Source organism: Hemicordylus capensis, chromosome 1 (genome assembly GCF_027244095.1).
Source record: "Hemicordylus capensis ecotype Gifberg chromosome 1, rHemCap1.1.pri, whole genome shotgun sequence".
NCBI classification, from domain to species: Eukaryota; Metazoa; Chordata; class Lepidosauria; order Squamata; family Cordylidae; genus Hemicordylus; species Hemicordylus capensis.
The window spans coordinates 200022566-200166744 of record NC_069657.1 but is presented as its reverse complement, the minus strand read 5'-3'; the positions used below and the strand labels follow the sequence as shown (position 1 = coordinate 200166744).

The window sequence follows — 144179 nt, the reverse complement described above, 5'->3', positions numbered from 1 at the left end:
TTTCAGAACCTCAGAAAGGTGCAGACATTTTGCAATGCACACATTTATTGAACATCTATTATTTAATGAGTTGGCTGAACACTAGTCAAATCAAATACAATAAATATTAAAGAAGTTAACAGTTAATTTTAGCAATAGAAGCTGCAATAAATTTGATAGTCTTCAAGATGTCATAAGACTCTTTGCTGTTTTTGCAACAATTGAAGTTCGATCATAAACAGGGGGAATTTCACAAACCACTTTTAAAGTCCAACTGGCACTCACCATGAATGGCCAAAAGACAATTAACAGCTTGATTTCTTTCCTCAGCTGTCTTTCCCTCTTCCCAGATGACTTTTTAACACTCTATTATCTTTGCCTATTCCTATTAGATTCTGCCCATTTAACATGAAGAGTGTAGGCTGGATGTTTGGGTTTTGTTTTGCTGTGGAGTCCCATCTGTGTATCACTAAGAATTAATTCATGAATGTTACATCATCAGCTCGATCCAAGTCACTTCTCTTTTTAAAATTAGGCTGTCCACATTTTCATTTATCTGCAATTCCAAAGAAATCAAAAATCAATAATTACAAATGTAGATAATATAATTAAGCAGAAAAACACGCACTTTTGTTCAAAAGCTGGCTAAATCAAAGTATTTGCATTTCAGCCAGTTTATCCCCATTAGTTTCAATAGGACTTGAAGCTCGAGCCTAAACAGATTTACTTGGAAACAAGCCTCACTAATTTATTCTCCTAAATCAATAAGTTTAGGATGATGGCCTAATTTAGTTTTCAATTCATGCACAAATCACACTCATTAAAGACAATATTATTGCTAGGTCTAGACTAGGGGTTCCCAACCTTGAGTCCTCAGATGTTAATAGACTACAGTTCCTATCATTCACAGCCACAATAGCCTTTGTGTGACCTTAGGGATATATTTTTGGGGAGGCATGGTAGGCTTCAGAGGGAAGGACTGATCACTGAAAATAATATCTTCCTTCTCCCACAATGACACAGTCTGGATGTTAGCCACTGTTCCACCCACACAGTGCTAGTCTCAATGTCAGCCAATGAACTTTAGTTGAAAGCAATTATTTAGGAGCTAAGCAGTTTTAGGATTTCATAAAAGTGATGCATTGAAGATCTTATTGGTATTTACTTGCAGGTGAAACTCCTTTTACTTCCAGGCAAAACCAGTCTCTTTCCCCCTCCAATGAGACTTATTTCCATGCATGTTTAGAATTACAGTCCAATACCCAGAAGCAACTTTCATCCAGCTTGTATTGCTATGCTGATATTCTGAGGTAAATGCTGCAAGTCCACCCTGCTTGTCAATCACAATCCCCTCATATCAGGCATATATTTCAGGGAGCTTGTGTGGTATAATGGCTAGAGCGCTGGCAAACCTAGATTCAAATCTGTGTATAGGGGATCTGATTCAACTAAATGTGTGGGGCAACCATGCATATGTTATGCATGTGTTTGTCCTGTTCACATATAAAGTCCACAGGGGGAGCCTACTCTACACAAAATGGAGCATGTGAGAGAAGGGGTGTGAAAACAGATCCTGCTCCTGCCTGACCTCACTGTGCTACATTGCTTCAAGCAGTTTTACAGCACCACGGCTCTAACTCCAGTGTCTACCTTTGGTAACTTAAGAAGCTCATAGAGGGGTCTTGCGCAATAGTATTTTTCACCCTAAACTACCTCACAGGATTTCTGTGAGACCAAAAGGCTTCTCTGAACTCCTTTGGAGGAAAGGCGTAATGCCACAAATGTAACACCTAAAATGTAGTAGGCCCATAGCCAGAAATTTTATGGTGAGAGAGAGCCCAAGGAGGAGAGAAATATTTGACGAACAGCCAGAAAATTCTCTCTCTCTAGTGTACGTAATGCAAGTTACAATTAAAACACTTTCATAGAATAAAAACAATTAAAATCCATTCACAGAGTAAAACAATCCAAACAATTTCAGAGAGTAAAACAATTAAACAGTTTAAAATTACTTTTAATTAAAAGCCTGAGAAAACGGGTGTGTCTTAAGGGTCTTTTAAAAAGCAATCAGAGATGGAGAAGCTACTATTCTGACAGGAAGTGCATTCCAAAGCCCTGGAGCAGCCACAGAGTAGTCCCAGCCCCAAGTTGCCACCAGAGGAGCTAGCGGCCGCCGGCAACCATTACCAGACCTCTCCAGCTGATCTTAATAGGTGGCAGGGTTCATGACAACGAAGGCAGGCCACTGTGGTGGGCCATTGTGTGAAAGAGGATACTGGACTAGATGGGCCTTGGGCCTGATCCAAAAGGGCTGTTCTTATGTTCCTGTGTAAGGTACTCTCTTAAGTATGCTGGACCTAAGCTGTTAAGGGCTTTATAGGTAATGGCCAGCACTTTGTATTTCACTAGGAAACATATTGGCAGCCGGTGCAATTCTTTCAGAATGGGTGTTATATATGGTCCCTTCCAGTTGTCCCAGAGACCAACCTGGCTGTCACATTATGTACCAGTTGTAGTTTCTGAACTATGTACAAAGGCAGCCCCACATAGAGTGCATTACAGTAGTCAAGCCTGGAGGTTACCAGCATATGTACTATTGCTTTAAGGTCATTTACCTCCAGAAATGGGCATGGCTGCCATATTAGTCAAAGTTGATAAAAAGTGCTCTGGCCACTGCCTCAACCTGAGATCAGAGAGAGTTTTGGATCTAGGAGCACTCCCAAGCTATGTACCTGATCTTTCAGGGGGAGTGTAACCCCTTCCGGGTAGATCTAAACCATTTCTTGGTTCTTGATACCCACAATCAGTACCTCCATCTTATTTGGATTCAACTTCAGTTTGTTATGCCTCATGCAGCCCATTACTTCCTCCAGGCAGACATTTAGGGAGGTTATGCCATTTCCTGATAAAGCTGATAGGGAGAAATAGATTTGGGTGTCATCAGCATATTGATAACACCCTGCACCAAATCTCCTGATGATCTCTCCATGCGGTTTCATGTAGATGATAAAGACAGTATGGAGCTTTGTGGAACTCTCTACAGTAGCTCTTGCTTTGCAGACCAGCAGTCTTTGAGCGACACCATCTAGAATCTGCCAGAGAGGTAGGAACGGAACCACTGTAGAACAGTGACTAGAACAGTGGATAGTCAACTATGTTTAAAGTCACTTAATTGCATTACATATTGATAAAATAACAGTTACATTTGTAAAAACAAGGCCCCAGTGTCTGGCAGTTATCCTAGTGCTTTTGCACTCATTGTCCCAGTGGGAGGACGATGGGAACAACTTTACTTCTTATACTGAGTCAGTGGATAGAATTCTACCTACGACATACTTACCTCCACAAGTAAAAGGGCTAAGGACTTACCTTGTTGAATGAAAGCTGAAGATTCACTGAGGGACCTGGAATGTCCCTGTGGTTACAAATTTGTGGTTACAACCCCTGCTAACTTGGCAAAGAGGCACCTTTTAACATGATGACTCTCTTTATTTAGCAGGGGGAGAGTAACTGGCCCTATCCACTGCCAGCAAAGTACCTCCAGTGACTGTTGCTGGTGTCTATCTTATATTTCTTTTAAGATTGTGAGCCCTTTGGGGCCAGGGTTCCATCTTATTTATTTATCATTTCTCTGTGTAAACCGCCCTGAGCCATTTTTGGAAGGGTGGTATAGAAATCAAACAAACAAATAAATATGATGTTTGTTGAGCCTGAACAAACTATGACCCACTGAGTCAAATGTAGCTCATTGGCCATGTATTCTGGTGGCTGACTTATGCTTGATGTCCCCATTTTTTGTAGTCTCCACTAACACAGTAGGTGTATCAAGTGCCTGGTGGCCCATCATGCTATGCTATGTTTTGGATCTGCTGGCCTGGGGTTTTATAGGATCAGACCTTTATTAAGCCACAGGGTTGTATTAAGGCTTCAGAGAAAATGATGCTCTGTCCTTTCCCCCCAATACTTTGCACTTCTAAATCATTTCTTACAGCAAATTATTGAAGGTAAGTAGAAGAAACATTGGCTAGGATGACAATAGTTATGATCATACCACATGATGGCTCTATCATACCTCTGAAAAAGCTATGTCATTAAATGATAGAGCATAATCTGCATACTCATTTCCCTAGGGTGAGTTCACATGACACAATAAAAGCCAAAACTGGTCCAACTTCTGGTGGTGGTAAGGAGCCCACATAGGCTATGTCATCCAGATCCATCAATGTCAGCTTCATCGGGCCTACTTATGGTTCCAGAACCAACATCTGTAACCAAGAATTGAAGTAGATTACAGATGTTGGTCCAGAACCATAAGCAGACCGAGCCAACACTGGTAGCTTCACATGACAAAGCCAATGTTTGTTTTCTACTCCTCTCTGCCCTGGAAACTGAGCTCACTGCCGACTTTGGGAACAGGCTTTTATCATGCTATGTGAACCGAGCCCTAATATCTTTGCTCACAGCTTTTACAGGGCTCTATTGTGCTTGAGAAACCTCCCAAATTGTTTGAACAGAAGCAACAGTGGCCTGGAAGAAATGATTGGGCACCATGCTATATTTCCCCTCTGTTTGCTATTACAAATATTTTTGATCTGCTAAGAACAAAAGGTAATCGATGGCCTTTGGGTATTACTAGATTCAATATCACTAATTCAGGAGAAGGGCTAAAGGGATTTTATCCAAGCAATTTAGAACTCAGCACTGTAAACGACTTCCACTTTATTGAGAAAATGCCTCTTAATGATACATATTATTTTAACATGCACATTTGCTTTTGATTAACTATAACACTTTCTTGCACCCTTGTAGAGCTGACATTTGACTAGGAATTGCAAGTAAAATGACACTGTGAGTCATGCACAAAGAATTTACAAGAAAGACCATGACAAAACAACGTCCTTTTTGTGAACAGGGTAAGTATTGTAGGTTTTTATTGCTTTACCAGAAATACATAATTAAATATATCTATAAAACCTGGCTTTGATCCTGCTGTTCTCTTCCCTCGTCTAAAGTCAGAAATCCTGTACCTGTATCCTAGGTATGGGAGTCTTTAATCGGTATGTTTGGCTATTGTTTAAGTCATATATTTCCCAGTTGTAATTCAACAGTTGTGCCAGCATTAGCCATTTCTTTTTCATGCAGTCTGGACTGTATCTTGTGAAGTTGTCAATTCCTGGTTTCCTCATGGCTAATCATATACCTCATCAAAGAGGTACTGTATTGTAAGTGTGATTGGCCTCTTTCTGGCCACTGTCCTGACTCTGCCTTTTAAGTGTGGGAAATCCCTTTTTAAAAAACCCAATACATTTGCATAATGGCTTGTGCCTGCAGAAACATAATTATTGTATTTGCTAACAAAAGCTAAAAACATGGATGCCTAAACCCAGTCACTCCACTATCCTGAACATCAACTACTTTATGATCCTTCTCAAGCTCTCACTTCATTCCTCCATAACTGTATGTAGCTGTGAGGGTGCAAATTCAGCATCTATTAATTTAAAATAAACACAAAAAGCATACAATTCCAGCAGCGGGAAAACATGTTTATGCAGAAAATACTCAAATATTACTTGGGGGACACCAATGAGCTAAATAAAATAAAATAAAATAAAATGTTGATCTGGATACAGTTTAGACCTGTCTTATGCAATCATGGATGCCTTCTATGATGTCATTAGTTGAATATTTAGTACCTTTTGAGACTGTTTGGGACAGTGAATATCTTTAAAAAAAAATTCTTAGGAACAAAGCCAAAGTCTCTTAAAAAAAACTTTTCTGAATTAGGGATAATTTCTACTATATTAAAATTATTTATACATGAGACTGTTACGTCTCATGTATAAATAAATAAATGTATAAATTATGTAGATCACCTGAAACAAAGTATATAGCATCCTTGAATAATTAAAAGGAAAATCCGTATTGTATTTTGATTAAGACTGCCAACTGTAATCAGTTTAATGAGCAGATTAATCAACTATAGCTTTAATTAATTACTAATTGGGGAAAATCTGAATCAGTAAGGACAAACTTGCATTGTTGGAGTGAAGAATTAGGACATAGTGGTTTTTTAGGCTATTTTGATTTTGTTATGGAATTATAATTGGAAATGAAAACAAAATTTTAGAAATGTTGTTTTCTTCAAACAATGTCAAATAACTTTATCAGTTATTTAATACTTCAGCATCTTTAAACATCCTATATTGAGATTTGGGTAGCATGCAAATGTATTTACATCCCATCAGTTAATTGATCAATCATTTAAATGGCAGGTGATGAATCAACTTTTTTGTATACTCACATGAGAACTGCAAATCTGATACATATCTTGTTGTTTGTCCATGTGAAAAACTGATATGGCCATTCGTGATAGGAAGAATTAGAAGCTGACTTTCTAAGCACATAATCTGATGCCATAATCCAAATCTGGAGAATTCTAGTTTTAATATTAAAAAGCACATTCCTAGCTCTCTTGGTTGAAAGCAAAAGCTTGAAAATGTTAACATATATTACATATGTGTATATATGGAAAGGCCAGAGTTAGCAGTCCGATTATCTGCAACCTGCACATCTTTGGATGTGACCAAAGAATGCACAAGCAGAATTGTCCTCATTACTGCACTGAATATAAGAATATAAGAACAGCCCTGCTGGACCAGGCCCATCTAATCCAGCATCCAGTTCAGGGGTGAAGCTAGGAAAAAGGGTGCCCGTGTTTGCCCCTCTCCCCAGAGGGTGTTTGGAGTGAGGGAAATAAGGAAGAAAATAGGGAGGGGCGGATCTGGAGTGCCCCTCAGGAGCTGGAGACCTGGGTTCTTTGAACTAGGCTTGAGCCCGAAACATTTCAGAGACCATTATAGAGGCCTCCGAAACATTTTGGTCACCGGGGCCGTTTCGGCTTTCTGAGGCGGTGGGGGTGTTCCCTTAAGGGTGGGGCAGGGTGCTCTTACCCCTCCCGCCACATTTCCCCTGCCGGCTTTCCGTCATGTCAAAGTCCCTCAGGGCAGTAGCGTACCTCCCTGCTGCCCTGTTGCCCTTATTGGCCGGAAGTACCAGGCGCCTGTTGAGAAGCCAACAGGTGGGGGTGAGGACTTGCCCTCTCTCAAGCTGTTGCTTGAACCTGGTATTTAGTGAAACTGAAACTGGTATTTAGTGGCATCTAGCCTCTGAAGCTGGAGGTGGAAGCTGGTCAAGCACGAGCCCTGGGCAGCATAGGTTGCACACAAAAGGGGCTATGCTGGAATCAGGGATGCCCCCAACTTCTGAGGTGAGGTGTGTGGCTACCAAGGACAGGACCTTCTCTTGGTGGAACTATCTCTTCTTATCAGTTCACCTGGTGCCAGATTTGATGGCTGGTATCCTGACAAAATTACTTGACAGAGGTCCTATTGAAATTAAATAGTTCTTGAGAGTAACTCCTGAATAGTACTGTTAACTTAGTCTGGATGTCAGCCAATACCTTTAGGCACCTATTTCCTCAGGTGTTTGTTGTTTTAAAGTGACCTTTAAATTGGCTTTTAGTGGCATCATTGATCTGATCTGCTGATACTGAAAAATGAGATTGTTCCATGTGTTTAATGGTTTTAATTGTTGTTGTATCTTTAAAATATATGTTGCGAGCCACCTTGAAAATATTTTAACAGGCAAAGTAAAAGGATGTGAACTCATAAAAAGGAAAACAAAAGAAAAGAGTCAGAATCCTAATATAACATTTCGGAGCACACGGCTGCTTTTAATTTGTTTTTCAGCAACTTAAAAAACAACAGAACATGGAAAGACAAAGAGGAAAGCAGCCCTTTAGAGGATAATGCTGGAATACTGTCCTGCTGAGAATATAGAAAGACTTTGCTGTACTGGCAGAGCCAATAATGGCAGGAGGTGCTGATCTTGCTGAAGCCCTGACACCAGTTAAGCTGATAACATTGAAAGTGATTAATGAATGATTGAAAATTCAATCACTGCAGCTCCAGGAAGAATCTCTTATTTAGAGGCTATTGCAGAAAACTAGGCAGCTTGTAAATGAGCCTCTGATCATTGTATTGATATGTGCACCACTGTTTTAAACGGCTAGACAGGAGAGGAAAAAGGTGCAGGCCAAGCATCGGTAGGTATCAAGCCACGTAAGAAATATCTTTCTTACTATGTACAAAATGTCTGTCACTTCCTCTCCACCCCGTTGTTTTTGTGTGTGTCAGTATTTTGCCTAAGAACGTTTGTCGAACACAGACATTTTTCTCCAGTCTTAAATCTCTATAGAGAGTCCTTCAAGACTTGTCGTGGAAAGGTAAAAAGGAGAGGTGAAGCTGTGATGCTTCAGGACTTCAAATGAGAAGGGTGGAAGGGTTGCCGCTTCAGGGAGAGCCTTCCAAGCAGATGGAGCTGAACATCCGTTCACTCTTTTAGTAACCTGAATGTGATTAATTTTCAGATGCATGATTCATTTTCACAACCGTCTCCTGTATTTAAATGCAAGTCCTATCATCCTTCTTGAAGAAATGTGCTGTAAGGTTTAGGGGTGTGCAAGTCACCGCCCCCCCCACCCTCAGTTCAGTATGTCATTTGTTTTTACCCCCATTCATTTTGTCATTTATTTGGAAAAATCACATTTGTTTTACCATGAATTATCCCTTTTTAATTCCCCTATTCATTTCCATGATGAAGGGAGGGATGCGAGGATACTTTGTAGTAGGACAGAGTGGTAAATCTGTTCTTAAAACTGCTTTCAAAATGTAAAAAGGTCATGAGAGCTCCTCCCATTGGCCACATCTTGGAGGTCACCATATTTTCCTAAAATGCTCTGGATGTTGCAGCACTCCAGGGCAATTGCATGTGTGTGGAGGGGGCAGGGCTGTCCAGGATGAACTCTGGTGCTTTATTTACATTTTAAAATGGACCATATGACATTTGGGTACATATGCATACATTTCATGAGAAATTAAAATTGAACCAAATGGACCTAATCTGGTTCTATTTTCCATTCATCATGAAATGAATGCATATCTTTAATAATAGTAAGAAGTTCACGTAAGCACTTGATTTCATTTGTAATCACAGTTATTTAGCCCCATCCAGTTTATCTCCCCACATTTATAATTCTAAACACATTTTACTTGAAATAAGTTTTAATAGGTTTAAACATGAAAAGAAAGTGCACTTAGTTGGCTGCAATCCTAACATCCTAATTCTAATTCTTAAAATAGTTACTTGGAAGTAAATCAACTTGATTTTAATTCAACATATCTAACAGCCTAATCCTATCCATTCTTACCAGAAGTGAGTCCCATGGCTTTCAATACCTTCAATATACTTTCTGGGTAAGTATATTTAGTATTTTTGCCCAAGTGTTACAGCATATGATCCTGTTCAAGTGTACATGTCCTTGTATGATATGGTTCTCTTATGTAAATGATCATTGAATGACCAGCTCTACACATTACTTAGAAGGACGAGGTGGTAGAATTCTGGACTGTACTACTTGAAAATGCAGGTAGAGGAAGGGTACATTCGAATGCCTCCCCATATTAAAAACAAACAAACATCACTGAATATAGTAAAACAGCACATCAGGAAGATGTTTACACTAAAACTGATGTGCTACTTAAAAACATCAAGGGAGTTGTTTATGCAGGGGAATATTTTAACATTTTCTCTTCAACTTGCAGTTGGAAGTGGTATAATCCAGGGTTTGTTCCACTTCAGTGTAGCGGCTTATTCTGAATGCTGTGTAAATCAGTTCAATGCTCATTTGTTTGATAGCATCTTTTGGCAAAATTTCATATCTATATCTATATCTATATCTATATCTATATCTATATCTATACACACACACACACACACACACACACACACCCCTTTCCTTGCGGCTCTTTAGATGTGTGTGTGGGTGCTCCAAACCAGTGTATATCTGTCTTTATGATAGCAAGGTTGCATAAGAAGATGATAATGTATGACTGCCCTGCATGTTTGAATCAGCTCTATGTCAGCTTATGTGGAAATACATTTGACTACGTTCAATGGGCTTGCTACAACATGGTACTCCTGCATGAAGGGATTTCCAGAACAATAAAAGAACTCTGTTTTCTCCCCTTGCAGTGCATGTGCACAGATACTTAGTGCACAAAGCCATGATTGATGAGGAATGGGAAGTCTGTGCATGCCTCCCATACCTTTATCCTTGACTGGAGGGGGCACTCAGTGCAGATATGGGAGGTATGCACAGGCGTCCCATTGGCCCATATCAGCCAGGTATGGTGTGCAGCTTGTGTGTGCACATCATTGGTGGGGGAAACAGAGTGCTGTGTAGGCATCCCTTCACACATGAGTGCTGTGCCTATGGGGGATTGGATTAAGCCATATGTGGTTAGGGTTGCACTGTAAGTCCATTACAGTTACCAACACATACAACACGAAGAAGAAGAAGAAGAAGAAGAAGAAGAAGAAGAAGAAGAAGAAGAAGAAGAAGAAGAAGAAGAAGAAGAAGAAGAAGAAGAAGAACTGGCTAAAGGAAGTATTGGTAGGGCACAATATTGGTAGGAAATATTGTCTCTATATGTGGAAGGCACATGTGGAGGGTATTCACATGATGCAAGCTGCCTGGCTTACCCCAGGAAGCTCATGTCGTCCGGTGCACTGGGAGCCATCTGCTGCCGGCTGCTCCAGATCTGTGGAGCCCCCCTTTTGTACCTGGCATTTTACTGAAGTAGAATGAACCATGGGTTCGTTCTATCTCCACAGGCAATTATCTGGGCAATCATCATTGGGTAGCTGGGCTTCTCCCTGGCCTGCCGCCATTTTGGGCAGCACGCCAGGGGGAAGGAGTGACCACGCCGAGTGGCGCAGCCACTAAGAGCAGTCACTCCAATGCTGGGAGGTGGGAAGATCTCAGTTCGGGGCTCTGGCACAGTCTTGCTCATGCAGGCACATGGGGCAAAGGAGCCCAAGATGGCTGCCACATCTGTGGGGGCAGGCAGGAGAGCTTTTGCCTTCCCCCCAGCCCTCCTGAGGGTGCAGCTGTATGACCTCATGTGGCAACAAACAAACAAACAAACAAACAAACAAACAAACAAACAAACAAACAAACCATCCCACAGTTTAATGCCCACAGGATTTTTTAAAATCCCCAAACATAACGTTATCTCAATTCTTTAAGGAATATGAGAAAGCAAGTAAACTATGTTACTTATATCTAAACATTAGCTAATAAAAATTGTATGTAATGCATGTAAGGTGTATATTTATATTTCTAGCAGGGTCATACTTTTCTTATCCCATACTGTGGAACTCCCTCCCCCCATTATTCATAACAATTTGCCCATATGACTTATTTTTCCTGGATAGCTTATGCAGGAAATCACAGTTATGCTGTTTATTAGCCCCCCACCAAAGAAAATCCTTGAGAAGGAAAACAAATCCTTCAGCTTAATTTGAGTTTAGCTATTTCAAAGGAGGCATTTGCACACTATGAGGAAAAAAAGACCTTTTCATTAATACATGAATTTGGAAACTGTTACACTGACCCACAACCATATTCAAATCCAAACTCCTAATGGGACTATTTTCTTGCTAAGCTTGTAACAGTTTATATTCACCTAATGGCCTGGGGTTATGAGCAAACTACTCAATTAGGGAATTTAGGCTGGTTGCCCACATATTTGAGAGCAAATTATCCCTCACAAATGCAGAACCTCCTATATAAAAGGCCTGAGCAGTATTTCCTGTTGGTTTTTTTTTTAAAGCAAAAATACGATTCCCTGAATTCCCACCTTAAGCCTTCTAAGCATTTCACTTTATGCTAATATAGCAGTTTTGTGGGGGAAAATATTTGGTTTTAACTCATGCACCTCTCTGTTGACCCTTTGCTGGCACACACAAATATAATGATATCAAATTGTTTTAAATGCGTTTTTAATAAAAGCAGTTCCCCTCCCCTTGCCTCAAAGTGCTCAGACAGTGTGGTATCCTGTGTTATCCTGATAACAGATATTCTGCGTGTGAGGCCTCTCTCTGAGTCCGGTGCTGTCTTTTATCATGCACTTTTTCCTTCTGCTACTTCTTTCCTTTAAAGGGGGAACTGATTCTCCCAAGCCATAAACACCCATTAAATGTTCCCCACCCTTTCATACTAAGGCCCAGGGTCTTAACGGCCTGCAGCTGGGTGGATCATTTTATCTTTATTTCAAAGGTACAGCTCTCCAACATGTAAGCCAGCTCATTACCAACTCCCCTTAATGGACATTATCTTCAATAAAAGAAGCATGTGATTATGTCTGTGAAGAGAGAACGAGTTCCTGTCCTGTAATCTATATCCACAAATGGGAAAATCAAGTCCCAGGACTCTGTGGTTCAGAAGAGCCTGTGTGTGCAATCAAAGTGGTCTAGCTGGGTAATAGAAGCTGCGTTCTGCTGAGCATACCTCTTGGGTGGCAGGATTTCATGCTGAGTTGGGGGAGAGGGGAGGGGCTGGGCATGGGTGGTGGTCATGTCACATCTGATGAGGGCCTTAGTAGTGTTGAGTCATGGCTGCTACTTCATCCTCTGGAACCTGATTGTCATATATCAGACTTCTACAGAGGCTGTTTTTATGCCTGTGAAGTGTATTACAGCCTGCCTTTTAACATGTGTGAAATAATGCTTGCTCCTTCTTTATGAATCGTCCAAGCTCAACATAATACACTCTATCTATCTATCTATCTATCTATCTATCTATCTATCTATTTCCATGTATACCCCACCTTTTCTCCTACCCCCACCAGAGACTCCTAGCAGTGAATATCATCAGATGACAGTAAAACCCATCGTAAAAGCAACATCAGAACAAAGCTGCTCAAATGAATTCAGATCAAATAAAATAAAATGCCTGTTTGTACAGAAAGGCAATGAGGCTGTTCTCACGCGCAGGCAAAACTGGGCTAACAAAGCCAAGCCCAGCCTTGCCTGCGCATGAGAACCCCTGGGATCATGCCCAATCCCAGCGGTGCCTCAGTGGCAAACCCGCCAAGCCAGCCACCCTCTTAAACAGGGTAGCGCTCCCTCAGCCCCATTTTTAAAGCTATCTGCCAGCCCTGGCTGCTTGCAGCTGGAGCTGGCAGACTGTGGGGCTCCAGGCCAGCATAGGGGGAATCCCCATAATGCACCACACACTCATGCAGTGCATTATGGGGGTTCCAGGGGCTGGGGCAATGTGTCCTGGCCCACAACCCTCCGCCCTGCCCAAGGAGGCAGCTGCACGTCTGGGCGCACGATCTCTGTGCCAAGACCAACAGTGAGGATCGTCTGGGGGCGGGGGAGGTCAGCATTTTGAGGCTCCTCCCCTGCCCCTTCAAGCCCTTTCTCACAGATTGTGAGAAAGGGCTCTTTGTGTTTCTGAGCAAGTACAGAATTGGGCTCTGGTGGGCCTCCCTTGGAAATGAATCTAACAACTGCGAAGGTCCGACTCCAGTCTCTGATTGATTGTATATATCACAGATATGGTGCTCAAAGCAAAGCATTCTGAGTCAGGAGTAAGGTTCCTGAATTAGCTTGTGCCTTGGCACCTCTCATTCAACAGTGAGTGGAAGGAGAGTGTGGATCTATATACTGATCCACAAGATAGTGTTTGGATGTGAAAATCTGTGCTCTTTGTCTGTTGGAACTCCCTCTGAAACTGGCCTGCCTTACAAGGGTATTTGTTGTATCACAGTGTAGTAAAAACAATTCCTGCACTGCTGTTGTGGAGGGCTGAATGAGAAAAGCTGCTTCCCATGGAGCAGAGTGATTACAACCATGTTAACCAAAGAGGGATGACTCATGATCTTCAGGTGTCTGAAGGGAGGTGCCAAATGTCACTGCTGCTTCATTAATCAGCATTATATAGTGACAATCTGATGTGCTTAGACAACAGTTGCAGAGAAACAATCCTCCTCCTTCTCCTGAACTGGATTTGAAAAGAAGAGGTGGTGGTGGAGTAGAAGGGGGAGGAGAGGAGAGAAGAGTGATGGCTAGAGTGTCTTCTCACCATTTCCCTCCACTTCCTTCAGCTCCACCCCCCTTCTCCTTTTCAAATTCAGCATTGAAGGAGGACGAGTAGGAGTGGCTCTTGGTGGCTACTATCTGAGTTCATTAGATTGCCATCATATACTGCCAGGTAAAGGAACAGCTGTTAGACGCTCTAGTCTACCATAGGCAGCTGCTGTAGGCAGTGGTGGGGCAGGTGGCAAGGCCGTGAGAAGCATCGTCCTCCCTGCACCCCCTGATAATCTGTCACTTGAGGAGACAGCTCGGTTCACCTCATAATGAGGCTAGCCCTGCAACTAAACTACTTTGTGGTGGTTGCAGGGGCATAGATAGGGGAAAGAGGGCCCATGTTCACCCCGCTCTCCAGCGGCCCCTCGGAGTGCAGGAGATAATGAAGAAAATAGGGAGGGGTGGTCCTGGTGGGCCCTCAGGAGCTGATGGGCCTGGGTTCTTGTAACCCATCCATTCAATCATAGCTACACCCCTGGGTGGTTGCACTGATATGATTAAGATCATGGGAGCCCACTTCGGAGCTGCTGTATGCGTATGCAGCTTGAAGCCCACATAATTTGACATCTCTGTATTTAACAGGCGGCAAAGATCATATGAAGATCATATGTGAGGCAATGTATGTGAAGTGTTTCAAGCATTTAGGAAAATAAAAGAAAGATAAATACTAAGTATTAGTACTAGTAAATCTTAATTGCACATTGGATTTAGCTGATTAAGTAGATTTACCTATCATGTACATAAAATAGTTTTTTTTACATGTTTTTGTCAGAATAATTAAAAAAAATCATAGAAAGTTAGAATTGGAAAGGCTCTTAGAGGGTCTTCAGCCCAATCCCCTGCTCAGTGCAGGAACCTTCTACAGTGTCCATGACAGACGGATGTCCAGCTTCTGTTTGAAAACCTTTAGAGAAGGCAGATCCACCATTGCACCACACAGAGCATTCTGCTCTTGAACAACTCTTACAACTAGGAAATTCCACACAAGTTCTAGCTTGAATTGGCCTGAAGTCTCTGTAATTTCAACCCATTGGTTCCAGTGTTGCCCGCAGGAGCAACAAATCCGCTACTTCTTCATCCATCTGAAGATGGCCATCATATCTCCTCTTCATTTTCCTTTCTCCCCGCTAAATGCACTGAGCGCCTTCAACCATTTCTCATATAACTTGGTTTTCAGGGCCCCTCACTAACTTTCATGCCCTCCTCTGAACCATTTCCATTTCATCAATGTCCTCTTAAAATGTTCTGCTCAGATTTTAACACAATGGCTGACGTCTTGACTAAATTCCTCAGTAGTACTACTCAGGAAGCAGCCTGCAGGGTTATTATATTTCAGTAGGACTTCCTCTAGTAAATTTAGTCAGGATGTCCATTAGTAGTCCAAGGGAGGTCTGACCAATGCAGAACAGAGTGGAACAATTACTTCTTGGGACCTGGACACAAATGCAGCCAAAGACTGTATTAGCTTTTTTAGAAGCTGCATCACACTGCTAGCAATAATGTAACACAGTGTACTAGCTAATTGTTGCACAACACATTGTACAACCACTCAGGGGAGGCTGGGGAGGGCAGGGTTGGGGGGGGCAGTTCTCAACCTGGGGCTCACAATCCCCAACCTGGAGAAATCCAGCTTGTGCACCTTGGGTTCACACACTATGATGGCAAGCCAGGAGACAGTGAGATAGCTGGGGGCGGGGTGAGTTGAGTAAGAATGAGCTGCAAATGGGGTGGAAATGTGGCTCATTTTCCACCCCACCTGTACCAGCTGCCCCTGCTACCACTTGTACAAGCTTGCATGAGAAGCTTGTACCCCCCCCCCGAAGGTTTCTCTTCCACTATCATGGCAACTGCAAGATGCTGTGTAGCACTTGGATGCTACACAGTATTAACAGAAGTATTGTGATGGTATCCAGCTAAGATCCCTCACTGTAAACATACATTACCAGAGTTTTCTGCCCAAAGAGCCACTAGATTAGAGCAACCATGGGAAAGTAAATACCGTTGAAATCAACTATGCTTACTTAATGGTTGGGATCTAAAGAGCTACTTTTAAAAGTCCAAAGATTAGGCATGCCCAATGGAATTTTTGAATAGCTGACTGCCATGCCACATTACAAACAGAAGAGCCCAGGAGGATCAGACAATGGATTCATCTAGTTTTGCATCCTGTTTCTAACCAAATGCCTCCAGGAAGCCCACAAGGAGACTTGAAGGCCAGCCCTCTCCTGCTGTTGCTCCTCAATAACAGACATTTAGAGGCATTTTGCTCCTGGTTCTGGAGGTTCCATACAGGCATAACGGCTAAAACTGATAGAGCCATTCCCCATGACTTTGTCTAATCCCCTGTTAAAGCCCTCTAAGTTAGTGGCTATCACCACATCCTGTGCCAACAAATCCCACACATTAGTGATGTAATGTAGGAAGGGGTCCTTTCTTCAGTCTGAGGTTTTTTGAAAGATTCCTCAACTTCCCAAGTGGCTTTTTCCTTGGCATGGCGGGGCAGCTATTTGAGAAGTCCAAGGTCCCACTTTAGTTCACAGAACTAGTTGTGCTGGCTTTTTGAATGGCTTTTTGTGCTGGGGTGTGAGAAAATAAAAGAGCATGCTTATTTTCTCACAGAAAGCCATGGTGATGCACTCACTGCCACAAGAGAAGGATTTGATCCAAAGTGATTGTTGCTATTATGGGAGATGTGGAGAGGCAGTTTTTATTTCTCTTAAATGTTTTGTGTCAGCTACACAATGAGGCACCTTCTCAGTTAATACAGCCCTTTTCTAATAAAGGCAAAGTGATGGTATATATCAAGCATTCTGTAAAACAGCATAAAACACCAGCAGAAAATGTATCTGTTTTAGGACTTGAGACATACTATGAAGCATTTGGACAAAATGCACAAAATCAAAATGCCCGGCTCTCCCCATGCAATAAAATTTGATTAAAGGTTATTGGCCTTATAGTACAGCTTTCAATTTTATTGGCCCTACTAAAGCTAAAATTGAATTTCATATGCAAAGCGTATACAGTTATGTTTGGTATTAGCATTGTCCTCCCCAGAGACATTTGAATTTTGTTTAACTGAAAGATGAACCGAGTTAAATGCCAATCTGCCTACCTAAAGCAGTTATACGATGCATTTTTTCGCTCTTACATTACAAATATGTTGAACTGAGGAATATTTGTTTAGTAGTTTGCTAGGGGTAACGTTAAATGCCATTTGTACTCTGGGGGATATGTTCTGCTGTTTTCATATGAGGTTTTGTGTTTCTGAACAATCTGTGGCCAGTTCAGTCCAATAAACAAGTTAGGAGGGATGCCATCATGGATTGTTATGGGTCCATGCAGTGCCTGTGTTGTTGTTTAGTGATTGTAGAGGGCTTGATTTTTTAAAACGGCTATCTCCATATTTATAAAATGATACTCATAATTGGGGGTGGGGGAAGGCAATGCATAAAAATTTTGAGACAGCAGAACCTTGTTAACTTGCTATATATTGAGAGATGAGGTCAGCACCTTGGTCCTTTGAACATTTTCTTGGATTAATTTCCGTGAGATTTAACTTCTAAATAAATGCATTTAGGAGGAGGATGTAGCAGTTGCAAGAGTGAAGGGATTACTGTTACGGCTCTTTTCTTACCAAATGATGAAACTGAGGGGCCGTTCAGACATAGCATGAAACCTCAATCAGACAAACCTGTGGTTAATCCATGAATGAAGCTGGGAATCATTCTACATACGATCATTCAACGGTGGTTTTGCAACCCCTGGCTTCTGGGCAGAGGGACCTCTCTATTTTCTTTGTTCACCAAGCTGCATCCCAGCAAGCTCTGTACCACGCACATCACCAGACTGCGGACGAGGTGTCAAAATGTCAGTAAAGTGGCAGCCATTGGTCATGATCTTTGATGGGGCATGCAAGGGGCAGAACTGCAGCCACACAGTTTTGCACATGCACAATTACAGGTACCAGGGATGGAGAGGGGCACTAGTTTTCTGTTATTCCTGGAAGGGATCATGATGTCTTCCTCAGAGGGAATATGTATATGAGGGCAGGCAAAGGATCCTGGAGTTTGGTCCACTGTGACAAAGGATGCTCTTGGACTCGCAAACCCAGGCCAAGCAGTCCAGGAAGCCCCAACACACTCTATGCCTCTATGTCGGCTTCTTGGCCAGGAATTAGCCCTCTCATGAGAGAGCCCGTGCATCGGAGGAAACAGAGGCACCATGTGCTTCAGCTCTCCATTGGACTGCACACTCATGAGGTAGGCCTTCGTCTGAGCGGTTTCGGGTGGGCAATTAGGAAAGACTGGGGATGGGTCCTACCTCCACAGAAAAGAGGCTAGGCTGGGACTGGCATTGTGGCCTATGTAAATCGGCCACTGTGGAGTATCCCAGGGCAGGGCACCTGCAGATTAGAGCGATCTCTGGCAAGCCAGGTGACTGTGCGGTGCAGAGAGAGGGAGAGGGAGAGAGAGAGAGAGAGAGAGAGAGAGAGAGAGAGAGAGAGAGAGAGAGAGATGGACGGACATGTGTTGCAGGGAGATCAGACTGTCCGAGGGAGTACTTGGTTCATGGCAGTGACTGGGACAGGTGTTGCTGGGGTACCCTTCCCTGGCACTTGCAGGGAACAAATAACTGGGATGGGTGCAGGCGCGGGGCATGAACATGCCTCCGGGGTGGCAGCGGGCGGCTTCTTTAAGTATAAATGGAGCCAGTGCTCCGTGCCACCCAGCAGCCCCAGCGGTGGGGAATCGCCTCTGCCACTTACCTGGCTGCTGGTGGGGGCTCGCCTCCGTGGGAGCCAGGTGAGTGGTGGAGGCAATTCCCCGCCGCGGGGGCTGCTGGGCGGCACGGAGTACCGGCTCAGTTTACACTTAAAGAAGCCGCCCCCCCCACCCCCGGAGGTGCATTCACAGCCCACGCCTGGCTGGGTGGAACAGCTCTCAAGCCTGCAAGCGCGTCTCCATGGCCAGGCACTCTCATGAGCGAGTGGTCCTTGGGAGAAGAGCATAAGCATCTGTTGCACATTCTATCGCCACTCAAAGCTTTTGAGCCCGATCCCTTTGTCCTGTTGGGTGGCTCTGCTTGTGAGGTATGGCCAAGACTGCATGTTTGCACCCCAGAGGAAGGGGCTGGGAACCCCTTCCTCTACAAACTAGTACAAAACTGGACCACTGAAAAAACCAAAGGCTTTCTTTTAATTCAAACTTAGGGTTTTCCCATTCATAATAGATTTTCCTTTACCGTTACACATAATACCACACTAGTCTGGGTACCTCCAAGTCAGGGGGCTAAGCCTGAACATGTAGATACGTTATATATACCTCTCTCCCTCTCCCTCTCTCCCTCTCTCTCTCTCCACCCACCCACCCCCAAACACACACATACACAGTTGAAGGCACCCCTCTATACAGCCGGAGGGAGCAGTACTGTCCACAGGAACCTTAAAAATATGGATACTGTTCAGGCATGCAGGGCAATCAATGCCCTGCTGTCCAACCAGATGGCACACACAACACCTTTGAAAGGATGCATTGCTGAGCAGCTGCACTAGATCAGGTGTGTTGTTAATGGAAGGCTTCCTTGGACATGTGCCCCTTTCCCTTTCCTGGATGGAAGCTGAAAGAGGTTTTTTATGGTAATTCTAAGTAAAGGTCCTGCATGCCAGGCAACACACGAAGGTATGCGTTGCAGGTTGCTCAAGGACAACCTGAGAACCTAGAAACCCATCCAATCCAAAGGACAGACAGATTTGTGGGGCTACATGTTGCCTCTTTAATTGACTGGACCACAGGAAGGTTGCAGCAGCCAGGGTTTCCGCAGGTTTATTCCAGATGTAGCATTGATGGGAACGAAGCTGTGCATGGGGTCGGCACTGGTATTTCTGATAAGCGCTGTGGTGTCACTCCCCCAATGGCCTGGCATGTATGCCCTTTGTGGGGAAACCTAGTTGCTGAATTTCTAGAATTAGCATGTTCTTTATGTACATATCTCTGCAGTCCTGAATTGCTGGAGACCTTTCTTGTTGTCCCCTTCTTGTCATCCCATCCTTTTTGTGTGGCTGGACAAGGGGGCCCCATAAGATGCAGGAGAAAGCCGACATTCTCCAATGTGGTTCTTTCCCTTTAAATGAATGAACCCTAGGCAGGGGTGCACCTAGGCGATTTTGGGGTCTGGACTTAAAGGCCTTTGGAGACCCTGCTGCCACGAAGCCCTCCCAAGTTAAGCATAATCACCTAAAGGCCTCTGGAACCCCCACCGCCCTCACTACAAGTTAAGCATAATCATCCCATACATGCCTACCTTACAGGGTTGTTGTGAGGTTAAAAATAACCATGTATTCTGGGCTTTCCAAAAGAAAAGCAAAATATAAATTAAAAAAATAAAATAAAAACAATTATGGAGAAATCATATTGGAAGATAATCATGCTGAAGAAATGTGGAGGAAAGGTGGACCAAGGGGGGAAATGGATCACATTCAACTTGCTTTCCCTCCTGCCCAACCAGCCTTCCCCCCACCTCCAAGATAAGACCCCAACCCACAGGCAACCACAGCGTAATAGAAAGGAAAGGAGTAACTAATAATAGTAATAATAGATTCTCGTTTTACCAGTTCACTGAGTCGCTGGTTGTTGGCTGTTGTTCGCTCTCACCGGCTGCTGCCGCCCAGTGCCTGGCCACTGCTGCTGTGGTCTGGACTGAGCGGAGCGTGCTGGTGCTGCCTGACTGAGCCCCTCCTTGCTTACACATTGCATGAATTACAACAAGGGGGCTTTACTACTGTTTTTAGGAGGCTAGGGTGAGTAAAACTGAAGGGCAAAGTTTGGAGGTGGGCAGTGTTCCCTCTAAGGCGTGCACATGTGTGTGCTCTCACACATTTTTTGATGTCTGCTCAGTCAATTTTAGATCCCCACTCACATTGAATCAGCACTTAGAGAGGCCCCCCTGCACACTAGGGTAGACATTTTGAGGCCCCCCTGCTGGACAGGCCAGGCTAGGCCAACAGAGGCAAATGGTGGCTGGCCCACCACCATTTCAGGTGCGAGGGCGGGTGGGTGGCAGTGGAGGCCCCTGGGGGAATGTTTGGAGGCCACTCGCGGCAGAGGACTGGACCTGAGCCCCAAGGTCCAGTCCTAAGTGCACCCCGACTCTAGGGATACAGCATCTCTGATGCCAAGCACAGGTAGGAGGAGTGTGGAAACGGCGGAGGGCAGGGCACCAGCTCTGAGAGGTGGCCAGCGAGAAACACAACCAAAATAGAGCTTACTAATTTCTGGGCTGCTCTGAGCAGCCCTCTCTATGGTTTTGGGAGGAGCTACAGTACAAAACCCAGGTTAAGGTGGCAGCAGAATTCTGGCGAAACAATGGCCCTTTAGAGCTCGAGGTTTCGACAGCAAAACTCACTACAAACCAAGGGTTCAAATTCAGGTTTGGAGGCAAAAATGGAGCCGCAGTTGGTTGATTAAACCATGGCTTCACACATTTGGACAAGCACAAACTCAAGCCTCTGCCACGTTTACCACTGGTCTCACAATATATCCGAATGTGGCCTGAATGTCATTCTTTGCCTGAACTCTCATAAAGTTATACTGTCCGAAGCTTAGTGATGAATAGGGATGAAAACGTTTCTGTGACATTCACAGTATTTTGCTGCTACTCGATATTGCTGTTCTTATTCACTTTCATCTTTGCTTGCATCCATGTGGCACACATGAAAACCATGCTACAGAGTTGGTAGGCCAGCAGACAGTGTATTCCCTTAAAACACCATAGACAAAGTCTTCAGGCACTTGCAGAAGGTGAAGAGGAAAGAACATGGATGGATATCTGGAGATAAGCCCTTCCAAGAGGGTCTTCCAAAGCAAAGCTCAGTCAAACAAAAGTGTGTACTTGTGAGCCATCAAGTGAATCAGGACCTATGAATCATGCATGATGGCCGGTCAAGTGCTCGGCCCCACTCGCTTTGGGAATTTGTAGTCTTGGTCAGGCCAAAAACAGAAACAAAAAAAAATAAACAGATCAAAGTTTGTTGAGCCCCTGCTGCACATGATTGATGGCCTGTGTTTGGCTTGGTGGGTTGTAGGTGGTTATGCAGGGTTGCAAATGAAAAGACAAAAGAACATTTGCTGTTATCTTACTAATGTGAGCTAAGATAGCTAATGTGATGTAAGATAGCATCAAATGTGCTCCATCAGCTTTGGTAGTCCAAGATATTGTTTCCTGTTTTTGAAGAAAGGTTTTTTTAACAGGATTATATTGGATAAGATTTTGCCCCCGAAGAAGGCTTCGTCCGAAACACGCTGGGCAAAAATAAACAAATTTACAGCACCGTGGGACTTTTGTCTTTTCATTTGCAACTGTATTTGTTGATTTTTGTTTTTCTTCATCTATGGTTGTGCAGGGTTGGCCTACTAATTAAAGATACAACAAACCCCTTGTTGGACCTTTGCCCCAAGCAGCAGTTGCTTTCTGGGCAGTACTCAAGATTACTCTGCTTCCTGTAATTGACAAATTCAATTAATTGACACCCATCCCATTATTACACACACAGCTCTGTTTTGCTAGATTATTTATTTATTTATTTGATGTATATACTGCCCTTCCAAAAATGGCTCAGGGCGGTTTTTGACACGGTTTTTGACAGATCATTGACTCTGAGCAGAAGTAAGTTTCATCAAAACCAGTCAGGCCCATATATTTCCATATCATGGTCCCAATGCAGGCATGTGCACAACAGAATCCATGCACCCAGTGGGAATATTATTTCCTTAATCTTGCGGTCCATTGAAGGCAACTTCGGAGATGCTACAAATCCCTTGCTGAGTTTCATAAGCTGTTTTCAATTTTACGAGGAAGAGCTGCTGTTAAGAAAAGACTGTGGCAAGTCTTGCTATACACATGAAAGGCTATACAGATAAAGCAGTGCTAAAAACTGGAACCATGTTTTGGTGACCTGAGAAGAATCTCCCATTTCATGACTGTTTTCTCTCAAGATGTCTTCCACCTTCACATCCTCCACTGGAACTTTGGCCTCAGCCCAGCCTTCAAAAACTATATATAGACATTTGACCAGGGTTCCAATTATAAATATGTTTACAAAGGGAATGCCTCACCCTGCCTACTGTTTTTACCAGAGTTCTATCTATCTATCTATCTATCTATCTATCTATCTATCTATCTATCTATCTATCTATCTATCTGCCTTGGGCAAACAGTAGGTGTTCACAAGGTATGAGCTCAAGCATGATAATATCCCTCATTGCAGAAATATTGCATTAAAAAAAAACATGACAGAGGTTACCTTAAACTTTATTAAGAGCAATTATAGTGTAGAACAGTTGAATTGTCTATGATATTTTAGTCCTTAAAACTGATTTTGATTGTGAGTGCATAGGAAAAGATTATTTGAATAGACTGGAATTCTAAATCTAAACACAAAACAACTGTTGTTACAGTTTGATCGCCATGATAAGAAAAAAATATGCATTTTAGAGGCATTCTAGTATTTTTTGAAAAACTGAAGCATGGTGATATGTTACATGTGGCTCTTGTTACAGGAATCATTTTATAAGCCTCCTATTTAACGTGATAGTATGAATTACGAACTGTGATTTTATGTAATTTATAATCTTTGTAGTTTTTGCCATTACTTTTACATGTCTATGTCTGGCCTTGGGAAGCTTTGAAACAGGGCCAAAAATGTTTATTGTTTTATTTCTGCATTTTGGTGCTAACCTGGTTCATTGTCTTGGTTGGGAGCCACAATCTTATTAGCAGAACTAAATTCACATTCTTTTACTGAAAACAATTACCACTTTGAAAGCTAGCATGAAGTTCTGTATGAAACAGGATGAAAGACACAGAAAGGTACTAGACCTCCCTGTTTATAAAAGCTTTAAAAAAGAATAAGAAAAATGTAGGTCATAATATAAGGCTGCAGTTCTATGCATACTTACTTAGAAGTAAGCCCTGTTGAATTGAATAGGACCGACTTCCAAGCAAATGTGCATAGGATGAATCTGAATGTGTGATACTCAGTCTGTACATATGTGTTTATTATTTATGTACACATATATTTGTTCTGATGCTTCTGTCAGGTTTTAATGATTTGGGGTCAAGTTCTGTGTTCATTCGCTGAACAAATGTCTGCTAGCTAAAATAAGTTTGGATTAATTATGAACTTTTAGGGTATGTTTTGTTTACACAGGGATCATAACTGTATTTCTGTGGGTGGGGAGAAATGAGCTTTACCAGAGAATTCTCAGCACTCTCTATGACTTTCAGGATTATTTGAGGAAGGAATGATAGCTCAACTGGTAAAAAATTAAAATGTTTGCAGTGTGAATATATCTTTCTAGTCTTTCCAGGCATCATGCCTTGGCTAAAAACTGGAGCAGGCTGCAGTGGGATGGTCCAGTTCAGGCATGGGAAGGAGAGAAATGGTCAAGGAAGGGCTGGGCGTAAGTACCGGGAGAGACAGTCAAGCAGAGGCAGCAGAGGCAGAAGGTGGAGTGAGCAGTAAGTCAAACCGTGACAAATCTGGATTCAGTTCTTGCTATGATCTAGCTTTCACTTGCATATTCCTAGCTGGATTGAGGACAAATACGAGGTTCTCCTTCCTGATGCAGCTATTGGGAATACATATGAGGAATCCCGTTTAAAAAGTAGTAACTCTGCTGACCAGCTCTTTCCTCTTTGAGAACAGGATTGATGGAGGTGGTTTCATTTTCCCCTCCCCATTAATCTTTTAACTGAAGCTATTAATGTGTGCACTCAGTTGGATTAGAGCTGCTTTGTCTAAGATTGCCCCTCCACTCAAATCCTGAAGATATGTATTACATACAGTGATAGCACACACAATGATGCACAACTTTGTTAACCAAGATGACAATATATCACGGATCAAATGTGCATCCTTGTGCAGAATTCCACAATGGTCCTGGATACTATTTCAAAGGTATCCTGAGACATTTGTCTCCAGATGTCCCATCAGCTCCATTCCATGTTCATTCCCATTTGAGGATACAAATTCAGTGACTCATCTGGCATTGCTGACCTACTGTTCTTTGCTGCGTGCATGCAACACCATGCTTGTTGTGTTTCCTCAACCCAGCTAGAGATATGCATTTGGAAGCCTGCCAAGTGAGTCATAGCAAACAACTTCAGTGGGTTACTATGTTAGACTAAAGAACAAATATAATATGGAGAGAACTCCATATTATGATTTTTTTTAATACTTAGGTTATGGTCCCTGACCTAAAGAAATCAGTGGGTGGCTTCACACATAACATGGCAACTGAGATTGCTGTGAGCCTCCAGAGGCCCAGGAACATGCATGCATCTGACGTTTGGTGTTGGGAAACATATGCCAGCATTGGATGTGTTTCCGAAACCCACCAGTTTTGACTTATTCTACCCTACTTGGGGTTCTGAACCTGTCATCTGTAACCTACTTCAAATCTAGGTTACAGATGTTGGCTTTGGAACCAAAGGTAGGGTGAAATGTGCCAATACTGACATGCCCAATGTCGGCAGCATAATCTTTCCTGATACTGGAAGTTGGGCATGCATGCATTTCCAGGGTGGCAACCTTACTTGCTGTTTTACATGTGAAGTCACACAATGCAAAAGCAAAGTGTTTTATCTGAATGGACCAGTACTGTACCCTGAGTCAAGGAACAGGGTTGACAGAAATAGAAATAAAGCTTGATTTTAAAACATGCAGACTTTATTTTCAACTCAACAACAGATATAATTTATCATTAGTTCTGTATCTATAATTTAAACCTACTTGTGATATCATAACCAAAACCTAATTTAGATAGTTATAATAAATGAAACAGTATGGAATGCAGTGGATATTAACCATGCCTAATTAGCCACTGTTTCTAATGTCACAGACATGAGCAAAGTATAAATATGATAAGAACATTATGACTGCAAGCCTAAGCACATTACTGGAGAGTACATCCTCCTGCATTTAATGGAAATGACTCCACACAATGTTGATATTGTTGGAAGCCTAAACAAGCAAATCCACATATACGTGGCAATCTGTGTATGCACACATCTATGTAAATTAAATTAAATGTAAATATATTATAACATACAGACGTAGTACATTTAAACTATAGTTGTGTTCATGTAAATATCATACAGCCCACAATAATAAAAGCAATTGATCTGATTTCTGGGAGAGCTTGCTTAAGATTTTGTTGCTATTGTTGTTGCTAAAGGTGCATTTTTGTTTTAATAGTTTGCTCTTTAGGCCTACAATCTGCAGTAACATCCCTAAAATAATGTTGAACCTATTACATTTTTTCAAAATATAATAAATAGATAAAATCTCTCGGATTCGGGCTGACTTAGATGGAGACTCCACAATTAATTTGATTTCTGATCTGGAGGTGCCCGACAACTCCGCTTATGTGATTCGACTGGATCAGTTCCAGTCTGTGACTCCTGAGGATGTGGACAAGCTGCTTGGAGTAGTGAGGCCTACCACTTGTTCTCTTGACCCTTGTCCAACATGGCTTGTTCGATCTAGTAGGGAGGTGGTTGTAGACAGCCTGGTGGAAATAATAAATGCTTTTCTGAGCGGGGCAGGATGCCTCCTTGTCTTAAGGAGACAATCATTAGACCTCTTCTAAAGAAGCCTGCATTAGATCCCTCGGAGTTGAGCAATTATAGGCCTGTTTCCAACCTCCCATGGCTGGGCAAGGTAATTGAGAGGGTGGTGGCCTCTCAGCTCCAGGCGGTCTTGGAGGAAACTGATTATCTAGACCCATTTCAAACTGGTTTTCGGGCGGGCTATGGGGTGGAGACTGCCTTGGTCGGCCTGATGAATGATCTCCAATTGGCAATTGACAGAGGAAGTGTGACTCTGTTGGTCCTTTTGGATCTCTTGGCAGCTTTCGATACTATCGACCATAGTATCCTTTGGGAATGTCTGAGGGTGTTGGGGGTGGGAGGCACTGTTTTACAGTGGTTCCGCTCCTACCTCTCGGATAGATTCCAGATGGTGTCTATTGGAGATAGTTGCTCTTCAAAATCTGAGCTTAAGCATGGTGTCCCTCAAGGCTCCATACTTTTTCCAATGCTTTTTAACATCTACATGAAACCGCTGGGAGAGATAATCAGGGGATTTAGATCTGGGTGTTACCAGTATGCTGATGTCACCCAGATCTACTTCTCCATGTCAACTTCTTCAGGAGCTGGCATATCCTCCCTAATTGCCTGCCTGGAAGCAGTAATGGGCTGGATGACGGAGAATAAACTGAAGCTGAATCCAGATAAGACGGAGGTACTTATTGTGCGGGGTCAGAACTCTAGAGACGATTTTGATCTACATGTTCTAGATGGGGTCACACTTCCCCAAAAGGAACAGGTCCACAGTCTGGGAGTACTTCTGGATTTACACCTCTCCCTGGTTTCTCAGGTTGAGGTGGTGGCCAGGGGTGCTTTCTATCAGCTCCGGCTGATATGCCAGCTGTGCCCGTTTCTCGAGATCAACAACCTCAAAACAGTGGTACATCTGTTGGTAACCTCCAGACTTGACTTCTGTAATGCGCTCTATGTGGGGCTTTGTACATAGTCTGGAAACTTCCGTTGGTTCAGAACGCGGCAGCCAGGTTGGTCTCTGGGTCATCTCGGAGAGACCATGTTACTCCTTTACTGATGGAGTTACACTGGCTGCCAATAGGTTTCCAGACAAAATACAAAGTGCTAGTTATAACTTTAAAAGCCCTAAACAGTTTAGGCCCTTGGTATTTAAGAGAGCGTCTTCTTCATTACAAGCCCCACCACCCATTGAGGTCATCTGAGGAGGCCCGTCTCCAGTTACCGCCAACTCGTTTGGTGGCTACACAGAGACGGGCCTTCTCGGTCGCTGCCCCAAGATTGTGGAATGCGCTCCCTGCTGAGATACAATCCTCCCCATCTCTGGCAATTTTTAAAAAACATCTGAAAACCCATGTTTTCGCCCAAGCTTTCTCAGCTTCCTAATATTTTTGGGTTTTAATTTGTTTTTTTTTTAAATTGTTAAAGTTTTTTTTAAGGTTTTGTATATTTTTTAACTGGTTTTATGTTATTGTAAACCACCCAGAGACGAAAGTTTGGGGCGGTATACAAATTTTATAAAACAAAACAAAACAAAACAAAACATGCAGCTTAAATCAGAACAAATATTTCTTCAAAACAGATGGGACTTATGCTGAAATGTCCATCCTGTATAAACAATTTAATTTTCAATGTTACCAGGGGTCATTGTGACTGAACTTCTTGAATATGTGTTTTAGACATGGGTTAACACCTCAAATTAAAGAGGAGAAAAGTGGATGATAAATGCTAGACTCTTGAGTTGGAAAACTCCTTTGATCTCTGTTGTCTAATCATTGCACAGCACATGGCAAGAGAGGCAGCAAGTGAACTTATTTTTTTAAAAAATAATTTTATTACTTTTATTGTATCTGTGTCTATCTTATTGTTGTGAGCCGCCCAGAGCAGTAGTGCACTGGAGGGGTGGGGTATAAATATTCTAAATAACAACAAAAACAACAACAACAACTCCACCAGCCAGCCTTACGTACTATTATCTCTCTATGGATCTACTCAGCTGTAGTGACTATTGTATCATGACCTCCTCTATTCTCTCATGTTTATTAAACTGTGCCTTGTACTGATCGATTAGGTAGAAATTAATCAGGTGCATCACTAGCAAGGGACTGGGGAATCTGTACCTGTTGAATGTTTGCCTGGACACATCCCTCTCCAGCCCAATATTGAGCTGAAAGTCCAAAGTAAATTGTGGGTGATAGAACCTTATTTGTAAAGCTAGCACAATATATGAGACTGTACAGTCTTTCCTGCTTACATGACACAGGACAATAATCTTAACTTGTAATTTCCATGTATTTTACAGCATGAACAAAAATAAGCACCTTTACTCTAATCTTAAACTGAATATTTTTAAAAGGTTTTAATTAATTTATGTACAGTGCAAGAGGCCAAAAGGTTATTTATAATGCACATGGAGAAAAATGGGAAGATGTAACATTAAATTAGAGAGCACGATCCAGCCAAAACTAACCATTTTTAACTCCCACAGACTATAATGTGGAATTTATGTGCTTATTATTTTACATATTTTTAGTCCATCTTTCCATCCTGCCATTGGGAGGCTCAAGCATATGCTTTAATATGCCTGCTAACTGGACAAGAAGCCCTTCTTTAAAAGTGTGGCTCTTTTATATTGAGCAGTGTTCTGGCCCAGGCCACTCATATTGGACCAGAACCTGTAGCCCAGTGGGCCAGGCCTTTGCCAGCAATTCCATTGAAAGTTTCCTGTTGCAAGGCCTCACTCAACTCTGAATTAAATGATTAACTCCTAGGAGACAAACTGGAAACCAATCCCTTACTTCCACTGACAGAATGCTTACCATGTTGATGTCACCTGTATTGTTTTGCCTTAGTCAAATGCATTGATTAACTAGGTGGATGTACACAAGAAGTAATTTAATTGCTGTCTCACACATATAGCTTAGCCTCTTCCTTTTGACTTTTTAACACTCTTTGGAGCAAGAGGCGCCAGGAGCCTGCCTCTTAGGCAAAGACAGACCAACAACTTAAGAAATGCAGATGTTTGGAGAACAAACAGAGGAACAAATTGCCTCCTGCAAACAGAGGAACAAAAAGACAGTATGGAGAGGATGCTGCTCTAAAGTCTAACAAAGAAACAATTTTGTCATGAGAGGGAAGTTTTATGATAAGAGTGACTGACACTTTGGAGATCCAGGTCTGAGACTGCTATCTTGAAAGAACTCCTAGTGCAGGTCTATGGGAGCCAGCTGCTATAAAAAGAGCTCTCTGGACATGGCAAATAAACAAGCTTTGCCTAACCAGCAGATCTTTGCTCAAGAGCAATCCCAGAGTTCGCTGTTCAAGCTGCGGGGCTAAAGCAGGAATCCTTTCCATGGACAGGGACTGTCTGTGACCTCTGCTGCACAGTGAGAAGTCAAGACTACTCAGCCATGCTCTCTCTCTCTGCCTTGCTCTGAGCATCTACCACCAGCCTGCTTGACTGCTTGAAGCCTGCATCGCTCGCATGCCCCAGCAACGAACAAGTCCTTTGAAGCCTTCTTCATGAACCTAGTGAGATGCCTATTCAAGGAACAACTCAGCCTGCTCCCCTTCCCTGCTCCCTACAAATCACTGCCATCCCTTTCCTAAGCCCTCCCTTCTTTTTTCTCTCAGTTTCTCTCTAAATGTTTTATTAGGATTTGTTAGATAGCTGTAATTATTGATTGCTCACACAATGTGACAGCCACGCACATTGCACTACACCTTGAATTGGAAACGTGTTTAATTTGCATGACCTGTTTGAATTTTATCCTGATGAGCAACTTTCTATAATAAAGCTGACTGAACTTTCTGAGTGTGTCTTCCTCTATCTCTGTTTGCGTGCCCAGATCCTACATGGTCGTCATCTCCAAGAACCAATTTAGTTTATGCATGATGTGACTTTGCCTCTCTCTGAGCACATACAGAGTGCAAAACCAGGTGTAGCTCACAACAGCAGGGGAAGAGCAACTGTCTCAGTTCAGTTCAGCCCAGCATAGCAGGTCTTTCAGTGGCTATTGCTAGTATTGACTTTATGGTGTTTTTTTTAAAAAAAGATATTAGTCTCCTAACCAAATACAGATTAGTTAATGCAATAATATTTCCAATAGCCACATATGGCTGCGAAACTTGGACTTTGAAGAAGGCAGATAGGAGAAGGATGGAGGCTTTCGAGATGTGGTGTTGGAAGCGACTGTTGCATATTCCATGGACAGCGAGAATTATGAATAAGGAAGTTTTAGATCAAGTTAAACCAATAATATTGCTAGAAGCTAAGATTACTAAGCAAAGACTGACATATTTTGGTCGTGTCATGCAAGCTGATTCACTCGAAAAGACAATTATGCTGGGAATGATCAGTGGGAGAAGGAGACAGGGATGGCCTTGTACTTGGTGGCTGGATATTATAAAAAAATGACACTGGAATGACCATGGCGGAATTAAAGGAAGCTGTACGAGATAGGACGGCATGGAATGCATTGATCCACAGAGCGACTGAAAGTCGGACATGACTGAACGAATAGAGAGAGAGAACCTTTGGGGGACAGGGAACCATTTCCTCAAAGTTCTTGCCATGGAAGCCACTTTGAGAACTTTGTTGTTGCTACTGTTATTGTAAAGCAGGTGATGATGATGATGATGATGATGATGATGATGATGATGATAAATTTTATACAGCCACCCCATACCAAATTGATCTCTGGGTAGTTCACAAAGTAAACAAACTAAAACCAAAGAAAACATACAACTAAAAATACATTATAGAAAACAAAAACAAAACTACCATAGAATACAACTCAAAACCAAACCAAAACATACAAATATTATTGTATTTTAAAAATAATATCTTTCCTTGAGATCAGGTGGATTAAATATATTTAATTTTAATTGAATAATACTTAGAGTAATTACCTAGGAAGAGATAAGAAGAGATGCAAGTAGCCCTCTACATTTTTTTAAAATGAGCTTTTGGTGGGAATTCAACAACACATTTAATATCTCATATAGTTTGACTCCTCTGGCAAATGGACTACTGAAGTAGATAGCTCACTCTCAGAAAGTAATGTAAAGACTGACCATATCATAGACTCAAGTAAAGAATCAACATAATTGCTATCAGTTTGGAGATGTATATTTCAAACAATTAGATAATTCTGCTTTAATCAGACTCATCAGCATGAAAAATGGAGCAACGTAGTAGCTGATCAACAGATTTTTAATTACTACTTAACTTATATATAACCTTTTATTGTGATAGCTAGAGTTTCAGTAAGGAGATCTACTGAAAAAATGATGCCACAACATGGATTTAGGGAACAAAATAAAAATGCATAAACCAGCTAATCAGCATTCTGATACAATCCTGTCTCAAACTCTTTGTAATGGCTGATTGTTTTGTGACGGTTTTGCCACAAACCAATACTGGCAATATCATTCCCCCAAGCATGCTGACTTTTGTATGTAATAACATAGATGAGGTAGTGTGGGAATTGAGGTCAGTCTTAAGATGCTGGTGGAGAATAAATATTATGATATGTGCATTTTATATGTGTCTCTTAGCAAAAGTCAATATCTTGGTGACAGAAAAATATCCACACTTATTTGGCCATTCCATATGGCCTCATTGTGTAGCAGATATTAGAAGTAGCAGGTTGTTGGGGCTTAATTTCAGGTTAGCAGCTAGCTTGAAACCTGATTTTTTTTAGAATATTTAATAAAGTGATTAATAACAGAACAGAAAGGAACTTGTGAATACCGTGATTAAAAAGCTATATGAATGGCAAACAAAAGAATGTGATGAGATTAAAGATTTCTCATTATTGCATCCTCCTCATTTCTGACTGAGACAGTTTTTATCATAATATCTGTAAGGAAATTACTCAACTTGAAGAATACTCCAAGGCAGCTGCCATCCCTTCTCTTTGTGAGGGGGAAAGGTGTATAAAACTATTTTGTTTTCTCACCAGCCATTTCAGTTTTGTGTTTCTGAGAGGGAGAGTGTTGAAAAGGAGCTGGGGATGAGCACCCCATGCCCCTTCCTTGTCAAAAAGGCTTGGATCGGTTGTCGTGCACACGGGACAGGGCCTTCTCTGTTGCTGCCCCCAGACTCTGGAATGCTCTCCTATTCGCTCCTCGGTCTCCATCACAGCTTTTAGAAAGAGTGTAAAATCTTGGCTTTTTGCCCAGGCATTTATTTGATTATCTGCTGCTGCTCTTTGTACTCTTTATTGCTTTTATGCTTTTGTTTTAAATTTTTAATCAGATTTGTTTAATATTTTTCACTTAATATTTTAATTGTGTCTTTTTTACCATCTTGTTTTTAAATTTTTCTGTAAACCGCCTTGGGGTTGTTTTAATGAAAGGTGGTATATAAATTTAACAATCAATCAATCAATCAATCAATCAAACGTGTGTGTGTGTGTGTGTGTGTGTTTGTGTGTGTGTGTTTGTGTGAATTTGCCTATGAAGTAAGGCCCAAGATACAACAGGGACTCCTGTCTGTTGCTAACTTTTTTTCACCATGGCTCACCCGGCTCAGATAACACATGCACAGAAGGGGTATACTGCAACATTTTGTTGCGAGTCCATTCTTGTCCTCCATATTAGCTATATTTGGATATCTATTACAGGACAATATCTTATTCATATAGCTATATCATTTCTGGCCTGTTCCCATGATATCGAGTTGCTTGCCTTTAAAACAGTTTACTGTTTGGGTTTTTTGTGTGCAGTTGTTTCCACAATAGAATTTGACTCTCCTCTGTGAATTACAGAGTGCAGGCATTAGTGATGTATTTTTCTTCACTGCTGTTTTGATAGGTCAGTGTTCCCCAAACTGTCATAGTAATCTTGGCTCTCATCCAAAGCTCTTTTGGGGATACACACAAACACACCCTCCAAAAAACTGGCATAGGGTGGGGAAGTCTGTTTTGCAACAGAAGTATACACAAAGCTATATCTGACACTGAAGTGAGTGGCGAAGCCCTTACATTGTGAATCCCATATGCAAGGAACATCTGAACCTGAGTCATTGTTTTAGTACTTTCAGAACTGATGCCATTTCCATTTCCATTTTATCTATCTATCTATCTATCTATCTATCTATCTATCTAATTTATACCCCGCCCGAACTTACATCTCTGGGCGGCCAGAAACTGAAAATGACATTTTCAGTCATTTCCCCATCACAATCAACTCCCCTTTTCTTTTAATCTGTATATAAGGTCCCTGCCAATGGAGTAGCAAGTACTGGAGTAGCAAGTAATTAAGAAGTACAAAGTAAAAATAATGTTTCCTTTTCCCCTTGAGATCCCCACACCACCACTATTTTCAGTCCAAAGTCAGCTAATTGACAGAAGTCCTATAGTAGTTTTGCAGAATTCCAGTATGGACCATTTTCAACTGCTGCTGGATTCCAAGAAGGACAAATACGAATTTGATGCATTTGATAATCATTGCTGCTGTTATATCTTCGTGTGTCTACCTTTGGGAAATTAGCGAAGCAATCTATTATGAGCAAATGATTGTGTCCTGCCAGGCTAACCTGTCAATTCCAACTTTGTCCCAAAGGACTACAAGTTGTATGTGGTCTTATTTCCCCTCTTTCTTGTATTCTTGCATATTCCTGGCTCACTGAAGCTGGAGACAGAATTGAAAGTGAATTGAGAGAATCCTCCCTTCCCATGATATACACAAACATTTCTTTTGTTCCAGTGTCACTTCTCGTCAAGCACATTTTGCAGGTTTTTAAAACAATACAAAAGTCCTGTCAAATTTGTTTATCAGAAACAAAAAGTAGAATGAATATCAAATACAAGAGTGGTTGTTTCAAAACACATGCTATATGTTGGATTACATAAGGTATTTTATTTGAGGATTTAGACTCTATTTGGGGTTCTTTACATATCATTGGAACCCTAATAAGATTTTGGTGAGCATATACCTATTAATTCATCCTGGAGAGAATCTAGATATGTGGTCACTAAGAGTTGACACCGACTTGACAACACTTAATCAATCAATCAATCAATCATACCCATTAATAGATGTAATGTCATTTGTATGCACTTGTGGAAAAAACAGCAATCATTGAAAGACATTACAGAAAAAATGAATGCTGAACTAGGAAATATGATTCACTTGATACAATGCAGCATGAGGCTACCACCTATCGAAAGTTGACCCTTGATATACATCTGGATTTGATTCAACAGAAAGTGGTACTTAGGATCTACTGGACTCCTGTACAACTTCCTAAATCAGGAACAACAACAAATGCTGGAGATGTGCTCCCCTGGGGACACATTTGGTACATTTACTGTAGAGCTGCAGTGTGATCCTTCTTTTTTGGTGAGATGTCATGCTTAGATTAAAGTTGGCTCATGGCATCTCACAATCGCTAAGCACCATCTGTTGCTGGATTATAAACAGACATTGTAGGGACTGACTGCTGTGAAACAGGATTGCGTCCTGAAAGCGACTTTGGCAACCAGCTCTTTAATTTTATTAGGACTGAAATCCTAAAATTGTGGATTTGGCTACTAAAGGGGAAAAAGTGGTATATAAGAAACAGAAATGCTGGATATCTTCAGGGAAATTGGGGGAGATTTTTATTTATTTATTTTTTTGCTGGATAGTATGCAAGGGAAGTTTTATTGAGCATTTGCCTGCCTTTTCCTGGCAAACAGTTTCCCCTCCTTTGTCTCTATCTTCTCTTTTCAGTTTTTTCCTTGGGTAGGATGGGTTGACTTGATGGCACACTTTACCTTTAGGATGGGTAGTGGATGTGAGTTCTAAAATGGAGAGTGATTGGATTAAGGTATGGTGGACACTTAATCCAGGTATCTTAATGGGGGTGGTTGTGGAGTAGGTGATATTGTCAGCATAGATACTGTTGTAAACTACTGTTCTTTGTTGTAAAATATTTATTATTATTTAATAAATTGGCTAGCATCCAAAGTGATGCCAGCAGGAGGTAAAGTTACTGCAACTGTCTTCTCTTCCCAGGGCAGTTTATCAAGCCTCCCAAAAAGGAATAGGCTCCTCCCCCCCCACCCTGTAGCTGCCCATGTTACTGCCAATAGCCCCTTGACCCTCAGCAAGGGCTTTTTGGGAGGTTTGCCGTGTTGCCCAGGGAGGAGGCAAAGATGGTGCTAACTGCCTTCTGCTAGCATCACTCTGGAGGCTCTGGATCCATAACAATTGTACTGTTGGGACTGCTCAGTGATCCACATGGGTCAGTATTTTATCTAGCAACAGTGTCCCCCGAGGCCAGACAGATTTCCTCAGGGTTCAGAAACAGGGCCTGCATAAAAAGAGTGTGTGCGTTTGTCACTGACTTTGTTTTACATTCTAGAACAATTGCTTTCTTCAAGAAGAGTGACTTTAGTAACCTATACCCAGGGAATCATACATTATTTCAGTATTCTTTATATTTGTGTTTTATTCATATTCACTTGTGGAGCCTAATTACCTTCCCATCCTAGTTTACATAGGTTCTCTTGTCATGCCATTTTAACATTAGCCCTTTTAAAATTAGATGCCATGGACTGAACATCGGATCTTCTGAACACAAATCATCTCCTCTTCCACTGAGTTATGGCCCCTCCCCAAATATCAGTTTATTTGGATATGTAATTCCATAATTTGGATATGTAATTCTGACATAAGCTTTGCTCTCACTATCGCACAAATATATGCACTCCCCAGTTTGAGCTGGAAGAAACAACTGGAAAGGTCTATTCAGCTGCATTTTGCGAACAGGCCATGGAACGAGTGACTATTTTGAAAACATTTATACAGTGCAGTCCTGAAGAGTCCTTCATATGAAACTGAATTAGCTGATACAGGTTCTCTTGAAAATATTTGGGCAAGTATTGAGTTGGTATTGGGACCAGCTCCTCTTGTAGACAGGCTTGTGTTATTTCTGGGTAGAAAGTAGCTCTCAATAAGTGAAGTCTTCCTCTTTCTTCTCTTTCCTGAAAGAGGCACAAATCTACAAGCAGGGCTCCACGAATCCCATAAGATCCTCCCATTGAAGGCTTTAAGAACCATAGGAGCAGCATTAATGGCTGTCCTGTCTTCTCAAGTAGTTGGTCCTGGATGCCATGGAGGGGGTGTATAGAAGGAACAAGCAGGGCAGTTCATCTGCTGTCCATCTTCCCAGCAGTATAATGTTTAGGGAGATTCTCATAAATTGGAAGAAATTAAGAATCATTTTAAAGAATAATTATTTAAAAACAACTACAACATTATTAAAATTAAGCAATTTTAAACATTTATTCCTAGATTCAGTTCTACAAAGGCGCTCACTCACCCCTTCTCCAGCCCTTCCGCTTCTGCTGTCGCGGCCACCTTTTTGTATTGCCATTCCCTCCACTTGTGAGATGCTGGGCGCCAACCAAACCCCACTGACTCGCCATGTCCAACGAAAAGCCCAAGGAAGGAGTGAAGACTGAAAATAAAGACCCAATTAATCTGAAGGTTGCAGGGCAAGATGGATCTGTGGTGTGGTTCAGGATTAAAAGGGATACACGATACGCCACTTATCAAGCTAATGCAAGTCTATTGCAAACGACAGTTGGTAATGGAGGATGAAGATACAATTGGCATGTTCCAGGAGCAAACAAGAGAAGTCTACTAAAAGGGAGAACCAAATTTCATTTCCCACAGACAATATATTTACAATTAGAAAAATGAGACTTGGTTCAGCCACATCCTGAATTCTGCAGTATAGCTTTCTCTCTTCCTTGATTTCTTTTCCTGTTCCTTCTGTTGTAGATAAAGTAACTGGTGCATGTGCACAGAAATATATATATGTGCACAGATGTGTGTGTGTGTGTGTGTGTGTGTGTGTGTGTGTATATAAACTAAGTGGTCAGTGGTATGTTTTGATCAACATCTTCTGGAGATAAGGTGGCAAAAACAAACGTCTATGAAAATACCCTGTTTCTCCATTAGTGGCATGCTCATTTAACTTTTATATTTATAGTTCAATAAGTTATTTTGCTCTCATTGCTGAAAGAAAAAAAACACCTTGCATTCCTTATTTGATTGGATGTCAATGTTTCCTTTTACCATTGTACAACCAAGAACAATTTTATAACTTTTTTGTATGTAGCTGTTACGTGTACAGTTATCTGTCTTTAAAGGTAAAGTGTGCCGTCAAGTCGGTGTCGACTCCTGGCGACCACAGAGCCCTGTGGTTGTCTTTGGTAGAATACAAGAGGGGTTTACCATTGCCATCTCGTGCGCAGTATGAGATGATGCCTTTCAGCATCTTCCTATATCGCTGCTGCCCGATATAGGTGTTTCCCATAGTCTGGGAAACATACCAGTGGGGATCTGAACCAGCAACCTCTGGCTTGCTAGTCAAGTCATTTCCCCGCTGTGCCATAAAGAAGGGGTAAATTACTCTTATCTTGGATAGTTTTTCCTTCAAGTAATGCTTGTTTACTAGATACGGTAAGCTTCTTGTTTAAAATAAAATTTTAAAAAATTATCCCTAGGTTCTATACAGTCCAACCATCTCTCTTTAGCAGTTATAGTTCCTATTTTCTGGTTACTTGTACCTCTTACATCACTGTCCCTATTTAGCCTTTGGGAGAGATTTGAAGATGTCTTTCAAAAACTGCATTAGTGTGCATAAATGTGCATTTGAGTTGCCACTTTAGTGGATTTTAGTCCTATTGCAAGTCTCTAGAAATTATATCTCTGAATGGAAGAATTCCTGACTCAAGCACACATGCATGTAAATGTAGGCGCTATCTATTGCATACTTTGCCACTGCACATGCAGTTGTGATGAGATTCATTTTGAACTGCTAAGATTTATTACAGCAGAATTATATTTTTCTAATATACAGTGAGGGAAATAAGTATTTGATCCCCTGCTGATTTTGTCCGTTTCCCCCGACACAGAAATGACCAGGCTATAATTGGAATGGTAGGTTTATTGTAGCTGTGAGAGACGGAATAACAACAAACAAACCCTCAAAAGCCCAGTGCCCAAAAGTCAGCGATGGATTCGCATTGTAGTGAGGGAAATAAGTATTCGATCCCTTCACAAAAGATGTCTTAGTACTTGGTGGCAAAACCCTTGTTGGCAATCACAGAGGTCAGACGTTTCTTGTAGTTGGCCACCAGGTTTGCACACAACCCAGGAGGGATGTTGTCCCACTCCTCTTTGCAGATCCTCTCCAAGTCAGAAAGGTTTCGAGGCTGATGTTTGGCAACCCGAACCTTCAGCTCCCTCCACAGATTTTCTATGGGATTAAGGTCTGGAGACTGGCTGGGCCACTCCAGGACCTTCATGTGCTTCTTCTTGAACCACTCCTTTGTTGCCTTGGCTGTGTGTTTTGGGTCATTGTCATGCTGGAATACCCATCCATGACCCATTCTCAATGCCCTGGCTGAGGGAAGGAGGTGCTCACCCAAGATCTGACGGTACATGGTCCCGTCCATCGTCCCTTCGATTCGGTGAAGGTGTCCTGTCCCCTTAGCAGAAAAACACCCCCAAAGCATAATGTGTCCACCTCCATGTTTGACGGTGGGGATGGTGTTCTTGGGCTCATAGGCAGCATTCCTCCTCCTCCACACACGGTGAGTTGAGTTGATGCCAAAGAGCTCGATTTTGGTCTCATCTGACCACAACACTTTCGCCCAGTTCTCCTCTGGATCATTCAGATGTGCATTGGCAAACTGCAGACAGGCCTGTACATGTGCTGCCTTGAGCAGGGGGACCTTGCGGGCACTGCAAGATTTCAGTCCTTCACGGCATAGTGTGTTACCAATTGTTTTCTTGGTGACTATGGTTCCAGCTGCCCTGAGATCATTGACAAGTCCCCCCCGTGTAGTTCTGGGCTGCTTTGTCACCAATCTCATGATCATTGCAACTCCACGAGGTGAGATCTTGCATGAAGCCCCAGACCGAGGGAGATTGACAGTTATTTTGTGTTTCTTCCATTTGCAAGTTATTGTGCCAACTGTAGTCACCTTCTCACCAAGCTGCTTGGCGATAGTCTTGTAGCCCAGTCCAGCCTTGTGCAGGTCTACAACCTTGTCCCTGACATCCTTCGACAGCTCTTTGGTCTTGGGCATGGTGGTGAGTTTGGAAGCTGAGTGATTGCTTGCTTCTATGGACAGGTGTCTTTTATACAGGTACTGTAACAAGCTGGGATTAGGAGCACTCCCTTACAGAGGGTGTTCCTCATCTCAGCTCGTTACCTGCATATAGTGAAAAGACACCTGGGAGCCTGAAATCTTGCTGGTTGATAGGGGATCGAATACTTATTTCCCTCACTACAATGCAAATCCATCGCTGACTTTTGGGCACTGGGCTTTTGAGGGTTTGTTTGTTATTATTCTGTCTCTCACAGCTACAATAAACCTACCATTCCAATTATAGCCTGGTCATTTCTGTGTCAGAGGGCAAACGAACAAAATCAGCAGGGGATCAAATACTTATTTCCCTCACTGTATATTTAGCCAACAAAAGCACCCTTATGGCTTTTAAATAACCAGATCCAGGAGATAGCTAAGTTGATTATTCCTTGGCTGTCTAGACAAACCTGTTTGTTGGCATGGCTTCCCACCACCCCAACTGCTCATCCAGGTAGCAAATACTGTGGCGTGTGTTTGAACTGTTGCTATTCTGCAACTATAATTATGTAATTCACTATAATTCTTTTTATAAAAGGAAACGATTGGGGTCAATTTACTAATAGTTGCTTCCAAAGTTATTGCACTTTAAATGCTAACAGTATCTATTTTACATTAAATACTTACAGCTAACTGTGGGGAAAGAGTCTTTACAGTGATGTGTAATAATGGTACAGAGGCTTTGGTGAAAGAATACCTTAGGATATTACAGCACACAGGAGCATCCTGTGAAGTGAGTCCAGTTACACTGCAGACTAACATGACCAGATGGTATGGTAGAAAGCTCTAAAGAAGAAAGATGCACTGAGACTTTTGTCTTTTTTAAAACCTTGGCCCATAGGGTGTATATCTATTATATATTTTGAAGAATTTGTTTATTTGTTTGTACAAAATAAAGTCATACTTCTCGATGACCTACAGATACCAAACTTTGTATGCACAATCCTGCCATTGAAATTAACTGAATGCCCTACTTTTTACACTGGAATGTTCTTAGCGAAAATTTTAAAAAAATTGTACTTTTTTGAAGAGATTCTGAATATCGTACTTCCTGATTAACTACAGATACCAAATTTTTCCACGAGCTGTCCTGACACTTAAATTAGCTGAATGCATTACTTTTTACACTGGAATATGGATGGTGAACATTTAAACAATTTTTTGGATTGTTTTAAAAAGAAATCCTTAATATCATCCTTTCTGATTACCTACAGATACCAGATTTTGCATGAATACACCTGTCACTTAAAATAGCTGAATGCACTGCTTTTTGCACTGGAATATGTTGGGGACACGGTTTTTTAATTTTTATTTTTAAAAAGCAGAAATTCTGAATCAATCACTGTATTTTAGCTGTTATTGTTCTCAGCAGATTTTTCAACACTTGATAACCAGATCAATAATTCCAAAATGACATCATACTCAAGAAAAGCAGTTTTTCTCAGATTCAAATTAAACACATACGGGTATTATACAAAATGATTAATTTTTGAAGTTGAAATTCTACACATTTCAAAGCGTTCTTTTACTTCCCTTTTGCAAGCACGTTAATTAATACAAAATTCTATTACATATATTTAATTTCTTGAACTCGCTTAGAAGCGTAATCTATGCAAAATGACTTTGCTGGTTTCTTAGACTGCCCCTAGCCATGACTTCCCACACGTGACAAAGCACAAGAGAATTATTTTTGTTGGAAACTCCCATGCAGGTTCTAGTCCTCCTCTAGCTAGCCAGCAAAGAGTCCATAGAAAAGCATGAATTGTGCTCGAAGGCGCCCCCGCCCATAAGAAGAAACTGGTAATAGCTGCACCCCGAGCCGTGACTCGCGTCAATTCCTCTCTCCCCGCCCAAGCATCCGCTTACCCCCGGTTCGAATTAACTGCGGTCCAGGGCGAACTGCCAGGACCAAGGGCAGTCCTGAGCTGAAGGATTGGCAGTAGTAGTGGGAGGGGAAGATACTTCTTCTTGCTTTCACCCCCCAGCCAGCCATGGGAATGGTACGGTGCAACCACCCTTAGCTGAATCCTGTCTTCCCCCGCGCCCCAGTTCAGAGAACCCAGCTTCTAGTTTTGGAGGGCGGCAAAGTGCTCAAAAACAGAATTCCCATCCCCGCCCGCCACTGCCTTCCCAAAACAGCTTCATTTGGGTCAAGAGTGCTTCACTAAAGGAGTTCATTTTACTGAACTGAACTCCCCCTCACCATACAGTAACCCATATCTCCCCGCCCAAAGTGTCTACTCCTCCCCGAAAACAGAAAAAGAGAGATTTGCTCCTCATGCTTTGCCTCTGTCTGCATCCCAGAGTCTGGGGTGGTGGGGGCGGCTGAAAATCCTGGACAGGCCGGCACACCACTCTCTCAGATTTGGACTTCGGTTCCCAGACGGGCTGCTGCTGCTGCTACTTCTGCTAAGCGACTTCACTCACAGCCGGGTCGGCTTCAGCTGAGTAAAAATCGAAATTGGAACGCATGCCCCCGTCACCTGAAAAACATCCCACAACTTTTAAAAACGATACTTTTCCCCCCTTCACGCCTTTAAATGGACTTTATTACAAGAAATAACGCATGCATACATTATGTAATTTCTACATTTCGAGTGAAGACTTCACGTAGTACCCATACATTAGGCAGAAACTCTGTGATAGCTTTATGCAGGGGTTGAAGATCCCCCCTAAACATTTAAGGTGTGCTTCCTTCCAAGTGCTTTTCTGTCCTCCAAAAACATTTTGCTCCCTAGTCAAAAGTGCCTTTCCTCTCCTCTCCCCTCCCAAATATGAGTTGCTCCTAAAGCTTTCCCTTCGCCTCACCCCTGGCGAGGGTTGCCAACATTTCATTGCCAGAATGAGGGACACAAGTTGTGGGGGCTGGCTGGGGTTGGGAGGTGTATGCTGTGGTAATCAGGAGCCTGCTTATCATTGACGTATATGTAATCGAATTATATGCTATTAAATAAATGAGGGACAAATGCTGTCCCTATAGGGACCAACATTTCATCCCTGAAATGAGGAACATGCTGCGAAATGAGGGACAGTTGGCAACCCTACGCCCCTGTAAAGCTGATATGGTTATCTAGGTCTAGGACAGTATCCAGGCAAAGTGAAGCATTTTAAATCTCTGTTGATTTCAACAGGAGAGATTTAAGCACGGTGGTAGCTGCCCCATTGAAATCAATAGGGCATACACAAGTGCTTGCTTTGTCTAGTTCGTGTTCAGGAAAGTATTCAAGTAATGCACCTCTCAAATTAAATGTTTATGCCAAACTTTCCTAGTACTTGGTGGGGAGGAAGGATTCATGTGAAGAGCACAGCTTTCAGTTACTTCCATGGTTTATTTATTTTCTTTATTTACTACATTTTTATACTGCCTTTCTGCCTTGACAAAGGCACCCAAAGCGGTTTACAATATTAAAAGAAGCAAATTACAGAATGTTAGTAAAACCTTGTCTCAGGCTGTTGGCTCTTTTCAGGACAAGAGCTCCTCCCTGGCTCCTTTCCCGCCTTCCTCTCAGAGCACTCGGGTCTTTCCCCAGTTTTCAGAATCCTTTTCATTATAATAATGCCTTGTGATCTTTCGCTTCCAGCTGGCTTGTTTTTGTCTACCTCGAATAATGTCCATGAAGCCCAAACCGCTTGGCCCCTCATCAGGCTACCTAGGAAACTCGTGGAGTTTGGCTGGCATCTCATTTTTCGGCAAATGAGTAAACAATGAAAGTGAGACCGGCGGGCGCTGGGGGAGGAAGAGGGGTAGGTAATGACTGCACCACTCGTCAGCCCAGTTGTTGCATCCTCTCCGGGAACAAAACTAATTAGCACCGCCACCCGACGGTGTAGCTGACAGTGTCCAGAGAGCAAGAGCGGCGGCCTCGTGGTGGTGTAAACAAAACACCTCCCTCTCCCACCCCAAGGGGAGAGGGCTGCAGCCGGAGAAAAAGCGCAGATCTCCGTGTCTGTTGTGAAGCTTTGCACCTCCATCCCCCGCAGCCCAGTGAGCCCACCCCATCGCCCTGCGCCGGCCCAAACGGACCGGGTTGGCACGAATCCAACAGGCACAGAGAGGAGAGCCCCTAGCGGCACCCCGGCGGCGCCTCTCTCTCTTTCTCGCGCTCCCCCAAACATGCACCGCAGTTAGCAAACATATTTCAAAGCGCGCGCGCGATGGGGCAGCGGGTGTCCGCTGGAACGCAGCGCCTCCTTGCCCTTCCCCGAAATGACCGCGCTGCACGCGGTGCCAGTACTCTGTGAATTGTCATTTGCTTACGTGCCCTCTTCTAAGATGGCCGCAGTGCAGGCGGCGCCAGTATCTTCACGTTGTTCCCGGAACTGAGTGATGCGAAGGAAGTTGGACGGAGGAATTGGGAGGGAAGGAGCTGCGCTTACCCTGACCAGCGGCGATCAGCCAAGGCAAGACGGCAAACAGCCCCAGGGGGGCGGGGAAGGTGCGTGCTCAAACGGAGGGACAAAGAGAGAGAGAAAAGTGTGCATGCATCCATGTATGTATGTAGGCTGGATGAGTCCTCTAGAGAAAACTTAAAGGAGAGAGGGGGTGGTTGGCGTCGTATAGAAATGCTGAAAGTAATACCTGTTCGTGGCCTTTGAGTTTAAGGGAAAAGGAGGGGGCAGAGCAAGAGAGTGGGGAACTATCAAAACAAGGGAGACTGGTTTTTTGCGTTTGTGCAGCTAGCTGCAATTAACCCATTTTGGCCAGACCACCCATGCCCACCACACCCACTCCTTAACTTCTAAAAAGGTCCTGGGGTTCATCTGTTTGGGAGCCACGATATCTGTCCTGGATGCCTTATTCTTAACCCTATGTGAGAACCGGCTGCAGCGGTTTAGGGAAGAGGGAGAGCAGGGCAGATGCTTTGTACGTGTTTAGAGGCAGGGTTCATTGTTGGTTCATGTATTCTTGCCCTGGTTCTGGAAATAGACTGTGGGCCTGGGCCTTGGTAAGCCCCCGAAGCATTAAGCCACTGTCAGTTATCCGATTTTAAACTCAAATTGCACTACTGTTGTTTCTGGATTTTCCCTCCAATGGACAAAAATGGACCAATATGTCCAATTATAGTTGTTGTCCTGCTTTGAACAGTCAGCAATGTAGTCCAGTGTTCTATGTATTTCAGGGGAAAATGTGCTCTTTTGTTACAGTGAAAGTATTTTTGTATATCTGAGGGTATCTGTTTACTATTAAACATCATTATAGTGTGTGAATCTTATTTTTAAAGTCTTATTATAACTTCCTGAAATTGTTTTCTAAGTAGTAAAGTGGGAAATGATCCTTTTAAAAGTAAGTCTTTCTTGATTCAGGTGCTTAGTGGCTACTTAAGAATGGGAGGGAGATTGATTCATGTTTATTAATCTTATCATCCTTTGTTACATATCCACAATTCTATAGAATAGAATTTCTCACTTCACCCCATAGACATGCATTGAAGTGGGGTTTGGGAAAGGCTTGTGGTTTGTCACCTTGGTTGTGAACATAAAAGGAATTTTTAAAGCCAAGGATGTTAAAAGAGCTAATTTTGGGTTGTAATCTTGTGTGTATGTTCCCTTAGGCTTTTCTGTTTCATGTAACATAACTCGAATTATAAGGCATTTATAATGTGTAAAGTTCATTGAGAAAGAGGGGAACAGATGCAAAGGAAAGGATTCTAGTTGTGGGAAAGCATGTTTCATAGGGTCAAAGGCACCCCATCAGCTTGTTTTTCATTTAAACTGTGGTTTTGACAATGGAGATCAGTAGTGAGGGTGGGGGACTCTTTATTTGCCTGGCCTTGAGATTAACAAGAAATAGTATATTTCTCAGTTTGCATGATCTCAGAGTAACTGCCATCAGGTGTAAAATATCCACAGATGACATTAATAGTGTGCACATTGTCATAGCCACATGTGGATCATGGTTCTTCTCTTTTTGGTGGTGAGAAAACCAAGTATACCATGAGAGGAAAAGGATGTACAGTTTGGGCTTCTCAGGCACAGTAGGAAGTGTGAGAAGTGTGTTGTTCCTTCCTTCTCTAATAGCAGCTTACTAGTTTTCAGTCTGTGGTCATAGTACCAAGAGGTGGCTATGTATTTAAAAGCATACCTTATGTGGCTACTCAGAAGGAAAAAGTATGGTTAGAGATAAGTAGCTTAAAGATGCCTTTCTTTTGCTTTAGTATTAATTTATCTGGATTTGTAGTTTATGAAGTGCAGTGTTTATAATATATATATTTGTGGCTTAGCAATGACTTGAATACTGCAATAATGTTTTTGTTCAGGGTTCTGAACTGTCTCGTCCTCACAAGGAATATTCCATGATGACTCCCAAGTGATTACTGAAAGTGTTACAACTTGAAGATGATAAAAACCTCAGGCTATCAAATATGCTAAAAAATGTCGTCCTCCTCAGCTGGGTTTTATCCCACAAGGGAAAAGATTCAGGTACCTGTATCTTTTTTTCCTTGCAGAATGAAAAGCTGCTGGGGAGAGCAACAGCAGAGATGGTGATGCTCTTATGGGGAGAGAGGTGAATATATTAAAGTATCCCATCAGGAGTGTCAAGTGCCAACTCTAAGGGGAAAGTGACTTTCTCTCCCTGGCACAGCAGTAATGTTGGATGGGGCATATTCTCCTTACAGGAAAGGTTGAAGTCCTCCAGCAGTGGGTAAAGTTGTTGTGCCGTCTCGTCAGTGTTGACTCCTGATGACCACAGAGCCCTTTGCTTGTCTTTGGTAGAATATAGGAAGGGTTTACCATTGCCATCTCCTGCGCAATATGAGATGATGCTTTTCAGCATCTTCCTATATTGCTGCTGCCCAATGCAGGAGTCTAGGAAACATACCAATGGGGATGGGAACCAGCAACCTCTTGCTCCCGAGGCAAGTTACTTCTCCACTGTGCCTTTAGGTGGCTCCGGCAGTGGATACTCTAGTTTAAATAGAGAAGGGTGGTTGAAGTTTCCTGATTGTAACTATCCCTTCTGAACAAGGCAAACCATTGTGAAAGGATCACATAATGAACTGTATCCTAAGACTTCCTTGCTTTGGAAGCAGGAAACTATAAGAAACAACCCAAAGTGATGTAGTGGTTAGAGTGCTGGACTAGGACTGGGGAGACCTGAGTTCAAATCCCCATTCAGCCATGAGACTTGCTGGGTGACTCTGGGCCAGTCACTTCTCTCTCAGCCTAACCTACTTCACAGGGTTGTTGTGAAAGAGAAACTCAAGTATGTAGTACACCGCTCTGGGCTCCTTGGAGGAAGAGCGGGATATAAATGTAATAATAATAATAATTATTATTATTATAGAGAGGGGCAATTCCTCAGTGACAGCATGTGCCTGCTTTGCATGCAAAAGGTCTCAAGTTTTTGATTCCTGGTATTTCCAGGTAAAAGGAACTTGGGTAACAGTGTTGAGAGAACTCTACTTGAGGACTTGGAGAGCTGCTGTTGCTGCCTATCAGTCAATAATAAACTGTACTAGAAGGATCAAGAGTCTGTCAGTTTAAGGAAGCTTAATGTGCCCATCTTTATAATTAGCATGGAATTAGACTAGCACCATAGTGGGTTGATTTATATCAGGATGACTTAAATAACTGAGAGAGAAACGGATATAAATTCATATATTTCATTAATAAACATAGTCACTCTTAACATTCTGGTTGGTCTGTATACAGTCTAGGAGCATAAGCATAATCCCCAGCTGTGGTCATGTAGCCTGTGTACTGCAGAGAAAAGAGACAGATTTTTGTTTGCCTTTCTTTGTACTCAGGCAAAGATAGTTGGGGAAGATCACTTACTTGAGAGTTAAAGCTGCAGTTCTATGCACACACTTATTTGAAAGTGTCTTACTGAAAAAAGTGACATTCCAGTCCTGTGCATGGTTTGTTCAGGACTATCTAGATCAGAACTGGTAGTTAGTGGGCAAAATATTTTCTCTGTGAGATGGAAAGTAAGTGTGCCTGCTGTTTGCTTAGTAGAGTACTAAATATTCATAACTTGAGAAATGAACACATTTGTAGAGCTGAAGTAGTTGGAGAGCATAAAGTTGTAAGAACACTTGCTGATATACAGGGTGACATTTACTGGATGCTACAATGACTTGCTACTCTTGGAGTTGAGTAGGAAGCCAGTAGGACCACTTATCCCACTAGGTATATATCATATAACTCATTGTGTCATTGATAATGCTTAACCTCAAAAGTCAAAGGACCATTTTCCTCTGGCTCTTTTTTGCATAGCAAAGCAGCTTATATGTTAGATGATGAAGATGGTAATTCAGTTTTAAGAGATTATACTAGTTTGTTTTACATTCAAGGTTTATGTTAAATCAGGGTGTGTGTGTGTGTGTGTTTTTTTTAAGACTCACACTTTACAATTGATGTGTTTAAAAACAAACAAACTTGTGCAGCTTTGGTGGGAAAAAGTGTGGTGTCATTTGAAAGCACCTGTGGTCTACGTTGTACTCTCTCCAGACATATGAGGGTATTTTGAGGGTTTGATGAGAAATCTGCATTTTCATTTCCTGGGTTTTAGAGAAAACAAAAAAAAGTTTTCAGTATGCAGCAATTAATATTGAAGTTTAATTTCACTGCCAGTTGAGGAGCTACAGACAAAAAACAGGGATAGCAAAGTTGCTGCAAAGCAGCGTTTCATGGAAACCTTCATTTTAAGCAAAACCATTGCATGAAACCTATATTGAACACCACACTTTTATAGAGATTTGATGCTCTACAATTTTCATATTTAACATTTTCCTGTCAGAGCAACAGTTTGTGAGATATATGTGAAACATGATTTCTGGTGGCCGTTTTTTCAAAATGGCGGCCAAAGTCCTAATAATCAGGATTTGTAGTATACTTACTGTTGTACTTACTCGGCATCTGTACCAATTTTCAAAACTTTGGGTTTCCCCCCATTGTTTCCTAAAATTGACCTAAAATGACTGGACAATTAGGCCATTGATAGGACATTGTTATCAGTTTTGAGCCATCCCACCATTTACATTTTTTGGCTCTCCATAAAGACAAAATTGAAATTGTAATATTGTAAATGATGATGTATCTTAAAACTGTTATAACTCTAATCCTGTTGTTGTTCACCAGTGACTGGAGACTTTTTTTCTTTTTGGCCTGGCGTGTGTGGAACTTGATGATATGGTGCTTTCTTTTTTTCTTTTTCTTTGCAGTGAAGCCCTCATTTCAGAACATCCATTCCACACCTTTCATTGCCAGATATTGTAGATGACTTTGACATCTGTACTAAGAGGGTGAAGCACCACTAGAAATGTTTAAAAATCAATTACTCTTGCAGTGGCATATCTTGCACCATGTATACATTCATGAAGGACTTGTATTTAAATAGTGCATTTCTGGTTTCATTCATATCCCATTTGAAATCTGCTAATCCCATTTGAAATCTGCTAATCTTGTTCATCTAACTGGTGGTCTTTCTTATTTGCCTAGTATTAATTAAAGGAAAACTAAAATTTGTTTTGCTTCTGTGGCTCATTGGTATTGTGCTGTGCTATTTTGATACTGGGGAAGTATTTTTTTAATTTCAAATCTGCAAATCTAAATAAGGATGCCACATAATTAAGAATAACAGAATGTATGACTGGAAAAGGAATGTGATGGAGAATTTGGGAACTATAGACTGCTTCTGTGTTGAGTAATCATATTGGTGACTAGAATGCATTTTGAAATATGTTGTGCTCTTTTGATTACTCTGTGGGTTGTATTTTTAATTAAACACAAATGCTTTACTTCTAGCTGTGAATTCCATTACAAGATTGGTTATAAGTTACCAAAACGACCAACCTCCACAAATATAGAAATGGGTGGAATCATTTCCAGATGGCGGGTAAGTAAATCTTCGGGACTAGTGGTGCATGTTTTTGTATTGTAAGAAGAATAGTTATTGCTCAAATGCTGTTTCTAAAATGTTGTGGTGATACTGACCTGAATTTGTTCAGTATACTTAGGTCAGGAATCTATTCCTCTTACACTGATAAGTAAAACACTCTAAAGTGCTTTTACTTTGACTTGCAAGCTGAGCCTTCCAAACAAAATAAAGGACTACAATTTTGCATAATGTATTGTCAGACAGCATACTTCTGGCCTAAATTATCCGTCCCTTCCTAAACGGAGGCCAGAATCCAACTCTGTTGTTTGCTTAAGGCAGTTGAAATGAATTGACTCTTAAATGCTGTGCGCTGCATTGGATTGTGGCCAGGTCTACTGGGAGGAGTTGCCCTGAGCAGGTGTTCCAGAAAAATATGTTGTCAACAGCCAAGCTCTAATCAAGTATTGTCTAGAAAAAAGTATTTGCCAGCATGAAATCTGCTGAGGGCAGTTTTGTGTTGACTTAAGCCAGTTCTGTGACCTTTTCACAGCAACATGATCTTTCTGTTTCTGAGAGCCCCACTTGCTATAGATTGCCCTTTATATTGGATCACTGTTACAATTTTTAGAGCCAATATTTTTAGTTTGCAATTTAGCTTTTCACTGTTTTAATATTGATGTATTACTAATTATTTATGTTTTAATCTTTTGTAAGCTGCTCTAGAATAAAAGATAAAAGGTGGTCTAAACATGCAATAAATATTTTTGATTAAAAAAAACCTTTGGCATTTATATAGTGCTTGCATATCTTCAGAGTACATCATATCAGTCAGCCCTATTAAAGTAGGTCAGTATTGTTATCTCTATGTTACAGATTTCAGGGGTGTGTGCTGAAGTTAAAAGAATAGTAATATGTTGGAGGAGTATATGTTGGAGGAGTTGTTCACTTCCATGGCCCCCGTCCAACTAAGTTAGCTATGGCAAAGTACTATTACAAGCCATTTGATTTAAGCTGGTCATAATTCATTTCTTCAATTGGTTTCAGAACTAATTTTAGCAAGATCCCCATATTCACTTGGGTTTTGAATAAGGTAATGTTGAGCCAGCATAAATGAAGCAATAAATATACTTGGAAAGGTAGCTCTCTTTACTTTATCTGGTTGTGAAATTCAAAAGAATTTTAAGTGAAGTCTGTGTGTATGATATGTCTTTTATGAAGGCTGTATGTGTAGTGGAACTTAAATTAGCATATGGGAGTTTATTTTTAAAATTGAATGTATCATGCAGCAGTCTTCTTTACTAAACATATAGAAAAGTCATTGGTTTACAGGTATATTTAAATCATAATAATAAACTTGTTAGCTGCTCTATTGTATTGATTTATTTAAAATATTTCTATACCACCCAAAACTTGCATCTCTGGGCGACTTATAATTAAAATAATGTAAAACATTAAATCAATTAACAATTAAAATAATTTAAAGCATTTAAACATTTAAAACTCAATGTTAAAAATATTAAAACTATAAATCTGGGTGAATAAACATTTCTTCAATGCCTTTTAAAAAGTTATCAGAGATGGAGAGGCTCTTATTTCAATAGGGAGTGCATTCCAAAGTCCAGGGGCAGCAATGGAGAAGGCCCATTCCTGAGTAACCACCAGACGAGTTGGCGGCAACCACAGACGAACCTCTCCAGATGATCTTAACAAGCGGTGGGGCTCATGGCGAAGAAGACGTTCTCTTAAATACCCAGGGCCTAAGCTGTTTACGGCTTTATAGGTAATAACCAGCACCTTGTATTTTGCCCAGAAATGTATCGGCAGCTAGTGTAGTTCTTTCAACCCAGGAGTAATATGGTCTCTCCTAGATGACCCAGAGACCAACCTGGCTGCCGCATTCTGGACCACCTGCATTTTCCAGACTACATACAAAGTCAGCCCCACATAGAGTACATTTCAGTAATCCAGCCTAGAAGTTACCAGCATATGCACCACCATTTTGAGGTCGTTCATCTCAAGAAATGGATGCACCTGGCGTATCAGCCAAAGCTGATAAAAAGCACTGGGGAAGCTATTCCATAAACAGGGTGCCACTACAGAAAAGGCCTTCTCCCTAGTAATCACACGCCTCACCTCATTTGGCGGGTTACTTGGAGCAAGGCCTCTGAAGATCTTAAGATCTGAATTGGGACATATGGGGTAAGGTGCTTTCTCGGTAACCCGGTCCCAAGTTTTTTAGGACTTTAAAGGTTAAAACTAGCACTTTGAATTGGGTCTGGAAACTGACTGAGAGCTAGTGCAGCTGACGAAGCACTGGAGTGATATCAAATCACCGATCTCCAGTCTTGCAGCCCTATTTTGTACCAACTACAGTTTCTAGATCGTTTTCAGAAGCAACTCCATGTATAAACGCATTGTAGTAATCTAAGTGGGATGTTACCAGAGCATGGGTAATGGTGCCCAAGCTATCCCCATTCATGTAAGTTCGCAGTTGGTGTATCTTTTGTGTATAGAGAATATTTAATTTTTTGCTTGTGAGCAAGTTTCATAATTCACATCCACTTACTTTAATAAAGTTCTGACTTCATAGATTAGACACATCTATATTTACTTAGAGAATAATTAGGCTCCTTCCCATATGACCCCTTATTGTACAGGGGTGTGTGTGTGTGTGTGACTTTGAGAAAGAAGTGTACGTAGGAAGCTGCCTTCTACAGAGTCAGACCATTGGTCTATCTAGCTCAGTATTATCTACAGTGACTGGCAGTGGCTCTCCAAGGTTCCAGACAGGAGTCTTTCCCTACCCTACCTGGAGATGTCAGGGATTGACTCTGGGACTTTCTGCATGCAAAGCAGATGCTCTGCCACTGAGTTATGGCGCTTGATCTAGCAAAGGCCATGCACAGCTGCAGTGCTGTGTCTTGCAGGCTGCACAGAGCATTGGCATGCCCAAGGTTGAGGCATCTTTCAGCATATAATACATACTTGTAGTCACCCATCCAAATGTAAAACAAGGCAAATCCTGTTTAGCAAAGGGGACAATTCATACTTGCTACCACAAGATTGGCTGTCTGCTCCCAAATATATATTGCCACATTAAAATGTGCGTGTATCTTGATCAAGGACAGTCCAACACGTTTTGCTGCCTGCGGTAACAGACAATATGACTCTCCCTGCCATCTGCAGGCAAGTGCATCTTTGATGGTGGTAGGGGGCAGTACTAGCTTTCCCTGCTCCTTTCCTCACATCCACATTTGAGGTGGCTGCCTCACCCTGCCTCATGGAAGGGCTGCCCCAGTTTTGATCCAGGTACACACTTATTAAATTTTTATCCTACTCTTCCTTCAAAAACATTCAGGACAGTATTCATGGTGTTTTGCCATTTTATTCTCACATCTGCCCTGAGGGATAGGTTGTGCAGAGAGATACTGACTTGTTAAGGCCTCCCAGAAAGCTTCATGGCTGAATGGTAGGGATGTGCACTGAATTGCTTTGGTGCACATCCGGCGAAGGGTTCCCTTAAGAGGAGATGAGCATATTGTTAAATCATGGTTTAGCACTGCATTTGAACTGGATGTGTGTGTGAGGGAGGGCGGGGGGAGAGAGACAGAGTGAGAGCGAGAGAGAGCGAGAGTGCGAGCCTTTTCTGCTTACACATTGCATTTATTGGGTTAGGGTGATAACCTATTGTCCCCAAGCATCTGCTTCCCATAGAACAGGGCAGCCCCCTAGTTGTTAGACTAGAACTCCCATCCTCCCCTGCCACAGTGGCCAGTTAGTCAGGGATGATGCAAGTTGTAGTCCAGCATCTGCAGGAGGACCAAAGTTGTGCAGCCCTGCCATGGGCCTTGGTAGACAGAGAAAAATAAAGCATGGACCTTGGTAGACAAAGAAAATAGAGAAAAATAAAGCTTTAAATAGTTGGATGTATCTTCCTCAAATCTGTTTTGATCCCAGAGTTTTGAGATTTAATTCAAAACCCTAACATTTGTTTTCATCAATATTTTGTTCACCAGACCTATAAAATCATAGCCTTCTACTGTATGTTAGCAGGTTTTAGTAGCTTGGCTTTTGTTGTTGTTGCTTATTTTGAATAAATGGGAATAAAACAATCAAACTTTTAAAAATTTCTAGTAGTTTTAGTATTGAAATTTCAAGAACTACCTTCAAAGATGAAGATGAGCTCCAGGGTTTCCCCAATGTAAACCTTGCTGCAAAAGGAGAATACTTAGTTTGAAACAATAAAATCATTTATAGCATATGTAAGCAACTTTGTAAATGGATGATTGTTAAAATGGAAATGTTATCAACTACAATTTCTTTATGCTTGCTTCCTCTTTTTGCTGAAATAATCTCTCCATAAACTTATCAGTAGAGTTGGCATGCTAATCAACCTATCAAATATTTCCTAGTGAGCTGCCACATGCTCTGCAATAGGTGTCCTTGGCCGCTATTATGAAAGCAGTTGCTACATGGCGGTTCTGTATGATTTTGAGAAAGTGATTGGTCTAGATGAGTCAACCATACCGACACCCTTTTCTGAGTAATCTACTGGTTTCGTACATCACAACATTGATCCATGATGCATGCTTATGTGATGTTTTAAACCACCTACAGTCGAATACCGCCTTGGGGTTTTCTTTTAACGAAAGGCGGTATAAAAATGTTAAACAAACAAACAAACAAACAATGTGGTGTTCTTGGGATTACCATCCCTCTGCAAATATTAGTGGTGGTCTTCCCATTGCAATTCGTTTCGAGAAGGGAGGCTATGAATATAGGCTAAATTATGGTGCTTGCATACAGACATTCTTGCTGAAGGGCATCTTGTGCTTTGTTGGTTGAGGTGATGTGACTGAGAGAGTAGTGTTGATATTGTCATCTAAAAAATGCACTTGGAATAGCAGGTGACATAGTGGGAGCTACTGCATGTTGTTCAACCCTGATACTTAGTTTTTGGCAATATATTATTTATAATGTAGTTCTTCTGGGTAAACTTTCATAGCTCTTTCTTCTCCCTTGTAAGCAGGCAAAGCCTTCCACAATAGAAGTGTTGGAAAAAATTGACAAGGTATGTTTGATCTCTTTTTTGCTTGTTTAAGAACTAAATCTAAGAATCTACTGTTCATTCAAGCGTTGTCAGCTCTGTTTTATGATTGGAATTGGACACTTTATCAATAACTGGAGTCTGGCTGTATTAGAAGATGGCAAATAGATAACCAACTTGAATCTTTCTTAATATTGGCAACAAATGTATAGGTGGGAGAATCTAAATATGTATTCAGAAAGTGTGTAAAGCAAGCTAGGTGGGTGAATGTAATTGTTGATAGTTGTTCCAACTAACAAAAGTATGCAAATGAGAGCTGCACACGATCTGTAGCTTTGTATGCTGTTCTTCTTGTAGCTGTTCCCAATGCTGAAAAGGTATGTTGCTTTTAAAACTGAATACTTTTTGACAGTGGGAAGGAACTGCTCCAGCAGCAAGTGAAATTTTGGCTACAGGCATGACTCTTTGGGGAGCATGTTTATTTCTTTGAATCATGACCTCTGGCTAGATCCTCATTTTGTAATATTAGGGGGGAAAGACTGGTCTACCTTTTGAGTTTGACCCATATACCTGGTTGAGTAAAATCAGAACACCTAACACTTTCTGTAGCTAAGTCAGTCATGGCTTAGTCAGACCCAGGGCACTTCAGTTATTAAGCAGGAGGAGGACCAAATCAGTGTAGCACATCAAGATTGTGAGTGAACAGTTATACATGCAGTTAGCTTAATTTGCAGAAAGAGGCGGTGAGGGCATGACAGGAAAGAATTCTTGTTAAAATATGAAAATAATTTGTGGCTGGTAACATTATGAACAGAGTTACTGAAAGGTAATGTGGAGCCAGAATGATTCCAGTCACCATTTCTATTTTGGAGTATCACCTGTTCAAGCGTAAGCAAATGACAATATAGCACAGTGTCAGCAACTCACACTCTTCTGCCAAAAGTAGTGTGTTTAAATATTCAGAACTAGGCAAATAACGATGGCCAAATCCAAACTTAATATCAAGCCATGGCTTCGTGTTACGAGGACAAGAAGGCGGAAGTTTTGGACTTCCTGTTTGTGCATGCATGTAGGAGATTGTCCCCATCCTCAGGCTACACAAATTGCAGTTGGCAAATCAAGATAGTGCATCACAGTTTGATCCTGGTTTGTAAGCAGGTTTGTGAACTAACTGGTTTGTAGTTCAGATTACATGAACTACAGGTGTTTCCCTCCCACAAACCTGGTTCCAAACAAGGATCAAATTGTAGGTTGATATCCTGGTTCGTGAACTAACTGTGGTTTGTGCAACCCAAAGAAAAGGACAACCTCATCCTTTGAACAAACCACAGTTCCTCCATGTTTGGAGCTCTGATTTGTTCAAAACTGCAAGAGCAAGCTTTTGTGGTGGTGGTAGTGGGAGCGTCTGTAAACCTGAGGCTTGCCCCTGCTTATGCTTATTCTGTGTTTTAATTCTGGCTTTATGAGTAACAGTGGACAAAGTTGAAGAATACCAGGTTCTTTATGCAGTATTAATTAAAAGGCCAGAAATATTTCATAGTTTACACTTTTATCCCACACTTTCTCCAAGGAGCTCATGGCAGCATATAAAGTGTTCCTCCCCGCCATCATTTTATTCTCACAGTAAACCTGTGAAGTAGGTTAGGTTGAGAGAGGTCACCACATGAACTTCATGGCTAAGTGGGGATTCGAACCCTGCTCTTCCCACTATACTGTTCTGGCTCTCAGTCTTTATGCCTCTTAACTTTACTTTTTAAAGACTGCTATTGCACAAAAGTTACAAGTTCTCAATTTTATTTTTACTACCCACATCCCTGCTAACACTTATTAGTCATTAGTGGCACTTTTCTAAAAGGGGAAAAAAGTCACTTGCCTTCTAATTTGTAAATGCATTCATGCCTAATTGCCTTGAAGTGATTCTTGATCATCACAGCTCAACATAGGAAGCTGCCATATACTGAGTCAGACCATAGGACCATCTCGCTCAGTATTGTCTGCACAGACTAGCAGTGGCTTCTCCAAGGTTGCAGGCAGGAATCTCTCTCAGCCCTATCTTGGATATACCAGAGAGGGAACTTGGAACCTTCTGCTCTTCCCAGAGCGGCTCCATACCCTGGGGGGAATAGCTTATAATGCTCACATGCAACCAGGGTGGACCCTGCTTAGCTTAAGGGAACAAGTCATGCTTGCTACCACAACAGCCTTGTATTTTGACCTAAGGATGCTAACTAGGAATGAAGTACTATTAAAATCAATGGAAATTTCTAAGTAAATACGGTTAGAATTAGGATGCTGGGTGTAAAAAATAAAATAAACTATTGGTAGGTACCTAGTATTAGTTGGTAAGATATACTAAATCTTCAGTGATCCCATTAATATAATGTAAAAGTTAAGCTGCACACTTACTTGGCTTTACTTTTTCTAGTTTCTATAATTGCCCCAGGCATATTGTGGTGTTCAGGAAAGGAGATGGTTGTCTCCATCCCTCACATTAATATAGAGGGTGTGTGTGTGTGTGTGTGTGTGTGTGTGTAAAAGCTCAGCACACTTGATTAAATGTTGCTAAAATACTTCTGCTTCAACTGCTCAAAAGTTTGTTTTATTTGCAGGATATCCAGGTGCTAGAAGAGTTTAGAGAAAAAAATCAGAGGCAGCAGAAACTTTGGGTTGGAAGGCTTCTCCTCTATTCATCTGTTCTCTATCTGATCACCTGTTTAATAATCTATTTGTGGTATCTTCCTGATGAATGGACAGCAAGGTTCATTATGACACTGCCACTTTTTGCATTTCCACTGATGTAAGTAAAACATGCTTAATGTCAGAACTTTTTATCTAGAGGCAAGTTGCAGTAGGGTAGATGTGTATTCGACAGCTTTGGGTTTGTTGCAATTTATGATAGCCTCAGAATTTTTATAATTGAGAATTTGTTCAGCAAAATATATTTGGGAGAGATGTAAGCTTCTTGCATTTGAAAGAGAAAAGTGAAACCTTGGAATGAAAGGTTTTAATTGACTTAGAATTATTAAGGGGACTTCTAAAGGTTAAACAAAATAGATTAAAGCATGAAATAAAAACTGAACTATATAGTGGAGTCTTAAGAGTAGATTTGAAGGACAGGAAACAGAGTAGGAATAAATGGACAGTTTTCACAATGGAGGTAGGTAGGAAGTGAAGTCCCCAAGGGATCGGTACTGGGACCAGTGCTCTTTAACTTGTTCATAAATGATCTAGAAGTTGGAGTGGCCAACGAAGTGGCCAAATTTGCAGATGACACTAAACTAATTTGGGTAGTGAAACCCATAACGGATTGAGCTCCAAAAAGATGTTTCCAAAGTGGGGGAGTGGGTGACAACATGGCAAATGTGGTTCAATGTAAGCAAGTATAAAGTGATGCATATTGGGGCAAAAACCACCAACTTCTCATATACACTGATGGGATCTGAGCGGTCGGTGACTGACCAGAATTGAGATTTTGGGATCATGGTGGACAGCTCATTGAAAGTGTCGTCTCAGTGCGTGGCAGCTTTGAAAAAGGCTAATTCCATGCTAGAAATCATTAGGAAGGGGATTGAAAATAAAAATGCTAATATTATAATGCCTTTATACAAATCTGTAGTGTGGCCACATCTGGAGTACTGCGTACAGCTTTGGGCACCGTATCTTAAGGATATTGTAGAACTGGGAAAGGATATTGTAGAACTGGGAAAGGTGCAGAAGAGGGCGACCAAAATGATAAAGGGCCTGGAGCACCTTCCTTATGAGGCTAGGCCACAGCATCTGGAGCTCTTTACCTTGGAAAAGAGGCAACTAAGGGGAGACATGATTGAAGTGTATAAAATTATGCATGGAGTGGAGAGGGTAGACAGAGAGGACTGACAAGAGGAAGTATTTTTTCACACAGCACATAATTAATCTATGGAATTCTTTGCCATGGGAGGTGGTGATGGCCACCAGCTTGGATGGCTTTAAAAGGGGCTTAGACAGATTCATGGTGGACAGGTCTATTACTAGTCTGGTGGCTGTGGGCTATCTCCAGCCTCGGGCACGTTGCCTCCCAAAACCAGTTGCAGGGGAGCAACATCAGGAGAGAGGGCATGCACATACCTCTTGCTTGTGGGCTCCCCAGAGGCATCTGGCGGGCCACTGTGTGAAACAGGATGCTGGACTAGATGGGCTTTGTGCCTGATCCAGCAGGGCTGTTCTTATATTTTTATGTTCTAAACTGAGGCTACAATTTTGGGTTCTGAATGGTTCTAACTCAGTCTACTGTGTGTTGAAACATTGTGCAAAGTTAATATTGGCTCAACCCTTTCAGAATCACAACCCTTTTCTGATTCATAGCAGCATAAGCCTTGATAATGACATAGTAGAGATTGCCCTCCTTTGACATAATAGAGACTCAAAACCTAGTTAGTTTATCTACCAAGATGAATCACAGGGGGGATTCTTAGGGTTTTTTGCACATGTAAAATTCTTTATTTCCAGTGGCCTTTGCTACTGGAAATACCCAATGGAGCATAAAGGAACTTTTATTATTAAGAATATACATATATTGCTTTTCAATAAAAGGTTCATAAATAGGTTTATCTGTGACAAAAATGAGAGACTGAGAAGATGGTCCCCTGTTTCAAAGAGGCTCACAATCTTAAAAAAAAAAAAAGCCACTAGAGAGATTCTGTGCTGCGATTAATACACTGCTAAATATGAGAGTCAGCACTTTAAAAAGTGCTTCTACCCAGTTAGCAGGGTCTAATATATGTTGAGTTTGTCTATATTTTAATTTAAACTTGTCTCTAACCAAGGAAGATGCATAGATAACATTTTATACAGCTTTGTGGTAGCTTTCAGATCCTATTATCTCAGTCACAGCATATAGGGAAAAAGATTTAGGCTGTAAAGTAGCATATTGAAGTCTAGGGCACTCAAGGTAGCATTCTCAGAAATGCTACCTGTTCCATGTGCAGGGCAGCGAGACAGGTGGAGTGGAGGGCTCTCATTGCGTTGATGAGATGGTGGTGGCAGGAGGAGGGGTTTAGATTTGTTATGCACTGGGATTTTGAGACAAGACGAGCCTTAATAAAAGGGACGGGCAACACTTGAACCAAGATGGAACCAGACTGCTGGTGCTTAAAATAAAAAAGGTCGCAGAACAGCTTTTAAAATGATGCCTGGGGGGATAGCAGGCAGAAGCTGGGCAGTATCCAGTATGGCAAATGCCACCCCTTAAGATGTGAGAGTGTAAATGATTCAGATAAAACAGAAGGGGACAAAGTAGAACCAGATTAAGAGCAGACAGAAAGCTGGCCAAAGAGCTCAAATGGCCAAAAGAAAGTTAGCACATACTATGTAAGAGATTCAGTGTATAGGTGCTAATATGCCAATGCCAGAAGCCTCTGAGCCAATATGGGTGAGCTGGAGTGTTTGGTTGCTAGTGAAAAAGCATATAGTGGGCATAATGGAAACATGGTGAACAGTGAGGACCAGTGGGACACTGTTGTCCCTGGATATAAACTCTACAGAAAGGACAGGGAGGGACAGATTGGAGGTGGAGGAGCACTGTATGTTAAAGAAGGGGATAGACTCTAACAAGCTAGAAAATCTAGGAAGACTGGAGTCCTCCATGGAAACTCTGTGGCTGATAATACAGGGCCTGAAAGAAAGTGTGGTATTAGGAATGTGCTATCGCCCTCTGGATCAAAACAGTGACTGGGAGTTGCAGAAGGAAATCAGGGAGGCGTCAGAGAGAGACAGAGCTGTAATAATGGATGACTTCAATTACATACATACACACATGTGGGTAATTACATACACATATGGGGTAAATTCACATTCAGGTAAATGACAAAGAGGCCATATTTCTAGATACACTGAATGATTGTGCCCTAGAACAGGGGGTCACGTAACCAACCAGAGAGAAGGTGACCTTGGACTTAATCCTGAGTTTTGCCCAGGACCTGGTGTGAGATCAGTGTTGTGGAACCTTTAGGGAACAGTGACCATAGTGTAATCAATTTCAGCATACATGTGAGGAGAGAATCTCCAAGGAAGTCTAACATAGACACTTGGGATTTTCGAAGAAGAAACTTCTCTAAAATGAGAAGTTCGGTGAAAGGAAAACTGAAAGGGAGAATCAGGAGGGTCACTTCACTCCAGAATGCATGGAGTTTATTTAAAACCACAACAATAGAAGCCTAGTTAGAATGTATACCATAAAGGATAAAGGTACCATCAAGTCTGGGAGAATGCCAGCATGGCTAACAAGTAAAGTCAAGGAAGCTGTAAAGGGGAAGAAGACTTCCTTCCAAAATTGGAAGGCTTGCCCAAATAAATAGAACAGGAAGGAACACGAACTCTGGCAAAAGAAATGCAAGGAGACAATAAGGGAGGTGAAAAGAGAGTTTGAGGAATGTTTAGCTAAAAGCATCAAGGAGAATAACAAAAACTTATTTTAACATATCAGAAGCAGGAAACGTGCCAGGGAAGTGGTTGGTCCATTATGTGATGATGGAATTAAAGGGATTATTAAGGAGGATATGGATATTGCAGATAAGTTAAATGGATTCTTTGCATTTGTCTTCACGGCAGAGGATACTGAGAGTATACTTGTGCCTGAACCGGGTTTCTTGGGGACAGAGGCTAAAGAACTGAGTCGGATAGTGGTGACGAAAGATGATGTTCTAAACTGTCAGGAAAAATTAACCAATTGTCAGGGCCAGATGGCACCCACCCAAGAGTCCTTAAAGAATTCAAATGTGAAATTGCTGTTCTCCTTGCAAAAATATACAACTTATCCCTATAATCAGGCTTTGTACTAGAGAACTGGAAAGTAGCCAATGTAACACCAATTTTTAGAAAGGGGTCCAGGAAATTACAGGCTGGTTAGTTTAACTTCTGTTCCGGGCAAATTGATGGAAAGCATTCTCGAGGATAAAATTGTTAGGCATATAGAAGAATAGGCCCTGCTGAGGGAGAACCAGTATGGCCTGCAAAGGTAAATCTTGCCTCACCAAACCTTTGGAGTTCTTTGAGAGTGTCAACAGGCATGTGGATAAAGGTGATCCAGTTGACATAGTATACCTGGACTTTCAAAAAGCTTTCAACAAAGTTCCTCATCAAAGACTCTTGAAAAAAGTCATGGGCAGTGTTCCCTTCAATGTTTTTCTCAATCTGTGCACAGAATGGGTTTTGTTCGGGGCGGCAGTATCAACGCAGTGTGTGCACATGTGCATTCAGAATGGGGCCTTCCTGATTCAACCTGAGTGGGATCTAAAATCAGCTGAGCGGACATTAAAAAAATGTGTGTGCACACATACATGAGCATGTCTTAGAGGGAACACTGGTCATGGGATAAGGGGACAGGTTCATGTGTGGATTGGTAACGGGTTGAAGGATGGGAAGCATAGGGTAGGAATAAATGGACAGTTCTCTAAATTGAGTGGAGTAAGAAGTGGGGTCCCTCGGGGATCTCTACTGGGACCAGTGCTCTAACTTGTTCATAAATGATCTAGAAGTTGGGGTAAACAGCAAAGTGGCCAAATTTGCAGATGACACCAAACTAGTAGTGAAACCCAAAAGGGATTGCAAGGAGCTCCAAAATGATCCCTCCAAACTGGGAGAGTGAGCAACAGAATGGCAAATGTGGTTCAATGTTAGCAAGTGTAAAGTGATGCATGTTGGGTCTGTTAAATCATGCATGGTGTGGAGAGAGAGAGAGAGAGAGAGAGAGAGAGAGAGAAGTTTTTCTCCCTCTTGCATAACACTAGAACAAGGGATCATCCCATGGAACTGATTGCCACGAAATTTGGGACTAACAAAAGGAAGTACCTTTTCACACAACACATATTTAACCTGTGGAATTCTCTGCCGCAAAATGTGGTGACAGCCAGCAACCTGAATGGCTTGAAGAGGGATTTAGATAAATTCATGGAGGACCGGTCTATCAGTGCCTGCTAAAAGAGAGGGCATGCCTCAGTTCTTGCCTGTGGACTTTCCAGGGGCATCTGGTGGGCCACTGTGTGAAACAGGATTCTGGAATATATGGGCCTTGGGGGTGATCCAGCAGGGCTGTTCTTATGATGTTACAGATTTCTCTCATCAATTTCATATGGATAAATTAATGTAAGTTTATTGTCAAAGTTACTAGATTCTGTTTTTTGTCTACTTGATCTTGTACTGTATCTTTTGTTCTGAATTTAATGCACAGCATACTGTTAAATTCTGGGCCAGATACCCAGAAGCATATCTGAATGCTAAATTTAGATTCTTATGACTTGCAAAAATGCATTTCTTCCTCTTTCCAAATTTTAGTTCTTTGCTTGACAAGAATGAATGGCAAGTAGTTGCCAGCCTGTTGTTTCTTTTGGTTAAGAGGTGAATCTTCATTGAACGTCTCATGCCACACTTTATTAACCCTAGAGATCATAGGAAGCTGCCATATACTGTAGTCAGACCATTGGTCTATCTAGCTCAGTATTGTCTTCATAGACTGGCAGCGGCTTCTCCAAGGTTGCAGGCAGGAATCTTTCTCAGCCCTATCTTGGAGATGCTGCCAGGGAGGGAACTTGGAACCTTTTGCACTTCCCAGAGCAGCTCCATCCCCTGAGGGGCATATCTTACAGTGCTCACACTTCTAGTCTCCCTTTCGTATGCAACCAGGGCAGACCCTGCTTAGCTAAGGGGACAAGTCACGCTTGCTACCACAAGACTCTTGCCTTACTATATTACTGTAATTACTTGCTTTAAGAACAGCTGGACGAGAAGCTACATTTACCTTGCCTATCTTGCTGGGTGTTGGAGCGTTTGTGTTTGCACATCTTTTAGCAGCAGTTTTCGGAAGTGTAGAATCCTCTCTCTTTTTCAGCCGTAAGCAAAGTAAATAATGTCTGCCTTCCCAGTCTGACGTTGTTCACTGGAGTATTGTTGCTTGAGGTTACTCCACAAGGGTCTGATACTGTTAGTGATGCTGGCAGAGTGAGCTGGCTTCCAGGAATGTGTAACTTGCCTAACTGGATGCATGTGTTTAAATTGCTGTTTGAGAACTTGAGAAAACAAAGGCATGTTAGATGGTTTCACTTCTTAAAAAGGAAAAGCGTTCTGCAAGTTAGCTATTCTCTAGGACTTGCTCCAAATATTTAACAGTTTTGTAGATACTGTAGAGTTTCAAGGAAATCCTTGAATAGCAAAGTTGTAGAATAAGTAACTGAAAGAAGTCTACATCTTGCATCTATAATGTATGTTTACTATATAAACTGCAAAGGAGCACTGAAATGTTAATACTTGTCTCAACTGCCAGCCACTTTGAAAAAGTGAAGTAGTTACCTTGTGACCAAATTGACATAATACAAATGTGGGCTTGGGTGCCAATCAATATTTTATTATGGTCTTTGACCAGCTAAATTTACAATACGCCATAACTAAGAGTGCTAATCATAATGAAGTGAAATCTCGCTTCAGTATGAACAGAACTTGTAATTCAGAACAAATTCATTGTAACGAAACGTGCTTAAACGGTGTGCCTGTATATTGCATAATAGTTGTTTGAAGCCCCTGTATTAGGGCCTGTAAGGGAGGAGTAGGAGCTAGGAGTTGAAGTGCTTAGGTCTTGTCAGTGCTTGAGTCTTGCGCTGCAGTGCTAGGAAGTTGTTTCAACAGGACCTTGGTTTCCAGGACTTGGAGAGTTATCCTGGTGCTCTGTTAAGCATGGATAAGGTTTCCTTTTTAATACTGTGCTCTGTTCTCAGCACCACAGTTTCAGAGAATCTTGACAAGTAGAAAAGGAGAGCTATGGATGCATCAAAGGGGATAGAAGTCAAAATGTATGAGGAAGAATAGAGAGAACTAACTTTGCTAGAAGAAAAGAGGTGGGGAGTGTTGCTTGAGTGATCTCAAGTTTCCCCCCCGAAGAATCTTGGAAAGCACCCTATCTGCTAGAAAGCACCACCAACTCTAAGAGCCATTTATCAATGTAACAATCTGTCTGGATACGCTGTAGAATGAATAGTGCACATATAACATAATCCCATCCTGGAAGGCAAAGAATCTTTGCTTTTAGAAACTGGTTTAATTTGATACAATATAAATATCCAGATATGGGGAGGAAAGCAATGTACACCCTGCCTACTTTATATTTCGGGTTGCTCTAGTATGTTAGTTTTGCAATCTTGATGATCTTTTCAGAAACAAGCTTATGATAGCCCATGTAATGAACTCATTCTGCTAGTATTACAAGAAGTGTCTGTGAAGCAGGACTTGTTTGGTGCTAATTGCTTTCTGAGACTGGTGTTCATTACAAAGTTTCAGAACAGGATACATCAGATGCCCTGAGAGTGCTAGCTCCATCCGCAATAAAGAATTAATGCTACTGTTCAGGTTCTGATTGCCTACATCTTAATATTCTTGCTTTGCCCCCCAGAGTTTGGTCGATAAGAACACTCCTCATTTTCTTCTTTTCCAAGAGAACAGAAAGAAACAGTAAGTATATTTTTCATATTTCTTTAATTGGTCATGTAAGCCTAGGTGTGAGACTATACAGCTGCATGTATTATATGGCCTTCAGTAGCCCTTATGGATGGTCTTGTGTGAGTGCTTCTGATAGGATATATGTTGTCCTTAAGACTGCAAGAAACCTACTCAGACTTGTACGCTGCTGTAACATTGAAAATGAATATAAAATATTATGAAGATGAATGGCTTAATTGTTAGTTATGATGAATACTGAAGTGACTACAAGATAAAGAATAGTTTGAATTACGTTAGTAGGGGTGAACAAACTGAAGCTTCATGCAGGTGAGAAGGATACCATTGCGTCAGGGTTCTGTCAGTCTGTAGTTACGTATTCATCTTGGTGTGGATATGACTTTGGATATGATTCTTAAGAATCAGGTTTGTAATTTGGGGATGCTCTTGGATCTGGAGATGCTCCTCAGTTACCATCTAGCAGTAGTCTTCAGGGATACATTTCATCAACCTAGGCTGGGACGCCAGCTATAACCTTTTCTTGAAAAGATGGACCCAGTTATGGTACTGAAGCCCTAATTAGAATTAGACTGTTCTAATGTGCTCTGTCATGTAGATGTTAAAAAGCATGGGGGACAAAACTGAACCCTGCGGGACCCCACGGGCCATTGGCCATGGAGCCGAGCCATAGTCCCCCAGCACCATCTTCTGGACCCTCCCCGCAAGAAAGAACCGGAGCCATCTCCGATTCCCATACTCAAGAGGTGTTCCAGAAGGTCTGTGGTATCGAATGCTGCTAAGAGGTCCAGCAGAACCAACAGGGATGCACTCCCCTGTCTAGTTCCTGGCGTAGGTAATCCACAAGAGTGACCAAGCAGTTTCAGTCCCATATCTGAGGAGGAAGCCAGATTGAGAAGGGTCCAGATAATCTGTATCATCCAAGACCCTCTGCAGCTGGGACACCACCACACACTCTATCATCTTGCCCAAAAAGGGAAGGTTAGAAACAGGTCTATAGTTGTCCAGGTTGGAGGGATTAAGGGAGGGTTTTTTTAATAATGGTTTTACCATCGCCTCCTTTAGGCATGATGGCATCCTGCCCTCCCTGTGGACTGTCTAACAAATTTGAACCAAATTAGGTACAGTTGCAGTGAGTGACACACAGGGACATCTCAGTGGTGTAGTTTGCGATGTTGCCATGCACCCTGATTCAAGATTGCAGAACCATAAACTTTTGAGGTGCAAGTGGGCTAACTTGTGAGCTGTTTAAGCAATTTGAACCAAATTTGTTTCAGCTGTATGGGCACATAGGGATGCCCCAGTGGTGTAGTTTGTAATGATGTAATCCACCCTGATCCAAGATGGCAGGTGCATGAACATTTGAAGGGCAAGTGATCTAACTTCTGGACCTTGATTTGAACCAAATATAGCCCAGTTGTAGAGACAGTGAAAGGAAAGTAGGCTGATTAGTTCTTATTAGAACACCTTGTTTGTATCAGTTTGTACTTGCCACAATTTTTGAGGTTCTTTTTTGGACTGATAGGTGCCTAAATAGACATAATGTGTTACTGACAGATACAGGCTTTTGACAAATAGATGTGTTTAATACTTCAGTTCTTCCTGATATATTTGTCCTTGGAGAATATTCTTACTCTGTTTGTGAAATGCATGTAACCATGAAGCACTGATCATCTTGGATTGCAAACTTTTCTATATCCTTAGAAATGATTTATGCCCCTGAATATTAGTATCACGATTTCTTGCAAGCAATGGACATAGAAGGGATAAGGAGTTTTATGGTTAAAATGAATTATAAACTATATTTGAAAAATAAAGAACAGAGGCCAATTATAATCAACATTCCTTTTTTAAGATAATGGGGTAAGATGCTCTTCTCGCCAATTTTCCTTGGGTTCTAACTAAAATTGTTAGTCCTTGAGCATCATGCCTTGTTAGTAGAACCCTAAGCATATTTAAAAGTAAACCAGTAAGTAAAAAGGAAAGCCTGCAGGACTGGTTGATTTCAGGGCATTCTCTAATGGGAGAACTATAGAGTTTCCTTCTATAGATGGGATGGGGACTTGGTGATTTTTCATATGAAGGTGCTCGCTCATGGCATGCTGTTTATACTACCCGAGAAGCTGTGATGGAGTTCCCAGCTACTCTCTACCCATCCATTATCCTGATTCAGTGCTAATCTGCTACTCTTGAAACTTAAAGCTAGTGCCAGTTTGTTGGGCAACTTGAGAAAGAGAATCATTGTGATCACACGAGACTACAATGCAGATGATTCTGTTGTTGACCTCTGCAAAGCCATTTTAAAAGTGTTGTCTGTGCTTAGCCTCACATCCAGGTGAGGCTAAGCACTAAACCAGACAATATACCTTTTGCATAATTGGGGCTTACATTCTTGATTTTTCTCGTATAAATAGCATTGAAGGAGCCCAATCTGGGCAGGGGATTTCATCTTTTGTTCTAAGAGTGGTCTGGATTTGGCACCCCCATGTGCTATTAACATTAGAAGAATCAAGCATGTACGCTGCAATTATGCAATGGGTGCATCATCTATTTTGGCCCAAAGTAATCACAGTGCATGGCTTTGTAGAAAATTCTACAAACCTTAGATGTGCTCTTGAGAGAACCTCTTGGTAGGTTTTGTTTTCTAAAAGCAGAATTGTAGTGGAGATAACCTGCAAAAGAGATGTTGATGCTAATTATATCAGGCTTGTAATTCAGTTCATATCCAGCCACCATTTTGAGCACAGATCCATTTTGTGGTTCTTTATTTTATTTTTATTTAACAAAAAAATAAGAGGATTTGCAAGATTTGGGGGGCATTCCTGGAGAAAAAGACACCATGCTTTTCTACCCTTATTTCTTCTTCCTCCCTGCTTTTTAACAGTTTTTTCAGGGAGAGGAACCTAACCTCTGGATTTCCATAGGGGTAAAGTTTCTTTATTCACAGTTTCCATATTTGTGCTGATTCACAGGAATGGAATCCCCGTGAATAATGAGGGCCACCTGTATTTCCTTAACTTGCAAAAGAGTAATAAGCTAAGTTCAATGTTTAACTGCAGTGCATGAGAGGAAAGTGTATAGAGTTAGCTGAGTCCAGCTACTTCCATTTTACATCTAGGTATGCCAGTCTTGTAAACAAGCCACAAAAATGTTTACTAACACACTGATATTTATGGCAGGGCTTGACAGATCCCAGATGCAAGGGAGGCATGACTTCTAGAAACTTAACCTTGGCACCTATATTAGGATATTCAGAGATAATTATTTAATAAAATAATTATGTCCCAGGCAGCCTGTTTCTAAGTATGTTGCTTTTAAACAGGATAAGGAGAAGGCTATTCACCCTCTGCCTCCATAATGTCTGTCACTGAGTCCAGTACTTTGGTCAAGTGTGCATTGCCTGGCTTCTAAATTTTTGGGTTGGCTCCTAGATCCAGAAGTTTGTCAAGGTCTGATGTATGGGCAGGTTGAAAGTCATTTTTGGCATATCAGTTGGAGGTGGTTAGAATTTATTCACATCTTCTCTGCTAACTCATTTATAAGCTTTCTTAGCAGCTCCCCTGGAAGCAGTTTTTACTTACCATAATGAGTGACTGTTTATGTGTCTGAGAAAGGTGTGTGCTGAGTGTGATTTGAGAATAAAATGTTTAAAATTATAATTTATATAATTTAAAATTATATAAATAAAATATTTATATAAAACTTTACAGAAAGTTGATCAAACACAACATGAAAGAGATCTCTTACACTTTTATTTGTAAAGCATTTGCACATAGATTATACTAGGTCAGGGATTCTCAACCGTGGGTCCCCAGATGTTGTTGGACTTCATCTCCCATAATCCCCAGCCCCAGTGGTCTTTGGTTGGGGATTATGGGAGTTGAAGTCCAGCAACATCTGGGGACCCAAGGTTGAGAACCCCTGTACTAGGTGATATTAATGTTTACTTAAGAATAATCTCAGGCTTCCAAAGTTGGTTCCAGCCTAGGATTTATTAGCAGGACTGCATTAGACCAGCCTACTGACGTTGAAAGCGTCCCTCACCCCCCAAAAAATTAGTTAGAGAATGCTTTCTTTTGTTCAGTTGTTTTACCCGTGTACCTGTGTGATGGTGATTACTGTAAATATATTGCTTTTCAACAAAAAAAAGTTCTCAAAGTGGTTTTCATCTAAAAAGAAACAAGAGGATTCACTGATGCAAGAAGATGTGCAGAAAAGGTAGACACCACTAACAGCCATTGGGGAGATGCTGTGCTGGCATTGGATAGGTAGTTAGGTACAGTTGCTTTCTCCCTCTGCTAAAAATGAAGATTACCACCAATGCCTCTCTGCCAGTTATCAGGGATTATTTAGAATCTTGTGAGCTAGCAGTAAATGATTACGTCTCCAAGGACTTGACAAAAAGAATATTATTTTAATATTTGGTGGTCTCTGACTTTACGTTGTGAGGGAAGGTGCAGTTGGATCTTCAAGACGGTTGATGTCATGACAGAATTGCAGGAAACAATTGCAGCTTCCTCTTTTTAGTGGGAAGTTTAGTGGGAACTTAGCGGGAAGTGAGAAATAATGAATGTTGCCCCCAAACCCAGTGTTACTATGGCGCTGAAGAACTTGCTATTAAGAATCTTTTAAATTACTTTTGCTAGGAGAATTGAGAATGGTACCCTGTCTTTAAGTGGCAGACGTGCATTATTTCTTCCTAGTTCACTGAAAGGACTGTTTTGGAAAGCGGGCAGATGAAATCATCCTGGCTGTCTTTTTGGAGGCCGATCTATTCTATGCCCCTCCTTGCATTGCTTCAGGGCTTACAAGGGAAGAAAGTGAGGCCCATGATTTAAGAGACATGTATGTGTTTAAATACCTTTCAGAAGATGCATGATGCAACTCCCTATTTGCTTATATCTTGCCCTTCCTTCAAGGAATTCAGAACAGTGTATTGGGGATTGCCCCTTCTTAATCCTTGCTACAAAGATTAGAGGGGGCGGGGAGAGACTTACCAAAGCCCGCTTAGTGAACTTTATGGGTAAATGAAGATTTGAACCCCAGTTTTCCATATTCAGTCCAGCATCTAACCATTGCATGACATGGGCTCTTTGTGTTCCCAATCAGGTCAGCACTTCCTTTTGAATTGAATGAATAGGTTTGTTCTAAGGTGGTGACTGTGGCATAAACCATGCTGGAAGTCTCTCATTTCAGTAATGTCTCTACACATGCCATTCTGCCCATGACCACAAACACTAGCTAAAGTAATAAGCTCACCTATACAATTATGCTATTTACAATTACACAACTTCACATTTATTTTACATCATGTGTGTGCTAGGCACTGCCCAGAACTGATGCAGTCTTTATCCGGGGGCTTGCAATACAATTACATTATTACTTCTTTGATAGTGGCTTACTACATTGAATTTCTTTGCGTTCTAAACTTAAGCTGCATTGACTTCATGAAAACTCCCACATGCATTAAAGTTTGATTTTTCTTTCTTTTTCCAAGAGGTTGAGCAAAGGTTATATGGTTTATATGGTATTTTTATACGCTCTTTTATATACTATATTATAGTGACCCTTCTCTTTCACAATTGTGAGATGACTTCTGACTATTGGTAGCTTCTTGAACCACATAGGATTTATTAACCTCAAAGTGTCGCAAGCTTCAGTGATGCTAAAGGAGATTGATTTTTACACTTTAGTTTAAAGCTAGTCTTATTTAAACTTGGCCTAATACTTTTTATTTAAGTAGTCTGTATTAGTGACTTCATATCCATTTTTGTGCCTTGCTTTGAAGCTTTTTTTATGACAGATCAAGACAATGTTCGTTCTAATGGCAGCTTGTTGAATAAAGCCTTGCATAAACAATAAAAAGTGTTTGTAATTCACTGCATTTAGTTGAATTATGCGTGAATTATGTGTCTTCCAAAACTCTCCCATTAAGCCACTTGCTGATGTTGCACTAACACTTTGACAATGAATATATCTAATATCTAAATTCAGAATGTGAATATTAACTTGTTGCATATATTTGACATCACATTAAGTATTAAAATATTTAAATTTGTTCTAGATGAAGCTTTAGAAGATCTAAAGTCTCAGAAGAAAAAAATAGTAAGTACATATAAATTTGTCTCCGTGAAATCTTACCGACTATCTTGCAATTTTTGAACTTTAGCATTTCCTTGACTTCACTGGGCTTCTTTATGGTTTGTGAATACTGTTTGTCTACCCTGGTTATCTCTGTGTTTTGTGATATACCTGCCTGCAAGACCTGGTGTCATGATTATGTGGCTACAATGGCACTGTGCTCATATGTTGTGCTCTAAGCATTATATTTTTGAGTGTAGCAAGTCTTTGGATAGCACTGTTAGTACCTTTTATTTAAAGCTTAACTTCTGATGAAATAAGTGTAATTGTGGTGTGTTTATAATCTCTTAATATCTTCCCAGTGCATGTAGATATAATTTATAGTATTTGCTGTGACAATAGCTGATTCTCACCAGTATCTTATCCTCAGTAGTGGTAATATTTGTTACTGCTTGGATGTTGCACAATAATGCAGTGTAATAAGTTAATAAATGCTGTTGGTTACCATAAGCCCATGAGAAAAGATATAAATTTAATAAAGTATGAAACATTCAATTAATTGTATCTGTACTGAACATCATGGGTTTAGCATATCCTGAGAATTAGATGACAAGGATGCACTTAAATTTTTTCTTCTACAGTTGACCTATGAATTGCTGCAAGTTGTGATAGTGTAGCAGGGATTCATTGACATACATGCTTTGCAATATCAGTGTTTTGAAAAATGTTTGTTGACATCTTTTGCTGACCTGATTCCCACATTCAGGCTGAATCCATATGGTCTGGGGGAATGGGAGTGTGTCAGTTAACTATGCTCTCAGTGCTTGTCTGCAGAGGTGAGAGTTCCCATTTATGGGGAGGAAGTCTCCCTGCATTCAGGGCTTGCCTGTGCAGACATAAATGAAGGGATGTGCCAGTGACATAACCAGGGAGTGTGTCAGCACAGAGTTCATGACTAACTCCCTTTCTCCCCATGCATGCAGGTTGAACAACTAAACAGGGCTTCAACAGCTTCTGAATAAACCTGGATTCATATAGGGCACTCAAAGCATCCCAGATATTTACTTTGTATTGTGAAATGTCTAGACTTACTGACAAAGTGTATTTTCTTGAGGATTTTTTATGTAGTTTTGTAGGTACTTTTTTTCTTAGGGTGAAATGATACGGAATTTGGGGCACGGGGAACCCAATATGAACATGGCTAAGTTGGTACTATTTGGTTCTTGAGCAGTGTTCCCTTTAAGGCGTGTGCACGTGTGTGCGCTCACAAGTTTTTTTAATGTCCACTCAGTTATTTTTAGATCCCGCTAAGGCTGAATCGGAGAGGCCGCACTCTGAATGCATGTGCGCGCACACTGCCTTAACATTGCTGCTCAGAACAAAACTCATTCTGCACACAGGTGAAGAAAATTAGAATACTGTTCTTGAACTCAACATTAGGGAATCAGAAATTCAAATTTTTTAAAAATTCATAATTCAGAAATTCAAACTTGCTTCTTCTGAGTGTTCAAATAGAAACCTTCACGTTTTGTATAGGGGGGAAAAACCAGGGGAATTAGTGCCCATAAAAACTTAGTGAAGAATTTTTGAGAACACTGCAACCTAGTCAACCCTGAGATGAGCCTTAAGAATGGAGTAAGAAGTTGCCGCAGCTTCTTGCTCCTTTCATACTCCAGCATTTATGTGCTATATTTTAAAAGCCGCTTCCAACCAATCATCCCCACAAATCAGGAAACCAAGTATATTTATAGAAGAAACCTTGCAAGCTCAAGATTTTATTATTTATTTATTAGTTTATTGATTTGATTTCTATTCCGCCCTTCTTAAAATGGCTCAAGGTGGTTTACACAGAGGAATAATAAATAAGATGGAAGCCTGTCCCCAAAGGGCTCACAATCTAAAAGAAACATAAGACAGACACCAACAACAGTCACTGGAGGTACTGTGCTGGGGGTGGATAGGGCCAGTTACTCTCCCCCTGCTAAATAAAGAGAATCACCACGTTAAAAGGTGCCTCTTTGCCAAGTTAGCAGGGGTAGTTGGACTAATAAGAAACTCAGCACAGCTGAGATTTCAGAGATGCAGTGCAATGTATTTTAACAAGAAGGCCCAGTAGCATGTGTTTCCAGAGAAGCAAAATGGCAAGACTGAAAACAAATCTGCTAAGTTCACAGGCTTTATGTGTAAATATTTTTTCTCCTCTTATGGGTAGAAAAATATTTAATGTTGAGTTTGTTCCTGCCTGTGGGGTTTGGTAAATCAGGGCTCTTCTGTTAGGTGGGTAACTCCTACAAATCCCTAGTTTGTCCTTTTTTAAAAAGGTCTTTGTGAACTTTGTCAAAAAACCCAATAAAAAACACCCCACCAAAAACTTCAATGAGAACAGAAGACAGTAGGATGGTCTTCCTCCCTTTGCCTCACTCCCCCCGCATCAAGTTAGCAGGGAAAAGGAGATCATAGTCTAGGGCAGTGTTTCTCAACTGCCGGTTCGTGGACTGGTGCTGGTCCACGAGGCGTTCGGTACCGGTCCATGAGGCATCACTAATAAAAATCACACACACACACCCAAATTTTTGGGGCCAGCAGGGGCCATTGGGAACTCTCCAGAGCTCATTTCCAAGCAGCCCTTGCTGCTGGATAACTTTCATTTTGCTTCCTCGAAATGAACATTATCCAGCAGCAAGGGCTGCCTGGAAATGAGCTCCGGAGAGCTCCCGGTGGTAGAGGCCCCAGCTGGCCCAAAATTGTTTTTGGGGGGGTGCGGTTGGGGGTGAGGGGGGCGACTTGCTTACTAACTGCTGGTCCGGGAAACTGCTCATGAATAATGTACCGGTCCATGACTCCAAAAACATTGAGAAACACTGGTCTAGGGCATTGTCTCAGAAGTGTCCCTGTGCTGCATGCATATAGCCCTCCTTTCCTGAAATTCTTCTTTTTTGCCAGCTGTGATGCAGAGGAGCTTTTTGATAAGCACAGCAGCAGCCCTTGCCTTACCTGCTCCTCAGGGAACTAAACCACTGATAATGGCCAGCTTGACCCTTGGCAGAATCTCCAGGCTCCACTATTTTACAGGGATGCTCAGGTAGTGAGTCATACCAATTCCCCCTTTCCACTCTCTTCACTGTTCTTGTGGGGGACAATAACCCAAACTTAGAAGTAACTCAAAGCCACCCTTGACCACTACCTTAAAGCCTTAACTCTCACGCTTGCTCTCCCTCTGTGGCACCGCTGTTTCAGCAAAGATTTTTTTCCTTCAGACACGGATATCTTCCTCAGTGGAAGTGGCAGCCTTGTTGGTTGCTTCAGCTATGTTTGACACTATCCCTGTGCTCAGAACTGCAAGGGTGATTGGAAAAGGTCTTGGTTTTGCTCTCTCTGCTCTCCAGTGAGAGATCTCACTCATGGGGGAGGTCTGGTGGGGGGATCAAAGGGATTTTCCTCACCCTTCCCTTTAACACCCTTCTGAGGATGAAATTGGGAGTTGTGCTGTTTCTCCCTCTAATTATGTCATCACTTCTCGCTTTAAGAGACGGTGGCTTCCTCCATCACAAGAGCTTTCAGGAACCTACCCCTAAGAAACAAAAAAGTACATCTCCCTCGCCAGCCCCTTAGTCTGTTGATTGGTCATCTTGTGGTTCTCCTGTAGGCTCTGTAGACCAGAGATTCTCAATGTTGGGTCCCCAGATGTTATTGGACTTCAACTCCCATAATCCCCAGCCCCAATGGCCTTTGGTTGGGGATTATGGGAGTTGAAGTCCAATAACATCTGGGGACCCAATGTTGAAAATCCCTGCTGTAGACTCTTAATAGTGGTGAAAGGGAATGATTTGAAGGGGGAAAGAGATGAGCCCAGGCAAGCTCGGGAGAAGCTTTTCTCTTTGAGCATTTCATAAAATGTTATAAATACTCTTTTTCTGGAATCTGAAGATTCTACAATCTTCCATTGTAGCAACTGAACCTTCTAAACTTACTGGACCTTTCTAGTAACCATCTCCTCAGTTTCTTCTGACCTTTCCCCCAGCATCTTCAAGCCTGTCATTTAGAGAGAGTAGGATATGCCATCTCCTCAGAGATTAGCTCTTGCTATTTTTAAGAAATTTTCTTCACTACCAAAAGATGTAGACTGTGATGGCTTTTAACTTATAAAATGTCTCCATAAACTCTGATGAAATGTCTACTGATAAAAAATGACCACAGAGCAGAGAGAACCTCTATGAAATATGCTGAGACTTTTACATTAGAATTTCAAGCCTTTCCTACCTTTTTAGCATTTGTTTGGTCTGCCGTCATGGTCAAATGAATTAGCTCCTGTATTTGATTTACCTAGACCAGTTAAAGGTGGTTGGTGGAGTATTCACTTCATTTTGGTGTTTATGTTTCAGTTTTTCAGTGAGCAAGAAGTGCTGAGATTTAGATTGGCAAGTTTGGTAGAGGTAGCCAACCTGTCAGGTGGGAAACCCACTGCAAGGAGATCTTCACTCAGGGAACCAATGAGAATTATCTTATAGCATACACTTCTTGGAGTTTTGAGCAAATCACTGGGCCTCAGAGATGACAGATGGGCAGAATCTTCCTCAAAATAGCCCAGGACCCACTTCTATGTGCTGTGAATCAGATAGTCAGCATATGAGTTGTAACTGGGTGTTACTTATACTTTGAGTGACTACCATTTTGAAACAAGATGGCAGCAACTCGGAGTAAGCACCACCCCTTTAGAACTTGTTTGCATTCAGAAATGCTGTATTTCCAGCACATAGATTTTCTGTTGGTGTGTGTGTGTGTGTGTGTGTCTTTTTGTTACAACTCCCCATCTTGAAAACCAATGGGAGTCATGCACATTATAAACACCTCTCTTTTAAAAATTGTATTTTTAAAAAATATGGTGGGCAAAGAAATCCAATTCCCAAGGTTGGAGATCAAATTATATTGAGTGGATTTCATCCTAAACCCTGAATGTGATTTGGATGTTGAAAAAAATGGCAAGTATTCTCCATTATTTCTACTTAGAACTACTTGTTTTAGTTCAGTTTGTTCATTTTAATACTACTTGATGTTCATAGGCCAATTTTCCTGTCTTATTGGTGATTCACTTCTTCAGTGGCAGTTATTACAAGTTTTGCATCTTATACCATGCTGTGGTTTGTAGTTTTTTCCTTTGCTGCAAGAGTTCTCTTGTTCACTGCTCAGCTGCCCTGGGGGATTGGTGGGAGTTCCATCTAACAGGAAACTTTAGCCCTGCCTCCTCAGTCCCAAAAGCGGGGCTAAAGAAAATACTGGTATTTATTTTCTACCCTGCTTTTCTACAAAAATTACACTTAAAGTGGCAATTGCACCCAAAGTTGCAATTTCTGCCTTCAAGAACAAAAAAAGTTCATTAGTAAGAACATTCATTCATTCATTCATTTATTGTTAAATTTATAAACCGCCTTTCATTAAAGCAATACCAGCATCATTATTCCTTATTGTTTAAAACTGAAGTTTGTTTTTAAAAAATCTTAAACACATTGTATACATTCTGCTTGGTAGATTGTGACTTGGTGCCCTAGAGCTGAAGTCAGTATTGCTTGACAGAACTACTGAACTTTAGCATAGCAATGGATGTGTGTCCCGCCTGCTGCCAGGCATTTAAAACTAGGGTTTCTCAAATGCACTCACAGTAGTTCCTCAGGGACTTCTGACACAGCTACAAAGGCAGAAGTTTGCGCCTCCCCTTCTTTATGACTGTTCAACTCATGCTTCCCCATATGTTGCTGAACTACAATTCCCATCATCCCAGCCACAATACATTGTAGCTGAGGGTGATGGGAATTGTAGTTAGGCAACATCTGGAAGGCCGCAGTTTGGGGAAGCCTGGTTTAACTGATGTCCATGGAATTTGACAATCTTGCTGCAAAACATCAACCAGTTTGAAATTTAGAAATTGATGTTGCATTTCAAAGTTTCTTGCCTAGAAGCTTTAACCAAATCTTAAGTTTCCTGTTATCCTAGGCATAAACTTAAACTATTGTTAGTAGTTTAAAAAGTGTAGCATGTACAAGGTACCTGTTTACTGTAAAATATCTGAGAAGGGACTTTTACAGGGGATCTGTAATCTTGGTTGGCAGCGGGTTCTTCTGGTAGACTGCTTTATGAAGCCTGGGGTTTGGAATGTCCATCCTACCCCCTTGTTGCAAGTGGCATGCTAGCATACTCAGAAGTGCTATGCAAAAGTGAAGTATATGATGCCCCCCGCCCTGATTCAAAGGAGCAAGTGTAAAGCCGAATATAAGAGCAAGAGAGGCTGACTTTAGTCCCCAGCTCCCTGCTTAAACAACTGGTGGCTGGGATTTGAACTTCTTTAAAAAGGGCTCCACATGTGCAGCCCTGGCTGCTGGATTTAATACATGCTGTACCTAGTTATGTTCACTATTCCCCAGCCAGCTAGAGATGTGCATGTGGAAGCCTGCTTCTGTGTGTGTACATAGTGCACCTCTGAATGCAAGAGGAGGAGCTGCCGATCAGGCATTCTCCCATGCTCTCATCCTGATGAATGTGGTTTTTAATTGTGTGCCCTTTAAGAGGGATTAGAGAAGACAGTGTTTGAGGGAGGGGTTAAAAGGGCAAAAATGTTTTTTGGAAACATCCTCGGTACTTTATAAGAATAAACACCTATGTAAAAAGGTCAAGAAAACAGAGTTTGAGCAATGAATTTTCTATGACCTTTCTTAGGTAGGTTTAACTTTCAATAAAGGTGCACATCTTCCACATGCTAGTTATTTGTGCCAGAAGGGTTTTCCTCAGTAAGTAAATATATTGTGGCTCTGGCCCAAAGATCTTCAATGCTTTGTGCAAGGATCTCTGCTGCTCATCTTAGTGTGTTTGCATCTGAGTGTGTCTGCATGGAAGCTGTCTTTCTCCTCCCCCTGCCAAACTACGGATTAATGCTTTCAAAGCTGCTAATACCGGCCATTTATTTGGCAATATGTGGTCAAAGAACTTGGTCAGTGCAGGGCAACCCTTAGATATGGGGTTTCCCCATGTATTAGCCTTTGATATGCACTGGATATTGTCCAGAACGGCAGTCCACATACAGAAGCCTGTTTTCACTCTTTGTACAGATGGTTCTCACTGGATTAATTCCAGTTATCTAGAACTTGCATAGAGTTATTTCAGATTAGAACTTCAAGTAAGGCAAAAACATTTTTTAAACCCCCCATACTGACTAAATGTGTGAACCTGAAGAAATAGCAGTCTACTTAAAATATTATAAGTTGATTTAGTTGAGAACAGTGACCTTCATTTTGTCAAACACAGTGCTTACACTCAGTAAGAAAAGGCTTCGCATCTTGGAGAGACTTGGTTCATTGATCAAGAAAGAGTCACATGCTCCAGTTGTGCACAAATGCTGCTGACCCCCTGTTGTCAGTAGGGGTGTGTGGTATCTCCACCAGCATTCATCCTGGTTAATCTTAACCTTGCTTTGCTTTGAGTTTGAAGTGGCTTGCAAAAGTTTGTTATACCTACCGGTGGACATTCTGCCTCTGCAGGGAGTACACAGCTTTTTGTTGCTTCTGTGTCTCTGGATTTATCAGTTTTAGATTTCATATAGATCAGGGATCCTCAACGTTGGGCCCCCAGATGTTCTTGGACTTCAGCTCCCATAATCCCCAGCCAAAGGCCACTGGGCCTGGGGATTATGGGAGTTGAAGTCCAAGAACATCTGGGGGCCCAACGTTGAGGATCCCTGATATAGACAATGGGCTTGGTCTCTGTTGCACTGTAGCATGACCAAAAAAAACACCACACCCATTTAAGTAGTGTGTCTCTGGTCACAGACATGCAGTCTAGAGCAGCTCTACTAGCTATACCAGGGATTCTCAAACTTGGGTCCTCAGTTGTTATTGGACTTCAGCTCCCATAATCCCCAGCCTCAGTGGCCTTTGGTTGGGGATTATGGGAGTTGAAGTCCAATAACACCTGAGGACCCAAGTTTGAGAATCACTAAGCTATACTGTTGGTGCTGCTGCTTGACAAGCGTGGATATTTTCCCTTGTTACCACTTGGCAAGGCAGCTTGCTCCTGGGAGGATTCCAAAAGGCGGTGGCAGCAGCAGAACTGCCAAACAACCTCCCCAAACCAACATTACAGCTTTAGTTGCCACCAGCACAGTTGAGGGGGAAGGAGGAAAGAGCTCTTTCCTTCTCAGCTGGTTTGGCACTGGTTCGGGTTTGAGTTTAGAACCATGTATGATGCGTTGTCTGAAGCATGCCTGAAACACAGTGCACTGGTAAGAAGCATGCTCTCTAGACCAGGGCTGCACAACTTCGGCTTTACTGCAGATGTTACACTACAACTCCCAGCATTCTTGACTATTGGCTGCTGAGGCTGGGAATGATGAGAATTGTAGTCCAGAAACAGCTGGAGGGCCAAAGTTGTGCAACTCTGCTCTAGGCTATCCTCTTTTAGTATTGTGAAATGGATCACTTCAGACTTCCTAGATCTAGGGTCAAAAGGCAGCAGGAAGAGAGAAGGGAAAAGAAACCTGGTTTGAGGATGGAGACATGACATTGGGGGCGGGGGCAGGGGCAGAGGTGGAGGGAGGTTTGCTGAGAAAGGAACTGGATTGATGACATAAAAGAGTGAGATACAAATAGGGAGGATAGCAGAGGGGGCAGAGGTGCTAAATCATGGGGGAAGAAGCCCCCCTTTTCCCATCCATGCCACTGACAAGTTGTGAGCTAGTCTGGGATAATGTAATGTCTCTCTTTTATAAGAGTGCTAGAAAAATTCTAGGCCAGGGTTTCTTAACCTTGGGCCCCCAGATGATGTTGGACTACAACTCCCAGAATCCCCAGCCACAATGGCCATGTCTGGGGATTCTGGGAGTTGTAGTCCACCATCACCTGGGGGCCCAAGGTTAAGAAACCCTATTCTAGGCTTTTAGTTTCCTGAGTATTTAAACATCTGTGTATTGTTGCCTTGGGTTGATAGAAACTTGTTCAGTGACTAGGAATTGGAAGCATGTTTCCAGTCCTACTCTGAAGTATTTTTAGTTTTGTTGACTCTAGTATGGCATTTGTAGCCCAACATGCACATGAAGAATCACTTTATTTTTTTGAGTTTCTAATTTGGTCACAATTAATTGGCCTTAACTTGAATCTAATATTGTTTGCAACAACAGCCAGATTAATTGTGTAGAAGTTATCTACATAGATTTCCTTAATACTGAGTCTCAGACACTTTAAAGCCTGGAAGGGATTAACCCAATCCTTTGCCTGGAACTCTCTTTAAGGAATTCTGGCTTCTGTTATTTCCCCTTGTAGTTTGGTAACCCTTCATCAATAATGTGAATAGTTCTGACAGCCTTCTTTTAAAGAAGCTATTAGCACTGTACATTAGCTTTTAAAGTTTTACTTCATTTCTTGTGTAAATGCATTTTATTTATTATTAAATCTGTGAATGAGGATAAAATAGTGCATCACCTATAACCTGCAAGCGAGAAATGAAGATTTCAGCCATTCCACAAAATATTTTGGGGTGCACATGTAGAGTGATTTCAATGTAGCAATGCATGCAAGAACGATGGAAATTAAAATGTCTAGTTGCCATAATAGTTCCAACTGTTTATACTAGGAACAATTTGTGTGTAGAGCTACTGTATCTAATAAAGGCTTTCTAACAGAAGAACTTGAAGAGAGAGGCCTATCAAAATGTAGTGTAAAATGCTTTATATTCCTTGTACATATTAGTCATCTGTCATAACTTTAGAACACAAATATTCATAGTTAAACTTCTTCTGATGCTGGCTATTAACCGCTAAAATGATATTTTACTAGTGATTACTTTTTTAATTAAGCCCATGTATTAGCTATAAAGCCACTTGAGTGCATTGTAAATAAAATGCTGTAATAATGAAGTGCTTTAATTACAATCCCTAAAGTATGCATAGTACTCAGTAAATTTTTTATTTAAATTCTTCACATGTTCTATCTTTTTTTCCTGAAAGGCAGTTTGAATCTAGCCATAAAGACTGGTGGCTTTAGCCTTTAAAGTCATTTGAGCAAATTCCATGGCTGTTCTCCCAGTTAGTGAGTTTTCATGGCATTTGCAGCAAGCTAATTGCTTCTGCTAATAAATAATCTAAAATCAATGCTGACAGCAGTTAATTGGCACAGAGACTTTATTCTGTAAAGCACTTGGCTAACGACCTTCTTTAAATTAATAGCATTAAGTGCTATGAGGAAATAAATCTGAGGAATTGCCTGTCATTTGCTTGTCATGTCTAATAACTTCCAATAATGATGGCTGATAGATTTTTGCACATTCCATTATTGAAGTTGGTGCATGTAATTATTCTCCTCATTATATGTAAACAATTAGCAATATTTGGTGTTTCCTTGCAATAAAGCTGTTAAGCGCAAGTAGTGCATTAGAGGTTAGAAACTATGTTTTAAAACTAGATTTCATTTCCATTGAATGCATTGACAGAAACGTGTGTGGTTATTGCAAGGCTCCTTTATCTTCATTTATGTAATTTTAAAAAACAAATTTAAATTAAAATCTAAAGTGGCCTATCTTGACCTATAAAACCTTTTATTTTTAGCTTGAAGAAGTAATGGAAAAAGAAACTTATAAGGCTGCTAAATTAATCCTTGAGAGGTTTGATCCAGAAGCCAAGAAGGCAAAGGTAGGAGCTGATCTCTGTACTAATTTCCTACAAAGCGCACCATAGAGCAAAACACTTTGTAATATTATTATAATTGACAGGATGTTGAACCGCCATCTGCTGGAGCATCTGCAGTTCCAAGACCTGGCCAAGGTAATAGCTCTGTAAAACTGCTGCTTTTCATGAAGAAAATGCTATTTGCATCACTTCATTTTCATTCCATGAGGCTTGGAGTATTTAAGAATGTGGATCTACTATAAATGGGACTTCTATTCCTAAAGAGGAATTCTAATTTGTGGGAGAGGATGGCATTATCTGACTTTAAAGTGTAGTATTTAGTGGGCCAATGGCCTGGCAGATGTTTTCCCCTCAGCCAGGTCATCGTTTAAAAGTTGAGATCAGCAGTGGTTTGCAGTGAGTGAAGAGGATGTGGTGGAAAGACACAAGAGATTGCTTCCCTTCCTCCACTGGGCAAGGCACTGGTGGGCAGAAGTATCTGGCAAACCTTACAGCTGCTGCAGAGTTGCTTTGATCCCAGAATGAAGCTGCCTTGCACGAGGCAAAGCTGCCTTTGCCTAATGGTTCTGATGCATCCAGAAGGACCAAAAGTTGCTATGTCCACCAACTCACTTTCCCCCAGGCCAGGTGAGTTAGAACCCTTGGAGACAGTTGTTTCCTGTGTCTGTCCTATCAGAAGATGGGTGCAAGGGAACCACATTTCACCTGGAGGGTGGGAAAGAGCAAGAGGCCTAGCCTAATTCTTCCTGGCCTGAGAGATCAGTGTTTGCTAAGCGCTGCTGATGCATCTGTGGACCAGCTTTGACCTCTAAACAGTGTAGGGTGGTATTTTTTTTAATGTACTGCCATTTGTGTGCATGCTGATTCACAACAGATAAGTGGACACATGTCTGCTCTGAGGGTGTTAGTCTAGAAATAGATACAAGGGACAGAGGAGCAAGGGGAGGGAAGTGGAGGAAAGGTAACTTGGAGAAGAACACACAATTACTTAATTTGCATGTACTTTAGTTTAGTTGCAGTAGAGAATGTGGATTATTAGAGAGCTGAGCCAAAGGCTTCTTGGCAAAGATGGGTTTGAGGGGCATTTGTAGGAAATAAGCAAGGAGCCATCATGTGGATGTTGTACAAGGACTTTCAGGCATAAGGGACAGTGAGGGAGTAGAAAGGGTGGAGGCATTTGAGGGAGCAGGAGACTTTTGGACAGCTTAGTGAGGTGAAGCTGAAGGAGTAAAGGTCATGGACAGGATTGGTAACAAAATGAATTAATTGATAGATATAGTAGGGGCGAGGCCAAGGAGTGATTTGAAAGTAAGGATGAGGAGTTTGTCCTAAATTATATCCTGAAGGCTTTAGAAACTACACAGACCCCTGGAGCATTGGTATTATGTGCTTCTGACAGTTGTTGGGTTCTGTGCCAGTGAAGTTTCCTTTTTAAAAAACTACCCCATCAGCATTGTAGCCCTGAAGGCTCCAAAAGCACAAACGATGTTGTTGGGGCCAAATCTGAGGGAGTGGATCGCAGCCTTTCCTTCTGAGAAATTCCAGGTTGTGTTGCATACTCAGAAGGTTGTGAATCTAAGTGACTGGTGAGGCCAGACTCATCAGTGACAAGTGTGCACACTGCCATACCATCATTGCCTTGATTTTGTTTCAAATGGGTCACTCATATATCTGTTCCCCAGTCACGACCAGAAAAAGCGACAGGATCAAGGTCAGATCAGAGCGGCACCATCAGCATATTGATAGCACCTTAAGGCCTACTTCAGTACTCATTATCTGTGGCAAATTCCCACAGTCAAAGGCAGTTTTATGTATGTGAGAAGGATTTAACAAGACTCCAATTCCCTTTGGGCATGAACCACTCTTATGGCACACAACTCATTACTAACTAGGTGTCTGTCCTTTTTGCACATACATGGAACAGAGTGCTGTTCAACTCTTTCCAACAGAAGACTAGCCATGAATCAGTTGTGTGCTGAAAAAGAGGCTTGCTCGCTCTCCCAATGAAACACTTTTTGGTTGGAAAGGACAATTATATCTTTAGTAATTGTGAGGTCACGTAAAGATACTGTAATTGCATGGAGCTTGTGTAAATAACTGTGCAACTAAATAGCCATAGCCAGAAAACCCCATAGGATAATTTCTGTCTTTCTGGTTACACTTACATCATTACTGGCCTCAAGGTCTTTGTTAACATTTTAGTTATAGGTTAATTTTAGCAGTTGATTGATTAATCTTGTATGCTAGTCAAAGAGGTGTCTGTGTGTGAACACAAACGAACTGATCTGTCATTTTGTTTAATGCTTAAGGCGAGAGCTACTTCTGTATAAATTTATAAACCAAATTGTAGGATTAAGATGCAAGAATGAGTCTATTGGAGAATTCAGAAGTGTATACTGTTAGTATTCTATTGCTCTTCAACTTTTTCTGAGTGTAGCCTTTGCAAAAAAAAATTCTTAAGTTACTCTAAAATATTGTTAGACCTGTATTTTGGTAAGTTAAACACGAAGCCTAACTTGTGAATGTTCTGTCAGAACTTCGTCATCGAACCCCAGTGCGAGGGAACGTGTCTCCCCCTATCTCAGTTACCCCAAAACAGGGGTCTCCTAAAGCATCGGGTCCGATGCCACTGTCTCCCAGTTTGCAGAGAGAGACCTCAGCTCCTGGTGGACCTCCTGAGAGAACTCTTACATCAGCTTCGCAGCCAAATGTGTTATCGAGACATCCTGGATCCCGTGCTACTTCAATGCCTGGAATGGGTAAACAGAGCACTTAATGTTGTTTACAGTTTATATTGTTTTCTCTGGTTACCAATAAAACAGGCCATTTTCAGACAGTATGGAAATGGCATTTTGTTTGGAAATAGAAGAGCAGTTATCTGATTAAGCAGGAGTTCCATATTCAATTAGCCATAACTCTTTACAGCTGGCACCTTATGATACTGAAACCTATTGCCTGAGCTCATTTAACTGTTATGGCTTCTTTGTTTAAATGGTAATAAAACTTTGCAGTATTCTGTAGTCAACAATATAGCATACCTTTTTATGTTCTTGGTTTAGGCAAGCTCTAGACTTATATAAATCAAGTACATAAGAAAACACTTTCAGAATACACTCATGTTTCTTACTAAGCCCGGAACGTATTTTCAACTTGTGTTGTGACATTTATTTAAATGTTTAGAATAAACAACAACAAAAAGTTCATGCTGCAAAGATTAAAACATAAAATACTCCATAACCAAAGTGGTTTTGCCTATTAGACAGCAGAACTTTCTGAAGTAGCAAGCTAATAAAACGGGGGTTAGCATCAGTTATTTTCTTATTTGAGGTATTAACTTGTCCATTTGCTTCTACTCGAACAGCTAGCTAAACTCGGAGCCCTTTTAAAACTTTTTCATTACTAAATTGATTTTCTGTTTTGCACTTCAGCTGGGGGTAAAAGTCTGCAGTGATTGCACACTCTCCCTCTCATTTTAAAAAGTATTCTTGGGTGTAACTTGTTCTCCTGCCTACTTTATCCTACCTTCAGCATTCTTACCTGCTGTGAGGAGTAGATAAAAGGGCCAGAGCCTGGGAAAGACCTATTTTAATCCACCCATCTGGCTGGGTTTGATTTATTCAAATTAATTTTCAGACCACAAGTTACTATTGTGTTCAGTAGTTGCTGACAAATGTGAAGACTTTGAAATTTAAGAGGGGAAAATAAAACTTGAGCCTTCAGATATTGCCAAGAACCTGTCTCACATTCTTTGAGGGCAATTAGACATTTGGTTTTTACTTTTATTTTTTAATTGATATTCATCTAGTAATGGTGGTAACTTAATGGTCATTGGCAAGTGTGACCATTTTTAATCATATTAAATGTTAATTTGGAAACAAGTGCTCTCTGTTACTGAGTTCTATAGTGTACCATTGTAGGAGTTCTTCATGACAGTATTGGAGGCTATAGTTGTAGGAATTAAGATATCCCTCAGTGTCCAAATTTCTTTGCAAGAAACTTTTAAGAAACAAGACAATATATATATTTAAAAATCATGTTTCTTAATATGTACACTTTCCCCATCTTGTGATGAGCATCAGTCGAAGTGCATATGACTACACTTAATTATCTTTGAACTGGAAAGATAATTCATTTTTTCATTACATTATACTTTGTGGAGGATAATCAATTTAACATGTATTACCACAGAGCTCCCATATGTCTAAAAATTAATAACCAGCAGGTAGTTGAGAGTTTGCCAAGCTTTGCAAAAATGGCCAGTCTTCCCACAATGATTGCTTTTGATGTTCGTATTAATTACTGTTGTCCATATCAGCATGAGGAATAAGATGCATGGTTAGAGAGTTGTTAGTGTGCCAAGTAATTGGAAAGATTCTTGTGGTGCACGATCTCCTGTTTCAGGTTCCTCAAAGATTAACCATGTAGCATGTTACTATTGACTGTAAGCTTGTTTCAAACTCTGATTGTGTCCAAAATTTGCATACTATCGAAAATACTTTAAACCAACAGCTAGATAGGTTTTTAAATCAATACTGTGCTTCCTTTAAAATTTTTTTTGCCAATGTACATCCCATTATTAAACACTATTACTGTCAGTGGAACTTATTTTATAGTAAACTTGTTTGAGATAATTGTTTAACTCCTTTCACTGATTTGTTTAAAATGCATATAAGGGCAATTCACATGATTACTAGAGTAGGAGATGCCTCCTATTCTAGTTCAGGAGCTGAGTGCGCTCCCAATATTTGATGGTCTGTGAGGGGAAAACAATGTTAGAGGATCCTTCTGTGACCATGTGCTAAGCAGCAGTTGGGTCCAAAGGTCTTTTCCTCCTACCTTATTCAGCAGCTGGGTAGGAGGGAGCGGTTTGCACTTGGGCAAATAAAATCAAAACCACAGGTTAAGGATGGGGGATACCTGGTTTGGCAGTAGTAGATCTGAAAATGGATCTCAGGATTACAGACGATCATAAGCTGGACATAAGTCAGCAGTGTGATGCAGTTGGGGGAAAAGAGCTAATCTGATTTTAGGCTGCATTAATAGGACCATCCTTTTTCACTTATGAGAAATAACAGTTCCATTTTATTTCATGCTAGTCAGAGGTCATCTGAAGTACTGTGTCGATTTCTGGGTGCTGCAGTTTAGTAAGCATGTAGACAAATTGGAACAGGTTTAGAGGGAGAGTAATAAGGATGGTCAGGGATCTGCAAAATGCAGGGATCTGCAAAACTCGGAGGAAAGGTTGAAGGAAATAGGCTTGTTTAGCCTGGAGAAGAGAAGACTATGGGGCAGCATCTTCTAGTATTTGTCACATTAGAAGAGACCAAAGACTTATTCTCTGCTACCTCAGACGGCCAGACTTGAGCTAATTGACTTAACTTGCAGGAGAGTAGATCGTGGTTGACCATTCAGTTGACTACTTTTAATGGTAGGAACAGCTCAACAGTGGAACTAGTTACCTAGGGAGGTGATGGGCTCCCCTTTGTCAGAGGGCTTCATGCAGAGACTGAACAGCCAACTACTAGGAATCGGTTGTCTCAGGAGCTCCTGCACTGAGCAGTGTGGTTGACATAGCTGGTCTACATGGTTCTCCCCAGCTCTGTTGTTCTACCTTGTGACTTCAGTTTTTAGCGAGGAAGATGTTTTGTTCACAACCCTGCCCCCAAATTACTAATTTTAGCCAATTTACTTTGTCTCATAGAATACGGGGGTAAACAAGACAATATTGTGTGTGATTGGGCTCTCCATGTTTGTGTTCAAAATATAAATAGCGACTGTGCAGGGCCCTAATCGAGATGAGTTCCTTGGTTGCAGGAGAGGAGCTTTTAAACACTGGCCTTCCATGGTCCCAATCTGAATTTTGCACCAGAAAGAAAGTTCCCATTGGTTGGCCGACTTGATTGGGCAGTATATGATGAGCAAATATTTCTTTCCTAGCAATGTTGTCCTCAAGTGCAATATTTTGACAGGACCTCCATAAGGATGGGGTTAAATGTTCTGTGAATAATCCCAGTGTTAGATTGAGGATCTAGCTTTGTTCCAGAGTAAGGAGGTGGTTTTATTCCAAGCCTGCTTGCTTTGTCCCCACATAACTCAGTGGGAGCCACTGTCTGCATAGCTCCATTTTGAACTTAGCATAGGTTTACATCATTTTATGTGTATGTTCATCGCTTGATGATTGCAGTATCTGTTAATGACCTGCAGCTATGAATGGGCCATCAGAGATGTAATTCCATTGATCAAACCTTCATATTACCTCAGTGCAATGGTTTTCACTGGGGTCGATTCACACATTTAGCAGCCAGTAATCATGTAGAGGAATCAAATGATGGATATTCATATTTGGAAGATCCTTAGATCCAAGCCGCACGTGCCAGTTTATTTCTAAACTGTGTTTGAATTTAGGCTTTGTAGCAGAATATAGATTGGCTGACTGTGTCTGTGTGTGTCCCTATCATCTTCACAATGCCTGGACCAATGTGAACCAAATTGGGTACAGTTGTAGGAATACATACTTCAGCGGTGTAGTTTTTGGTGATGTCATGCACCCCAATTCAAGATGGCGGATGTGTAAATGTTTGAGGAACAAGTGGGCTTCTTTCTCTTCCTCCTACCCCCCCCCGCTTTGAACCGGATTTGGTACAGTTGTAGAGACACAGGGACGCATAGTGAGTGACACATAGGGACACCTCAGTGGTGTAGTTGGTGATGATGTCATCCACCCCAATCCAAGATGGTGGATGCATGAACATTTGAGGTGCAAGAGGGCTAACTTGTGGACCGCCTAACTGATTTGAACCAAATCTGGTACAGTTGTAGTGAGCGACACACAGGGACACCTCAATGGCATGGTTTGTTCCACCCCAATTCAAAATGGTAAACACAGGAACATTTAAGGCACAATTGGGGTAACTTGTGAACCGCCTAACTGATTTGAACCAAATTTGTTACAGCTGTAGGGACACATAGGAATGACTTAAGGGCATAGTTCATAATGATGTCAGTCACCCTAATTCAAGATGGTGGACAAGTGAAAGTTTGAGGTGCAAGTGGGAGCCGATTTGGACCAAATTTGGTACAGTTATAGGGACACCTCAGACACACAGTTTGTGGTGATGTCATCCACCCTTATTCAAGATGGCAGACACATGAAAGTTTGAAGCGCATGTGAGCTAACTTCTGAACTGCCTAACCAATTTGGACCAAATTCATTCCGGTTTTAGGGATCGTGAAAGCAAGGTAGGCAGATTAGTTCTTACTAGAACAACTTGCCTTTATTTTGTTTTTAGGACACTTCTTTTATTTTAAGCTTCTTTCTGAATGGGAACAAAACCTTAGGAAATGGCAATCATTTGTTCAGGATTTAGAAAGCAGAAAGAGCTGAAATTACTCAGTTAAGCCAGGGCCTTTTCCATTTTCATGACATCTTGTCCCTCCCATTCCAGTTGTCTCCTCCTTATTCATCTCCAGTCATCTTGGTCTTTTAAACTTTTTCTACCACCATTTTTAAAAACGTGTATGCTGGAATCTGTACAATTTGTTGGCTAATTTAGTTAATTCCAGGTATAAGATTCAGATTACATAAGTCAGTTTTAGTTGCATCTTTGAGATAGGATGTTGTTTGAATTTAACATCTATAAATCAAAAGCTGTATTGATGAGAATCTGCATTTGCTTTTAAAATGGCTCATTTCTACTTTCTGCATTGTGTTAACCATGATCAGAAATGACACAGATGAAAATTACCTTGGCATCTGTGCCCATATGTACCTTGAACATAAATGAAATGGGTGTCGTGAATGGGTGCTGGGTGTAGTCACGCAATTTAGATCCAAAGAACAAATCTCAGATATGGCTAGGGCCCACAACTGTTCGGGACTTGAAGACCAACACTACTATCTTACATTAGGTTTGCTGCTCCTACAAGCAGCCAGAGCACAACTGAAGAGAGGAACCTGCTCTTAAGTGCCTGTATAGCACCAAGCACAATCCTGCCCTTCTTCATAACTAGGATACTTAGCAACTGCAGAAAGACTAAGCAAAGCTTTTGCTTGCACCAATTGAGTGGACCACTAAAACATGCATTATAATTTGTAGTTTGCAAAGTGATACATCCAGTAGCTTAGAAGATCCAGGAGAGCCTTCATATAAACTAGAAGCAAATCCATCAGAAAACAATCTTTGTTTTCCAGGTCTTCATCCTCCAGGCCCTCCATTGGCAAGACCGATTCTTCCTCGTGAAAGGGGAGCATTGGATAGAATTGTTGAATATTTAGTTGGAGATGGTCCACAGAACAGGTAAGATGTCACTTATTATGAAGTCTGAAGTCAAATAGTAGAACCCCAGGGTCATTTCTCAGGTTTATGTTCTCAACTTTTTCTCATGCCACTTGGGTAACTGGAGCAAGTAGTGGCCTTTAGTATATCTTTCTAATAACTTATATAAACTTTGTGGCAATCATCCTTATGAGACTCTTAATTACAAAGTTAAATTGTTTTGTTTTTGTTGGTACCTTTTAGAAAACCAACAGTTGCTATTGAAGCCAGATCTATAAATCAGTGGTTTATTCGAGCAGTTATTTGATAATGACATTGTCAAACCTTCTGACTTTCTAACATCCATTAATTGCCCTTTTAATTTAACCAAACCAAGTTTAGCTAGTTTGATAACTTGAATACAGCAGTTCAAAATGGTGGAGTTTAAAACACAAATTGCCAAAGTCTTTGGCTCTGTAGTGGTTCAGCCACAATACCATTGAAAGCACTCATTTTGTGACTTGAAACTTGCAATAATGTGATCTTTTAAAAACCATTTCACTTTAATTCTAAGTTTTAATGCCCTTTTGCTGATGTGTAAGTTTGCTTCAGTGGTCCAGTAACATGACTAAATTAGTAGCTCAATTTAAATGGCTAAACCAGTCTTGGTAACTTCTGATCTCTTTTCCTTTAGATATGCACTTATATGCCAACAGTGTTTCTCGCATAATGGAATGGCCTTGAAGGAGGAGTTTGAATACATTGGTAAGAACACATGCATATACTCTGCTGCTTGAATAAGAACTTTCTCCCAAATATGCATTCAGGCATCTTCAAAGTAGAATGTGCTTGTTCTCAATCCAAACCAAGCGAAGTTTAAGCCTATTAACATCAACAGGTCTTAGCGCAATTAACTGTGTTGGGCTGTGGCTTTATTTCCATAATTCAAATACTCATTTGTATATTTAAAATGAATTCTAAAGTTTTTTTTTTTTTTTAAAGCTCTCTAATGTCAAACTGGGCCATAGAAATAAGCTGCTTTCTATGTCTGCTTTAGGACTGCTGTTGGCTATGAATAGCAAGCACCCTAAAGGATTTTATATCTAGGTCCTCCCTAATTCAAAGACCTTCCTTTTTCCAGAACTTTAACAAAATTTGCCTTAACTGCAAAATCTCTGGGAAACATCAGAGGAGGAGTGGGAACAAATTCCGGGGGCTATTCTGTAGTTTTATTGCTGTCAATAACTTAAGACAGGCATAGCTCTTCATTGAACACAGATGTTTGTTCTGCATCCTCCCAGCAAACAAAAGTCAATTTGCAAGTAATGTGAAAGAAATTATCCCAGACACTTGCTCTTTTCTGTTCTGCATGGGTGTGTCCTCCATTTTGCTCTTGACTCTGAAAAAATATTCAGCACAGTAATCAATGCATTTAATGTGTAACTGTATTATAAGACATTAATACTTCTGCTGAAATATATCTTCAGTTCTTGGACTGTACATATATGGTAACAGAAAAGACTACATTTACATAGATCAGTTATTTGCCAATAGCCATGTTGTGTATAAAAATAGGAGGTTTACTTTGGCAAGATAGTCTAGAGTTGATAGACTGTCATTTGCCCTTAAATTGCAACACTTGGATCTTTTAGGAGCGAGTGTTGAATTTTTTTCAGAGGTATATATTGTGGTGTTGCCAAACTTTTCTTCTTAGCAGATATGCAAGACTTATGGAAATCCATGAAGCTAGCCTTTGAAATAAATGTTGAATATTTAGTAAAGTCAATGGCTATGGCTCCTGAATTTGCATATTCAAATATAGATAGTCTGTCTGGCCCCCTGCCTGTGGTGCTAAACTGCCTGCAAGACAAAACTATGAGTGCATATGCTGTCTTTGCACAAGTGATGATCTTATGGATTTTGGCCAGTGAGTAGGGCTGTTCAGGAAGAGAGACATTTTTCTGGACATGCTTTCTTTCATATATCATTTCAAACTTCATATGTAGTTCTTAAAGAGATCTGATCAGTTGTCAGCTGAGCCTTTTTAAGAGAAAAGAGATGCTGTAAATTGCCAGAATTACATCCCAATATTCTTAATCCATTTTTGAATGGATACAAGTTAATGAGTTCACATCATCTACTATTTCCGCACAGCCTAACAATAGCCAAAGATAGCAAAAGATTGATCAGTACATGTATCCTGCAAAGTAGCGTATAACTCTTAAGACCTAGCTTCTCAAACTCTCAAACTCGGGAGCATTTTGTTGGGAGCGTGAAGCATCTCTGCCATCCCTCCCCCCCAACTTGGAATCTTGGCAGAGCAATCTACAGAAGTTTGTGGGTTCAGGTAAGTAAGGGACAACCAGCAGAGGAGACCTGCAGGGAGCAGCTGATATTTGTTGTTGCCAGAAGGAGCCATGAAATGTACAGCCAAGTAGCAACCCCTATTCTCACATAACACACCCAATACTATGTTTCCATTTGATTGCCAGGTAGTGAGGAGAGAGGCCGCAGAACGTCCAGATTTGCAGCACACAAGAGGCAACAGAATAAAGACTGGTTAGACTCTAGCTTGCAGTAGCTTGGTCCTGGAACTGGACTAAGCTGCAGGGGGAAGAGAAGTGGGGAGTTGTCTGATAACGAACCATTAAGATTTATTTGCTCCTATGTATACTTCATTCCTCACAGAAGTGGATTATGTGCACATAGCTGTGCTCATATGCTAACCAGATCCCTAACACGGGGAGGGGAAGGAGGGAGGAGACCTGGATGGCACTGTAAGTTCAGAGGTGGGCAGCAAGTCCCAAGTTTGGAAAATACTGCCTTAAGATTTAATTATCTTCCTGACCTTTTCACGCATTATGTATCTATTAATGGGAAAGAAAATAATAATTTAAAAAAGCTTTGAGCAGCAGAACAAAACATTCTTTTTTGTAAATATGCAGCAGGAACCTGAGTGGAAACTTTGCTGTTTTAGGGGTGGGGGAAGCTCTTCCTTTTTGCCATTTGAGGGTTCCAACAATATTATATAGAATTGTAAATAGCTAAGAAGGTGAGAGTTCAATACTTGCTTCTTTTAAAACAGAATAAAGCTTTGAGTTGGTTGCCCTTTCTTGCTTTTCAAGTACTGAAAAAGATCTCTATAATACCAAAATACTCAAAATATTGCGTCTATAGACATATTTTACATTAAGGCTCAGTGTTGACATGCACTTAGTGATTTCCTGGATTTGTTTGTTAAAACCCTTTGTGAAGCATTTAGATGTGCCTACTGCTTTTTCCTGAACCCTGCACGAAAAACAAGACCACAAGCTCCACGACTTCCCGATTTCAATGCTGAAAAAATGCAACCTGCAGAGTTGCAGAGTATGACTGAACCTTTGCAGTCGAGTGAGGAAAAGCTGCAAGAGACTGAAATAGTTGAAGGTATGTATAAATCTTATACCATGACCATAAAGGGAACTTTGGCAGTTTGATAAAGTGACATAAAGGATTTGCTTTTTCCTTGCCGTTTTAATTATTAAAGCTTGCCCATTCATTCATTCATTTGATTTCTATACCGCCCTTCCAAAAATGGCTCAGGGTGGTTTACACAAAGATAAAACAAACAAATAAGATGGAACCCTGTCCCCGAAGGGCTCACAATCTAAAAAGAAACATAAGACAGACACCAGCAACAGTCACTGGAGGTACTGTGCTAGGGCTGGATAGGGCCAGTTACTCTCACCCTGCTAAATAAAGAGAATCACCACATTAAAAGGTGCCTCTTTGCCAAGTTAGCAGGGGTAGCCAATGTGCCTCATATATGGAGGGATTCTTTTTTTCATCTTGATGTTCTAAGAACAATAATATGCGTCAAAATATGTTGCCCTGTTTGTTCTTCAAAGCTTGCAACTATGGAACTTTGTGTTTTAGCCTGAGGTTTAACTGCCAGACTATCCAAACTCCTATTCTTTGGTTTTGTTAGAATTAAGCCTTCCTGTCCTAACTAGCAAGATTATCTTTCCCTTTAATTTTTGACTTTTCACAAAGCCCAGCCTTTGGTTCCCATGTGGTTAAATTTCATTGTTTGCATCAGGTCATTGAGTTGAGGTGGGTGGAAGTCCCTGCCTTTGTTCGTTAAGGTAGTTCTGCTGTTTTCCCCAGGGCAGGAAAATCTAGTAAAACTAACTTGTTTAAAAATGGGGAGTTCAAAGACAGATTGTCAACTTTAATTTAACAAAGTTCCTTTTGAGATGTTTTATGGGCTGAGAATATAGTAAGTGTCTTGTGTTCAGCCAACGAGAAAACACAGCATTTTAAGCATATAATGTAGAATATAGTTGTAATTCTTTATTTAAGAGCATGTAGTGATATAAAAAGAGAAGTTCTATGTAGGGCTTTAGGTAGAGATGTGCTTTCAGAGAAGATCTGAAATATGAGACAGTTGAAGAATTTAAGGTGAACTTCAGATTACTAATATTTATTTATCATATTTTTATCCTGTCTGATATGTACATCTCTAGGCAGTGTATTGATGAAGAAATGTAATTGAGTACAGGAAGTAGTACATTCTAGCAAAAAAAAAGTTAGCTTTACAATGTTGATGCATCAATATATATATCAATTATCCTTTTCTATGTGATCTAAAAGTGCAATTTTTATTTTAGATTTTTAATATGCTGTCTTCTACCTAGCAGCAGGCTTCTGAGGAGATTAACAATAAAAAAAGGTCAAAGAACAATAAACCCAAATTAAAAATATTTTTTAGTTGTATCAGTGGTATTAACAACAAATAGGTAACCCATACGTAACCCACAGCATACACAACTAGCCCTCTTCTCTAAAGTCTTTCCTAAAAAGAAAGCTTTTAACTTGTCTTAATCTTGATTGCACTAAAAGTGTAGTAGACCTTTTCTAGTACAAAACGCTAGTATAATAGCTCGTTATTAATCTATTTATTTTATTATATTTGCCGTCTGATAAATCTCTAGACGATGGTTCTAGTTCAGCACGGTTTCAGAATTCATTAGTACTGCTTCATATAAGCAGGATTCCAGTTAATAATATTAGCTCCAGTTCTATAGCATCTTTCTCAGTTCTCTCTGAACTCTGTCTGCTGGTATATACTACTGTCTTCCTATTGCTTGCAAGTTGTGTGTCTCCTAGCTAGTGTGGGCACTGGCAGTTTCCTGTGGTACACATCTTGATAAAATCCAAGGACCTTCTTTTTGCATGATATTATGAAAGTGAGTGGGCACTGAAATCTGCAAGTTTGTAAGCTGACAGGCACTTTTATGTTCCGAAACTAAACTCAATTTATCAAGACCAGTTTCAGAGGGATTTAAAAAAAAAAACAACACCATGTGGTTATGGGTTGGGATTTTAAAAACTTGATCAACTGGCAACCTTAATAGTTATCATTGGGACCTCTAGAAATTAGTAGTGCTTTTGAATTATTCATATAGTACACTTCTGTACCAGATTCAAGTGGGTGAATTAATCTGTTCCTAAGAGGGGACAGTACAGTCTCTTCTACAAGATGACTGAAATACAATTTTGTGTTCATTATTTTAAATCACAGCCCAAATAATTGGAATCTTGCACGTATTAATATGGGGCCTATGGAGGAGAAAATGAGAAGTTTACATATGTATAATTGTATAAGCTGCTGCTGCTGCTACTACTACTACTATTTATATGTAGTAGTAATTGTATATGATGTAACTTTTGCAACTGAACTTTAACTATTGAGTTCTCTAGGCTTATGACGGTTGTCACTATTCTGAAATAAATTCAGAGTAGGGATCTGGACTATACATAATGGAGGTTTCTAGCTTCCTCAGATTTCCCTCCCCTCCCAATTAGCTACATCTTACATGATACTTTCCATGCACAAAAGCAATTGAATTTTCATGACCCGTATTAACTGTAGTTGAAACTGGTCAGATGACCATCTTTCTCAGTAGCCTTGATACCTCTAGAATATGACTTTAGAAGAAATAGGATTTTTAAAAATATTATCTGTTCATACTAGATTACATCAGCATGGAATATGGAAGAAGGAATACTCACAAATAAAAGGACATCCAAGTTTCAGTTGAGTTTGTGCTTGAACTTGTTTCTAAAACAGGGCAGTGGTATACTAGTGTACTACTAGTGGTGTACTGTTTCTGTTTTACTTCTCCAGCTTGATAAGCGAGGAGTGATAGTCATTTACTTCAGACGGTGGTTGTGGGGCAAATAATACAAAGAGCATCACTTTGGATGCTAAAAGGTGCTATTGTGATCAGTGATTGTCACCGGCTCATGGGTTGCATTTGCCCCTCTGAGTTTGTGCAGTCCCCACCACCACACAAAGGAGGTACCAGTAAGCTGGGAGGAAAGCCTAAACACAGCACTGGCCAGTCAAAATGCAGCACCACTGCCCTCCACAGCTTGCTAGTGCCTCTCTGAGCACTACATTTTAGGGTGCCGTAGAGTCTTCCCCATTATCCCTAAGAACTTTATTGAGCCTCAATGCTGAATCCTCCCCAGCAAGTGTCCATGTGTGGTGGTAAAGTGGTGACATCATGGTAGAAGGTGAGCAACTTGACCAAGGATGGTTTGGCCCTAAGGCTGAAGAAGTTGGCCATCTTTTAATCTCACTTCTAAATCAGCTTGATAGACTACTTGGGTTCCAGACAAGTCAGCTTCCCAAGAGGCAGTATTTAGTGAGGGAGATAATCAGTTAGAAATAGATGCAAATAGAGGTGTTGATTCTTAGTAGTTTGAGTTACTAAAGCTGTGGGGGGTTAGTGTTCACCCAAAAAGTGTCCCTTGGAGCAGCTCTTAACTTTAAAAGCAATAAATGGTTGCTTTTCACAGCATGGCACTAGAGGAGATCATTGCGGCAGGTGCAAAGTCTGCTCACTACCTGATTGCTTTGTGGCCCAGCTCCCACAAATGGAGATCCTGAAGAGTCTCTATCTTGAAAGTGTCTCTTGCAAAATAGATACCCATCTTTCATGCATGTCCTGTCTGTCAAAATGATGAGCATTGTGGTAGTTACAGATCAAAAGTAGCTTGGCAAATATTCTTTCCATTAGTTAGAATGAGTACCCTGACAAATGAAAATATTCTTTAACTGTCTTGCCTTTATATACTTGTGTGACATATTAAGTATATACCACTTGGATGTAGCTGGAGGTACCTTGTTTCGGGGGACAAATGTGAATATGCCACTTTTCAGATTTTCCAGTGATGGGAGTGCATGAGACCAAATTTAAGGTCTCAAAGTCATTGGAAAGTAACCTTCTCTGCTGGTGTAGGAGGTCACCCAAATCGAGTTATCCCCACCCACATGCTCCAGGAGGCAAGATCAAGAAAATTGAAGCAACCTTAAATAGGACCCTTAAGGGCCGTTCCTTGCAGTTCTTCTTTCTACATCTGCTCCAGAGGCCACAACTTGTCCACAGCTCTGTTCTTTGGTCTACCCGCTTTTCTGCTCACCTTGTACTCTCTCCCTTTTTGCCATTCCTCTGCTTCCTTGTGCCTTTCTACTTGCCCAGTTAACCCCTGCTAACTGGGCAAAGAGGCACCTTTTGCCATGGTGATTCTCTTTATTTAGCAGTGGGAGAGTAACTGGCCCTATCTGCCCCCAGCACAGTACCTCCAGTGACTGTTGTTGGTGTCTGTCTTATGTTTCTTTTAGATTGTGAGCCCTTTGGGGACAGGGATCCATCTTATTTGTTTGTTATTTCTCTGTGTAAACCGCCCTGAGCCATTTTTGGAAGGGCGGTATAGAAATCAAATTATTTATTTATCTATTTACTTATTTATTTTCTCTTCACTTAAAAAAAGATCTTCTTCTTCTGTTCTTTTGCTCTTTTCTGTCCTGCTTTCCTCCGCTCTCTGCTCATCCAGCTTTTGCCTTCCTTTTTCTTCTCTTCTCTCCCCCCTGGCCCAATGTCAGCTGACCAACAGAAGGTGAGTATGCCAGCCTTCCAAGTGAAGCACGCCTGGCAACAACTCTTCCCGCCTAAACTGCGGGATAGCCCCTGGTGGCGCAGTGGTAAAACTGCCGCCCTGTAACCAGAAGGTTACAAGTTCGATCCTGACCAAGGGGCTCAAGGTTGACTCAGCCTTCCATCCTTCCGAGGTCGGTAAAATGAGTACCCAGAATGTTGGGGGGCAATATGCTAAATCATTGTAAACCGCTTAGAGAGCTTCCAGCTATAGAGCGGTATATAAATGTAAGTGCTATTGCTATTGCTATATGCAACAGAGGCTGTTGGTCTCGGGAGAGGCACGAGGGAGCTCTGCTGACACCATTGGGCCACAACTGCTCTCCTTTCCATTGACTCCCATGGCACAGGGCAGAGACTCTGGGCGTGACTCCAGCTATCAGGCTTGCCAGAGGGCAGGGAAAAACGAAAGAGAAAGCGCGTACCCATTTGCACCATGGGCAGAGGCCTTCAACGGTGGAAGGGAGTGAGGGGAACAGTGCAGGCAAGCACTTGGCTGTTCTTGAGGCATGCTCCCTGCCCCTTCCGATCCTTTCTCCAATCGGGCAGCACCCCAGCCCTTCTCAGCGCTCCAGTCTTGGCACAGCAGCTCCACCTGCAACAGGCCATGCAAGTCGACCACAAGGCAGGAGACCTGGATGGCGGCAACCCCCTGATGAGGCTAGAGGTTCCCACATTGCTGACCATGAATCTGTCAGTGCTGGCAATGAAGATGACCGCCATGGGAGTGAGTCCAAGGGAGAAACAAAGCCCAAGGTGCTGATGAGACCTCTCCTTCCTCTGGGAGGTGTGGGGACTGATTCTAATGCTCCTAATTTCTCCCCCTCTACCCCCGCAACCATCAGGGCCAATTCATCTGGGCAATTCCGAGGGGCATCACTCACCCCACTGATTGTCAGGTTTGCGTTAAGGAGGCTATCTAGCAATCCACCAGGGAGTGCTACAAATTCCGTAAGGGACTTAAAAAGCTCAAGAGACAAAGGAGCAGTCCATCTGCTTCCTCCTATTATCTACCCGCTGGTGGCGCAGCCAAATATTGCATCAAGCGGTGACGTTAGACATGATAGCCTTAGATGAATACCATATACTGTCTAGTGTGGCATCTGACGTGAAAGCTGCTGCCCTCTGAAGATGCAAAAGCTTTTGCCTAAGCCTTCTGGGGTTTGAAGGGGGATTGCTTACTAATTCATCAAGCCACAAGACAGATGCCCTGGACATGATAGATGCGGCTGAGTCTGCTCTGATGGCCATAGCTGAGGACTCATGTGCCTTTTGCACTGCCGCCTCAGCTTTCTTAACAGTAGCCATCTTGAGAATAGAATCCCCATCCCTAGGGACCACCGCTCCGTTTAGGAGGGCCACTATTGGAACACTGGTGGGAAGGACATGTAAAAAGTCCATAACACTCTCCTGAAAATTATACAACTTAGTAGCCATTGTATAGATCTGCTTAGACACTGATGGTTTCTCCCATTCTTGTTTAATCACATTGCTAAATCTCTCTGGCATATTAGCCCTAGTCATGAACGTGGCCGGGGAAGGGAGGACTAATGACCCTTTAGATAGTGCTTTTGCAGCCCCGGTAGGGGCATTCTGTAACCCCAAGGCCTTGGCAGCCTGTGTGTAAGAACAGATAATGTTTCCTCTGGGAGCATGAGTCTCTGAGTAGACATGCCAGCAGGCTCACTGGGCTATTCCCTTTCCTCCGATGATGATGCCTGAGAGGAATCTGGGCTTAAGCCTGGGCTAATGGGTCTCAATGGATGGTGAGGATCAGAAGACCCCTCCCCCGAAGACTCAGATGGATGCCTAGCTTTAGTAGCCTTAGAACTGGTCTTCTTCCCCTTAAATTTGTTATTTTTATTTGGTGCAACCTCCAAGGTGGAGGAAGAACAAGAGGAGCCTCCCGACTTGCCTCAAAAGCCTTTTTTAAATCGTTATTGTCACCCATTCCTGCCAGTTAAAATTTTTTTAGACCCCCTAGCTTTTCCAGAGTTCCCAGGGGCAAAACCACCTATTGATCCAGCTACGTATTGCAGCTAAGCACCCTCTCCCGCCCCGGGCAGGGTAGCGCTCATCAGTTCCATGGCAGTCTCCTTTCTCTGGGCCACCTCCCTTTCACTGGCCTGCACGTTGCCGCTAATGGCGGCATCCTCCATCTCCTCAAGAGTTTCACCCCTCTGCTCCAAGCATGATGCCAGGAGCAGCACACGTAGTTCTTCCTGGAGGGGGGTCTGCTGCACTGGTGAAGCCAAGGCAGCATGCTGGCCTGGAGACAGGCGCCACCCCAACAGAGAGAGGACCGGGGGTGCTGAGGAAGAAGGGAGCAATGGCATCTGGCCGCTTGTCAGCTGTTGGGGAATGAGAGCACAGCAACAAGTGCACGTCTTCTCTCTTGGCAAAGAGCGGCTCTGCTTCTTGCATCAGCCAGCAAGGGATCTGTGTGCCTTTCCCCCCGTTCTTGGTGAACCAGGCTTCCCTTCCAGCTGCCTGGTGGCCGACAACAGAAGCTGGGACCCAGAGGTGCCAGTGGAACTCCCCACAGTATCCCCTATTGAGGAGGCCTCCCATAAAAGTGGCAGGAACAGTTGAGTGTTAGCGTGCTGAGCCTGAATCTTTTGCTCCCCTGCCATTGTCAGAGAGAGGGAGAAATCCATTAGGGAGAATGAAGATCAAGGACGGGGAGAACGAAAGTGAAACTAACAAAAATAAATAAATCATTTTTTAAAAACAGTAACACAAAACAGCGGAGTGGAGATGAAGAAATTAGAGAAAGACAACATCAAGGAAAGAGTGCACAAAGCTAAGCCAAAGGCCTAAGAGGTACCAAAAGACAGAGAGTTAAGAGCTATCTGACCAACTGGAGCGAAGGCAGGGAACAAGACTGGAAAGGACCGTCCCTTGTGGGCTTGTTAGGGTCTTTTTCAGTGACTTATTTCGTGCCTTCTGGAGCAAGTGGGCAGGATAACCCACAGTGAGTGACCTCCGACACCAGCAAGAGTATAGACATTGGCTTTTGATTATAATTCTCACTAGAATGTTGGCATAATTCATATCGATCTAAAGCTTCCTAAATCATGGACCTTTTGGAGCAAATATAGTACGACATCCCCCACCACCCCGCATACAAACTCCTTTCACTAATGAAAGAACTGAGCATCTTCAAAAAATCAGACCAACAAACTGGTTTGGAGTGTTTTTTTCCTCTCCCCCACCCCCCACCGGCATTGTTGCTGCTGTTCTTCCTGAAACTCCATGGGTCAAAAATATGAAAGAAGAAAATGCTTTCCAATGGAAGCCATGTTACACAACCGTGATTGCACAATTTTAAGTTTCAGTGGAGCAACCCTGTTCTGCAACAGCATGGCCAGTGTTTAGATTTGGATAGCAGCATAGGTGGTGCTGAGCTCCTTGTGTTTCACTGTGCTATATGTGAGTCACTGTGTACATACAGATCTGAGAACTTGCATTACATTTTTCACTGTAGTGAAAAACCTGCATTCTTGCCATTGACACAGCACTATGTCTCAGCAGCAGAGGATTAAAAGAATATGCATAGGAAGGTATATATACAGGTGGCCCTTGTTATTTGCAGGAGTGCAAATACGGAAACCATGAATAACAAACATTAACTCTGTGGGGATTGGGGTTAGGTTCTGGGCAGGGCATGCCTAAAAATGCCTGGGAAGGGTGGGGGGAGAAATAATAGAACTGCACATTGCACAGTACCTTGCTCTGCAGGGCTGCAGAAATGTCCCCCAAAACAGTCGGATTTTTGGCCAAAAAATATTGTTTATTTAAAAGCGATCCTCCAAATGGCTCCAGTGTCTAAAATGGTGGCTGGAAGTGACACTGGGTCAGCCACCCCACAACTACAAATAAGCAAATTTTAGCCTATTTTTGCACCGTACATAAAGAAACAGGTCACTTTGACCCATCTGCAGATATATGAAATGGGTGACGAGGGCAACCCGTACTCTGCATTTGAAATGTCAGTATTTGTACCAGTAGTCCAAATTCTGTTATCCTATTCTGTAAATTATGCAAATATGCCTGTCTGATTGTGCAACATACAGAGTGAAAGCAGACTTGTTCAGGGCTGAGATGAAAGTGTCCACTCGGTATCTGTGCATCAAGTAAAACACCAATTACAGCTATTGTTCTGGCTTCAAGGAACTGAAATTAACATGGCTGAATTCTGTTTGCATCCAGCTGAAGCAAACCTAGAGAGTTCTGAAGTTAGAGGAGAAGTTTGCTGATCAGTTTAGAGGTAGGTATGGAAAGAGTTGAGGAGGTGGAAGGTGGCTCCATTCAAGGTTCCAGTGAGAAGAAACTCTCAAGTCTCTGGGCAGGTGGAAGAATCTCAAAGTAACTATTGTAGAGAAAAGCATACGAGCAGGGCACAAGCGTAGCTAGGAGCAGCTGCAGCAGAGCTTATGCCAGGCCAGCTGGCACCTGGCCAATATTAGTTTTTCTGTATGTGTCAAGCACAAAGAGAAACTTGCTCTTTATTCTCCACCCTAATGTAGTCTTCTTCTCTAGAGCAGTGTTTCTCAACTGCCAGTCTGCGGACTGGTGCCAGTCCGTGAGCTGTTGGGTACCGGTCCATGAGACTACCGGTCTGTCACAGGTAGAGGGGTGGGGCCTGGCATCCACGGGGCCTGGACGAACTCTCCGGAGCTCATTTCTAGGCAGGCAGCCTGCGCTGCTGGATAACATTCATTTAGCTTCCTCAAATGAACATTATCCAGCAATGGGGCTGCCTGGAAAATGAGCTCTGGAGAGCTCCCGGTGGTGGCCCCTACTGGCCCAAAATTGTTTTGGGGGGCCTGGGGTTGGGGTGGGGAGCGACCCCTTTTCTAACTGCTGGTCTGGGAAATTGTGCACGCAGAATGTACCGGTCCATGACTCCAAAAACATTGAGAAACGCTGCTCTAGAGCTTACCATTCATATCTTGCTTACAAATTCAACGCAGGTTATAAGTACTGGTTTCATTAGGAGATAGTGTTGTAGATCACTGAGGCAATACTTTAAAAGACTTCAGGTTTCAAAGTTTGCTTACTGTAGCATGACAGTGATCAATTGATCTGATAAATTCTTCCAAACTTTGTTTCTCTTGCAGAACCTTTAGAAGAAGCCACCCCGTCTACTGAGCCAGACCTAGAAAATGAGAAAACACTGACTGAAGAACACAGTGATAAAGTAGCTGGAGAGACGGTAAAGGAGCAACTATCAAGTGAAACCAAAACTGCAATTGCAAATGAGGAGTTTGCTGTTCCAGCTGACCAAAGAGAAGAAGCCCTGGCAGAAGCAGAATAAGTGCCTAATTGTGTTAGCTGTATTTCTTTAAATTGCTACTTTTTCAGGAGGGTTGCTTTCAAAAGCGGATTATGTCTTCACTCTTATGAGCTCAAGACTGCCACTTCCACAGTATATTAAAGCTATGATACTATGAGGTATTGTGTTACAAGCATGTGTTTATTTTGTGAGTTAAAGCATTTCAGAATGTGCAAGGTAGCTAAAGTTTAACTCAAGCACAGATAGCCTTACTTTTTGTTTTCCATACTTAAAGTCAACATGCTTAAAGGAGTATTTTCCATATGAGTGATCTAAAATATAGTAGGATTTGTCATTGAACAAAGAGATGTAAATGACTAAAAAGATATGTAATTTAATTTTGGGGTTATTAACAGATTTTTTTGGTAATATTTAGCTATTGAAATGAATAACTTTTAAATACCTAGATGTTTACAGGAGAAAAGGTGCTTAGGCATTTATCATAAGCAGTATGAAAGTGTCATTACTGTTAACACTTAGTCACTCCTAATGCTTTTATTTTCCTTGAGAGAATACAGTTAAAGGGGCAGTCCGAAGTACAATATCTCCTTTTGGGGCTAATTGCATAGCAGATGGGCTAAAGACATGTGAAACAGATGGCTAGCTTGTGTTTACATGAAGTGTAGGAATCTCTGCACTTGATTGTACTTGAATACTGAACATTTATTTATATCTGTACAATAATGACAATATAAGTGAACTTTGTGTATTTTGTTAAAGGAAAATAAAAGACTATATAATGTAGCATTAAGTGCTTATTTTGTATGTTCCTGTAATTGCTTTAAAGCTTGGACTATACTTCATTGAAACAGTTTTGATTCTGTGAGCATTCCTGAAGGTAAATAAGGTCATGAAAACTTCTGGTAGAACAGCAGACATACATAGGAAGCTGCCTTATACTGACTAAGATGATTTAGACTATCTAGCTTGGTAATTGTTTGCACTGACTGCTAGTAGCTGTCTGAGATTGCAGACAGGAGTCTTCTCTAGTCTTATCTGGAGATGCCAAGATTTGAACCTGAGACCTTTTAGATGCAAAGCACATACTTTACCACTGAGCTACAGCTCCTCTCCTCAGGTACTTTCCATGTTCATGTACGTGTTGCGATCTTCAGATAACTTAGGTTTAATCATCTGTTTTGAATAGTGGATTATTACTTTGACACTTAAGTAAACATTTTCAAGCCTGGAGATCTAAAGCCTGTTCTGCAAGGGCCAAATTTTGGCCAGTACATAAGCAGACTTCATTGTAAAGACGTACTCAGAGAACAGTGTAAAAGATGATGTTATATTGGTAAAGCAAAGATCACGCTAGTCAGTGTCAGACGGGAGACTGGAATGCCATGTAAATCATTTGAGCTTCTTGAAGTTGAGAACCACATATCATCGGTGTCATGTGGTTGACCCTCCACATACTGGGTTATTAGAAAACACATTCCTTAGCTAGCCAATGCTTTGAAGACTTGGTAGAATTTGTCCAACCATTGATGTTTGCAGGTCAAAGTAGTGATCCAGACATACTTGCTTTTTTCTTTTCTCCCCTGCACCAATGGTATAAGCAAAAAGTACTGGTCACTGACAAAGATGCTTTAATTGTGCCCCCGCCCCCCAAATTAAACTTGAGTTCTGCTGGACTAATAGGTTTCGCATTGGTAGAAGCCTTATTTCTAGCTATCTTTCTCCCTCTTTCCTATTAGTGTTACTTGTGGACTAGTGTACCACGGCTATCCTGCGATACTTTGAGGCGCTGGAAAATCTTGAGGTAGAAATTTGCCTGTTTTGCCTTCCTATTCCAACAACTATATCAGAAATGTATCCCCTTGCTTGTGGCCCTATCATTAAGGGTATCTTGTTGTCAAGATATATTCTGTAGCTTAGCCCACTTTGCAGCATTTACCTTTCCATCTTTTCTCTCTGTATACAATTCCTGAACCACAGTAGGATTTGTACCAGAGTGGGGGAGAAAGTCTGTTCTGTCTGCTCTACTAGCAAAGGCACTGCTCTGTACAGTCTGCTTTTCGCCACTGCCAAGATAATGTCATGCATATTAGTGTTTTTACATATTAGTGTATGTTGCAGACTTCATTTATAATTAACCAGTTTAGAATTATGTAAATCATTTGTTGGAGACTTCTGCTCAGCATAAGCCATCTCCCCCCAAACTTAGGAAGCTGAGAAAGCTTGGGCGAAAACATGGGTTTTCAGGTGTTTTTTAAAAATTGCCAGAGATGGGGAGGATCGTATCTCAGCAGGGAGCGCATTCTACAATCTCGGGGCAGCGACCTAGAAGGCTCGTCTCTGTGTAGTCACCAAACGAGTTGGCTGTAACTGGAGACGGACCTCCTCAGATGACATCAATGGGTGGTGGGACTTGTAGTGAAGAAGACGCTCTCTTAGATACCCAGGGCCTAAGCCATTTAGGGCTTTATAAGTTATAACTAGCACTTTGTATTTTGTCTGGAAACCTATTGGCAGCCAGTGTAGCTCCATCAGTAAAGGAGTTACGTGGTCTCTCCGAGATGACCCAGAGACTGACCTGGCTGCCGCATTCTGAACCAACTGAAGCTTCTGGACTACATACAAAAGGAGTCCCACGTAGAGCATATTACAGAAGTCAAGTCTGGAGGTTACCAACAGATGGACCACTGTTTTGAGGTCATTGATCTCGAGAAATGGGCACAGCTGGCGTATCAGCCAAAGCTGATAGAAAGCACCCCTGGCCACCACCTCAACCTGAGAAACCAGGGAGAGGTGTGAATCCAGAAGTACTCCCAGACTGCGAACCTGTTCCCTTTGGGGAAGTGTGACCCCATCTAGAACAGGTAGATCAAAATCGTTTCTAGAGTTCTGACCCTGCACAATAAGTACCTCCGTCTTATCTGGATTCAGCTTCAGTTTATTCTCCCTAATTCAGCCCTTTACTGCTTCCAGGTAGGCATTTGGGTGGTAGCCCCTGCCCTAGTGACATAAGCATTCCCTCAGACATACCTCCCTCAGTCTTTTTCTATCTGCTGTGAAAGTGACATCAGAGAACCTACTTACTGCAGTTTTTTCCTGTGAGCTGAGCTGTTTAAAGAGAGAGAGATAAACAGTTCTTTCTCTTCCTTTTTGCCCCATTTGTTTTTTCCGTTTTTATTCTTCTTTTCTATCTTCTAGTTATTTGTGCCTTCATTACTTTTGCATCTTTATTTCTGTCAGTTCATCCCCTCATTCGACAGCCACAACAGCTGCCTTGTGTGTCTTGCCTAGGCTCACCCAATGGATCAGTGCCGGACTTGCCAGGCGTTTGAGGCAAGCCCAGAGAAACCGAGCCTCATGCCTGTGCACTTTGCTGTGGGAGAGGGCTTTTACTGCTATGACAGCCCTTGAATCTCCTCCTTCTCTTCAGCCTTGCCAATAGTTCCACAAGCTGTAGAATGGAGTATTCAGGGGATCAGGAATCCACTTTACTAGAGGCTCAAAAAGCCCTGTGTTTACCCAAGCCAAGTCCATCAAGCCCAGCGCCGAATGAGCAGGTGCCCCCAGCTCCGAAGCCTTCCACCTTGGTGTTGAAAGCTAACAAGAGGCTAGGGCCTTTGGATGATGCAGATGAAAAAGCGAAAAAGTGCCACAAAAATAAGCATACTGCACTGGTGAAGAAATCGCGAGGAGGAGGAGGAGCTCGATTCTGAGAGGGGAGATAACCCCAACTGGGATCACGAGTCTGTCTCTTCTGGTACCGACTTGGACTACTTCTATCAGTACCAAGACTGGGACAGGTGTGTTGAGGGGAGCATTTCTCCAGGAACAGAAGTAGGGAGAGAGTGTACTATCCCCAACTGATGCAACAGGCACTCCCCAGAATATCCTGACTATGGCTACCAGAGGTCACATTTTCAATATGTTTTAATGGTACCTAGAATGCCTATTAGCCATCAAAGACACCCTTACTGGAGCCCAGGAGAGAGGGAGTGGGGCCACAGATTTGTGCACAGCTCTAGGAGGCGTTGGTTCTGCACCCAGTCAAGGTCCACTTCTCCAAGCAGAGGAGCCAAAAGTCCCACTGCTGCTAAACAGGAGAAGACCAAAGTTAAAGTTTCAAAGGACAACCAGAAACAAAGCAGCATCTCAACAACCAGTTGAGTCTTCTCAGATTGCCAAACTTGAAGTCCCTTCGGGCCAAATAATTTCTGATTCTGACTCTGAATTAGACACTGCTTCATCCTCTAACAAAGACCCTGACATGCCACCAAGTTCACCGGGATCAGACTGGGATTGCCCTTATCCTCTTGATAAGGATAAGGGCAATCCACATTGGATGACTATAGACCCTACACTGAGCAGGTTCAATGCATGGCATCAGCTCTGGGTCTAGAAATGCAGCATTTGAAACATGAGACAGTTGACCCTGTATTTGGCCTGATCAAGCCTTCTGCTATGGCCCCCATTCCTCTGCCACTTCTTCCCACTGTCACGGAAGTGGCCAGTGCAGCCTGGACCAAACCAGCGTCGATCCAGCCAGCATCTAAGAAACTGGAAAACCTGTATAGGGTCCACCAAGCTGATGCACCTTACTTATTTCTACACCCCAAGCTGAACTCCATCATAGTAGTTTTCTCAGCATGGTTCAAAGCAAAGGCTATGGTCTGCCCCATCTGATCCAGATGGAAAGAAACTAGATTCCTTTGGGAAGTGCATTTATGCCACAGCAAGCCTTCAGGTTTGCATATCAAATTATCAGGGGTGCATGGCCTGTTATACGAATTTCATTCTGGAAAAACTAGAGCTTTTTCTTCAGAAAGTTCAAGCAGACCAGAAGGAGGCAGCTAAGACTTTCCTCTCCGAGGGCCTGCAAACTACAAAACAACAACTGCATTCAGTGTGCCATGAAGTGGACGGTGGTTCTCGAACCATGGCTGTGGCTATAGCATTACACCAACATGCTTGGCTTTGTCTCTCTTGGGCCTGAGGTTAAACTGCGTATTGAAGACCTACCCTCCGATGTGGACAACCTTTCTGGCAAGGACACTGGAAGAAATTCACAAATTTAAAACCACTGCGAAGTCTATGGGGATCCAGTGCTTCCAACAAAAGTCTAATAAGCAATGCCAGTGGTCCCAACAGCCACACCAAAGATCTACTTTCCAGCCCTTCCGCCACCAGGAACAACGAAGGAACAGGTACCGACCCTACAGTTCCTTTCACAAGTTATCCACTCTTTCTATCAAGACCACCCCAAAGTCCAAGCCTTCCTACAGTAAAAGGGCCTGACACATTGGCTGGTTCCAGACTCCTCCCATTTGCAAATGCATGTCAAAATATCACCATGGACCAGTGGGTGAGGATAGCAGACATCAGGGCCATGGCCCAGAGGATCTTGGCCCCCAACAGGCATCCAGCACAATCGATACAAAAGATCCTTTACTGTTGACGGTTGATCCTAAAAAGCAGAAGCTATCCACCACTTGGATGTCTTCATGTCAATTCTGAGGCTGGTTGCTGTACCTATTGTCATTAGTTGTAGTCCCATTTTTTCACTGTGCTCCTAGACTTTCATTACTAGAGCTTGCAGATCATCCACATTCTCAGCTATCAGAGTGGTGTCATCAGCATAGCACAGGTTATGGATGTTTCTTCCTCCAACTTTAAAACCACGTTCATCTTCTTCCAATCCAGCTTCTCAGTATATGTTCAGCATATAAGTTGAATAAATAAGGCCTTTTCTGAAACCATCTTGAACATCCGGCATTTCCATGTAGGGCTCTAATCTGCATTGGATGATCCTGAGCATTATTTTGCTAGCATGTGAAATTAAGGATATTGTGCGATCTGTTAAGTCTCCTTTCTTTGTATGGGTATGTAGACTGACCTCTTCTAATCTGTTGGCCACTGTGGTGTTCTCCAAATTTGATGGCATAGTTTGGTTAGAGGCTTGACTGGTGGTTCTTCTGTTGCCTGCCATATTTCTGTAGCTATTCCATCAGTTTCTGTAGCCTTCCGACTTGGTAATGACCGTAGTGCTGATCTAACATCATCTTTCCGCACTAGGGGTTCTTGTAAGTAGGGAATATCTTCTAGAGTATCTTGGATGTTGATGTCCCTGCTGTACAGATTTTCAGTATGCTCCTTCCATCTCTGTTTGATCTTCTCTGGATCAGTTACTATCTGTCCCTTGGCATCCCTTAACATACCAATTAGAGGTTGGAACCTGCTTCTGAGTTCAGAGATCTTTTGGAAAACTTGTCTTGTTTTTCCATGTCTATTTCCATCCTCAAGGTCTTTACAGATGCCATTGTAGTACTGTTCCTTGTCTCTTCTAACAGCTTGCTGAAATTCCCTATTCAGTTCCTTCCTGAGGTCTTTATCTTGCTTGACTTTGGCTTCTCTCCTCTTCTTGGCAATTTCCACTGTCTGTTCAGACATCCATTTTGCTTTCTTCTGTTTCTTGGTCTTTGGCAGTCTCTTTTCACATTTGTCCTTAACAACTTCTTTGATTTAATTCCACAGTTCCTCTGGTTCCCTATCAATGAGGTTCAGAACTTCAGAGTGGTTCCTGATGTTCTCCTTGAAAATGTTTGGTACATTCTCAAGATCATATCATGAAAGCTGGATATCTTGTTTTTCTGCTTTAGCTTGACTTGGAACTTGCACATGGGCAGTTCGTTATCTGTTCCCCAATCGGGGCCCCAGCCATGTCTTTGCTGTTTTAACTGTGTGTGTAGTGTGTCAATATAGGTGAATTAATACACTGCAGTGTACTCTACGTGTTAACACACTTGGAGGTTGTTCTCACAAGTAGCCTAGCCCAGGTTAGGACAGCCTAGCCTGGGCTAGGCTGCTGGTATGGAGTGCCAGGATCCACACAGATCTTGGCGCTCCCGCTCAGCCTAACCCTGCTCTGAAGCCTGGCTTTTAGCCAAGGTTAAGGGAGCAAGCACTCCCTTAACCCAGTTGCCAGGCTCATGTGTTTCCACGGAGCCTGAGGAGACAGACACGGGCACCTAGAGCACCCATCTGATGAGGGAATCTCCCCAAATGCCATGCTCGTTGTGCAGTGCCTTGTGGGATATGTGGAGGCCAGGAAAAATAGTCCCAGCCTCTGCTGCTCCAGGCAGTGTGGATTGTGTGGGCGCGTGGCTTGCTCATGCAAGGGATCAAGAGTGATTGTCTGGGACAAGGTAGGTTGAACCCTGCCTCCCGCCACACCCAGTCCTGTGAATAGCTGCTTAGTCTGGTTCATGATAGAAGCAGCTGTGTTATATATTTATTAGAAAGCTTCCATGATATACTCCGTGTGACATTCATTTATTACATGGAGGTTTCCATGTACCTGTGTTTACAACCCAAATAGACATTTTAGGGAGAAAAGAAGCACTTTAGGGAGAAAGGAAGCCAACTGCCTATCTGGGCAGTGAAAGAGAGGAGTGTAAATTCTCCTAAATTACATTGATGCTCATCTTACGTAATCAGTGAATATGACATCTATTGCAAAGAGTGGCGGATTAGTGCAGAGGAGGCATTTGCCTATGGCAGCAAAATGTGAGGAGCGGCTCCTCAAATTTTGCCGTGCCTCTCTGTCTCTGGGGGCGGTGGCAGGGGGTGGGAGGAAAGCCCCCCCCTTTACTTTAATTTTTTTAAAGCCCCGGCTGCAGTGGCAGTAACTGCTGTGGGGAGGGCAACTGGGCGAGGGGGAAGTTCCTCCTTTAGCCCTCTAAAAGATCGCGGCTGCTGGCTGGCAAATAGGCTGCAGTCTATAGCAGAGCCTCAGCTCGAGTCCACTCACTTGGGAGGAGGTGGGGAGGAGGAGGAAGGTGCTGAGCTTGCTGCAGTCAGCGGCGGGGGCACTCTCTCCTCCCTGTCCCCCTTGCTGCAGCCAGCCATCGCCAACCACACCCCATCCCACTGCCGGCAGCGGCAATCTTTTAGGGGGCAAAAGGAGGAAATTTCCCCAGGCCCAGTCGCCCCCCCCCCACTGCCGCTGCTGCTGTGGCTTAAAAAAAATTGAAGTAAAGGGAGGGATTTTCCTCTCCCCCCCACCGCAGAACTGCTGCCACCGCACAGCAACTACTTTTTTTTAAGGGCAGGAAAAGCCTTTTTGCCTATAGGTGGCAAAAAGGCTAATCTGCCACTGATTGCAAATGTTCCCCAGTGCTGTCGTTCTCGTAAAAGGTAGTACTGTGTAAAAAAAACAAAAAAACCCAACACCCCATTATTGTTTAGCTATTGCTTTAAAAGAGATAGGTACTCTCCAGCTAAAGTTAAGTACTTCAAGTTCCATTTCTTTGAATCGGAGAATGTTAAGCATGTGCTTGCTTTTGAAAGAATGCTTGCACTCATTTAATTCTCCCATTAAAATCAATGATACTTAAAAGGGCTTACCTTTATTTGGATCATGTTTCGTTTGAAAGATGGCCTTCATAATTTGGGAGAATGTGAAGCTGAAGTGCAAAAGAAATGCTGAGGATGTGGTAAAGACCTATATCAAGCAAAAGATTATTAGTTCCATGGTGGTTTATTTTTGACTAAGCTCTCTGAGAACTCTTAGATGTGATTGCACACTAAAGGCTCAGTGCTACATGATAGCTTGGAGCCTGTGTTGCTGTCGTTCTAACTAGTAGTTTAATAATGCATAAGTCTTTTCTGGATCTCTGTGGCCCAGAGGAACTGGGTGTTCTTGCTTTTCTGAGTAGAATTCTGACAGGGCCAGGATTCCACAACACAAAGTACAGTTTGATTTCCTGATAAATATTTCTCACTATCAAGGGAGACGGTCTGTATATACTGGGGACTTCAAGACAGGATCTGAATTGCAAAGCTGTAAGAGCTGTAATTATTCAGAGCCTGGTCTCTCTAATCTCAATGTAAACCTCAGTCACATAGCTTTCTAGGAAGAATCACTGTGATGCTAGTGATATTATTTGATGGAAAGAAACATAGTTGCTATGGAATGATAGTGTCACACTTTGCTCTTTTCCTCCACTTGCTGGCTTCAAGCACCAAACTTCTCTGTAGCTGCCCTGGGGCTTTGGAATGCACTCTCTGCTGAAATGAGAGCATCTCCTTCTGTTTGCTTTTAGGAGGACCTTGAAGATGTATCTGTTTTCCCAGGCTTTGAACTGAAATCTAAGTTTCAGTGTGCTTTTATTCATTAAGATTTTTATCTGTCTTATGAATTTTAACTTTTATATTGTGTTTATATTATGTTTTAACTTGTACACCACCTGGAGATTTCCATATCAGGCAGTATAGAAATACAGTAAACAAACAAACAGGCTGACATACTGTAGAAGGTTCTATCTGGCTTGTAATGGAAGGTGTGCAATTGCACAAGAGCGGGAAACTGTGCAGACGCAGTGGCACAATCTGTTCCATGTTTGTGCAAGAGCGCTCTTGTGCAACTGCGCATGTGTTCTGTTACAAGGCAGACAGAACATGAGCAGTATGTCAGCCACTGAGCCAGACCACTGGTCCCATCTAGCTCAGTATCGTCTACACTGACTGGCAGTGGCTCTATAGGCTCTTGTGGGGAAGTCTTTCTCATCACTTGCTACTAGAGTCTTTCTTCCAACTAGAAATGCTGGGGGTTGAACCAGGCACCTTCTGCATGTCGAGTCTGTGCTCCGCTGCTGAGTTATGGCCTGTGCCTCTTTCTGTTCTAAATCACATTCAGCCCCCACCCAAATAACCAGGCACTTTTTGGAGCTTGCCTGCACTGCAGGAAATCCCTGCTAGACGAGAAAGAAGTTGCTTGACCTCCTGCAACATGTTTCTGGTCTACACATCATTAGTCGGGATATCAGCCAGTAGCTTTAAACTTGGGGTGTGTGTGTAGGTGTGTGTGTGTGAGAGAGAGAGAGAGAGAGAGAGAGAGAGATTATTTCAGGGGTCACAGTGACAAAAGAGAGAACCCCTGATTTAATTAATTAAACATTTGTCTTTCAGGCTGGTTACATGTGTGGATTGGACTTTGGGCTCTTGATGTTAGTGGAACATAGGAAGCTGCTCTTGGTCTATCTAGCTCAGTATTATCTACACTAGCTGGCAGTTGCTCACCAAGGTTTCAGACGGGCCTGCCTGGAGATGCCAGGGATTGAATCTGGGACCCTCTGCATGCAAAGCAGATGCTCTACCAGTGTGCTACAGCCCCATCCAGCATCCTGTTGTGGATCAACCGCTGTTTGTCATTCTCCTGTTTGGAGAATAACCTGGATGGAGGCTATTGCTCAAGAAGGTTACTTAGTGTCAAATTATGATAGCATTGTAGTGTTCTCTATCTAGACAGTCATCTTTATTTATCACTAGCAAAAAACAAAACAAAAGCCCCTTCCACATAAGTGCAGCATTAGTAATTTAAATGCTACAAAACAAAGACATTTAGTTTCTGATATGTAGCCTTAACTCTACACTGATAATCATAGCTTTTAGTGAAGTCTGACTGTATTTCTTATTCATATCTCCATGTTTCTTTTGGTTGTTAGGAAGATGTCCTCAACTGCAGAGACCTGGTTCCAATTTTAATTTTTTAAAAAATTGATACTTCAGCTAAAAGTTAAAGCTACTGTTTCGCTCTGCTAAAACCAGGCAGACTTAGACTTGGTTGGTTCCCTGGGGAATTCTAAGTACCCATTGTCTTCAGCCTTTCCCCACATCTAAGGTCTGCCAGTGCCCATCAAAAGTGTAAGAAGAGCTAATAAATGGAGGGAAGAATAACGGGAGAACTAAGTATGTGGAATAATAATTAATAATAATACCCTGCCTTTCTTCAAGGTACTCACGGTAGCCAACAATCGTAAATAAAAAATTTAAAATAACACAATGTGAGATACAGAGAGATGGAAAATAAGAGTGGCAGAAATGGGGTGCAGAATTTGGTCCAAGCAAAAGAGCATGTGCTGTGATGAAGCGTAAAGAGAAAAATGGAGTAATAGAGATGAAGGTGAAGTAGAGCAACCTGTGGGGAGATGGAAAAAGTGGGGAGATGTCAGAAAGAGAGACCTGCTAATCAGGGGCATAGAGACAAAAGGAACATAACTTAGAAACATAACTGCAGAGACAACTGTGGGCAGGAATACCCCAAAACATGGGTGTAGAGGGCAGGGTGCCTCTCTGAAAAATACCGACAAGAGTGAACTCCCTGGGATACAGGGAAAGAGGAGAGCACTATGTTAAGAGAATACTCCAGAGAGACACTAGGGGTGCAGAGAAGGAAGAGACAGGCATCCTGGAGGGGGGGAGAGAATGTATTAAAAATCCCACTAAATTAAAATAGTAAGAAGAATGCTTTTCTCTTGCTAAAATAGGGATGGGGGTCCTCTTGAGTTAGTAAACTTAGAGGATTGCTCTGAGGAGCAATTTTATATGTGTAATTTGAGTTGTGCACTTCTGGTTTAAGTCGCATTGTTTGTTGTTGGATTCTTCTATTTGGTCAATAATTTGGTAAGCTTCAGAGTTAATTGTATTTCTTTTGATGATTGTTCTATTGTGTTGGATTAAGATTTACGTTTTGTATTTATCTTTTTGCTGGTTTATATTTTTGTTGTCTTCCTCAACTTTAATAAAGTGTAAAAATAAAGATATATTTTCCAGAAAATCAACAAAAATGCTGCCTGGCTTCATCAGCTGCTTAGTGACTGCTGCAAGGAATCCTATCAAGATTTGAGTGTCTGGAGAGGGAGGGAGGCATTTCCTGTGATATGCCTAGCTCAGGCCATTCGAAGGCTTTAGAAGTTAGAACTAGTACCTTGAATTGGGCCCAGGAAGCAACTGGAGCAGCCAGTGCCGTTGAATTCACACCAGAGGGATATATTCTCAATGACTCCACCCCAGCTCACAGCTGCATGCAGAGAGGGGAGTGTTCAGGAGGGAAAGCGAGCATATAAGGGCAGTGAAAGAAAATGATGCAGGTACGTTGTTTGTAGAAATATATTCCATGGTAGCATTTCTCTTTTTGTCATCTCGCCCTGAAAACTCAAATTGCTGTGTTGGGTAATTAGGGGTTATGACGGCCAACAGACATTAGTGGTCCTGTTTTCCAACTGCATATTTAATGATTAAAGTCATTAAAATGATGGAACTGGATACCCATGATTATTCTGTGGTCACAGTGAGCCCATCAATCTCTTCCTCCTCCTCCTCATTCTGCCCCACTGATGAAGTGGAATAGCTGAGGGTCTGTCTGCATTTTGTCACCTTTAAATCTGACAGCCCTGTACTGCATACAGACTTCAGTTGGGAGTGATTCATCTCTTAATTTTCATGGGCCTGCTGAAGTTTGGGCTGCATCCAGTTACTAATGCATAAACCCCATTAAATCAATGAGACTTCATGTGTAACTGTGGAGGGCCGCAGCCTCTTTTGGAAAAAAAAAGTGAAAGGGCAATCCTAGAATGACCTTGTGGACGATTTGGCTCACTCCCACCCCCTGCCCCAAGCAAGATCAAGACCACTCAATATTTCTGTAGCATGAAGAGCCAAGATTTATGTGGAAAGTTCATTCTATTTCTAGGGTCTGTCACATTTGAACTCTGCCAACTGTTCTACGAATGCACGAAGTGACAGAGGTCTGTCCAATAGTAGCTGGCTGAAGTCCAAACATTTCACGTAGGTCAGTTAACAGGTGTTTGACCTACAGTGCCCAAACTTTGGCTGTGTCTCAGAATAAAGAGGGGAATTTGAAGAAAGAGTTGGGGCAAACATTTATGACACCCACCCACCTCATATCTGTTACATATTTATGTGGTACAGGCTGCAACGTAAAATCAGAGATTATATTTGTATATCGACATACACATGTTACTACAGTGAGATCCAATTTAGCATATATGCAAGCAGAGAATTGCCAAGGAAGTCCAGCACAGACACTTTGGACTTCAGAAGAGGAAACTTCTCAAAAATGAGGGACTAGTAAAAAGAAAGCTCTTCTAGATAACAATTGCAGGGGAGTAGCACTGGGAGAGAGGGCATGCCCTCACCTGTGGGCTTCTCCAGGACCAGACTGGGGGCACTGAAAGGGCGGAGGAATGTGCTTGGCAAAGAGGCACCTTTTAATGTGGTGATTCTCTTTATTTAGCAAGGGGAGAGTAACTGGCCCTACCCACCCCCAGCACAGTACTTCCAGTGACTGTTGCTGGTGTCTATATTATGTTTCTTTTTAGACTGTGAGCACTTTGGGGACAGAGATCCATCTTATTTATGTATTATTTGTCTGTTTAAACCGCCCTGAGCCATTTTTGGAAGGGTGGTATAGAAATGGAATAAATAATAATAATTATTATTAATAACAATGTGGGGAGGGAGCTGGGTTTTGAGCAGAATGGGTACTTAAGGGTGGGAGTGTTCACTGCTGCCAAGTGCAGTGGGGCTCAGGGGCTCCCCGGGAATATGCTCTGGGGGCCAATCCAAGCCTGGGCTTCTCAGAGTAATCTGGTGGGCCACTGTGCAAAGCAGGATGCTGGACTGTGCAAAGCAGGATGCTGGATAGGCCTTGGGCATGATCCAGCAGGGCTGTTCTTAAATTCTTAAAGCTGAAAGGAAAAGTCAGACAGGTCAAAGGGCTCCAGAAAGTATGGAGTCTATTTAAAACCATAACAAAGGAAGCTCACTTAGAATGTATACCAAAAAAGAGGAAAGGTACCTCTTCCAGGAGGAGGCCAGCATTGCTAACAAGTAAAGTCAAGGATGCTATAAAAGACCAGAAGACTTCCTTTAAAAAAAAAAAAAAATCTGAAGACTGAAGGAGAAGAAGATGGAAGAAAGAGTAGACTCAGAGACCAGACCACAGAAGTGGACAACTGGACACACAACATGGGTGAAGCCCTAGACTGAGTGAGTGTACCCCATTCTCTCTCTCTCTCTCCCCCCCCCATCCTCTGGAATTCTGTATTCTTGGTTTTTTCCCCGTGTTTGGAGGGAGGTTTTGGGTTGGAATTGAATTTAAAAAGTTTTATGTTTAGTTTAGAATAAGTTTAAACAGGGGTTCTGTGTGGGAGGGATCCCCGTTAGCTAGTACTAGTAGGTGATTAGAAGGGTAGTGTAGCCCCGTGGTTTTAAAAAACAATTCTGTCCTTTTTTCCCATTCCAAAGATTCCCCCCCCCATTTTTTAAAAACAGAAGCCTGTCTTCCAGCCCTCTGTGCCCATTAGGGATGTGCATGGAACTGGCTGGCCTGGATCGGTTCGAGTCTGGATCGGCCTCAAACCCAACTGGGCCAGTTTGGTCTGGCACCCCCCTCAACCCCCCTGGTCTGGTCCGGGGGGGAGGGGTTCACAAACTTCTTTTAGTTTTTTAAAAAAGTGCATAGGTGTGTGGCCTCCAAAATGGGGGGATGGCGGGACACAATGGATGTGGTGAGTGTGTGACACAGTAGATGTGCATGACCTTTGGAAACCTTGTTCTTTGCAAAGCTCTGCTGTTGTTGATGTGTGCTGCATCCACCCTTTGGGACAATGGAGACAGACAGTGCCCATTTCTGCCTATATGTGCCTCCTAGGAGTGCCACATTGGGTCGGGTGGTAGTGCCCCAATGGGTGTCTGCTACCATCTAGGTTTCAGAGTGATTAGGCAAAGGGTTGATTTTAAAAAAAAATTTCTGAAGGTCTTTGGGGCAGAAAAGGGGCTTTGGGGGCAGAAGAGTGGGTCGGGCGGTAGTGCCTCAATAGGTGCCTGCTACCATCCAGATTCCAAAGGAATTAGGCAAAGGGGTGATTTTTAAAGAATTTTGAAGTTTGTACATCTTTAAGCTTTCCCCCCATAGGGAATAATGAGGATTTCAGCAGCCCCATAACTCCACTTGGGGGGCACTGGGGTGGCCCAGAGTGAGTGGTGGTGTAGTGCACATAGGGTGCCAACCACCTCCATACCCACAAGCCCATGGGGTACTGGGTGTTTTCCCCCCTGAGGTGTTCTGTGTAGATTCTCTGGTAGCAAATGAGAGTGTACCACCCCTCTGACTCCGTAGGCCATGGGACCCTTTTTTTAAAATCCAAATCGATTCAGATTCAGAAAATTCGAGTACAAATTGAATCTGGGGTGATTCGAGGCAGGGGGGTCAGATTTGGATTCAAAACAAATCGAGGGTGTTTCAATTCGGGTAGAAATCGAAATGAAAAAATTGATTTATGCACATTCCTAGTTTTGAGGAGGATATAAAGGAAGTAAGGTTGTGGCATCACAGAGGTCTTCTAGGAGACAGATGCAAGCATAAGTGGCAGCAGTGGGGGAAAGGTGGAGTCATTTGAGGCAGAAGGATGCCTTCAGACAGCTCAGGGCAGTGGAGATGGATAAGTGAAAGTTACAGGAAGGAAAGTGTCAGATATTGTATGAGGGGGCAGAGATTGAGATCAGGGAGGGTTTCAGAGGTAAAGATGAGAAGCTTTTGTAGGATCTGAGAACAGGCAGGAAGCCAGTGTAAGGATGTAAAGAGCTGCATCAGAGGGTCAGAGTAAAGAAAGAAGTGACGGATTTTTGCTGCAAGGTGCTGGGTTGAGATGAGGGAGCTGAGATGACTCAGTGGAAAACTAGAGAGAACATTGCAGTAGTTAAGGTAAAAGAAGACCAGGGTATGAGCCAGTTTTTTGCCAAGGGGACAACGAGATGACATAATCTGGAAAAGTACTAAACTAGATGTTTGGTGCAAATATATAGTTTAACATGTACTTGCCTATAAAACAGGATTGCAGCGGTCTACTTTTTATGTCAAAAGGGAAATAAAAATGATCTCTGTCCCCACCACACTTAACAGCTTTTTAGCAGTTTTCTTTCTGCCAAACTAGGGTAAAACTGCTTAAGAAAACAGTCATTGTGTCTCACTGATTTCACTGTGTGTTGGAATCATGAGAGAGTAAAAGTAAAACAAAACAAAACACCCAAGCAAGTCCTGGGGTTAAGTGATATAAATAGTTGGTCCAGTGATCTTGCTCTCTTGGAAGCATAGCCAAATTTGCTCTAACCGAGAATACTTGGCTTGCCAAGAGCTGGCAGACTCTTTGTTTCCTTTTGCTACTGGGAAGCTGAACCAGTGAAGTGTCGACATTAAATTCCTTCTTATACCTCATGCTTTGAGGTGGGAGCCTGAGGGTGCACTGGAGAGATGACTTGTGAGTAAATGTTAAGCAGGAAATTCTAAATGCAAGTTTTGTGCCATTTTTGAAGTTAATTGATGAAATGATTCAAAAACAATGAAACGTTAATCAAATTGTAAAAGTGTGAACTCTTTTTGCTTTCATTGGTCAGAGCAACGTGAACAGCTTTAGACTTTAAAGAGAGCAAGCAGGGAGTAGAAGAGTTGACGCAAAGGTTTGCTAACATACCTGGATCCTTTCTGATGGTGTGTGGGGCACTTGTTGCTCGGCTAGTGCCGAGGAACCTCTCTCTCCTGGAACAAGCAGGAAAACGGGATGCAAGAGTGGGGACCCATGTGCCACTTGCAGCTCAGGAAGCCAGGCAGAGTCGAAGGTGATCTGATCCCAAGAGACAAGTTCCCTGATGCAGCCAAGCATGCTGCACAGATTAGGCCTGGAGACAGGGCCAACCTGGAGGCAGAAAGTGTGATGGGCACAAGGGCCAAGGCACAGCCAGGTGGAATAGCTGGTGCCCATGCAGTGGGTGATTCCAGAGAAGAGACACACTGCTTGGTGGTTTCAGTGACAGAAACCTGCCCTGGGGCCAAATGCTGACCACACCTTTCTACTGAAAAGGGTGACATCCGTGATGGATAAAAGAATACATTTTGTCCAGTTCAATTCTAGGTGGGTGTGCTCTAGAGCACAATGAAGTGAAAAGGTTTAGGTAACCTGTGTGTAAAAAGATTGAATTGTTGGACTCAAGAGTTTATCTGGTGTCAGGAGGAACTTTCTTTTCCCCTTTGGGGAAAAGAGAACTGATCTCTTTACCATAATGAGCACATTTCCCAGACTTCATACCAGCCATTAATGCTTGGGTCAGAGAGAAAATTAGCCTGTTGCAATCTTATTGGTTCTTCCTGGGAAGGTGATGAGCTCAGAAGGCTAATCTTTTGTGCCAACATAGAGGGGAGTACATGGTTACTCCTCTTAGAGGCATAACTTCTTGCTAACTCGCGTCTACCTCAGCATCCTCACCTGTGCTTAAACAGAGAGGCGAGTATGACGAATAGTCCTCTTTCAGTTTTGGGTTAGGCTTGACCTAGAGTTACCTTCCCCACGCTACCTGCTAAGTGACTTACGCTCATGAGTCAGCCCATGTAAGCAAATGGTGAGCCCCCATGAGTCAAAAATGGAAACTACAAGCCAGTAGTTCCAAATCATATGCAGGGGTGCTACTGCGAGCCCCCAAACAGGCTATTCTCTTAACAGTCAGGGCATTGTCTGATTCTGCATTGATGACTTCATTTTATTTTGAGAATTGCATCTTCACAAGAGTACAAAACTGGGAAACTGTAGATTTTTGTCCTGGGATAGCTTATCAGTAGAGGTGTAAACATTTCAGGTGAGCTATTATAGGTTGATTGCCTCTAAACGATGATTTATGTCCTTATTTCTGCATTATTGTCTACTAGCTACTGCCCCATGTCATTTTTCAGGTGGTCTTATTTTCATTAGTATAGCCACTTTAGCTTGTGATCACTGCAATGCATTGTATTAGAGTTATAGTACTGACACCTAACCCCGTCAAACTTGCTCGTTGACCCCTCAGCTTCCGAAACATTGGTTTACTCTCCTTCTCCAGAGCTTAGGAGTCCTCTATCTGTTTCATGTACACTGTGGGCAGTTTAAAGGCTGATCAGAATCAAATATTGCTCTTTCAAATTTGATAATGTATGACTACAAAACTGTGACCTTTGATACACAGTAATACATCAACATGACAGGAGCAGTAAGTGCTGCTATTACCTTTACTACAAGTTGAGATTGTGTGTTAGCTTTCATCTTGCAAGCAATTATTTCCAAAAAGAGGGGGAGAAAAAGAAATGTAGAAGGAAGAAAAGGATGCATCTTTGGTTTTTGTAAATAATGAAAGTGCTGGAACAAAGATCCTCTCTGGCAGATCCCCATATTTATGCACTGACCTGAATCATTTTGGGGTTTTTTTTCAATGGAGTTGTGACTGGGATATTAGCACACTCTTCAGTAAGAAGCTGAGAGTTCTTTCTCCTCCACAGTTTGACATTTGCTGTAGCATAGTTTCCTTATGAAATTCTATTCTGCAGACATCCTGACACAGTGAGAAAGTGAATTGTTTGGAGACCTGGTACAATTTAACTGCTGCTGTGGTTATAAGTAATGGTGTGGCTAATGGTAATCCTTGACGTTGGCATTAACAGTTCTGGAGCTGCAGTAGCATCCTGTGCTTGGCAAGTGGGACAGAGTTAGTGTCAGAGGCCGCATTCAGACATTACAGGAACTGGCTTAGAATTGCAGTTGGCAGTTAACATTCTAAACTGGGGGTTGTGTCACAAACAATCCCCCATTCCCAGTTTGGGAAACTCCAGAGGCAGGTTAGAGTTTCCCCTCCCACTTCCTGGTCCTCCGAGCTTGGTTCCGCCCACTTGTTGGCTGTGGGCATGGGTTTCACAGCTCCAGAAAATTGCTCACGGCGGTGTGGGGGGGAGTTCTACAGGTCCAGCGCATCCCGCACAGACCTACCACTGCCATTGCTGCAAGGGTCGCAGACTTCAAGCAGTGCTCCCTGGTAGTGCTTCCCCCTTAATTGTAAGAGCAGCAGGGCCTGGTGTGGCTGTCGGCAGGCAGAGGAAGTAGGAAGTGTGCAGGGAGGGGTGTGGCATTCAGTCAGGGAACACACCATGGAGTGCTGGGTAAGCCCTAGAGCGTAACCGCTGTTGGTGCTTTTCTGAGCTGGCCTCTCACTGGTCACATAACCTCTAGCCACAGCTATAGCAGCGGATGCATGCAGACAACTCAACAGTCCCTTCTAACAGAGGTTTAGAACGGTGAAACTGAGGAGTAATCCCAGCTCCAAATTCTAGTTTGGTAAGTAAACTGAACCCTGTGGTTTGATTGCGACGCCATGTTTGCATGTATTCAGACATCGCATGAAATGGAGTTACAGGTTTGCCGTTACCCTTTAACTCTGGTTTTGTACAGAGAGTCCAAGGCTCAAATTGGGAATCTCATGGGTTGAGGGAGGCTGAGCCTAGCCTAGTGAGCTCTCTGGAACTCTGTGTGTTCAGCCCTCAGAGCCGCCTTCAATCAGGCAATCAGTATATATTCAAAATATTGCACATTTTCATTCCAAAATTAATTGATCCATAATAACCCTATGCCTGTTTCCACAGTAACCGCTACTCACAGGTAAGATATACAGCATTGCATACACATGCATGCTGGGTCTTCCAATTGTACATTGGTAAAGCTTATTTTAACTGTACCTGCATTAACTATGCTGATGTGCATCAGATTTCTACTTGACTCTGGGCTGGCTCACCTTTGTCTTCTGCTTCAAAATGTCTGATATTGCCATGCCTCGTCGAAATTGTGCTGATCCCTAGACTGGTTGCTGCTAGTTTGAAAAATGTGTACTGTACATTAAAATGTGCGGTGTGACTGCGTCTCTAATGGCCCTTACACTCCACCCACGCAATCTGTCTGCCATGATGAGGGGTGTGTAAATCCTATGGGGCATATAAAGTATGTGTGCATGGGTGCCTGATAAGATAGCATGTGCTATGTGGGCTGTATGTGTGTGAGTTTCCAAGACTTGCTTCTGCACCCCAATGTGTGCGTAGAGTTCATGTGCTGGACCAGTGCATAAACCAGCTCTCAGAAATTTAAAAAAACTCAATACCATCTGAATAAGGCATCAACACTGGGGAAATATCTTCGGCTTGGCTCAGGTTTGATACATTAGTCTTGTTCAGGCACTTAATGCTAGGGATGTGAGGGGGGTGCTGTCTTGTTAAAATATTTTGATACATTTATCTGTTTTCATAGAGGCGTCTTGTCCACCTGACTTAAATATATACTGATCGATGATTTATGTTTGAGAACAGAACTGATAAGACACATAAGTGTTCTTGATATTATGTTTTGTCATATCTAGCTAAAAAGATTGAAATCCCGAGAAACAATTTTCTGAAGAAATGAAACCATATGCCCTCCTGAACCCTTGTGGGAAAATAGCCTCTCAGTTTGCTCAGAATATGAAAAAGTAAAGCAGTATAAGTAAAATAGACAGCCTTGCCAAGCATGTCACATTTCTATTTGTAACATTTGGAACGATGTTTTAAAAACATTTTCTAGTTATTTTTGATAAATAAATGGTGCAAATAACATCTGCAAGCTAACTCTGCTGAAGTCAGGGTTTTGGGCTTGTTTTGGTTTCTCCCCTCTCTTTTTGTTTGTCAAATTAGATTTGTTTTTCGGGAAGGCTTGGAAAATTGCTTTGCAAAACTAAACTTGTTGAACTCCCCCCAAATATGTAGAATGAATGCAAAGATTTGAGATTCATTCCACCCCATCTTTAATAAAAGGCTGTGGCTCAAAGCAGGTGGTTTCAGACTATGTCTCAAGGGATTCATTGGAAGGGAAGCTTATTGAGAACTCCTCAGTTGGAGGAGAGATCAGGAGTGAATGACACCTTGCCCACCACTGTCCGTCTTCCCTGCAAAATGCAGCCACAGCCCACAGGGGAGCTGTCCTAGAGTGCATGTCAGGAAATAATGGGGCCCGGCATGCCTGCCAGTGCTCTGTGGAAACAAGCTGTGTCTCTTAGAACGTTTCCCACAATCTTCTGCAATGCAGTAGATGCACATTTCTTTCTGAAGATCAGTTGTTGTGAAAGGGGTTTCTTGAAGGTGGAGAGTGTGAAACCTAGAAGCCTAAGCCAGCCTAGCCCTCTAGCTTACCTCTAACCTTGTTTCTCTTTGGTGTGGTACTGATCTTCTCCTACCAGAGTGTTCCTTCCAAATTTGCAGCTGGTATGGGAGGTTAGAGGAGGCTGAGCCCTGAGCAAGAGGCTTGTCACCCGCAAAAATCGCAATCTTGCAGTCCCAAGACGACAACATAGCCTGTCCAGAACTTCCATGAATCTGTCCTCTGTGGTGTGCTCAACAGAATTCAGTAGTACAGTTTTGCAAAACTGACAGGTCTAGGACTTCTGTCCTGGTGGCTGTCAGAAGCCGAGGGAGAAATCTAGTTGAGCCAAGATGCTTCTGTTACTCAGCCCTAGTCCTATATTGAAAATGAACACATAAGAACAGCATCAGGTTAACCAGCTCTCACATTAGTACTTTATTCAGGGTTGTTGCTGCCCTTTTGCTACACATTTATGTCCAGGAAGGTACAGCTATCAGATTAACACAAAAAGCGGCTGAATCGCCTTGAAATCTGTGTTCCTTTCTCCAGTGAGCTTTTCAACCTTGCCATACTTTTTAGAATGTGAGCCCTTTGGGGACAGGGAGCCATCTTATTTGTTTGTTATCTCTCTTTGTAAACCGCCCTGAGCCATTTTTGGAAGGGCGGTATAGAAATCGAATTAATAATAATAATAATTATTATTATTATACTAATACTTGTTCCTAAAAAGTAGTACCCAAGTATTGTAGGATTTAGGCTTATTAAAGCCAGAGCTTCTGGTATATCAAGGCAAAGTTCAAGAACATTTTTAAAGGAGGGACTGTATTGGGCAGCATCCAGACTAGTCAGTCATGACAAAGCACTACTGAAACCAGCAAGACAAATTAGTCGTAACTAACGTGGTTCCATTAATGTTCTTGGGACTTGGTCATGACTAACTTTAGTCTGACTGCTGCTGCTCATGATAAGGATCAACATGGGGATTCAGGCAGGCATATAAGAAAATGAAGGAAACATAAAATGCAGCCTCATCAATATACTATCAGCTTAGATGTTAAAAGTTATAGCAAGCACAGGGGAGAACTGTGCTTTGGGCAGAATCGGAGCATTTGGTGGGAGGGAAGGTGGCGGGATACCTTACCCAGGCCCAGATGTCTAAGGGGGCCCAACTTGAACTGCAAGCACATCAATGTGGAGCAAAAATTGGGGCTAAATTGTAATCGTGCTTGAGGATATTTATGCAGACTTACTTCCCTATATCAATATGGAGTGTCCAGGTCTTGTAAGAGCTTGTGAGATTTGCTAGTGCTAATCAGAAGCAGTGCTAGCCATGTTTAAAACAATGAGCTGTGAACCCAGGTTCTCCTCCAGAACAGAGAGAGTGTGAGCACACTTCTACAAGACTCCTAGTTTGAGAGACAGAGATAAGGGGAACACGGGACACCCTATGTGACATGCTGCCTTGAGAAGGAATTCTACAAGTCCCGGAATTCCTTAGTTAATTTTATTGATACTTTTATATATTGCCTTTCGTTAAAAAATAATCTCAAGGCAGTTCATAACATATTAAAAGTAATAAAATATATTAATAACCACCACCATCAATAAAACAGTAAAAATGCAACACACAGAAGTAGCAATAACAAAGGAGAATAGCACCCTTGAAAATATCAACACCTGAGTAAAAGCCAAGTCTTTAGATGCCTTTTCAAGACAAGGAGGGAGTTGTTCCTGCAAGTATTTCCTCCCTATGCATAGAAAGAAGGCGCCAACCTGGTGTGACATCCAACTGGCACCAAGAAAGAGGGACAAGCTCCTTAATAAATCCAGGATCCCCCGGAGAGTGGGAGCCAGTACTGCTGATATCATTTATAGACCTGAGAAGATATTTGAGTTATCAGTGAGGCTTCTGGTTTCCAGAGTGCATAGAAAAGTCGATCCTAAGGACAGAGACCAGTGTCTAAAGGGCATTTCTCACTTGTGTGTAATTAATATACATGCCACATGGCCATGTCTGGCTATAAATACAAACCCAAACTAAGGTAACTAAAAAAGCTGATACCCATCATTGCTCAAAACAAGCTACTTTGTGAGGGCTGTCTTACAAATGTGTAGGGTTCCAGAGAAATGATGCTCTGGTGATGTGAACTTAGTGTAAGTTTCCTAGATTCTGTTGTTGCACCCATTTAATGTTGAAGATGCAGTTCCATATGGCATCGACCTTTTGCACCAATAATCCTAACGACCACTAGGGGCATTGGGAGGAGAGATAGTCAGTTAGGGTCTCCTTCTCTTTCCTGATTATCTCTGCCTCTCTGACCCCTCAATGAATAAACTATACTCAGAAACTTCCTGGGAGTGACTTTCTTCTCCTCTTCCTGCTCCTCCTCTTCCCCCTCCTTCTTCCCAGAATGCTTCTATGGGTCTCTCTTTGACCACCATGTAGCTAGCAGCTAGAGGTCTTTCCTATCATCATGTACTTCTAAATAAAGTAGATTAATTTAACCTTAAACTAATCTCCATGCTTATCATTTACAAGCTGTTGCCCCTGAGACACTGTTAGCTTCTGCTATAATGGGAGTGAGCTCCTGAAATACTCTGCTGTATATATATTTAAGTAGCCTGCCCATAAACCCTTACAGGTTTGGGTGCCCCAGGCTCAAACTTTAAATATTTCTTATCTCCAACAGGGTTATGGGCCCAGCCCCTAACAAGGTTTTTGAGACTTAAATCTGATCTCAGGAGAGATAAAGTCAGAGCTACATCTGTAACAAAGAGGGATCATGGATTCCACCCATCTTAGCCTCAGCATTCCCAAGTTGGATGGATCAAACTACAACAACCAGTCATTTCAGATAAAATCCTATATGATGAGCCAAGGACCTGACAATGTTCTGGAGACATAGAGAACCGCAGCTTTCCTAAACAGGAGGCTTAACATGGGTTTTCTGCGAGGCTTCACTGTGTTCAAAGTTGCTGCAAAAAACTGATGCAAAAAGTGGATTTCTTTTTTTACTCCTATATTAATTGGAGTGATGAAATACTCTGAAGGGTGATGAAAACTCCAAATTGTGCATGAAGTGCTTCCTGATAGCTCACAGGGACTTCGGAGTAAATTTGGCCAACACACACACCCTCCATTCTGGAGGAGATGCGAATTAAAAGCCAGGTATGAAAAACTTCCCGGTGAGCAAGAAACAGATGCACGGAAACTTTGGAATTCTCAAAACAAGAAAATTCTTTGAATCCTTAGAATGCATGTAAGTCCGAAATCAATATATGGACATGGAATTGGCCAGTGAAGTTTAGAAAAGGCTGGATGAGCTTTTTAACTGCAAGAGCCCAAGCAATGCAATTTTTCTCATGCAAAAGCTCTGCACCTTGAAGCTAAATGAAGGACAAAACCCCACTGAACATGTAAGCCTAATCCAGGATATTGCAAAACCGCTGAAAGATTTGGGCACAGACCTCAGTGAGGCTGCAATTGTGGGATTCATTTTAAAGTCATGATTAGAAAGTTATCTAACCTTAAAAATGGTAATTGAAGTATCAGAAGCAACTATGAACTTAAATATATTTCTGGGCTCTTGGTTGAACATTTTCCTAGAAAGCAAGAAATGGCTTTTGGCCCTGCTGATCATGTTATAGCATTCCACTCAGGGAGCACAGACAAAGGATGCTCAGTTTAAAGGCAAGGACCATTTATATTCTAATTGCCCTGCTAAGCCCGGGAAAGCTGCTACCAGAACAAAGGCAGAAACAAATATGGTTAGAATTCCTGATGCTACAAGTTGTCAGAATTCCTTAGCAGGAGGATATCATGATAAACGGAACTATCAAAAATGCAGGCCCAAGCCTAAAAGATACAATACCATGATTGAAACAGATGGAAATGCCTTTTGTATAGATTCTGGAACCACAGAAAATATATTGGACTATTAACATAATTGGATAAGGATTATAAAGTCTCAATTTTCCTGGTAGAGGGAAGGTTTCTGAAAAGGGGAGAGGTGTTGCAAAAGTGCATTGCAAGTTACCAGGTGGACAGTGTGTGGCTGTTACTATTGAGGATGTGTTGTTTGTACCATCATTGGAGAATAATTTGATTTCTGTGACATATGGAGATGATGCAAGGTTGAGTTCACAGGCAACAAGCATTGTTATATCACATTTGGAAATGATTTGATTATGACAGCATCTCTAAGAGAGTGGGTTATTTGAACTGGACTTTATAAATGAAAGAGCAAGTCTAGCAATAGGGTGTAATCACAATTCATGTGACTTACTCTGGCACTGATGCCTTGATCACCATGACATTAAAGTGATTCATCAGCTTGAGAAAGGGGAAATAATTAAAGACTTTAAAGTACAGCCATGCAGAGAGGCTGCATCCAGATGTGACTGTTGCATTCATGCTAAAGCTGTGAAGCCTACCTTCCATAAGTGAAAGGAGAAAGAGTCACAGCACCCTCTGGAATTGATTCATAGTGGTGTTTGTGGCCGTTTGGAAAGGAACTCTGATGGCAATTTCTATATGCTCACATTTATTGACAATTTTACAAAATTTGCTTATGTTCATACTCTCAGAGAGAAAAGTCACGTGTTTGAGAAATTTAAAGAGTTTATAATTTAAAAGTTTAGAGTTTAGAATTTAAATTTAAAGTTGCACTAGTCAGTAACAAGTTTGGAAGAAAACCTCATAGACTAAGGTCAGACAATGGAGGCAAGTACATGTCAAATGTCATGAAAACATTCCTGAAGGAACAGGGGATTGAACATGAAACCACTGTGCCAAATCCCCCTGACAGAAATGGAGTTGCTGAGAAGAAAAATAGCTGTCTATTAGAAATGGCCAGATGCATGCTTCAAGATGCAGGTTTGGCAAATAGGTTTTGGGGAGAAGCAGTCATGATTGCCGACTATTTGCAGAACAGATTGCCAACCAAAGCAGTACAAAAGACACCATTTGAACTATGGTTTGGGTACAAGCCTAGCCTAAACCATGTCAGAGTATTTGGATTGGAAGTATATGCATATGTACTTACGGAGAAACAAGCTGAAGCATATGTACTTATGGAGAAACAAGCAAGGAGAAACAAGCTGGATTGTAGAAGTAAGAAAGGAGTACTCTGTGGTTATGTACTAGGAAGGAAAGGATACAGAATGTTTAATGCTGAAACTGGTGATATTAAGATTTGCAATGTTTTGTGCTTTGGTAAGAGACAAAGGCCAACCAAAGGTGAAGTACCAGAAGCTGAGCCAAGGATCCAGATGAGAGAGGAATGAGATGAGCAGACTTCCATACACCTCATGCCAGCCAGTGAACCCCAACTGGAACCAGATTCAGGAGGGGTTACAGAGGCTGAGCCAGAACTGAGGTACAAACAGAGATCCAACAAACAGAGATCCATCCAGGAGATTATCCTACATCAGCAGAAGTGAAGAGTTACAGGAACCCTGCAGATAGCAAGACATTGAAAAGATTCAGCCCACAAAGCTGAGAAATGGAGGAAAGCTGCAGAAGAAGAAATTGAATCTCTGCACAAGAATAAGACATGGACATTTGTGGAACTATTACTGGAAGAAAGACTGTAGGATGCAAGTGGGTCTTTAAAATCAAACAAGATGCTGAAGGGGATGTATGTACAGTACTACAAGCCAAAGTTAGCAGCCAAATGATACTCATAGGAAGCTGCCATACACTGAGTCGGACCATAAGTCCATCTAGCTCAGTATTGTCTACACAGACTGGCAGCAGCTTCTCTAAGGTTGCAGGCAGGAAACTCTCTCAGCCCTATCTTGGAGAAGCCAGGGAGGGAACTTGAAACCTTCTGCTCTTCCCAGAGTGGCTTGATCTCCTGAGGGGATATCTTATCTATACTCCCAAATATATAGTGAAGACTATGATGAGACATTTGCACCAGTTGTGAAACACACTTCCATCAGAACACCACACAGCTTAGCAGCAGCCAGAAAGATCCACTTTGACCACTTGAATGTAAAGAACTGCCTTCCTACATGGATAAATTGAGGAAGACATCTACATACAGCAACCACCAGGCTTTGAAGAACCTGGAAAAGAGAGGCTTGTGTGCAAACTTCAAAAGGTCATTTATGGCTCAAAGCAAGCTGCTAGAGCATGGAATGAAAAGCTGAACCTACTGCTGCTCAAGGAGGGGTTTGTGCAAGGACAAGCGGACCCCTGCCTATGCTCAAGATGCAGAGACAATAGATGGATTTTCATCCTGATTTATGTTGATGACCTGCTTAGTTGCTATGAAGAGAAACAAGACAGTCATAAGATTGTAGATCACTTGAACAAGGAAATAGTATGAAATGCTTCCAAGTTCCTTTGCCTCTATCTTGGCATTCAAATAGAAAGAGAGAAGGATGGAGGTTACCTTCTCAACTAGAAACAGAAAATAAAAGACTTTCTAGAATGCCTGGGACTGACAGATGCCAATGAAGTCAGTACACCAATGGATACAAATTTCCTGTAGCAAGATGGAGATAGTGAACTTTTACTTGTTTACTTGTTAGTGAACAACCAGCACAGAAAAGCAATTGGCAAGTTTCTGTATATAGCCACAGTGACAAAGCCAGATATTGCTGCAGTGGTGGGAATCCTAAGCAGAAAAGTAAGTGCACCAAGTATGACTGGAACACAATTGGAAGCATCTCCATGCTTATCATTTACAAGCTGTTGCCCCTGAGAACCTGTTAGCTTTGGCTGCAATGGAAATGAGTTAGCTCCTGAAATACTCTGCTATATATATTGAAGTAGCCTGCCCATAAAACATAACTTACAGGTTTGGGTGCCCCAGGCCTCAAACTTTAAATATTACTTATCTCCAGCATTTAATACCCACTGAACCATTAATTTGCAGATTATTGCAAAGAAATGAATAAGTTTCCAGTGCGCTCTCTTCCCAAGAAAACAAAACTATCCTTAACTTTCCTCCATTTGGAGCAAAGAGTAAGTGAGGAGGGGAAAATTACATGTGATGGTTGCCAAACCCCCAGAATGGGACAGAGCCCATTTTATATTAAGAATTTTTTTTACGGTAATTATAAAATCTGAGTGTTTAAAGCAGCTTCCTGCACTTTTGCATAATAAGTCACTAATTGTACTGATACATTTTCAATGATAAAATCCACCCATCATATATATAAGGGGAATATTTGTGTGTGAGTGGGGGGAGATTATGGATTGCTGTATTTGTCAGAGTAATAATTAATGTCTCTTTGAGTCTTATAACACCATTAAATGGAAATAACAGTCTTTGTAAAGGTCAAGAACGAGAAATCTGGAAAAAGTGTTACTGTGAACAGAATGGCTTGGCATTCGCTCAGACACATTAAGTAATCTGGTGCTGCGGGACTGGATTGAAGATGGATGCTTGTTCATTTTTCATTTATTTACTAAACACAGCCAGTGTTGCTTTACTAAAATAATGATGATGAGTGTTCAAGCTAGTTAAGAATTCAGGAACCCCTTCTCCCTAATCCTTGTGTGTGATATGCGTGGGCCGATAGTAGTTTCTCATTGGTGTTGGGAAAGCATTTCGTACATGCTCAAAGGTACTCTGTTACTTTTGTTCCTTCATGCTCCCTCTCCCAGTGAGCTATGCCTGGCCTTTTCCATTGCACTCTTCCTAAAAAATCTCCGAAACAACCCCCTTTTCTGAAGCTTTTGGCCTGCTGTAATGGTCGATTTGAGGAAATTCCTGCTGTTATAGTTTTGTCTTTGCTTTAGTTTTGCTGCTGGAGTTTTAAATCATTTGCTATTAGCATGTAATTTTCATTGTGATTGTGTTAATTAAATTTGATATTGTTTTATTTTTGTTGTTTGCTGCCCTGAGTGCCCATATGAGTAGAAGAGCAGTCTGCAAATCTTTTAATCAATCCAGAAATAATTGAAAATTGGGGATGTAGATACAGGTGAAACTCGGAAAATTAGAATATCGTGCAAAAGTCCATTAATTTCAGTAATGCAAATTAAAAGGTGAAACTGATATATGAGACAGACGCATTACATGCAAAGCGAGATAAGTCAAGCCTTAATTTGTTATAATTGTGATGATCATGGCGTACAGCTCATGAAAACCCCAAATCCACAATCCCAGAAAATTAGAATATTACATGGAACCAAGAAGACAAGGATTGAAGAATAGAACAATATTGGACCTCTGAAAAGTCTACAGTGTACTGTGCTTGACTGGCCAGCAAACTCGCCTGACCTGACCCCATAGAGAATCTATGGGGCATTGCCAAGAGAAGGATGAGAGACATGAGACCAAACAATGAAGAAGAGCTGAAGGCCGCTAATGAAGCATCCTGGTCTTCCATAACACCTCATCAGTGCCACAGGCTGATAACATCCATGCCACACTGCATTGAGGCAGTAATTGCTGCAAAAGGGGCCCAAACCAAGTACTGAATACATATGCATGCTTATACTTTTCAGAGGTCCGATATTGTTCTATTCTTCAATCCTTGTCTTCTTGGTTCCATGTAATATTCTAATTTTCTGGGATTGTGGATTTGGGGTTTTCATGAGCTGTACGCCATGATCATCACAATTATAACAAATTAAGGCTTGACTTATCTCGCTTTGCATGTAATGTGTCTGTCTCATATATCAGTTTCACCTTTTAATTTGCATTACTGAAATTAATGGACTTTTGCACGATATTCTAATTTTCCGAGTTTCACCTGTAAGCCCTGCTAAGTCCAGGCTCAGATGGTTTCATTCTGTTTGTTTGTTAGCTCAGCAAAACAAAATGAACTTTGGAGCTGTCATTTCTGCCTCAGCAAAGGTATGATTCCATGACTGATCTTTATATGTTTCCTTTTGTTATAGTTAGTTCAGAAGTTTCCAGGAAGCCCCCACAATTGGTCCATACACTGATGTGTGCATTTCCAGTGTTTAAAATGCTCTTCATTCTTGGATTTTTCTTGAAGCATGTCATCCATGCTATCAAGTCGTATGTAGGTAATATAGAGGTGGGCAAAATACAGCTACTAGATCACTTTGTAGCCTTGGTTAGACCCTTGAGAAATCCAGCTTGTTGCTACTGTCATTTATATATTGCTTTTCAACAAAGAGTTCTCAAAGCAATGTACAGGGGGCTGGTGCTTTCCTATTCCCCAAAGGGTGCATATTCTAAAATGTAACACAAAAGTAGACACCATCAATGGCAACTCGAGGAATGCTGTGCTGGGGCTGAATAGAGCCAGTTGCTCTCCCTCTGATTAATATAAAGAGAATCACCACTTTGAAAGGTGCTTTTTACTCCGCTAGCAGGGGTAATAGATTACTTCATTAATTGCTCTAAACTGCACTATGTATGTATGTATGTATTTTTATTTATTTATTTATTTAAAATATTTATACCCCATCCCTCCAATACACTACTGCTCGGGGCAGCTTTAATACTCTGGCATTAAAGTATTGCTATAATGCCAGAACCCCGTTTCTCTCTCCATCTCCACATTGCCAGACTGCAGCAGTCACAATGCTGATTTTATTAAAAGCTTCCACACATTGCTGGGGGTGGGATGGGCAGGAGAGAGGGAAGTAAGTACAAGTGCAAGGATGGAGTATAATCTCTGCTTCTCATATCCTGGGACAGGGAAAGAGTGGATAAGTACTATAGAGAATCTCTCTGTGTTCATTGTTCATATTAAGGGAAATTACGGTGCCCCTCTGCACTGAGATTTTAAATAGAATCAGAATTAAAGAACTGAGAAGTGGTGGGTAAGGCAGGGCTCAGTTTAAGAGGTGGGATCCTGGAGTAGACAAGAAAACCCTGTGGAGAGCAGGCCTCTTTGAGAGAAAAAGGTTTCTAGCTCCATACTTCAGTGATATCACCAGATTCCATCCCCAGCTCTTGGGTGGTCCTGGTTTCTGTCAAATGCTGTCCATCAAAGTAGAAAGCAAGTTTTCATCTTCTGAGGCCTTGGGCTTGATGGTAGCAAGTCATCAGGGCTTGCACTGGCTCCTGCCTCTGGACAGTGATCTCCGTCTGTGAATTTTTATCTTTTCCTTGCACTCTGAGGTTCAGGTTTCCTGGGTCATTGCTCTCTACTATGCAGTCAATGGTATCAGTGACACCTAGGTCTAGCCCACAGGGAGTGGCATCAGCTGCAAATTCACAATCCCAACGCAGGAGAAGGATTCTGTTGGGGTGAACCTTCAGTGTCTGGCCCATGTGTTCAGCTACCTGCTGAAGAGGGTCCATCATCCGAATCGAGATTTTGTAGAGATCTGTCCGACATCAGACGTGGTTCAGCACCAGCTCCCAAGACTCCAGGTGGTCAGGCGTGTCAATCAAAATCACATCATCCCAGTCAGCTGCCAGCCTTGCAAGCTCTTGCAAGCTCTTCCTGGCAGCTGAGCGGGAGGATGTCAGTCTTCAACCTTTGATCAATGATTTTGGCTTTATGGTGCTGTCACCCTGGTCATGATGGAGGCAAAGGAGATAGAACCTGAACTCTTTTTTCCTTGCTCTACTTCTTTTGTGGAAGTTGCTGCTCCTGGCGCCACTTCTTTCTCCTCCTCTTCATCTGAGGCACCAACAACCTGGGGCTTAGAGGACAATTCTGGAATTTGAACTGGCAGCTTCAGAGAGTTGGGAAACAGCTGGAGACTGTCCGGAACCTTATTCGAGTAGGCCAGGACTGCGGGAAGGACTGTGACAGTGAAGAAATGGCAGCATTTGAGAGAGGGTTTCTTGGGAATTTATTTATTTATTTATTTATTTATTTATTTATTTAGAATCCCCTCCAACTCTGAGTCTCTGCTAGAGCAGGAATCTGGCGTCTCCACCATGACAGCAGTAGACTTTCCCCATTGGCTTTGAAGTTCGGCTTGTTCCACCCCCATGACTCGATTGGACGCTAACCAATAATCTCTATATATAATTCTCTAAGGCATACCTGTGGCTAATCCCATGTGTGGCAGCTCTCACAAGAGTTCGCAAGCAGAAGCACCGTGGTGATTGGGCAGTGGGGATTCCATATGCAGATAGGGAGGAGGAGCCTGTGAGAGCAGAAGCACTATGGTGATTGGGCAGTGGGGATTCCATATGCAGATAGGGAGGAGGAGTGTATGATGGTTAAGGACAGTTGGAATGCAGCTGTTACTGGTTGATAGGTGTTCTTGATTGTAGAGGAGAGGAGTATATATAGACAGATAGATAGATAGTCTATATAGTGAAGAGAGGGGTCGTGAGGGAGGAAAGAGCCCCTTCAGGAGAAGGAGGCTGCCGTTGTGTGAATTAGATGAGGGAACAAGATAAACAAGATCTGTTAACTCAGGAATGGAGAGAGAGAAACAGAGACAGAGAAAGAAAAAAAGAAGGGAGAGGAAGAAAGACAGAGGGGAAGAGCAAGTGGAGGAGAGAGAAAGAGAGAAAAAGAAGAGAGGGGAAGAGAGAAAGAAGGAAGGGTGAGGGATGGGCCCAAGCCTGTCAGCAGCCTGAGGGGAACAAGTGGCCATGGCAGTGGCAGCAAGGAAGAGCCCAGTCAACAACTGCTGCTGTTTGGGGCTACCTAGGCCATTGGCGGAGGGAGGTAGACAGGCAAGGGACGAGCCCAGTCCTGTCAGCGGCCTGAGGGGAATGAGAGGCCATGGCAGCGGCGGTGGTGAGGAAGGGCCCGGTCAACCACTGCTGCTGCTCCTGTAGGGAAGAGCAGTTGCGGGGCTTGGGTGAGGGTGGGGAGGTCTCGGGATAGGGGGCTGCAGCTTGGCCAATAGGCACTACAACGCTGCAGCCGTGACCAAGAGTAAAGGGAAGGAGGAATGACACAGAGGGGTGAGGGCGATGGAAGCAACAGGATGAAGGAGGAGGAGCAGGACTGTGGCTCAGGTGAGGGTGGAGAGATCTCTGAGGTGAGGGGGCCTGTGGCAGGGGGTGAGGGGAGCAATCAAGTACTAATGTGCAGATGCTCTGCGTTGGTTAAGATAGTATTACATTATTATTGTCATATTGTAACAACACTGTACAACATATAAAGTTGTTAATATTACATGTACAGTGCTTTTTGATATATGATGTGCTTAAAAGGCATTGTACAACAGGTATAATTAACAATGTTGTCATTAATAATGACAAAATCTCAGAAAACCAGAGAAGGCCCTGGAACACAGATGTCTTAAAGGGGCTGAATCATACAAATATCTGGGGGCAATTATTTCCAAAGAAAAAAATGCTACTAATAAAGATAACTTTATTATTATCTTTATGACGTATTTGAGTCATTCTGTGACTACAGAAATTAAGAAGAGGACTGTTTGGATGCAGTTACTGGACATACCTGTCACTGCCACAGTGCTGCCACAGGCCACTGCTGTTTTGGGATGCTCATGGACAATTGTGGTTTTCTCCTTCCTTTTAAATGTAAAATTTAAATATGGATGCAAACTATCCATTGAAAGATGGAACAAAATATAAATCTAAAAAAATTAGGGTTTTCCATGTGATATATTGAGGAGAAGGAATGCAGCTATGTCACAAATATGAGAAGGGATGTGGTGATGGCCACCAGCTTGGATAGCTGTAAAAGAGGATTAGATAAATTCATGGAGGACAGGTCTACCAATGTCTACTAGTCTTGATGGCTTCCAAACTCATAGGCAGGATGTCTCTGAATACCAGTTGCAGAGGAGCAAAGGTGTGTGTGGGGGGGTATGCCTTCATCTCCTGCCTGTGGGCTTCCCAGCGGCATCTGGTGGGCCACTGTGGGAAACAGGATGCTGGACTAGATGGGCGTGGATGTGATCCAGCAGGGCTGGATCTTCTTCTATTAATATGTTTTAACATGTGAATAAGGAACTTTATCTGCACCCTATCCATGAAGAAGATCTGGTAACCTTAGGAACAACAAGTGCATTTAAATTCTGATTCCGATCATACAAGAATGTCCCCTGTACAAACTGTAGTATTCTCCCTCTTCTTTAGCACATCTACCATTCATGGCCAACAACTCTATTTATTAACCTGCCTTGATTATGGATTCTGAGACTCTATGAAGGAAGAAAAGTAAGCAGGGGTGAGATTCCTTGGCATAGCATGCACTAATTGGGTTTGCAACACAGGAAGAACACACACTTAATAGATAGCATCAAAGCACCAATTGGATAAATAATGTCAGAACAACACTTGCCAGCTATACCATGAGGAGAAAGGTTGTTGAGGAGCAACAACCCAGCAACCTTTATTGCACCTTAGCTGAAAGGAGTCTTCCTTCTCCATTTACTTTTCTCTTAATTCTGTGCTGGAGCCTTCAGGAATCCCATTAGTCACATAATCCTTTCTTATTGTAGACTCTACATAGATTCATCTTCTGGTTGTTCAGCCTCACATTCTGTGCCTGGTTTATCAGTATCCTTCCTGGATGGAGCCTTATGGCATGTGTTGTTCCATATGGCGGGATATGGTGATCCAAAACCCTTGACAAAGATGCCCCTGTTGAGGAGTGCAGCATATACATCTGGTGGCTTGCTCTTGTTTTCTGTGGTGTGCTTTGGAGTGGAACTGAAAACCCCATTTGAAGGGCACTGGGCTGCATGCCAAGGAAGAATGGCATGATGACAGACCCCAGCTAGAGCAATTCAGTCTCCTGGGCAGGTACGCCACACTTCTCCCCTTTGCCCACTCTGAACTACTGCACTACTACAGTACAGTGCATGGCATTTATGCAATAGCCACTCAGTACAGACAGCTGACAATTGTACTAAAATGTGGGAGACCTATAGCTGTTTCCCACTGGTGGCACTGATGATATCATCCACCTTTTAATATTGTTGCATCTGCCAACTTCTCCAAGCAGTGAGAAGTTTCAGGGGCAGTGTGACCCAGGTTTGTTTTCCTTTGGAGAGAGCGCTGGAGACATATGTTTGGTTTATTGGTCATATTTGCTTATTTACAAATATAAAATTAGAGCATAAGCGGATCTCTCTCTCTCTCTCTCTCTCTCTCACTCACACACACACACACATACACACACTTGCATCACACACACCCCTTAACTGGTGTGTGTGTGTGTGTGTGTGTGTGTATGTCACTTTCTCCATGTGCTGATGGCTATCTCCTTCAAAATACACAAAAGAGTTCCCCATCTCTTGCCTATCAATTAGCTCCTTTCAGCTGACCATTCTGGGCTATAGTGTCAGCAATCTCCCTGGCAAGGGGTTGCTTTTTCTCACAGCATAACTGTATATGATTCAGTTCTCATTCTGGACAAAATGATTTTGAACCAGTGTATCAGGAGTAAAGCACCATTCTGAACCACAGCATCTCAGACCTCTCCATAAGTCTCTCTAACTAAAAGGGGACTGGAAGCCCTCCAAGCTTATGAAAGCCAAAGATAACGAAAGCTCATTTGGGTCTGGGATCATGCAGACTTGAGCTAGTGCAGCATGCACAGTTCTTAAGAGAATGAGCTGTGATCTGGCAAGTCCCTGATTCAAATCTCAGTTCAGCCAGGAGCTCACTAGGTGGTCCGGTGGCACAAACCAGGATCTTCTGGCTTGAGCCCCCACCCTTCTGTAAGATGGAGCGAATAATACTGGCCTGTCTTAGCACTGTTGCAAGGAAGTATAGTATGCTTAGAGCAGGGGTTCCCAACTTCTGGGGATCCAAGGTTGGGAACTCCTGGTTTAGAACACTTTGGAATAGTGCTATGTAAATAGTATTGTTATAACTAACACAATGCCCATCATAAGGGCAGGTTCTCTCTCTCTCTCTCTCTGTGTGTATGAAGCAGGGCTGCATAACTTTGGCCCTCCTGCAGATGTTGACCTACAACTCCTGACTATTGGTCATTGTGGCTGGGGATTATGGGAGTTGTAGTTCAAGAACAGCTGGAGGGCCAAAGTTGTGCAGTCCTGGTGTAGAGGTTGTAGATTGGAAGGAAATGAGGGCATTGCTGAGACAGCAAGACATATTGCTTCAACCTCTCTGCACAATTTCCTGCAGCACAGTTGTGGAGAAGAACTGGGCCACCGTTCTCTTCAACTGTGTTCTCAAGTGCAGCAACATTCTCCCATGTAAGTAAATGATTTCCATTCACTCCCTAAGAGGGAGTAGATGGGTGGGGGCTAAACATGTCCCTTGTGACTTCCACCATATCTACCTCACCTCACCCTTTTGTCTGCCTAGTTCTATTCTGGATCATGTTTTTTGGTAGAGTGGGATATAATCTTGGGAAGTGGATTTTGCATAAGCCCTATGCAGACAAATATACAGGAGAGGAGAGAAGGCTCACAGCAGCAGGCCCCACCCACCTACCCTGAGTAGATTGTTCCTACCCACATACAAGCTGTATATGCAGTCTTGGACTCTGCAAGATCCTAGACTGCCTGAAGAAGCCTATGCAACTACAGAGTACTCAGGCTCTGTGCAAGGCACACAACCTAGATGTGAAAGTCTTTGCTGCCACGATCCTTTCCCTTTACATCCTCATTCCACATGCTCACTCATTCTCTGTAGCAGGGGCATAAGTTCCACTGGGCAAGGGGAGACAAATGTCATGGCCCACAGGGCCTGGAGGCTCCCCCAAGGCCCCTTAGCCAATCCCCCTTGCCTTGCCTGCTGGCCCTCTCTCCTGCTAGCTCTCCTGATCTGGCCAGGGGAGTGAAACAGCCTGCAAGCTGCTGCAGCACCTTCAGTCTCCACCTCTCAGCTGTTCAGTGGGTGGGCGGGGCTTCCAGAGAGGCCTCCATGCAGGCCTCCCTGAAGCTTGAACTTGAGTGCCGGCAAGCAGGTAGGCAGCAAGGAAGGAGAGAGGGAGGGAGGGAGGCAGGGTGGCCAGCGCTGGCTGCCCTTGCCCACCACAGCTCTGCCCAGCTTTTGACTCCTCAGGCTTTGTAATGAAGGTAGGATGTGATTTCCTTTTTGTGGTTATTCTCTTCCGCCCCTGGATATTTAGGGATTTCTTGCCATAGAGCTTTAATATAAGGTGGGGGATGTAGGGCAGATTGAAATGACTCTGAATATTTAATTTAGAGATTGAGGAATTTACTGGTTTTAAATATTTTTTTAATTTAAAAAACTATTTTTTAAAAAGTAGTTCCACTCTGATATGGAAGAATCTGCTCTTTGTCTTCCTAAAAAAAACCCCATTTCAGCCCCAGCCTTTACATCACCTGGAATGACTGGACATAGGGCTTTAGTTTTGAGCAGAGAGATGTGGGAGGAATATGTATATTTAAATTGAAGTGGATTGGACAAATTGTTGGTTTTAAATACTTTTTTAAATTAAAAAACCATCAAAAAAAGTCCTGTAAGTGGCTTGTTTCATGACAAAAAGTCCTTTAAGTTTCAGTGAAGTGTACTTCCAGCTAAATGTGGTTAGATTTGCTGCCTGAGGCTGCAATTCTCTACACACTTAACTGGAAGCAAACTGTACTGAATTTGTTAGGATTTATGAAGAAACATACATAGGATCACATCGCATGGTTGTTTCCTTTGTTAATCAGCAGTGAGGGCCCATTTTAAAATCTCATCTCCAGGCCCACTCCAACCTTGCTATGCCCCTGCTCTGCAGTCATCTGCATAAGGCTAAAGACAGCTACAAAGGAAAGGTAGAAATTGCTTCAAGAGTCCACAGGAGGGGGAGCAGAAGCCAAGTGCTTACACTTCTCATGGGAATCATGTTGCCTCTCATATGAAACCTACATCCATCCCAAGCTTTGGCATGTTAGCCCATCATTGGACATGGAGAAGAAAACTCCCTATGAATCAGGGGGCTGCTTTATATTGCATCAGGGAGATTAAAAAATCTGCTTCCACTCAGTCACCTGACCCACTATTCACCTATCAAAAAGGAATTGTGGAAGTGTGGGTGAGGATCTTGCAGCTCCCTTGGAAAATATTTATTATGTTCTCTTTTAAACACACACACACACACACACACACACACACACACACACACACACACTTCTTTCAAGGCACTTGGGGTGCATGGCCATTTTATCTTCAAAACAACCATTTTACCATTTTATCTTCAAAACAACCTTGCAAGGCAGGGTAGTCTAAGACTGAGATAGTGACTAGAGTCTAAGACTGAGATAGTGACTGGCCCAAGGTCACCCAGGGACCTTGACTATGTTAGGATTGGAGCCCAGGTCTCCCTAGTTTGCATCCACTACCCTGTCCACTATTATTGCATGGGCTGTCTTACAAGGCTGCTTGTCAGGTGAGAAAATGTCCTTAAAATGGAATATCTTCTTCTCTACCACCAACATGGCCACAGTCTCACAACCATGTTAATCCTTGTTAAATGAGATTGACTGACATCAGTGTGATTCTAAGAACCCATGTGCTGCAGGAATCCTGGCTAACATCTGCAAAGTTAACCAGGATATGTAATCCAGAATTTGATCTGGTTAGTCATCTGGCCAGATGCCCTGATAAAGATCCCTTGATCGCGAGAAGCCATGCCCTATAGTAATCTTGGCTACCTGCACATCACCCAAAGACACCTGCACCGAGCAGATCACGTCTACTGTTGCTGTAGCTCCCGCCCACATCCCATGGCCATGTAGCCACAACTCCTTCAGCTGTACTCTGCCTGGCAACATACTGCATCATCTATACCTGCCACACCTGCCCCAACACCAAGCTACAGCACAGCATGCCGTGGCCACCAGTGCAGGGTCAGCAGCCCTACACTCCACTGGCTGATGCCTGCAGGGAGACCTGGCAGCTCATGCGATAGCACCCAGGTCCACTACATGTGGGACCAGTGTTGTGGGATGTTGCTTGCCCAAAGGGGTGTGTGTGTAGCTCTGTAACATTTGAACAGGGAGAGAAGAGAATGGGAAGGGTTGCACAGTTAGCTGATGGACACCCCTTCACCAAGAGTGTTCTTGGTCAGAAGGTGCATCTCTTTTGTGTTTCTATTTTTCACCAGTGGAAGTTGGGGGCTGAACCCCACTTCCAAACATTGTACTCCCCATTACAGCACTGGGGATGGCATCAATCAGGTGGAGGACAATTAATTTTGCTGGAGCAGGGAGGAGATGCCAAGTTGATGAGAGGGGGGAATTTAATGAGCGGTTATATTCCTCCCTGCTTACCTAGCAAATTTACTGAGCAGGTTTCATGTTGTTGCTTAATCCACAGTAATTCCCACTACTCTACTACAGATAGATCATCCTGGCTAACACAAAAATAGGAGAACCTAATATGAAAGTCTTTGCCCCCCTTTCTTATTTAATATAGGCAGATTTTAAATTTCAAAATTCCCCTCCTCAACAATTATGGCTGACATCCTCAGTAATGAAGCATCAGTACAATGAAAGAAGCTTCTGAAATGTTCAACTAGCTCTGTGTTGGGGGCAAATTTTGATTACCTCCCCTTCCCCATCCCCAGGAAGCACTCCAGGCCTCCCAAGAATGGGTCCCTGAAAGTCACACAGCTCTCAGGGACTTATTTTCTGGTGGCACAGACAGAGGTGCACCTAGGTAATTTTGGAACCTGGACCGAAAAGCCTTTGGAGGCCCCCCTCCCCTGAAAATTAAGCATAATCACCCTGCTCCACCAGGTGACCACACCACCCAGGACAAACTAAAGAGGATTTGGGGGCTGCCAGGGGCTGTGGAGGCCCTGGACTTAGGGCCCAAAGTCCAGGGGTAAGAGCACCTCTGGGCTTCAGAGGGCTTTGGGGGGAAGAGGAAGTCACTGAAATTCCCTTCCACACACACTAGCACTGGTGCAACGTTCATTTGGAACTCATGAGAAGCACTGGTGCTACACCAGTGCTTCTCCTGTTGCACTGGTGCTTCGTTAGGATGTCAGCTCATATTCAGGCAGTACAGTAGCAATGGTAAGACTTATTGGCAGTCCAGATGCTTTGAATAACCCAGGCAAAAAAGCATCTTGAACCATGAAAAAGGAAAGCAAGGGAAAGCAAGAATTAGATAATAAATGGGTGCAATCCATCCCACCGAACATTATAGTGCCCTTTCTCTCACCCTTTGTTTCCCTCACCCTCCTGCCTTTTCTTGACCATACATTGTGGCAGGTGCAGTGAGGCCAGCTATTACTTTGAATGGGAAATGGACCTGGGGCTCCTTCAGTGGTATGTCTTGGTCCTGCTTCTCATCAGACACCTGTTCATGGGCTTCTGTTCTAGGAGCAGTCGTGCAGCCTGCACGCCAGGGCCTAGTGTATAGAATGCATTTTGATGGGGTGGCCTAATTCTTTGTCTCCCATGTTAACAGCCATAGGTTGTGTAAAAAACAGATTGAGAAGAAAGGTCATGATGGGGTTTCTGTCTCAAGAAGTCCACAAATGGAAATGAAAAGATTTATTCTATTGCAGAACTGGTCCCCATAGAACACTTCCAAGTGGTTTGGCCAGTCTAGTTTTAAAAGTATCAAGCAATGTGTGCACTCCAGGGTAGATCTTCAAAGAAAATAATGGTACTTCAGTGCCTATCATCTATTGATTTGTCAATGAGAAATAGACGGTTAAGTGCCATTTTTGCCTTGAAAAACTATCACCTCATTTTGTCCCTTGGCACTTTAGTGTTTCACAGAGTGTGAGAGGTGTCCTCAAGGGTTTGTCCTAATACCAAAACTTAACTTTTGATCTGAAATGGTGTTTTTTATTCTGGGTCCAGTTAATTTTGATTTTCATTGTGCTAGCTCAAAACATTGACTGACATTTTGAATTTTTTAAAAAATTTTTTAGTCAAATCGATGATTGGTATTTGAATGCAATTCAATATTTCCAAAAAGTGTGATTTGTTTGTGTGCGTGTGCCAAAAATCATAACCAGTCCAGGGCTTCATGGGAGCCAATGCCATTGAATACACCTATGGGGAAGATGGCTACTGGAATGAATGGTAGTATAATGCATCTCAACCTTCAAAAACCTGAAAGAACGTTCACCACTTAAATATGAATTCTCCTCCTTCCCCTCTCCTTCCAGGCATGGAGGATCCATGCCTTCTCATCTAGTTTATGGAAGTGTGTGCCGCT

General features: G+C 42.1%; 1 protein-coding gene, 2 long non-coding RNA genes and 2 pseudogenes across 13 annotated transcripts in view; 2 read left to right on the top strand and 3 right to left on the bottom strand.

The window, feature by feature from the left end:
* The first annotated feature begins 36898 nt into the window (after window positions 1–36898).
* Window positions 36899–37237, top strand: LOC128332701 (small ubiquitin-related modifier 2-like; annotated as a pseudogene).
* Window positions 37238–41174: 3937 nt separating this feature from the next.
* LOC128332716 (uncharacterized) lies at window positions 41175–44178 on the bottom strand. The gene is made up of 2 exons (XR_008310731.1): window positions 43192–44178; window positions 41175–42235 (listed from the first exon to the last, which is right to left on the bottom strand). It is a non-coding gene; the product is annotated as an uncharacterized LOC128332716 (long non-coding RNA).
* LNPK (lunapark, ER junction formation factor) lies at window positions 43913–104158 on the top strand. Of its 11 annotated transcripts, none has more exons than XM_053267274.1 (14): window positions 44009–44188; window positions 46010–46172; window positions 49500–49590; window positions 54602–54643; window positions 57229–57416; window positions 65031–65089; window positions 71157–71197; window positions 81756–81839; window positions 81920–81971; window positions 84371–84595; window positions 90028–90133; window positions 90786–90856; window positions 93347–93517; window positions 103200–104158. In XM_053267274.1, the coding sequence occupies exons 3-14, from the start codon at window positions 49564–49566 to the stop codon at window positions 103394–103396; spliced, it is 1263 nt and encodes a 420-aa protein (XP_053123249.1). In that variant the 5' UTR covers window positions 44009–44188; window positions 46010–46172; window positions 49500–49563; the 3' UTR covers window positions 103397–104158. The 11 variants fall into 11 exon arrangements, with proteins under 11 accessions (XP_053123214.1, XP_053123205.1, XP_053123267.1 ...); XM_053267256.1 differs by having other exon boundaries at window positions 54599–54643; XM_053267264.1 differs by having other exon boundaries at window positions 44009–44242; window positions 54599–54643.
* A 20086-nt stretch (window positions 104159–124244) lies between these two features.
* LOC128332708 (uncharacterized) overlaps window positions 124245–144179 on the bottom strand; it is a 35512-nt gene continuing 15577 nt past the window's right edge. The window contains exon 3 of the long non-coding RNA XR_008310725.1: window positions 124245–124557. This is a non-coding gene — a long non-coding RNA (uncharacterized LOC128332708). The remainder of the gene's footprint in view (window positions 124558–144179) is intronic.
* LOC128332696 (NFATC2-interacting protein-like) lies at window positions 134031–135016 on the bottom strand (annotated as a pseudogene).

Excerpts from the sequence above, each read along its gene's own strand:
- LNPK (XM_053267230.1), top strand. The coding sequence starts at position 44,080 with ATGCGAAGGAAGTTGGACGGAGGAATTGGGAGGGAAGGAGCTGCGCTT. Across the intron at positions 84,596-90,027 it reads TACTTCAATGCCTGGAATGG|GTCTTCATCCTCCAGGCCCT; the intron begins GTAAACAGAGCA and ends TTTGTTTTCCAG. Across the intron at positions 93,518-103,199 it reads AGAGACTGAAATAGTTGAAG|AACCTTTAGAAGAAGCCACC; the intron begins GTATGTATAAAT and ends TTTCTCTTGCAG.